Raw genomic sequence first — 119,098 nt, 5'->3', positions numbered from 1 at the left:
TTAAAGATGTCAATTATTGTTCCTGTACCCAAGAAAGGGAAGGAAACTGAACAAGATGACTATCGCACACGGGTTATACAGTGTGGCTGACGTTGCTTCCAGAGGCAGTTTGGAACTCGTAGTAAGTGTTGCAACTGAGGACAGACTATTTTTACGCGCTTCAGCACTCGGCGGGCCCGTTCGGTGAGCTTGTGTGGCCTACCACTTCGCGGCTGAGCCCTTGTTGCTCCTAGACGTTTCCACTTCACAATAACAGCACTTGGAAAGGTGGCACATTGAAAGTCACTGAGCTCTTCAGTACGGGTCATTCTACTGCTAATGTTTGTCTATGAAGATTGCATGGCTGTGTGCTCTATTTTATACACCTGCCAGCAACGGGTGTGGCTGAAATAGCCTAATCCAAAACAGTCTTGACAGTGCTAAATAAAAAATTAGACATGATGTCACAAAAAAATAACAGCAGCTCTTTGCTGTATTCTTTGACAGTCTTTCTCTGGTCATGGTTTTAAACGTTATGAAATCTCAAGTAGGCTAGTATCAAACTTTGCTGTGGCCGGGGTTGTGGAAACTGTAGGTAGGCACAGGGATTAGAGCTCTCCGATTGGCCAGCTCAGTAGACAGCACTCGATTTAGCCACAGATCTCCCGATCAGCTGGGTATGTGGAGTTTGACGTTTTCAGACAAGATAAATTGTTTAAGATGGGAACACTTTTCCTACCCGGTGGGGCAGGGCATCTGAATCAAGTGAACCTAACACCAATAGTGCAAAATTATGGCTATTCTGAGGGCAAAAAGGGGGGGATGCAACTCAATATTATGAATGTGTCCTTAATGTTTTGTAGACTCCGTGTATATGTTGCCCGCTTTCAAAAATCATTGATTCTGACTTACGCCACTTCTATGTTGGAGGTGGTCAGCCGCCATCAGAAAAGCCTGCCAGGGCGTTGGGGCACCCTAAACGATGCCTGTTTTTTTGTGGTGTTCTCAGAACGCCTGCACCTGGTGCATTTGGAGGCCAAGCCCAACTGGGTCGACCAGGTTGGGGACGAGCTCCCTCCCTCAGGAGGGGTGTGCCAGCGAGCTGTTAGTCCCTCTACTGGGCCTAGTACCCTTCCCAGGAAGCATGGCTGGAGCCACCCCAGGCAGAGCCCATCTGCTGCCAGTGCTGGACGGGGGCAGGAGTCGGACCGCTGGAATCGCCTTGATCGGAGAGCACATGCCCTGCGTCAGGAGGTTGATAGCTTCTATGGCGACGACAGCTGTTCCCCGTTGGCCAGTGATAGGCTGTTCCTGGGGGACAATGCTGGTACTGTTCACCACCGTGAGTGGGGCTACCAGGCTGTAAGGCCATCAGAAGCTGGCAGCGGGGCTTCATCGCCCCCCAGTGGCTTGAGAGGCTATGAGGAGCCTACTCACTCGGATAGCCACTGCACTGGACATCAAACTGGTGGACAGTGATGACTCTCCATCTGTCCCCATCTCTACTGAGTTCCGCAAGACCTTGCAGGAGAGCTGGGCCTCTGCCAGTGGGCGCTTCCAGCAGAGACTGGACCATGGAGTTATGTTGCGGGCGCGTAGTCACTCGGCCTCCGGGAGTACCCGACCATGGACACCATGACAGCTGCCATGGTCCTTCCAGACCGGGAGATTATAGGGCAGAATCCCCCCCCCCCGAGTCTTTGATGCTGACTTGAAAGCCACATATGAGTCCCTCTGCTCTCTTGGCCGCCTTACCAATGTGACCATGCTGCCATGCAGGCCTACCTGCAGACTCTGTTGCCCCGGCTGCAAGAGGGCACAGAGGAACTCCTTCAGGAAGCGATGGAATTGTCTCGCCTGCTTTCCCTGCTCCAGAGGGATGTGGCCCGCACCAACGGACGGGCCATGGCGCAGGTGGTTTCCTCCCGGTGCCATCTCTGGCTGGCCCAATCCCATCTGCCAGCTCCTCTCCAGAGCACATTTGCCACTACCCCATCACCCCAGGGCTGACGTTTGGCCTAGGGATTGATGACATTCTGGATTAGACAGATAAGGTTCGTAGGGACTGGGCGACCCTGAGACGGGTCATGCCACCTCCCCAGGCCCTGGGCAAAAAGCAGACGGACGTCGCCACCCACCTGCACCCGAACAACGGTGAGGTCCCTCTCTTGCCCCATTGCTTCTTGCTGAGGGACAACAGTGGGGAGGGGCACAGCGTGCGGTGGAGCAACAACCTGTCAGCCGTCACCACCATAGGGATGTGCCTGCGCTTGGTGCGCCAGAGAGGCGGGCCCCGGCGGGACCCCTGACACACCCTTCCCTGGCCTCGGCCGCTTCTCCCGGTCTCAAAGGGCAAAGTGGGATTCGCATTCAACACTAGATGGCGCTACATCGACATCCTATCCTGTGGTGAAGTTTTCTATTTATCATGCACTCAACCTACATGTTCTTTATTTTATTGGACAGAACAAGATTCATATTTCATAATCATGTCAACAAATATTGAATTACTACAAATAGGTAGCTCTGTTTTTATAAAAGTCATATCAATGTGGTGGTACTAGATCATGTTGTTTTTATTCCATTACATTTCTTACCTGTGTTTCCAACACAACTCAAAATGGCAATATGGAGTGCATTAATGTAACAATATTCATTACACTCAGCTCCGTTTTAATTCCATCAGTTAAGGCCATCTAAATTAAAATCAAATTAATGAACGAATGAAAATCCTTAGAATTTATGAAAAAACTTTTTTTTTTATTGCCTTTTATTTATTTACTCTTGAATTGAATGTCAATCATCACGTCATCTGAAATTAAATGGAATATTCCCTATGAGGACACAAACACACAATCATACATTGGGAATGCCTGTTTCCCTCAATTGCTCCTCAGTGATTATTTCCTGTAAAATGAGACAACATCCAGGGGAAACATGAACAATCAAGAGTTTGAAATGATACCAGTCGTCATAACAACAATGACTAGACGTCCTCACATTTCCCTTTTACCAGAGGACCTTCTCCTTTCTCTAATTTCTCAGCTGGGCCTCTTAGCTTCATAGACTGTGTCCAAAGGGCTGTGGTTAAAAGTAGTGCACTATGTGATTTCAGGCTCAACAGTATTCTTCAGGTAGAGATAAAAGGGGGGGGGTGCTTACATCTCATTTGAATTCTAATAATATGTTATTGAGCTGCTCTAATGGGAAATCAGAAGTAAATTACATGGGCATGGGGGATGTTTACTAGAATATTTACCACTAGAATATTCTGCAAACAACATAGCCACATGTTTTGAGTTTAATTGTTTTGGTTGGTTGAATATACAGTGTTAGGTTTCCAGGGGTATCAGTTTTGATGCAGACTTGTTGAAATGTTCTTGGCAGGAGGGAGAGGAAGAGAAGAGGAGAGGGATTGTAAAGAGGCTGTGGAGGAGAAGGAACCAGTGGGACAGAATTGGTTGGTAATTATCTCTTGACATTTAGAGAGAGAAATGGGCGTCTCATAATTACCTCTGGACATTTGGATAGGGATGGGGCGGGGGGGTGAGAGAGAAGAAAACACCATTGTATATACAACCTATATTTATCTTTATTTATTTTCCCTTTTGTACTTTAACTATTTGCACACATCATTACAACACTGTATATAGACATACAATGACATTTGAAATGTCTTTATTATTTTGGATTTTTTGTGAGTGTAATGTTTACAAATATTTATAAAAAATGTTTTTATTATTATTTATATTTAAATCAGTAAAAGGGAGTGAAGGACTTGTACCGCATTGGCTCTATATTGCATAAACATTTTGGAGAATATTCTTTTTTGATTGATTTATTGATCTATTGTCAATATAAAAAAATTAGAATGTGCTCATTGATAAGAGCCAGTACATGATAGGAAATATCCTCATATGGATGATTACCATGGGTCATTGATTGACATCACCCAACTCCGGATTTCTTATCTTGGTGTCATCTCATTGCCCTCTACACTTCTCTCCTCTTTCTACAGAAGCTAACCCAACCCAGGAGCTAACCCAACCCAATCCATCTGATTTCACATTCCAAAATCTTAATCTTCTTTAGGATGGGATTGTCACGACTTCCACCGAAATCGTTTCCTCTCCTTGTTCGGGTGGCGGTCGGCGTCACCGGTCTTCTAGGCATTGTCGGTCCACTTTTCATTTTCCATTTGTTTGTCTTGTTTTTCTACACACCTGGTTTCCAATTCCCTCATTAATTGTTGTGTATTTAACCCTCTGTTCCCCCCATGTCTTTGTGTGGAATTGTTTGTTGTAAGTGCTTGTACGCTATGTTTACTGGTCCGCGTCGGGTTTTTGTACCCATATTCTGTTGTATTTTTATGCCGTTGGGTTTTGGATTAAACTGCTCCAGCTACTGCCTAGTTCTGCTCTCCTGCATCTGACCTCCCTGCCACCAGTTACACACCCCTTTACAGGGATCCTCTTTAACAAACTTGTCCTTTTCAATAGGAGCTACTATATTCCTTTCTTATCTCATTACATTGCCCAAATTCTTGATTTGAGGTCCACAACCAGATTTACCCCGCTGGTGCCATTCAACTTCAAAGTGCAAGCATACTTTCTTAATAAGGCATCTTCTTGCAGTTTGTTTGGCAATAAACGCCCACTCTATTGAACTTGCACAATATAAAAGGTTACACCTACTAAAAATGTATGTAACCTAGCTTACAAAAAGCAATATTATAAAATGTAATAGTAATAGATCTAGCGTCTACATATTTTAGTAGGCTATTTTACGTTAATATACAGTCAAAATTCTAGATTCTTCCACCAATGCTTGAGAAGAAGGAACAGGCACCTGGGTGGAGCGTGCTCATTGGTTCCATGGTCTTTGGTTCCATGGTGGGATTCTTGCTTGTTTGGCGTCGCGCTTACGCCAAACAAGACATGAGCCAAAAAAGGGAGTGTGCCGACCAGATTGAATCAACCTCTGAATGAGAGAGAGAGGAGGCAGAGGGAGCAAACAGAGAGCACCAAGCAACAGTGCCCAATCTGAGAGACAAAACACAGAAAAATCAGAAGAGCTGCAAACAGTTTATTTTATGGGTCTGCAGAGAACAAAATAATCATGTTGACTATCTTTTTTCTGTAATGATCGACTACTATAACAAACTATTTACACCGGAAATGGACCGTAAAGTTGCAAACTTCTCTGGGTTGTGGAAAATGAAGACTTCTGAAAACTTTGAAGAACTCCTGAAAGCGCTGGGTGAGTATTTTCACACAGCCACGGGAAGTAGGGGTGCTGAGAGTGCTGCAGAACCCCCTGAAAAATCGGAATTAGGCCTAAAAATATAAATAAAAATGAAATGTGTTATTAAAAATAAAATAAAAATCACAAAAGTAGTGCACTGGGCCTTTTAGTAGTATTAGCAGACTGATATAAAAAAAACATTCAGCATCTGGCTTTGGCAAAAAAAGGTAGTTGTATAATTAAGGACAGTATCTTGCAGGATTCAATAGCTGGAATTGTCAGAGTTGTTTCCCTGTCCCTTTCTCTGCGATTATCATTTAATGGAATCCAGAAAGAACAAAACCATGTCCTCAAACATTTACATCAAAATGTGCAAAGTTATGGGCAAAGACACAAAATATCCACATCATATTAAATATTTTTCTTGACCAAATAACGTGGAAAACCACTTTTTGTGCAGTATTAATTTACCATCCTTAGAAACCACTTAATGGAATTGTACTGTACATTACTGTATTGTACAAAGGTCATCTAGCCTTGTACCTGTATACTTTCCATCACAATGAGGAAAAACACTGCACAAAACAGTAACTGAGTACATTGAGACATGAAGTGGTTTGTGATGATGTGGCTCAGTTGGTAGAGCATGGTGCTTGCAATGCTAGGATTGTGGGTCCAATGGGGGACCAGTATGAAAAAGTATGAAAATGTATGCACTCACTACTGTAAATTGCTCTGGATAAGAGTGTCTACTGAAAAGGAATGAATCCACCATTTCAGTTTTCACATAGAAATCAGTCTCATTTGCAACGTATTTCAAGAAAATTGAAAACATACACTGCCGTTCAAAAGTTTGGGGTCACTTAGAAATGCCCTTGTTTTTGAGAGAAAAGCGTGTTTTTTGTCCATTAAAATAACATCAAATTGATCAGAAATACAGTGGAGACATTGTTAATGTTGTAAATGACTATCGTAGCTGGAAACGGCAGATTTTGTATGGAATATCTACATGGGCGTACAGAGGCCCATTATCAGCAACCATCACTCCTGTGTTCCAATGACACGTTGTGTTAGCTATTCCAAGTTTATAATTTAAAAGGCTAATTGATCATTAGGAAACCCTTTTTCAATTATGTTAGCATAGCTGAAAACTGTTGTCCTGATTAAAGAAGCAATAAAACTGGCCTTCTTTAGACTAGGGGAGTATCTGGAGCATCAGATATTCACCTAGTCTGAAGTCTTCATTTTCCACATCCCAGAGAAAATAGCTTTTCTTTCAAAAACAAGGACATTTCTATGTGACTCCAAACTTTTGAACGGTAATGTATATCAAGCAGTGGCGGCTCCTCGGAGAAGGAAGGTGAAGGAAGGGGAGGACCATCCTCCTCAGTGAATTTCATAAAAATAAAACATTTACATTTTTTTTATACAACTGTCCTAAATATAATCACGGCACCAAATAATTGATTAAAACACACTATGTTGCAAAGAAGGTCTACAGCACTCCTACAGCATGCCTCAACAGCACTCTGTAGGGTAGCACCATGGTGTAGCCAGAGGACAACTACCTCCTGTCCTCCATAGACTTACACCGTAATTGTGGCAACTTTCGGAGGACGTCCTCCAACCTATCAGAGCTCTTGCAGCATGAACTGACATGTTGTCTACCCAATCAAAAGATCAGAGAATTAATCTAGTACTGAAAGCATAAACTACAGTTAGCTAGCACTGCAGTGCAGAAAATGTGGTGAGTAGTTGACTCAAAGAGAGAGAAAGCAAATAGTTGAAGACTTTTGAACAAATTAGTTTCTTCCAAAATGAAGGAGAAGCCAGAAAGAAAATATATATATATATATATATATATTGAAAAGCAAATGCAGCTAGCTAGTTTAGCCTACTGAAACACTAGCTGGCTATGTCTATCCAACACAACCCCGGAACTCTTCCAAGTCAAGGTAAGCCTTTGGTTTTACTAATTTATTGCCACGGGCCCGTTGATTCTGTTGAAAAACGTTTCTTAAACAGAACAAAACAGGGAAAAACATACCCGAATTTGTCCGATAGAAACTCTTGTTTGCAACTGTTGGAGTAATGATTACACCCACTATCAGCTAGATGCAGGCAAGAATGTGCAAGGCGGTATTGAATGTCACTGTCTGTCACATCAAATTTGTCTCTCGACCTGTGTGCACCTACGTTGTAAACTTTCATTCATAGGCTAGGTTGTAGCAACCTCATGATGGGTATCGGGAAAATTTGAGTTTCATGTTGTAGCCTAAACCTATCGCTGCTACATTTAACAGGGTGAGTAGAATATGAATGACAGTCATCCAATATGCTGTAATAGAAATATCCCTCGTCTGAAACGGCACTGACCGCCACTGATATCAAGCAATTATTTTTATATTCCACAAGTACTATCAACTGTTTTGTACAGATAATTATCAGACTCAAGTTACAAATGCTGGTAAACACTGAAATACATTTAGTTTGAACCCCCCCCCCATATAGACGTCATCAGCGCGGGAAAATACAAATTCTGCATCCCCACCCCCAAACTACTTCCCGCGGCTATATATTTTCATACTATTTGAACCTGGACATAGCATTTTGGTTATCACAACTAACATTGGAATGTATTAATGCAACCGATTGAGAAATATGTTTGTAGTAGACATGTCTGTAAATATATTGACTCTTTGATGTAGACTCAGATCATCATACATTCTGCAAATCACAGTTACACTTATTATTGCATTTGACCTTTTTTCAATCTATGGAGCCCTAGCCTTTGTCAAGGATATGTCAAAAAATTTGTCAGAAATGTTGCAAAAAGGAGCAAAGGCACGAAAAGACCAAAGCGTCCTGAGAAGCATCCCACTCTGGGCTATGGGTTGAAATGTTAAACCAGCTTGGTCTGTGGCCACAGACACCACTCAAGTGTTTCTACTTCTCTGTGCACATGTTTGCTTTTAATGGGGAATTCATTCATTATTATTTCCAATCATTTTCTTGCTTGATTTATTGTTTTAAAAGTCCTTTGTTATCCTTTTTGAGGCACCCATCCACCTACACATTCAGTCACCTAAACACACACACACACACACACACACACACACACACAGAGAAAGGCCAGAGGAGGGCCAGTCAGTGTAAAATGTAAAGACAAATAGCCCGTGGTGGAATGTTATATTTTCCCTCATTTCAAACCAAAACCTCATGAGATTGTAATTAAAGCCAGTATAAACGGAACTAAACCCTGAAATGGGCCCCCTCAGCCGGTAGTGAGACTAACATTCCCTCAGTACCCTGGGACTCCTCAACTAACTCGCTCCAGGGGTTTCTCTGTGGGCAACAACAATATTTCCCTTCAAAGATAAATTTTGCTCCAATGAGAAGGTTTGTCTGATTTTTATTTAAGGATAAGAATTTTACTTTGAATAGGCGAGAGGAATGAAAGTCAGTCTGATGTAACATACTGTTATTTGTATGTCAGGTCTACGCTAATCATCCCTTGAAGTTGAATGAATGAGAGCTCTGTCTGAGATTAAACCCTCCCTCTCCGCTGATGTCGTTCCCACTAACCATAAATCAATGGTTATGAATGATGGCTGTGATATGGCTTTTCGTCACAATGGATGCATCCCAAATGGAACCGTATTCCCTATATAATGCACTACTTTTCAAAAGCCCCATAGGGCCCTGTTCAAAACTAGTGCACTATGGAGTGAATAGGGTGCCATTTAGGACACACCCAAGGTCTCAATTCTCAATCTACATGATACCTTATTGATCCCTATGACCAGGTGTGAACGTGTTTGTCAGGAAGATAGCCGTGGCTGCAGCATCCAGACCTGCAGTAGAGATCACCCAGCAGGGAGAGAGCCTCTCCATCCAGACCTCCACCAGCGTACGCACCACCCATGTCTCCTTCACCGTGGGACAGACCTTCAATGAGGACACAGTGGACGGACGCCCTTGCACCGTAACACTCCATTTCCACATTCTTCATCTCTACATGTGTTGCATGAAATATTTTGGTTATTACTGTACGTGCATATTTTGCCAGGACTCAGTGTATGGAATCATGGGTCTGTATAAGAATGTGGGGAAAAAAATCAGTGTGTAACTTGATAATTGTTCTATGTGATGGTTTAGTATTCTCATTTTCTTTATGGTTTGTGGAGGGCAGAAAACATAACGCCTAACAGACTTGAAGAAGCAGTAACATGCCGCAACAGTACTTAGTACCAAATGAGAAGCCTCAGGGTCACACCCAGATCTACTGTGTTTATCTAACCACTTCACTACAACATGCAGTGTCACTTATTAAATCCTTGCATGGATCTTCTTCTTATGTCCTCCAGAGTACCCCTCGCTGGGAGACAGATAGCAAGATCAGCTGTGAGCAGACCTTGCAGAAAGGGGAGGGCCCTAAGACTGCCTGGACCCGTGAAGTGACCAATGATGGTGAACTCATTTTGGTAAAGCATACATTTTTATTGCCTACAAACAGTGATCATTTAACTGTGTTTGGGGGGAAAGTATGTGTTTGATATATCTGAGTTTTGTATTCATTTTGTTGTCATTTTCTTTCAGACAATGAGCGCTGGGGATGTTGTGTGCACCAGAGTATATCAACGAGAATGAAAGACTTAAGACTGTCAAACATTTCCATTTTTCTTATTTCTACCTGCTCCTTTTGCTTATTTAATCTTCCAGTCATTCAGATTGTGGTTAACAAGACGTCAGTTGTATGTGTTTTGTCAGACAGAGTTTGATTGTTGTGAAAAGCCTTGTGCCAGTTTATTTTCATGTATAATGTTCTCGTAATAGCATGTAATGGCTTTGTGATGTTATCATTGTTCCTCCACAACTAAAGCTGTATTTATTCTCAGTATACCGCATGAAAACCCTATCTGTATTTTTCTTCAAAATGTCTTACCGAAGCAACTGTAAACCATCCTCAAACTGTGTTGTTAAAATTGACCATGTATTTCCAAAACCTGATTTTATTAGCTTTGTGAAACAGATTTAAACCAAGACCTTGTCCCTCACCGCTGTTCTGGCTTTCTCTCTCCATACCACCTCCTTCCTACTTCTCCTTTCCCCCTGCCTATGATCTTTGTATGCATCCCTCCCTTGTTTTTCGTCCCTCTCGGCAACTTGCCACCTCTCCTTCTCTCCTCCACGCCCTTTCCTCTCAATCCTCCTTGTCCTCTATGTGCTCTCTTTCCTCATCCCTCACCATTTGTCCATTTAGAATTGTAAAACTCCCAAAGAGAATCCATATTTTATGAACACCACTGTGTCTGAAAGACATTTGGCAAGAACAAGGGGAAAAACTGGGAGTGGTAGGGAAAGAGTGAGTGAGGGACTATAAGAAAACCATTTCATATTGAGAACGGTACTATTTCCTCAGCTTTCCTTCCCAGCTGTACCTAATTAAAGTATGAGCTCAATAAAAGGTTCCCCACCCCCTCTTCCCTGGACTCGGCCCGCACCCATTTACAAAGGGTAAAATTACTGCCTCTGATTTGTGTGAGGACACTTTGCTCTCCCACACACCTCTGAACTGGACAGCCAAAACAAAATACAGTCACACCTAAATTAGCACTCATACTTGGGAGGACGGATGCTGTTCGAAAATAATGGATTGAGGAATGGTTTGAACAGACTCCAGAATCCAGCTTGCTGTGAAATACAGTGCAGGTCTCTCATGCACTTCCCGAGGAGAGAGAGCACTTACTCGATCAATAGGAAGTGATTTGCTGTCCAGATTAGCAGACGGTGTGCTAAGGGTCCCAAAAGTAGTGCACTATGTAGGGAATAGAGTGCCATTTTGGAACCAGAAATTGCCCAGTTCACTCAATCTCTCCTCGTTACCGAGGTCACTTTCCACACAACGATTGTGTCAGCTCATTCCATAGGCTATGATGTCATGGGGCCACAAATCTCTTGATTCGCCATGGAATGCAGTGGTTTTAAGACCAGGCTGGAGGCACCCGACTCCAAGGCTGCATCCCAAATAGCACTATATTCCCTAGTAGCGCACGACTTTTGACTAACTCCATAGGCTCTGGTCAATAGTAGTGCACCATATAGGGAGTAGGGTGCCATTTGGGATAGGTCCCAACTCTAGACAAGCCATCTGGACCACTCATACAGACTATTAGAAATGAATCACTATGGACAAACACAGAGGTACTGGATATTAACATGGGAGCAGACTCAAACAAGCAATTACAGATCTAACGCTGTAAAATCTGTGTCCAAAATAGCACCCTATTCCCTACATAATGCCTTACTTTTAACTAAACCCACTGGGCACAGACGTAAATTCAACGTCTATTCCATTTTGGTCCAACATCATTTCATTGAAATGACGTTGAAACAACTTTGATTCCACCAGTGTGCCCAGTGGGAAGTCTTATGGGCCCTGGTCAAAAGTAGTGCACTAAATAGGGAATAGGGCAGTAGTGGGTAAAATCCCTGGGGAAGCCAAGCCAGGGAAAAAAAGCCATATTACAACCTGTGTTGTTTGCTTTATAACCTGTTAGTTCATATGCCTTGACACCATGATATATAGGCCTAAGGCCAAGACCATAAGGAGACACAGTGGCAGAATAAATTCAGCCACACCTTTGTTTCATCACAAAACCGGAGAGCAACATCAGTCCGGTGAAGTCCACAAAACATATTGCATGTAACAAACAGTTACATGACCTACAGTATGGTCAAGCAAGTTAATGTTTCAGACATTTTCGGACTACAAAACTACTATTGATTTAGAACCACGGAGAGTTAACGAAAGTCGCAAAGAAAAAAACTGGCAGTGCCTCCACTATTCCAGCACCATTTCAACATTATCTAATCACCTATGCTTAGTCTAATACAGTGACAACTAAAATATACCAAAAACTATTTAGTTCAATCAGCATAAGCTAAACATGATGTAGCTGTCCATGGTGATGCTTTATGTATGTATGTATGTATGTATGTATGTATGTATGTATGTGTGTGTGCAAGTGGAAAAACATGTTGACTCACCCCACAAAATGCCAATGCCATCCTCTTTCATGTTGTCTAAATGGTCTCGGATTCTCTAATACACGCTTTTAGTTTTTGTTGTCTTCGGATACCTGGCTAAAATGATAGCTCGCTAGTCAATTAGTTAACAGGTCAGCTATTTAACATTAGCCTAATGTTGAATTTCCATCCTCTAAGGCCAGGGGCACAATGTATGAATTTATGGTTGGATCAAAATCATCGTTATAATCATTGGCCAGTGCGGAGAATTAAGTAAAAACCAAAACCCTATCTCCATCCATGGCTAATTTAGGAAAGGGACCATTTTAGCTCGCTAGCTAGCCACCGGAGGACAAGGACACAATAGGATGCAACAATTCAGTTTTTTCTGTCAATGACGTTTGGCACAATGTGATGTGATTGGTCTGAAGCCAAATCCAAACTGCCTCCCCTTGACTTTTATTTGGTGCGCCAGGACAATTCACAGCTGAATTCACTCAGATTAGCTCAACGCTGATTGGCTATTATTTTATATATTTGTTTTATCAAGGGAGGCCAAATACTCACTGGCTTCCCTTGCATTCAATGTTACGGGCGGCAACAATGTCATACTCTTTTTGACCAGCAGGATGGGCTACACATACAGAGACAGCTTTTTTGATCGCTTGGATGCTTTCACTGGTGAGATACAGTGCATTCGGAAAAGTATTCAGACCCCTTGACTTTTTCCACATTTGATTACTTTACAGCCTTATTCTAAAATTGATTTTTTTTTAATTGTCTCTCATCAATCTATCTACACACAATAACCCATAAGGGCAAAAATACCCCATAACGGCAAAGGAAAAACATTATTTTTTTGTATTTTTTTTCTTAAATAAAAAAAATTAAATTTACATAAGTATTCAGTACTTTGTTGAAGCACCTTGGGCAGTGACTACAGCCTCGAGTATTATTGGGTATGATGCGATAAGCTTAGTACACCCGATTTTGGGGAGTTTCTTCCATTCTTCTCTGCAGATCCTTTCAAGCTCTGTCAGGCTGGATGGGGAGCATCAGCTATTTTCAGGTCTCTCCAGAGATGCTCGATCGGGTGCAAGTCCTGGATATGGCTGGGTCACTCAAGGACATTCAGAGACTTGTTCCGAAGCCTTTACAATGTGAGCTGTCTTGGCTGTGTGCTTAGGCTCGTTGTCCTGTTGGAAGGTGAACCTTTGCCTCAGTCTGAGTTCCTGAACTCTCTGGAGCAGACTATGCTCTGTTTATCTTTCCCTGGATCCTGACTAGTCTCCCAGTCCCTGCCGCTGAAAAACATCCACACAGCATGATGCTGCCATGACCATAAGGATGGTGCCAGGTTTCCTTCAGACTTGATGCTTGGCATTCAGGCCAAAGATTTCAATCTTGTTTCTCATGGTCTGAGAGTCCTTTAGGTGCCTTTTGGCAAACTCAAAGCGGGCTGTCATGTGCCTTTTACTGAGGTGTGGCTTCCGTCTGGCCACTCTACCATAAAATACTGATTAGTGGAGTGCTGCAGAGATGGTTGTCCTTCTGTAAGGTTCTCCCATCGCCAAAGAGGTACTCTGTAGCTCTGTCAGAGTGACCATCGGGTTCTTGGTCACCTCCCCGACCAAGACCCTTCTTCCCCAATTGCTCAGTTTAGCCGGGCGGCCAGGTTTAGGAAGAGTCTTGGTGGTTCCAAACTTCTTCCATTTAAGAATGATGGAGGCCACTGTGCTCTTCAATGCTGCAGATTTTTTTTGGTACTCTTCCCTAGATCTGTTCCTCAACACAATCCTGTCTCGGAGCTCTACGGACATTTATTTTGACCTCCTGGCTTGGTTTTTGCTCATGCACTGTCAATAGTGGGACCTTATATAGACAGGTGTGTGCCTTTCCAAATCATGTCCAATCAATTGAATTTACCACAGGTGGACTAGAATCAAGTTGTAGAAACATCTCAAGGATGATCACCAATTTGTAAGTCGCTCTGGATAAGAGCGTCTGCTAAATGACTTAAATGTAAATGTAATGATCAATGGAAACAGGATGCACCTGAGCTCAATTTCGAGTCTCATAGCAAAGTGTCTGAATAGTTAAGTTAATAAGGTATATTTTTTTAATACATTTGCAGTTCTGATGTGTAGATGGATGAGGACATTTTTTTTATTTAATCCATTTTAGAATAAGACTGTAACGTATCAAAATGTGGAAAAAGTCAAGGGGTCTGAATACTTTCTGAATGCATTCAGCCTCTTGCGAATCGAAGGAAATTTATGAAACACAAAGTGTTGAAAGATATAAAGTAATGTATGATTTTTTTTCTATTTTTTGGGGTACATTTTTGGGACACTGCCTATGATGTCTTTGCTAGCATTTCTTGACCTGCTGCCACCCTACATAATTTGGTGGAATAGCCTTGCATGTACAGTTGAAGTCGGACGTTTACATACACTAGGTTGGAATCATTAAAACTCGTTTTTCAACCACTCCACATTTCTCGCTAACAAACTATAGTTTTGGCAAGTCGGTTAGGACATCTACTTTGTGCATGACACAAGTCATTTTTCCAACAATTGTTAACAGACAGATTATTTCACTTATAACTCACTGTGTCACAATTCCAGTGGTTCAGAGGTTTACATACGGGCGGCAGGGTAGCCTAGTGGTTAGAGTGTTGGACTAGTAACCGAAAGGTTGCAAGTTCGAATCCCCGAGCTGACAAGGTACAAATCTGTCGTTCTGCCCCTGAACAGGCAGTTAACCCACTGTTCCTAGGCCGTCATTGAAAATAAGAATTTGTTCTTAACTGACTTGCCTAGTAAAATAATGTTTTAAAAAAATTTTAAAAGATACATTGACTGGGCCTTTAAACAGCTTGGAAAATTCCAGAAAATTATGTCATTGCTTTAGAAGCTTCTGATTAGCTTCTGGCTAATTGACATAATTTGAGTCAATTGGATGTGTACCTGTGGATGTATTTCAAGGCCTGCCTTCAAACTCAGTGCCTCTTTGCTTGACATCATGGGGAAATCAAAAGAAATCAGCCAAGACCTCAGAAAAAAATGGTAGACCTCCACAAGTCTGGTTCATCCTTGGGAGCAATTTCCAAATGTCTGAAGGTACCACGTTCATCTGTACAACAATAGTACGCAAGTATAAACACCATGGGACCACGCAGCCGTCAAACCACTCAGGAAGGAGACGCATTCTGTCTCCTAGAGATAAACGTACTTTGGTGTGAGAAAAGTGCAAATCAATCCCAGAACAACAGCAAAGGACCTTGTGAAAATGCTGGAGGAAACAGGTACAAAAGTATCTATATCCACAGTAAACCGAGTCCTATATCGACATAACCTGAAAGGCCCGTCGACAAGGAAGAAGCCACTGCTCCAAAAAACGTAATAAAAAAGCCAGACTACGGTTTGCAGCTGCACATGGGGACAAAGATGGTACTTTTTGGAGAAATTACCTCTGGTCTGATGAAACAAAAATATAACTGTTTGGCCGTAATTACCATTGTTATGTTTGGAGGAAAAATGGGGAGGCTTGCAAGCCGAAGAACACCATCCCAACCGTGAAGCACGAGGGTGGCAGCATCATGTTGTGGGGGTGCTTTGCTGCAGGAGGGATTGGTGCACTTCACAAAATAGATGTCATCATGGAGGAAGGAAAATTATGTGGATATATTGAAGCAACATCTCAAGACATCAGTCAGGAAGTTAAAGCTTGATCGCAAATGGGTCTTCCAAATGGACAATGAACTCAAACATACTTCCAAAGTTGTGACAAAATGGCTTAAAGACAACAAAGTAAAGGTATTGGAGTGGCCATCACAAAGCCCTGACCTCAATCCTGTAAAAAATATGTGGGCAGAACTGAAAAAGCGTGTGCGAGCAAGGAGGCCTACAAACCTGACTCAGTTACACCAGCTCTGTCAGGAGGAATGGGCCAAAATTCACCCAACTTATTATGGGAAGCTTGTGGAAGGCTACCTGGAACATTTGACCCAAGTTAAACAATGTAAAGGCAATGCTACTGTCACGCCCTGACCTTAGAGAGCCTTTTTATTTCTCTATTTGGTTAGGTCAGGGTGTGATTTGGGTGGGCATTCTAGTTTTTCTATTTCTTTGTTTGCCGGGTATGGTTCCCAATCAGAGGCAGCTGTCTATCGTTGTCTCTGATTGGGGATCATACTTAGGCAGCCTTTTTTAGTTGTGGGATCTTGTTTGTGTGTAGTTACTTTCTGCACTGCATGTAGCTTCACGGCTGGTTGTAGTTTGTTATTTTTGTTTCGTGTTCATCTAATAAAATCATGTACGCTTACCACTCTGCACCTTGGTCTAATCCATCTCTAAACGATCGTGACAGCTACCAAATACTAATTGAGCGTATGTTAACTTCTGACCCACTGGGAATGTGATGGAAGAAAGAAAAATCTGAAATAAATCATTCTCTCTGCTATTATTCTGACATTTCACATTCTTTTTTTGTAACAGTATTTTTATTGTAATTTCACAATTTTCACCCATATTAAGAGATACAACAACAGAGACAAAGCACACAGAACAAAAAGAAAAACAGCCCCCACTTACCCATATCTACGAGCATATACATACACATACATACATACACACATATACATATACCCATGCATATACACACACATATGCATACATACACGCACGCACACACATATACACACCCATACATACGTACACCATTTTGCTCTTCCCGCTCGGTGCTTCGCTCACCCCATCACCATCATTGCGTCCCTCAATACATACATTTTAAACAAACTTACAAACAGAAATTAAACAAAAAAGCTCAGTTTAAACCAAGAGGTTAGGTTCCACACATGGAGCGTACAGTGTAGTTCTGAAATACATAGATCCCCGCCATTCTAAGAGAATCCTTGCAGCATAATAGCTGATACCTCAGGTTCTAGGTAATTTAGATAAGGTTCCCATACTTTGTAGAACTGGTCTGTTTTAGAATGCAATGTACATGTCAGATATTCCAGAGGCACCCATTCAAATAGTATCTTATGCCAGTCTTTAATAGAAGGAACCTTATCCCTAATCCACTGTAAAAGGATATTTTTCCTCGCTGCGAAGGTAAGGATGTTGTAAAGCCTCCTTTTACAGACAGAAGTAACATGCCTACTAGGGAGACCTAACAGTAAAGAAACTGGGTTCAATTCTAGATCAACCCCTAGGATCTTTTCAATTTCTTGCAGGACACCAGACCAGTATCTTTGTATTTTGGTACATGACCATAAACAATGTGTTAGGGTGCCTGTATCAGTTTTGCATTTAAGACACTGAGGGGAAGAGGAAGTGGGGCTAAAAGCATGTCTGCGATTTGGGGATATATGCAATCTGTGTATTATTCTTAATTGGATTGCTCTAGTACGGTTACATATAGATATTGTTTTTGCATATCTCCAAATGTCCTCCCACATCCCTTCGTCAATAGTAACAGACAATTCTTTCTCCCACACTTGTTTCACCCTCTGTGTGTTGACAGCAGAAAAGGACCTTAAAGTATCATAAAACAGACTTACAGACATTTTCCTTTGTGGGAAAAAAAGCATTCTTTCAATGACAGACATATCAGGGTTACCAATTAAGGTGGTGCTCTCCAGAATATAATGTCTTACTTGTAGGAAGCGGAAAAGTCCTGCTTTGGGAGTCGATATTTCTCGACCATCTGCTCAAATGACAACAAAATCTTGTCAGCAAATAAGTCGTTTAGCCTGCGTATGCCCTTATTAAGCCATAAGTTAAAGCCAGCATCCTGCAATCCTGGACTGAAATCTGGGTTGTTAAGAATTGGGGTAAGAGCAGAGGTTAGTTTGGACCTTCCCAGGAAGCGTTGAACTGACCTCCATACTTTGAGTGTGTTAAGTGTAACTGGATTATTGCAGTGTTCTTCTACAGACTTGAAACTTCTGAAAAATAAAAGATCCTGTAAGGGGTATTTTGAAAGAGAAGTCTCAATGTCTAACCAAATAGAGGAGTCATCATTTGTGATCCAGTCAGAAATATAACAAAGGTGGGCACACCATTGATAGAACTTGATATTGGGCAGGTCCAAGCCGCCCATAGAACTTGGCAGCTGCAATATTGCCATCTTAAGTCTTGGCTTGCATTTACTCCATATAAAGGAACTTAGCCATCCATTTACATCCTTTATTACCTTATTGGAGAGTAATACTGGGATCATTTGGATTGGGTAAAGTAGTCTAGGTAAAACGTTCATTTTCAGGAGGGATATTCTACCCAACCAAGAAATGGGGAGAGAGTTCCAGCGCTCCAGATCCTGTCTTATTGTATCAAACAAGGGAACAAAATTGGCTTTGTACATTAGCTGGAATTTAGGAGTTACAAATATACCCAGATACATGAAACCTGAGGGAGACCATTTAAAAGGGAAGGGGGGAGAAGTATTAGGTACAGAGTGTAGGCTACCAAGTGGCATAGCCTCTGACTTAGTTAGGTTAATCTTGTAGCCTGAGAATTCACTGAATAATTCAATTATATTAATAAGAGATGTAATTGAAGTCTCGGGACTAGAGATGAATATCAGGACATCATCAGCATACAAGCTTATTCTATGGTGAACATCACCAATGAGCAGCCCCTGTATAGCAGGCGTTACCCTGATGGCCTCGGCCAGTGGTTCCATAACGAGTGCAAAGAGGAGGGGGGATAAAGGACAGCCCTGTCTGGTACCTCTGTGTATAGAGAAGCTATTTGACCGTAGCCCATTAGTAAGGACAGCAGCCTGAGGATCATCATATAAAACGTTCACCCATTTTATAAAGTTGTCCCCTAGACCAAATTTATTTAGAGCAAATAATAGGTAAGACCACTCCACACGATCAAATGCTTTCTCAGCATCTAGGGAGAGCACAAGACCATCTACAGCACTTTGTTGGTAGGCTTGAATTACATTAAGAAGCCGCCTGACGTTGTTGCATGACTTACGGCCCCTAATGAAGCCAGTTTGGTCTCCTTTCACAATTAGTGGCAATGAGTCCTCTAATCTTGTGGCTAGAATTTTAGAAAGCAATTTTCTATCCACATTCAGAAGGGAAATTGGTCTGTACGAGGAACAAGACTCTGGACATTTTCCCTTTTTGAGAATAAGTGAAATGTTGGCTTCTCTCAGCGTTTGAGGGAGTTGGTCATTTGAAAATGAGTGGTTAAACATATCACGCAATGGCTCAAGGATCAGGCCATAGAACTCTTTATAGAACTCACTACAAAACCCGTCTGGTCCTGAGGTCTTACCATTTTGCAGATTCTTAATTGCGAACATTATCTCTTCCTTGGTAATAGGGGCATTAAGGAGGGACCTCTGTTCTTCGGAGATAGTAGGGAGCTCAATCTTACCAAAGAAGTTCTCCATTAATTTGGGTGCATCCTTTGGCAGTTCTGAGGCATAAAGGTTTGTATAAAATTTCTTAAATGAGTCACTTATCAATTTATTTTCATATAAATGATTACCATCAGAATCAGTAATAGTAGCAATTGACTGAGAGTCAGCCCTCTTTTTAGCTAGGTATGCCAAGTACTTTCCTGGCTTATCGCCATGTTCATATAGCTTTTGCCTGACAAATCTCATTTTCTTTTCAGCGTCCTGTGTTAGGAGAGAGTCTAACGTTGATCTAATGACTGATATTTCCTTTAATAGTGCAGGAGTGGGCGTTTTAATGTAGTCCTTCTCTTTAGTTCCTAATTCACCCTCTAACATTTTTTGCTTTTCCCGCTTTTTCCGTCTCTTAGTAGCTGTGTATGACACAATCAGACCCCTGGCATACGCTTTACAGGTCTCCCAAAGGAGCGAGGGGTTATCTGTTGATTGAGAGTTAATAGAGAAAAATGCTTTAAACTCTGTTATAAAGTATGATGTGAATGTATGGTCTTTAAGAATGGTTGTGTTCAACCTCCAATGTCTTGACCGATTGAATGCCCCGTTGAGTTTTATGTCCAGGATCACCTCAGCATGATCAGATATGACTATGCTTCCGATCCTAGCAGATAAAACAGACTGCAACGACGTCTTGGGCATAAAAAAATAATCTATTCTAGTCTGACATCCATGAGGTGCAGAGAAAAAAGTGAACTCTCTGTTGGAGGGATGGAAAGCTCTCCAGACATCCGCATACCCCAGATCATCACAAATAACTTTAAGTGACTTAGCTTGAGGAGAGAGTGAAGCTATACCACTGGGAAACTTATCAATAAGGGGGTTCAACAAGTAGTTAAAATCTCCTCCAACCACTGCAGTGTCTGAGTTTAATTCTGAAAAGTCTAGAAATGCCTTAGTGAGGAAATCAGGGGGGTGAGCAGGGGGGAAGTAAATGTTCATTATGGAAATGTTCTGCCCTTGTAAAGTACCATTAATTATAACAAAGCGACCAAATTTATCTTTCACACAATTCAAGACCTTAAGTGGTAAGTTCTTTTTCACCAGAATTGCTACACCTCTACTTCTGGATGTAAATGATGAGAAAAACACTTGACCAAACCCTCCTTGTTGTAATTTCAGGTGCTCCTTATCATCCAAATGGGTTTCTTGCAACAGGGCAATATCAATATTTTCTTTTTTCAAAAAAGACAATACTTTCTTCCTCTTAATGGGGTTATGGCTCCCTCTAATGTTCCACGTACATACACGCAGTCTGTTATCTGCCATTGTATCTTGACCATTCAATATTCAGACTGGATCCTACTGTAAAAGTGGGGTGGTACCTTTTTCCATGTGTTGAACTCTCCTCTATCTCACTGAGCATAAACAAAAAATATGAACCCTGAACTCGAACTATACTAAACCCAAAAATTAAACATGTAAAAATCCAAAAGGGGGTTTTCCCACTAGCTAACATGCAGGGATTTCAACTCTCCAATGTAGACTCTTAAGTCCGCATTGCCGCTCAATAGCCTCATCCTTTATATATATGGAAAAGAAAATCAATAGAAGAAGATTGAGGCTCTTCCACCTAAAACCAAGCCTGGGGCACCAATATGGATTCACACATATCTCAGCCTGAGCTATAGCAGCTATTACTTTAGCAAGAAAAATAATAAAGTTACGAATATTACTGAGCCGGAGTACGTGGGGACTCACACCACTGTTTCGTGATCAGATTCAACCACAAATAAGCAAAGTTATTCAATGCTGTGGAGGTGCAGCTTAAAGTTATTTACCCGAGAGAGTCAATAAACGCAGCAGCCTCTTCAGGTGTGTAGAGCTTTTTAGGTGATCCGTTGACCATAATCTTCAATGTGGCCGGGTACAACAGTGCGAGCCTTCGCCTCATCAAACGCTTTGCGTCTTCGTACAACCGCTGTGGAATAATCATTGAAGAATGAGACCTTTGGACCTTTATGTTGACTACCATCAGAGCCGATGTTTCTAGCCGCATCCATGACGCGCTGCTTGTCGGTGAAGTTGTGGAACTTTATAACCACCGGCCGTGGGCGTTGATTGGGGCCCGGTATCGGTGCTTGAGAGCGATGGGCTCTGTCCAGCTTCACACGACCAGCCTTAGTGTCCATTTGTAGGTAGCCAGGGATCCATTCCTCAAAGAATTTTACTGAACGTGTCCCTTCAGAATTTTCCGGGAGTCCCACAACACGAATATTGCATCTGCGTCCTCGATTATCCAAATCGTCAATGTGCTCCGCCATTTCGCGCACCTGTTTCTCAAGTGCTTTTATCTTAGCGTCCATAGATGTAGTTGAAGTTTCCACTGCAGCAATTCTTCCTTCCGCCTCAACAACACGTTTCACAACGCTCTGTATTTCAGCTGAATGGCCTGCTATTGCTTCCAAGACCGTTCTTATCTTAGCATCGATCACTTTAGTAATGTTATCAGTCATCTTTTGAATCATCAGGTCCATTGTGCCCGGGTCCGCAATGGTGTTAGCTTCGCTAACGTTAGCTAGCTCCTCATGCACATCCACAGGGGTGGTGGTTTTGGTCGACTTCTTAGTAGTTCTATTGGGCATGTTGTCTGAGATTTTTGCGAAATAGTCGTCAAGACTCATTATATGGTAACTTATTTAGCCAATTCTACCACTTTTTCAAGCTAGGAGATTAATGTAAGAATATAAATTTACGAATGCCACGAGAGCTCGCTGAAACACCGTGTTCTCTCTACAGCGCCATTTTGTCCCCCCACATTTCACATTCTTAAAATAAAGTGGTGATCCTAACTGACCTAAGACAGGGAATTTTTACTAGGATTAAATGTCAGGAATTGTGAAAAACTGAGTTTAAATGTATTTGGTTAAGGTGTATATAAACTTTCTACTTCAACTGTATATAGATTTGTTCCCAATGCAGCCCATCTGATTCTCCACTGGGCGCCCAATATCAATGGCACCTATAGGCTATTTAGTGTGGTCTCAATCAAATGATCCATAGCCTATAAGCTATGAAGTGCATGCTCGGAGAAGCACAGAGCAAAGTTATATTTCTAAGATAGCTGCTGGAGTGATGTAAATAAAACATTACACTCTCAATGGATATTCCAACCCTGGGCTCCTTCCTGCTCTGCTCTTCCTGATCAAAAACGTGTTTGTATGCTGCTTAATCAATGCCTGTGCTGTGTAGGGGTATGGTGGCAGTTCAGGAGGAGAGTCAAAGCTTTCTTGGCAACAATTTTTTGATTAGGCCTGGTTCAAAAAAGGTTACGTTTGAGAAGGAGAACGTAAAGATGATAAGGAGGACCAGAGGTCAACTTTGATAGCTTGCTACTACTATAATTGAATTGATTAAAAAAAATGTTTCTTGCCCACGATGTATTTAACAGAGTTTATCTTAACAATAAGCCAGATTCGAGTAACTTACATTGTGGTGCTGAAACTTGATGGAGCAGCCGCGCACAATCAATCGGAAATGGACAGCTCATGGTAGTCTACTGAAAGTGGGCAAATTCGAGTCGGCATAATTCATTTAAACAGTCTTCATTTTAATGAGACTTTACTAACAAGCCTATTTCTTCCTATTTAAGAAATAAGAGGTAGGCCTACCTGTTTGACAGATGAAATTAGGCTATAGGTTGCTGTATCCATAGATTTGTTGGTAAATTCCTCCACCCACCATGCAATCTTTAAATAGCCTACCTCCGTGTCAGTGAAGGGCTGTTAAATATAACTCGAAATGAGGGGGTATACCATAGGCCTTCCTTTTATTAAAGAAAACTGTCAAAAAGCAGATGCCTACCCCTTGTTAGCGTAGAAGATTTTGAAGAAAATAAAATGGATCTGATTATATAAATTGATCTATAACAATGCTTTGGTCAGCAATGCTTTATGCTAGAAACACGGTGTAAAATACCCAGGAAAGACGTGACTCGGCTGGATATGGGGATATCATTGTTTAATTTCTTTGATATTCCGAGGCTGACTTTGCTTGGGCAGAAATCAATTGATTAAGCTATTCAATTTCTGTACAATAGAAGATGTTTAAACCCAGACAGCTTATAATGGCACAAGGCGAGACCTAGATGCAGAATGGTCAGGCAGGCGGGTACAGAGTCCAGAAAACGGGCAAGGGTCAAAACCAGGAACACTAGTAAAAGAGAATAGAAAAAAGGCTGGAGCACGGGGAAAAACACGCTGGTTGACTTGGCAAAAACAAGACCAACTGGCACCGAGAGACAGGAAACAGCGATAAATACACCAGGGATAACAAGTGACACCTGGAGGGGGTGGAGACAATAACAACGACAGGTGAAACTGATCAGGGTGTGACACAGCTTTTAGTGAAACACTTGTGACCTACCCTCATTGGGTTAAGCCATTGAAGAAGAGTAGCCAGCAGTTAAATTAAAATTTTCTGTGTTGGTAGGCCTACTCTGTCTGGGGTGGAAAGGTTGGCCTAACTTATGAAAGTACCATGCTCAGATTCATAATGACGTCTTTAATTATTTGCAAACAGGGACAGTTTAGATGCAAACAAGACACACTGATTTGGCATTGGAGAAATATGTTAAGATGAACACATAGGCATATCTATTTATCCATCCATTGTTAGCCTTTAATTTTGGTAATGTATTCAAAAGAGATTCCGCTAATATGTAGAATTACGTAGAATTGCATGACATTTTTATAAAAAGCTAAAAAGATGATGATAGTTTCATGCAATGCCTTTATTATATAGGAGATCTTTCCTCCCCTGCTCTTGTCCACGGCAGAGTATGTGAGCAGAGTTGAGCGGTTGGAAATCCCTCTCATCACTCACCGAGCTGTGCTTAGCTCCAGTGCTCCATGTTTTTACTACCACTCTGATAAAAAACGCTCCAAGCTCACAGGAACAATACTCCTGCTCCAAATTCGCTACATTCATTAAAATCACAATTCAAAATGACCCTGTTTAGTATTTTTTAAATATTACTATTATACATTTTATACATACAAATTATACCCATCCACAAAAAAAAACGTTTTGTGTCGGAGGAAATACAATACACCTGGTGACCGTGTCAGCGTGCCTGGCCCGCCACAGGAGTCGTTACAGCGCGATGGGACAAGGACAGCCAAACCCTTCCATAAGTAATACCTCCGAAGGCGACCCTTGACTCGGGCCACATGATGTCAGCTGAGTCTGACTCTCAGCCGAGTGCCCGGACTCGGGCCAGATGCACTGTGCTAGCTGGGGATGGCCTGAAGAGCAGGCCAGCAGTGGAGAATATCCTCTCCACACTTGCAGAGCCACTGGGGATGCTAAACATGCATTTGGCCACTCTTGCCAGGCTGGGCAGTAATGCAGAGTTGTTTTATATTTTTCTATAGGTAGGCCTAAAGGTTTTCTGGCAAAATAACCCAATCAAAACGGAAAGCTCATTGAACGTGGGAATATGGCAGGCTTGTTGGGCCAAAATCAATTATGGCCTATTTTAAAGATAATAGAACAAAAATGAACGAAACGTTTAAGCATGTGCACGTAGTAAGTACACCATCATACCTTTGGGATAAGTGTATTTTCTGATTTCACATTGATTCTTTAGTTGTGGATTTTTTATGTAGCCAGTGTGTAACAACTGCCATATCCTGCGTGTAGAACAATGCCATCCGGTCTATAACCTAACAGTTTAGTACCATACCAGCAGGTGGCAGCCAAACCTTACACATAACAGTGGACACGACATCACTGCACTCCCTCTCTTGCTGTTGGTCCTCACCTTTGTAAGTCACCTTGATTTAGCACCTGTGTGTTTTATCAGTTTCTGTATGAAAATATTTAGCAAACTCCATGACAGTAGCTAAAGCATGGAACTATTAGTAGCACACAAGTAGACTACAAATGCATGCTGGGGAGGGCATGCCCTGAGCTCCTATTGGAGCGGGCGAGAAGGCCGAAGCTCCAGCCTTTGGGAATCTCACTCCATGCTTCAGTCAAATTGGCCAAGCTCAGCTCCTCACTCTGCTCCAAACTCCGCTCACATACTTTGGTCCAGGTGGTCTGTGCATTCACAAGCTTCTGGCCCGCAGCCATGTGTGCTAGTAAAATTACGGCGTTGTCATACCGCGTTGCCATGTAATGCTCACAAGATGAAGAACAGTTTCTAATCCTGCATATCTAAGGCTCTAGTCTGTCCAAGAAGTGGTAGTAAACGTAGACATGTAGACATGTTCTCTGCTATCCACTTAGTTTTAATGATTATTTTGGCTATAGGGGAGAGTCACTTTTCTAAAAAAGTTTTCAGGGAGGGTTCAGGTCAAATATATTTTGCTGAAGGGAGGGCCATCCATTTTCATTTCAGAGGTCCAATTTTGTCCATATAACCCTGATTATAAATACCGTACACTCCCTTGAGAAAAAACACTTCATATCGGAGTTGTGCCTGTTAACACCCGTATTTGCCCTCCCATTGGCTAGAATGGTCCAACCTGATCTTGCCTCCTCCCGACTGCCTTCCATTTTTGATAACATTTATCTTCATTGTTACAGCGGCCACTTGAGTGTCTGGTCAATATAATGGATAATCTGTGACTCTGGTTAGTAGATAATCTAATGCCACCAGGTAAACAATGCCCCCATCAGGCAGAAAGTGTTATATTAAGGAGTGGGACTCATGTCCCTGGCTGGCTGCTACTCAAAGATATCTCATTAGGTCATAGATCAAATTCCCTGCAATAAACTTACAAATACACTGAGTATACCAAACATTAGGAACACCTTACGAATATTAAGTTGCATGGACTCCACAAGGTGTCGAAAGCGTTCCATGGGGATGCTGTCCCATGTTGACTCCAAAGCTTCCCAAAGTTGTGTCAAATTGGCTGGATGTCCTTTGGGTGGTGGACCATTCTTGATACACATGAGAAACTGTTGAGGGTGAAAAACACAGCAGTGTTGCAGTTCATGACACAAACCAGTGCGCCTGTCACCTACTACCATACCCCGTTCAAAGGCATTTCAATATTTTGTCTTGCCCATTCACGCTCTGAATGGCACACAAACACAATCCAATTGTCTCAAGGCTTAAAAATAATGTATTTACCTGTCTCCTCCCCTTCATCTACACAGACTAAAGTGAATTTAACAAGTGACTTTGCTAAGAGATCATAGCTTTCACCTGGTCAGTCTGTCATGGAAAGCGCAGGTGTTGTTAACGTTTTGTATGCTCAGTGCATACATACAGAACCACAGACCAGTGGAAAATGAGAGGCCCATCTCCCTTTTAAAATGTTTCCCGTTGCACAAGCAACATGCCTCCGCTCCACCCTGGCTAAAAGGCTCTGCATGGTCAATCCGATATCTGCAGTGGCCATACAGCATTTACTGTGATGCGGCCTCCACAGAAGTCAGAGCATTCATACTTCTTGCGCTTCAGGGAGCTGTCACACGCATCCAATAAATTGGTCTACACCGCACCACTCGTAGTGATTCAGGGCTAATCGCTATAGCCATCCAGCTCTCTTGCACAAGCAACTGACCAAGCAACCTCTTCTGAGGTGCTCAAGTCCATCACCCAATGCTTGACATAGGAGCTCAGCCAAGATGGAATGAAGTAAAAAGCCTGCACCATTTTCCCACCTGCATCTCCATCACGAGTCTCCCCATTGCTCCCCAGCAAAATTAGCCTGCATTTAGAATATTGTTTATATGTGTATTTCACACTATGTTGAGGTAAAAGTCAGAGTATAATGCTTGTATGGATGTCAACCCCAATATGTGTTCATGTCATCAATCAAATGCATTAGTTACAGTTAAAAACTACTTTGACTATCACCACCGGTTTCTGTATGCTAGCTATTTTTTATATATTTTTTAAATATTTTTTTTCACCTTTATTTAACCAGGTAGGCTAGTTGAGAACAAGTTCTCATTTACAACTGCGACCTGGCCAAGATAAAGCAAAGCAGTGCAATACAAACAACAACACAGAGTTACACATAGAATAAACAAACATACAGTCAATAATAAAATAGAAAAAGTCTATATACAGTGTGTGCAAATGAGGTAGGATAAAGGAGGTAAGGCAATAAATAGGCCATAGTGGCGAAATAATTACAATATAGCAATTAAACACTGGAGTGATAGATGTGCAGAAGATGAGTGTGCAAGTAGAGATACTGGGGTGCAAAGGAGCAAAATAAATACAATAAATAACAGTACGGGGATGAGGTAGTTGGATGGGCTATAGATATGAGTCTCCAGCTTCGGTGATTTTTGCTATGCTATGCTATGCTACCATCTCATACGAACATGAGTTAGTATTTAGCTGTCTCTTTTTCTAAACCTGAAAAGGGACAACTTCTAAATGTTATGCAGCGAAAACAGCCAAATATATCCAAATCGGATTTTAGTAACCACATTGTGGGCCTGTTACAATAAATCAGCCATGACATATTGGATAAATATCCACTGTGCGCCAATCCAGCGTTCTTCTATCCCCCACGGTCTGCATTCCATTAACCTCTTTACCACATTTATCCCCATTACCTCCCCGATCTCTTTCCAGGAGTTCAAACTAATTGTCATGTCTTCGAAATCCCTACACGAGGTATCATAAAGATGTTTATATTTGTGTTTATACTTGTTCTGATAGCCGCAGTAGAGCAGGAGGAAAACTTCAAGTTCCTCGGTGTACACATCACTGACAATCTGAAATGGTCCACCCACACAGACAGTGTGGTGAATAAGGTACAACAGCGCCTCTTCAACCTCAGGAGGATGAAGAAATTTTGCTTGGCACCTAAAACCCTCACAAACTTTTTCACCACCTGGTACAGAAACTGCACCGCCCACAACCGCATGGCTCTCCAGAGCTTAGGAAGGCCAAAAAGATCATCAAGGACAACAACCACCCTGTTCACCCCGCTATCATCCAGAAGGCGAGGTCAGTACAGGTGCATCAATGGTGGGACCGAGAGACTGAAAAAGCTTCTATCTGAAGGCCATCAGACTGTTAAATAGCCATCACTAGGCTTCCACACGGTTACGTAACCCTGCACCTTAGAGGATGCGGCCCCATATACATAGATTTGAAATCACAAGTCACTTTAATAATGTTTACATATTTTTGCTTTACTCATCTCATATGCATATACTGTATTCTATTCTACGGTATTTTAGTCTATGCCACACCGACATTGCTCATGCTAATATTTATATATTCCTTAATTCCATTCTTTTACTTTTAGGTTGTGTGTATTATTAGATATTACTGCACTGTTGGAGCTAGAAACACAAGCATTTCACTACCCCGCAATAACATCTGCTAAACATGTGTATGTGACAAATACAATTTGATTTAGTCAACGTTCTCCATGTTTGATGTCAATTAAGTGAATTCTGCAGAGGCCGTATCACTATAAATGCTGCACGGCCAATGCAGACCTCAGGTTGATCATGCAGCGCGTTATTACAACATTTGGGAGGCGCAAGGCATCACCATACAGAGCTTGATTTGGCATCTGCAAGACAAGGCTCTGCAATTGAGTCACACCCTCCGGATCGCATTGCTAGATCAAGCATAAAAGGCTCCAACATCTGCAGTGGCTATACAGCATTTACTGTGATGCGGCCTTCACAGAAGTTTGATCATTCATACTTCTTGCACTTAGCGGAGCACAGCTGTTATGAAGGAAGTTGTCAGGGAAGTGACTTTGTTTATACAGGACCTCCCGCACCCACCTACAGTCAGCCAATCATGTCAATGCGGAGCCCTCCACATTATTACAACACTTGGGAGGCGCAAGGCGATGCGTTGCGGAGCTCGATTTGGCCTCTGCAAGCCTCCAGAGGATCCACAATAGCGTCAAACACCATATGGAGCCTCAAGATCGCATAAATTGGCTTTAAATTCATTTTTTTACAGAGAGTCTTTGCAATCTGCACTTATAACATCTTGTTCTAGGAACGCAAGTAATATCACCACACCGGCACCCAACATGAGTACAGGCACCTATTTCACCTGTTTTTTGTAATCAAGCACTGATTTCAACTATATCCTACTCCTCTTTCTTTGACCCAAGGTGCAGGAGCCCGGCTCCAGGTAGCTCCAGCTCAATTCTGAGTGAACCCACAGTGGTTTTCTTTTGCCCCAGGGCTAACGCAAATCATCAAAAGTATTTATATAGCCCTTCTTACAGCAGATGATATCTCCAAGTGCTGTACAGAAACACAGCCTAAAACCCCAAACAGCAAGCAATGCACGGTGGCTAGGAAAAACTCCCTAGAAAGAACTGTAAGAACTGACCTATTAATTCAAGGAGCGACAGTGACACCCCGTGGTAGACATTTTTCTTAATTTCTCCTGGATGGAAATCTACCTCCTATCTTTTTTCACCTCTGCCATATTTTCCCCTTTCCACTATCATGATTCAAACTATATAATAAATATAGTAGTTGCGTGGAATACAGAGGGGAGAAAATTATGGCTGTGGGGCAGTATCAGAGGAGCGCACGGACCTGTTCATTGCTACGCTACCCCCATGTGTGGCTACCACACTGGGCATATTTAAAAGCGGGGGAAATCAACGGTTTCGTGATTATTAAAGTGGCATGGATATCATCAAATTAATTGGTAAATAAAAAAATATAGACCTGTCCTGCACTGGTCGAGGGGTTCTGCCCAACTACACACGTGCTTCTTCTGTAGCCGCAGTCACATGACATTACTTCCTGGATCACATTTGTTTGTGCAGCGGCCAAAAACATGTTTTATTGTTATTGCAGGCAATAACAAGCGGAATCTTCCAGCAAAATATGACTGAAGGAGAAACGGCGTTAAATAAAATACAAGGATATAGCTCGACAAGTCAATTAAATCAATAGATGTACATTTTCGCCAATATCTTGACAGATTGCGGCAACGTCTTCCGTCGATAACAGATACATATCCTGGCTACGGTTATTTGCTTGCTAGCTGGTTGCATGTGTGTTATATTTGGCGATAAATCTATAACTTAAATATATAAACAACTGGCTAGCTAGACAATGACAACCCCGATACAGACATAATATATACCAGGTTTTTTTTTTTTTTTGCTAGGAAGCTACTGTTGCTTGCTACTAGTAGCGAACCAAGTCCGCAGAATATAGCTAACGTTAGCTAGACAGCCTCCGAAATAACGGGAAACCGGTTGTTGGCAAACTGTTGTCAGTAGAAAGGTTTTCTATTTGAACTAAGCAGGACATACAGAATTGCTGTAAAGAAAAATGTCAAAATACACAAGTTTTCCGGAACCAGGCGACGACCACAACCCTTTCCAGGTGATATGATATATGGGATCGTAAAATACTTTACTTAGCTACTGTTATTGTATTCATTTTTCAGCTAACGTTACAATGTTGGTGAAAAAATGCATGATGTTTCGCCTGTTGCACTGTAACAGACGTGCTGTTACTCATTACATGTGATGTTGCTGCTTTCTCCATGCTCTAACCCAGGCTATTCTAATGATATATCTAGTAGCTGAAAAGGTGTTTGTGTACAAAGGGCTCATTGAATGAAATAGAACATATTGATACTTACGTGGTCAAGGCTACGTACCAAATGGGCCCCTATTCCCTAGTAGAGCACTATTTTGATTCTACGGTTCAATGTAGTGCACCATATAGGGCTATTTAGGACGTCACCTATATAATTAGAAATTATAATTAAATATTAATATATGAATAGTAATAGGATCTCTGGCATTTATTTTATGATGTTCTGTTAGTGATGTTTATCTTGTCTGTATGTCAGGACCCTGCAGTGACTCAACACAGCAGCAACACTGAGTATGCCACACTGGATCTTTACAACCCATTTGACAATAAAAATGGGGTAAGAGATGTGTAGTTAGCTTTGTGTTTGTGTCAGAATATGAATGCTTTGGAGATTCAGTATATGCAGTAATAGTAATGCAGTATGGTAATAATGCATACAGGAGTATATAGGCTAGCTGTGTGGCATCTTTCCGCATAGATGTGCTTTGGCAGAGTAGCAGGAATGCCACTACATTCCAAACAATTGGACAAGGTAACATGCCACGATGCTCCACTCCCATACAGAGTTGTTTGGACATATGCTCTATAGCCACTCTTTGCTTGTGGTCATTATAAATGTTATTGATAGTATATAGGTTGATTTCTTGTTGTAATCCACTCTCTAGCCCCCACCACCAGCCTATGCAGCAACTGCACCATCCACCCCCAACCTGTTGTTCCTGCAACAACCCCACCCAGCAGGACTACACCCACAGAGCCCCGCAACTATGGCACCTCCTTCACCCCCCAGGTACTTGTTCCATATATATAAGACAATTATCAGGAGTCACCTGTGCAGGTTATAGAATTAACTTCATACAGCTAGAAATAATACTCATAGACAAGCAACTCATATTTCTGTATGATAATTACATTTCCTGATGTTTATTTACTAGCTTGACATGGAGCACCTGAACTTATCAGACTAAATTCTAAGAAATCAAGTTCAACTTCTGTATTTCTACTAAGGTACATGGAGCTATATTCAGCTCTACATTAAAGCCTGACGTTTTCCTTCTCTCTCTCTCTCTTTAGCAGACCGCGGTCAACGCCACCACAGCAGAGCTCCTGAGGAAGCAGGAAGAGCTTGAGAAGAAAGCCCGCGAGCTGGAGAGGAGGGAGAGGGAGTTGGACTCACACGCCCTCGGCCCTGGAGCCAGTAAGAGAGGGAGATGGTGGTCGTGATGATGATGATAGAGATTGGTTTGAGAGAAAAAAGTGGATCCATGAGTCTGATATGAAATGATTGATGGGTGGGGGGGAGGGTGTTCATAAAGGAAGGATTGGATTACTGTATACTGGTTCCTAACTGCACATGTCTCATTGGGAAACAAAGATTGCTCCCATTGTTGAATCATTTGAAGTAACACTCTCTTCCCCCATCTCTCTGTCAGCTCGTCAGAATAACTGGCCTCCCCTGCCCACTTTCTGCCCTGTGGGACCCTGCTTCTACCAAGACATCAACATGGAGATCAGCCAGAGCTTCCAACACACTGTCTCCATCATGTATTACTACTGGATGTGTAAGTTTCCCTGTCTGTGCCTGTTGTCTGGTGAAGGCATCTGTAACACTTCCATGAAAGAATAATGCTTAGATTAAATGTTTTATGACAATGTTAAGCACTTTAAGTGCTTCTACACCTGCATTGCTTGCTGTTTGGGGTTTTAGGCTGGGTTTCTGTACAGCACTTTGAGATATCAGCTGATGTACGAAGGGCTATATAAATACATTTGATTTGATTTAAGAATGTTACCTAATACTTAATGACACTGTTAAAACGTAGAGATTTCTCAAATTAATTTACACCAATTTGGAAGTGATAGATTAATCACAAGGTGTACCTGTGTGCGTTCAGTGTACCAATGTAACTATCTCTTTATCCCTTTCCCTTCCAATGCAACTCTAAAGTGCTCTAGTATCCAAACTACAGTTCTGACCTCCCTATCTTTCTCTTCTTATTTTGCCTACATACCTATCCATCCCTTCATCTCTGGTCTGCATCTCTGTCACCTACCCTCTCATTTCTCTTTACCCCCTTTTCTCATCCTTTCCCCATTCACTTTCTTTCTCCCCATCACTTTTCATGCTCTTATCCTCTCCCCTCTCTCACTCCCTCACTTCACCCATCCTAAACTCTTCCTTTTGTCTTCTTTCTCTCCCCCTCTCCTAGTCACAGCCTGCACACTGGCGTTTAACTTAATTTCCTGCCTGAGTCTGTTCTGTGTGGAGCCTTCTGGTGGTGTTGGGCTGGGCCTGGCCATCCTCTGGGTCCTCCTTTTCACCCCCTGCTCCTTTGTCTGCTGGTACAGGCCTGTGTACAAAGCCTTCAGGTGCGTACTATTGCACATTTCCAATTTAGGGGCTTGTCATTACAAAACAGACATGATATATTTAGGTTCCCTCTTGATATCAGGTTACAGTGAACCTATGAATGCATTTTTTTTCTTTCAGGAGTGACAGCTCCTTCAACTTCTTCGCCTTCTTCTTCATTTTCTTCGTCCAAGTGATCTTCTACGTCATCATGACCATTGGCATTCCTGGTTGGGGTTTCAGGTATGTGCCACAAACAAGCCAACCGTATTACAATTCTTATATCTTTACTGTATTACATCTCCTATACAGTACATTCCTCATACACCTATCCTTCACACTCCCCCTGTCTCTATTTGTCTTCTTTCTTTGTGACTGTCTCTCTCTCCTTCCCTCCCTGTCTCTGTTCCACTCAGTGGCTGGATTGTGAGTCTGGCTGCTCTGAAGACTAGCGTGCCTGTTGGTGTGATCATGATGCTCAATGCCATCCTATTCACTGCCCAGGCTGCCATGGGGGTCGTCTTGCTCAAGCGGGTAAACCTGAAATGAAGGCGAGGGAGGGGAATTTAGACAGTTTTAACCAGACTAAAGGTTATTGTATGCTAGGGCAAATCAGGACAGTGTGGAGTAATTACAGTAGGTAGACAATGGCTTGGAATTGGGTACAACATGGGGGAGCAAGGAAAAGGATGAGGGTAAAAAGGCTACAACATATACATCTAGCTTCTCACATCTTTTTCATCTTGACCCAGTATGTCAATAAACATTTAGAATTGTCCACAGAACTTAGAGTAATTTTTTTGAATTTTAAGAGTATTATTTACAGTATTGTTTTAAGATTGATGGCAAGTAGTGTGTTGAGGTATGGGCAATTCCACGGCAATAGTGATACTGAGACTACGATTCTTCACTCTAAAAAGGAATATCAAACAAAAAACAATGATTGCAAAGTTAAACAAACCATGGAACTATATGCACTAGGACTACTTTTAACAATTTCCACTGAATAAAACACTGTGTAGATGCAAAGTTTGGTAACAATATAGCTGTTTGTGCCATCATTCTGTTACCAAACTTTGCATCTGCGCTGTTCTTGTAAAATGTTTAGTGGAAATTGTTCAAAGTAGTCCTTGTTCATAGTATGGGTTGTTTAACTTTGCAATCATTGTCTTTTGTTTGACATACATATTAAAGTGAAAAACTGAGTCCCAGTGTCACTCTGTTACTGTGGAATTGCCCATATGTATCGTGTATTAAAGCCTGTCTTCCTCTCCCCTCCAGGTCCACTCTCTGTACAGGCAGACCGGTGCTAGCTTCGTGAAGGCTCAGGCTGAGTTTGCCACTGGAGTGATGTCCAATCAGGCTGTACGCCAGGCAGCTGCCAACGCCACTGCTTCTGCAGCTCAGGGGGCCTTTACTGGTGCAGCTCGGTAGAGAGAGGGAAGGCAAGCAAGTAGGACAAGGGAGCTAGTAGAGAGCGAGAGAGGGGTAGGTACAGTATGTATGAGGGTGTATAGTACAAAAGAAGTAGGCAAGACTCAGGTGTTTTGATAAATTGTTTTGTCAAAGTAGGTGAAAGGGGTGGGACTTGAGTTTGTGATGGATGCACAGAAGTGATGCTCCATATTTAACAGCCGAACGGTTCAATTATCTGTGGCCAATGCTATCATGGTTGCTAACGTGAGCTCTAAAAAGTCAATTGTCTTGATATCCCAAATGAGAATGCCTACCTATTTACACACACTGTCTTTGCCAAAATCACAACTGTAAATGAGAAAAACACGATGTTTTGGGTTGTAATATTATTGCTATTATTATATTATGTTGATGCTGTATTTGGTTGTCATGGTCGCCATTGTTCTTTCTTGGTTTTAATAAAAATCAGTTGATATGCTCAATATTTTCTACTTCCCTTTGGTCACTTCACCAATATCATTAGTCGTGTCTGCAGCCTAACCTAAAATAGTGTATGTGTAGGCCTATTACGTCTAAGACTAATAAAGGCAGAGCGGGTTTTTCAGTGTTGTATATAATGTAGAGTTTCTGAAAACCTCTTCAATGGACTGATAAAGATGTACTTTAGTCTTCCCTACAAACTCCTGTGAAACTACATCAATGATGCATTTCTTGCTTTTAGTCATCACTTCTGTTATTTCTGTAACTTGTTTAATATACCCAGCAAAAATATAAACGCAACATGTAAAGTGTTGGTCCCATGTTTCTTGAGCTGAAATAAAAGATTCCAGATATGTTCCATTCGCACAAAAAGCTTATTTCTCTAAAATGTGCACAGTTGTTTACATCCCTGTAAGTGAGCATTTCTCCTTTGCCAGACACCATCCACCTGACAGGTGTGGCATATCAAGAAGCTGATTACACAGCATGATCATTACATAGGTGTTCTTTGTGGTTGGGGAAAAAAGGCCACTCTAAAATGTGCAGTTTTGTCATGTAACACAATGCCACAGATGTCTCCCAGTTTTGAAGGAGTGTGCAATTGGCATGTTGACTGCAGGAATGTCCACCAGGGCTGTTGCCACAGAATCTAATGTTAATTTCTCTACCATAAACTGCATCCAATGTCATTTCAGAGATTTTGGCAGTACGTCCAACCTGGCCACACAACAGCAGACCACGTGTAACCACGCCAGCCCTGGACCTCCACATCCGGCTTCTTCTTGGACTGTGACCAGCCACCCGGACAGCTGATGAAACTGGGTTTGCACAACCAAAGAATTTCTGCACAAACTGTCAGAAACCGTCTCATGGAAGCTCATCTGTGTGCTCGTCTTCCTCATCAGGGTTTTGACTTAACTACAGTTCCGCATAGTAACCAACTTCAGTGGGCAAATGCTGGAGAAGTGTGCTCTTCGCGGATTAATCCTGGTTTCACCTGTACCGGACAGATGTCAGACAGCGTGTATGGTGTCATTTGGGCGAGTGATTTACTGATGTCAACGCTGTGAACAGTGCCCTGTGGGGTCATGGTATCGGCAGTCATAAGCTACGGACAACGAACACAATTGCATTTTATCAATGGCAATTTGAATGCAGAGATACCATGATGAGATCCTGAGACCCATTGTCCTGCCATTCATCCGCCGACCATCACCTCGTGTAGCAAGAATCTGTACACAATTCCTGGAAGCTGAAAAAGTAACATTTCTTCCATGAAGAAATCACCAGACATGTCATCCGTTGAGCATGTTAGGGATGCTCTGAATCAACGTGTACTACAACGTATTCCAGTTCCCGCCAATATCCAGCAACTTCAGACAGCTATTGAAGAGGAGTGGAACAAAATTCCACAGGCCACAAACAGCCTGATGAACTCTATTCGAAGGAGATGTCTTGCTGCATGAGGCAAATGGTGGTCACCAGATACTGACTGGTTTTCTGATCCATGCCCCTACCTTTTCTTAAAGGTATACATATCTGTATTCCCGGTCATGTGAATTCCATAGATTAGGCCCTAATTTATTTATTTTAATTAACTGATTTTCTTATTAACTGTAACTCAGTCAAATCTTTAAAATTGTTGCATGTTGCGTTTATTTTTGTTCAGAGTACTTTAAGGGCCAGTTTACCTGAAACCAAATCCTGGACTAAAAAGCATGCTCAATGGACAATCTCCATTGAAATATTTGTTTAGTCCACGACTACTAAACTTAAACTGTGACCGTTAAAAACTGTTTTTAATTTACCAGTATATTCTGTTGTTTTGGATAGTCTCATTGGTTGGCCTGTCATGTAGCATACAACTGCAGATTTTGCTTCAGCTATTTCTTTCGAGAATCAGTCTGTGGTCATTGGTGCAACAAGTGAAATCGGTTCTGTATTAGAGCAGTTAACATGTCGTGTTTATTGGCACAATTTTTGGGTTGTAAATGTTGACGGGACCCTTAGCCCTATGTATAACCTAGGTTATTGCAACATTGGTTCGAAGATAGCTGCATTAATCTCAAATAAACAACACTTGGTTGAAATTTGAGCAGTATACATTTGATATGTATCAACTCAGGGAAATAAGATAAGATTGGAGCAGTCAGAACAATATGTTCACTAGCAAATGTTAATTTGGGAAAATATCTTGTACAAATGGTAGCTTATAATAAAAAATAAACTATCCTATGGACTGGACTGACATGACCCTTCTGACAAATGTCCCTACGCCTTCCGTCGGCTTGAGCTACCATACAGACGTCAGTGACTGTATGCTACCGTGAAGATGGCGGAGGCTGCGGCGGCACCACAAAACCGTTTTTTCTGTCACTGTTGTAAAGGTGAAATCGACCCTAAACTCCCGGTGAGTTGACAGAAGTGATTTTCTTCCTTCCTTTCCCGTCCGGTTCTGGACCGACGTTTCTGTATCAGTATTAGCTAGCAACGCCTCCCGATATACATTCTAAGAAAATAAACATGTTGTATCTGAAACTGAATGTGATTGATAGAATATTGTCCTTACTAAAATACAACGTTATAAGTGTTGTTGCATGGAGTGCGCGCCTTTAGATAGATTGGTTGTTGCGAAGAAATCTGGTGATCCAAGTTTTGGGTTTGCTTCGTTGCCATATTTAGAAGCACTACTGTGTCACCAGCTCGTAGTCGCAAGTGTCAACTGCATGTGAAAAACATTATTGCGGCGTTCAAGTAATAGTCGGAAATATGAAAGTCGGACATTTCCAAGTCGCCTACTGGTTGAACTCAGCTCGTGTAGGCTACTACAAACAGTTAGCAAGTCTGATATTTCTAAGTTTTCTAGTTCCGACTAGCATGTGAACGCGACATTTGCATGGAAGGGGATGGTGCTGTGGCAGGCAGGGTGTCTTTTTTCGGCACACCACCAGGCGCACCAGCGCGTTTGTCGAGCAGCTGACACAGTGTTTTTTTACATTGACATGAACGCGCATCATGACGTAGTGCATTTGATACCGCCAAGTGTGTTCCTTTTGTATTCTCATGTTATGTAAGGGGCGCAACTTTCACTTGGGATGGGGACATGTCCCCCCGAAATTCTGAAATTGCATTTTTGTCCCACCCAGTTTTATTATTAGAATGTGATACAAAACGTGACAATGGTGTGCTTTAGTACCATGCGGACGCCCCTGAGCGACTGGATAAAAAATGTATAATAATTATTATGCCCTCCCCACTTCTAAAACCAAAGTTGCACCCCTGTGTTATGTCATCATGATTTGAAATAAATAAAATATTGAATAAAATGTTATTGGTCACATACACATATTTTGCAGATGTTATTGCAGGTGTAGGGAAATGCTTGTGTTCCTAGATCCAACAATGCGGTAGTATCTTAACAGTGCAGTAGTATCTAAAAAGGCTTCACAACAATACACACAAATCTAAAAGTCAAATAATGTAATTAATAAATAAATAAATATTAGAGCGAGCAATGTCGAAGTGGCATTGACTAAAATACAGTAGAATAGAAATCAGAAAATAAACATGAGATGAGCAAAGCAGTATGTACACATTATTTGAACATTATTAAAGTGACCAGTGTTCCATTATTAAAGTGGCCAGTGATTCCAAGTCTATAGGTATATAAGTATATATATAAGTATATAGGGCAAATAAAAATTGCATTTTTTCTCTCAAGGAATTCACATGCCCCAGGTGTGAGTCCGATTTCATTGAGGAGGTGACAGAAGACTCCAGGTAAAGTGTTCAAATCTGTGCTATTTGTTTGCGTGCTGTTCTGCTTATAGGGGCCTATAGTATAGGGGCCTATACTGGACTTGCAATATCGTACTATTTTAGGTACAGTATTATGTGCAATTTCAGTTTCTGATATATCTGATATAATAATATACAGTACATTAGACTTATTAAATTAAAATAGTTTTACTTAAAAAAAATGTATTTGCATTTCTCTTAATGTATTAATTTCCAATAATTGAAATATCTTTGTCTTTCAGTCTCTTGGAGAACAGCACCACTGCAGAGGCCAATGATGATGCAGGCACACTCTTTTCAGAGGTACCTGAATGTCATCCCAAAATCTCTTTGTCTTTTTCTATTCTTTTCCCCTGTCTTCAACTTGAATCTGAATGTACTGGTCTGCTCTCCTTCCTCCAAGCTGTGGCAGCTGCTGTTTATGGAACACTCTGCTCTTCTCTCGGACCCCTCCACCTCTGAGTCTGACCAGAGCCATCTACAGGCTGCCGCAGTGGAGGGAGACGTAGAGGGCCCTTCTGAAGTGCCTGTGTCCTCGGTGGGAGGCACAGATCCTTTAGTGCCTGAACCGGAACGCCCCTCTCGTCCGCCTAGCCAGGGGAGGCGACAGTCCCACACGCCAGCAGTGGAGGGGTTAGTGGAGATGACCAATTACTTATCAATGATCTTGATCTGTCTACAGTTTAACGTCATTACCTTTATCCACTCACTCTCTATTAGCTACCTTTCATGGTTTTTCCCCATGCCAAAAGGTCCAGGCAGGTATAGCTGATGGCTTTTATTTCACTTGGACGTCAAGCCACCTTAGTGGCAACGACCACTGATTTTGCAATGTTATCTAGCTCTCCATGTCAGTTTTTAGGAAGCTATTCTCACTCGACTCAAGAGCCTGTATTGATATTGAGACATTGTACTGTTATATAATAACATCCTATAACATGATTAGACTAATGGTGTTATATAATCAAAGTGGTCCAAAATGAAGTATTTCCCTTCAGTTTATCACAGAATATCATTTCACATATTAACAACAATATATTTCAAACATTATTAAACTATTTGGTCCTAAAAGCTATTATGTTATTTCACTGTAACTACATAATTATATTACATTATATTACATTGTTATTACAATCAAGTAGGTATTCTCTTTCTACAGGGCCTTCAGAAAGTATTCATACCCCTTTAATTATTCCCCATTTTGATGTGTTACAGCCTGAATTCAATTTTTTTTTTCTCACCCATCTAAACACAAAACCCATCAGTGAAAACATGTTTTTAGAAATGTTTGCAATTGTAACGAAATACAGAAATATTGTATCTCATTTATATAGGTATTCACACCCCTGCCAATACATGTTAGAATCACCTTTGGCAGCGATTACATCTGTGAGCCTTTCTGTGTAAGTCTCTAAGACTTATTTGCACATTATTCTTTTTTAAATTCTTCAAGCTCTGTCAAGTTGGTTGTGGATCATTGCTGGACAGCCATTTTCAAGTCTTACCATACAGTTTCAAGCCGATTTGAATAAAAATGACAACTAGGCCACTCAGGAACATTCAATGTCGTCTTGGTAAGCAACTCCAGTCTATATTTGATCTTGTGTTTTAGGTTATTACCCTGCTGAAAGGTGAATTTGTCTCCCATTGTCTAAACCAGGTTTTCCTCTAGGAATTTGCTTGTGCTTAGCTCTATTTTTATTTAAAAACAACTCCCTAGTCCTTGATAACGTGATGCAGGCACCTCCAATATTGAAAATATGAAGAGTGGTACTCAGTGATGTGTTAGATTTGTACAGAGGTGAGGTAGTTATTCAAAAATCATGTCAAACTATTATTGCACATGTAACTTATGTGACTTGTTAAGCACATTTTTATTCCTGAGCTTATTTAGGCTTGCCATAATACTTATTGAATCAAGACATTTCATCTTTTCATTTTTAAATAATTTAATAAAAACATAATTCCACTTTGACATTATGGGGTATTGTCTGTAGGCCAGTGACACAATCTCAATTTAATCCATTTTAAATTCAGTCTGTAACACAAAATGTGGAAAATGTCTTGGGGTGTTAATACTTTCTTAAGGCACTGTATGTGCAAAATAGATTGAATCTCTCTGCCTATTTCTTTAGTATTGTGCAGCAGTTTTTGGCTGGTCTGTTTGCCAACAATGGAAATCCAGGCATCGCACCAGCTGCACTGTAAATAAGTATTTTTTAAATCTCATAATTATTATTTTAATTACTTTGACTCTTTCAAGGCATGTTAAGCATCTCTCTCTCTCTCTCTCTGTCTATCTCTCACTCACTCACTCTCAGGTCTGGCATGCTCCATTCAAATCCAGGGGACTATGCCTGGGGTCAGGGAGGTCTAGACGCAGTTATCACAGAGGTCAGTGCTCTAACCAGGCGCAAAATCCATGCTTTATTCATGGCAGCATGCTGAGTCACAATCTGTCTCTGTTTCTTCATTTCTAAATTTCCTCCACTCTAGTTGTTAGGTCAGTTTGAGGGCACAGGTCCACCTCCTGCAGAGAAGGAGATGATCTCATCCCTCCCCACAGTCAACGTCTCTCAAGAACAGACAGGTGTGTTCCAACCAAGCTGCAACACCAAACCCATAGGCTACCACTCACAGCATTTATGGGAATGGAGGGTGTGGATCTTGCTCAGTAGTAGTGTACAGTATACCACCTGCAAAATAGATTCTCAAAATTGTGACAATATTTTGTTTTATTCTGAAAAATAAAAGGTGAGGTGGTCTTTACCCAGATAAGCACCCCATTCAGAAGCCTTTTAGTAGTGCCGGCACTACTAGTCAATGTTCACTCTCTTTATTATAAAATGAACACAATGAATGAACCCCCCTCATGCCTCTTTCTCAGATAGCAGACTGGAGTGTCCAGTATGTAGGGAGGAGTACTCCATGGGAGAGTCTGTCAAACAGCTGCCCTGCCTCCATTATTTCCACAGTGACTGCATAGTGCCATGGCTTGAACTGGTAAGCAGGGGAATGGTTGACTGGTGGGGTTTACAACACCACTGTATTTCATTTGTCATGGAAGGTTAGTGAGTGTGTCACTGGGGTCACATATACTGTCTTGAGGTAGGGTATTTGGTTATATTGTTCTGGGGGTAATCGTGTGCCACACACAAAGGGGTGGTTTCCTGGACCCAGATTAAGCCTAATCCTGGACTAAAATGCAAGATCAATGGAAAATCTCCATGGAAAGCACTTTTTGTCCAGGATAAGGCTTAATCTGTGTCCGGGAAACTATCCCACAAGTATTGAGACTTGACTTGTAATGTTAAGCATGTTTTGTCACGTCTCACGTTTTTGTATCTCTCCCACAGCACGATACCTGTCCTGTGTGTCGTAAAAGTCTTGACGGCGTCGACCAGAGCATCCAGCCCCCACCAGAACCCCCAGAGACCCTCTCCATCAGGACAGACCCTCAGGAGGAGAGACAGGCTATTTGAGGATTAGGCCTCCCTGTCTGGCATCTCTTCTTCCCTTTACTCCTGAACGAGGCTCATCTCTATCCTCATGCCTCGTCTTTGACCATGCGTTTATTGAAGAGACATATTTCAATTCAACTGTGCCTCATTGTCAAAATTCAACTCTCCTCAAAAATTCACTTCACAATGCATTTACTAGGGAACTTTGTTTGACTTTAGAAAGTTCCAATATGCCTGCAGTATCACCTCACCTGCAAATGGTTCCAACTGTTTTCTGACAAAATGTTATGGATTCGATTTGTCCCTTCGTACTGGTATTTCCCCCAGTGTTCTGATTGGCTCTCATTTTGTATTCAAACCACATGAACTGATATCCTTGAGCCACAGAGAAGTGACAAATGTGATGAAATTAGGTAAATTGGGGAAAATCCTAAAAGATGAGCTGAACTCACTCTCTTGCGTTGAAGCTCTGGGTTAGATCATTTGCCCACTGTTCTCGCCGACATCTTTGGTTGCATCCCAATAATCTCTCCTTTCTCCTGAAGGGTACACTTGTTCACTTCATGGATTTGAAAGGAAATGACTGGCATATGGAAACTCCTTCCAGTCCATGCATGCTACACCAATCCAATGCTTTCACATTTGTGGGGACTAGTGAACGAATGCACACTTCTGTAGGAAGCAATTCAAATTCTCCCGTCTCCCGCTTCCTCTTAATCTCACATAGCAGTATTTATTAATAATGTCCACCTCTCTTTATGGCCCCTATTAAACCCTAATACTTTTTCCTTTACACTATCCACCTCCTTCATGTTCTAACTTTATGCACTTTTCTAATGCATTAGTATTTTGCCTCTTTCAATCATTCTGTTTTTAATACGTACAAGTCACAGCAAAATAATAAATATGTTTTTAGTATTTGACATATTATGATGGGCCTATATATGTATTGGTATGTATATATGATATATGTATATATGTGTTATATACATGTAGAGTACCAGTCAAAAGTTTGGACACACCTACTCATTTAAGGGTTTTTCTTTATTTAGACTATTTTCTACATTTTAGAATAATAGTGAAGACATCAAAACTATGAAATAACACATATGTAATTATGTAGTAACCAAGAAGTGTTAAACAAATCCAAATATATTTTAGATTTGACATTCTTCAACGTAGCCACCCTTTGCCTTGATGACAGCTTTGCACACTCTTGGCATTCTCTCAACCAGCTTCATGAGGTAGTCACCTGGAATGCATTTCAATTAACAGGCGTGCCTTGTTAATTTGTGGAACCTTTTTTCCTTCTAAATTGGTGTTTAAGCCAATCAGTTGTGTTGTGACAAGGTAGGGGTGGTATACAGAAGATAGCCCTATTTGGTAAAAGACCAAGTCCATATTATGGCAAGAACAGCTCAAATAAACAAAGAGAAACGACAGTCCATCAGTCCAACTTTGAAAGTTTCAAAAGCTCCAAGTGCAGTCACAAAAACCATCAAGCGCTATGATGAAACTGGCTCTCATGAGGACCGCCACAGGAAAGGAAAACCCAGAGTTACCTCTGCTGCAGAGGATAAGTTCATTAGAGTTACCAGCCTCAGAAATTGCAGCTCAAATAAATGTTTCACAGAGTTCAAGTATCAGACACATCTCAACATCAACTGTTCAGAGGAGACTGCGTTAATCAAGCCTTTATGGTTGAATTGCTGCAAAGAAACCACTAATAAAGGACACCACTAAGAGAAGAAGAGACTTGCTTGGGCCAAGAAACACAAGCAATGGACATTAAACTGGTGGAAATCTGTCCTTGGTCTGATGAGTTCAAATTTGAAATGATTGGATCCAACCGCCATGTCTTTGTGAAACGCAGAGTAGGTGAATGGATGATCTCCGCATGTGTGGTTCCCACCGTGAAGCATGGAGGAGGAGGTGTGATGGTGTGGGGCTGCTTTGCTGGTGACACTGCCTGTGATTTATTTAGAATTAAATGCACACTTAACCACCATGGCTTCCACAGCATTCTGCAGCGATACACCATCCTATCTTGTTTTCACTTAGTTGGACTATCATTTGTTTTTCAACAGGACAATGACCCAACACACCTCCAGGTTGTGTAAGGGCTATTTGATCAAGAAGAAGAGTGATGGAGTGCTGCATCAGATGACCTGGCCTCCACAATCACCTGATTGATCACCAATTGAGATGGTTTGGGATGAGTTGGACCACAGAGTGAAGGTAAAGCATCCAACAAGTGCTCAGCATATGTGGGAACTCCTTCAAGACTGTTGGAAAATCATTCCATGTGAAGCTGGTTGAGATAATGCCAAGAGTGTACAAAGCTGTCATCATGGCAAAGGGTGGCAACTTTGAAGAATCTAAAATATATTTTGCTTTGTTTAACATGTTTTTGGTTACTACATGATTCCATGTGTTATTTCATAGTTTGGATGTCTTTACTAATTATTTTACAATGTAGAAAATAGTAAAATAAAGAAAACTCTTGAATGAGTAGGTGTGTCCAAACTTTTGACTGGTACTGTATATGTTTGTTAACGAATACATCCGACTGGCAATGAGGTGATAAGATTGAAGATAATAAAAATGGTCAAATTCATAAAGCAGGAGTGAAAAGCAGTGTCATTGAATACCACATGTCCTTCACTCTACCCATTGAGTGCCTTGTCCCAGATAATGTCCCAAATGGCACCTTATTCTCTACACAGTGCACAACTTTTGCTCAGGGTCCATAAAGGCCATCTCCCAGTCCCGCTTATTTTAAGACAAGGACCAATGATATGCAAGAGTTTGCATGATCGAACTAAATTGACAAATTAAAATTGGATTAAACGCTTTCTGAATTTTTAACAAAGGCAACTGGATTATAATTCTAAGTAGACCGCTTTACTTCCCGCCTCTAAATTTGAGTCCCACGGGAGTCTAGACGCTTAATTTTGGATAAACATATCCAAGAGCGCACACAAACACTGCCTTTCGTTTTCTCGTGCAAGGTTGTCAATTATGCATAATAATAGGCCAATTAGGCTATATTCCACAGAGACAACATGAAAGTTGAATCTCTTCTTCCAGTTCACGTAGTGCATTGATACGCCGTTGTTGCAGCAGTTCTTCATTTCACTTTCAGAATCAAAAGACAAAAATAAAATAATAATAGGGGCATTTTGTGTAACACCGCCTGGAGAAAGTGTCTAGTAGCCTACCATACGACCTCTGCCTCCTCCCTCCCAGGTTCGCATTAGATAACACAGGCACAAAGTATTGGCTATATTGTAAAGATCTTTGAAAACAAAAATGTGCTTTTTGGTCTTCATTTCGGGTTAGTCATAAGGCTAGCAGTGTGGTTAGGCTTAGGTTTAAAATCCGATTTTAAAAAGATAAATTGTAGAAATGTATATTTTTGGCGGGGTTCATGACTTTATGTCTGTCTTAACTAGTGACGACCCTCACCCCGCTGCCCGTCTCCTTCCCTCCCTCAATGTGTGACTGAGAATGCCCGTGTTGTACTGACATAAACTATACGGGCTTAGCAGACATGGAGGCCCGATTAATGACCGAGGCCCATTCCGACACGTCTCGGCTCAGCTAACGTTGTGTTGGAGAAGAGTCCAGTCGTGTTTGGGGATATCAAAGATACCAATTGCTGTGTGAGGAAAAAAAACGTCGAGGGGGAAGAAATAGAGGGAGATCCATTTCGGGTCTCTTGATTCAACGCAGCAGCCATTTTGTTGACAGTTCGTGTTTTTTTATAACGTACACAGCGCTGCATCTATTTTATTTAAATCTATCTGCTTCCTTAAATATTACTAGCCTCTTTGCTATTGGATTTGTCTTTACTCCTTCGATAGAAGACTATTCTAAGGCATGTCTTAACTAGCTGACTTGCTAGCTTGTTAGCTAAATGTAATTGCATCGTTAGCCGTCATAGTTTAGCTTCAGCTACAAAGCTAGCACGAGTGGCTAAGCGAAAATGACAGGTTATTCAGTTATTTGGTTTAGTTTGTTTTTCCTTATTCGTGAACTTTATGAAACAAAACGGAGACTATCAAATGATGTAACACTGTCAGATGGATACATTTCCCACAAGTACGGCCACGTTGCTAGAAATCCAAGTTATCATAGCAAGGCAGCCAAGATGATGGCTTGCTAGTGAGCATCATTGATACAATGTAACATAGGTTATTATTGGACGACCGATAGATAGCTTTTTACAACATTTACATCGTTCTCTTTGAATGTATACATTGTATCAAGTCACTACCGCACCGCAATATTTTGTTACCTCGTTCCAAAACATTTTTTTTCTAGAATTGGTAATAATGTATAGTCTTTTGGCGTCTGTCTAATAACTTTCTGTTTTTGATTATTTTTCTCTTGTAAGCAACATTCTCATGCGTTAGGACGTCGGTTGGGGTCACTGCTAAACTATAACTACAATATTAGCTTGTTAGCTATTTAGTAATAGCAGTGCTATTATCAAGTAGAAACGTTCGCAGTTGATGCAAAAGAGTTTGAAATGGGTACATGTCTGAATTCATAATTGATCCCCTAAAATCGGAATGGAGGTATAATTTTGACATTTCTGACATCTGCGTTTTTGACAAATCAGCAGTTGGGAACATAAATACTGTGGCGACCATGTTGATACGCACGAAGGGAGGATTTTGATCCACATAATGTGAACACTGTTGTACTCCTACGGAGGTGAGTGGATGCATAATGTGAAAGATTTAGCGACTATTGTAGATGTTGATATTGTCAATCCATATGGTCAATCTTTATTATGCAATATGTGTTTTGATGGATAGCTCTTGGGCTCACAATTCCCCCACACCCATCGTTACAGCGCATAACGATCAAACGTTATTGCACGAGGTGATTTGATATTGTAAAGAGGTGTTCGGCCCTTTTACATTGCACGTATTTGTAAATCAAATTAACATAAATCGTCACAAGGATATGTTTTGAAACCGTGTTAGGCTATTTGCGAAGGATTAATGTTATCCAGAATCCTTGGGACGTTCGTACCCGAACCATAACCCGTATCTAACCCTAAACATTTTCAACTTCAACGGGGTAGGGAAGTCTCAATGATCCCGGATAGCAAGGACCATTTGCGATGTGGATGTGTTGATATGGCCAAGCGATGTTGAAAATGGACAATCTTAATAATTTTAACTCCGTTACAGTATGTGTAGCAAGGCTATAGTTTACTAGTAGGTTAAAGGGTAATTCCGCCACCTTTCAACCTCCAATTCATCATCTCCAGCACCAAGCCAGTGTCTACATATGTCAAAACAGCACGGATCTGTGGTAAAAATATATATAAAAGGTCCCAAAAAATATGCTTATGTTACATCACAGGGTGGATTATTTTTTACTACAAAATATTGAAATGTGCACATATGTTGACACTGGTATTGTGCTGGAGATAAAGAAAATGAGATTGAAACGTGGTGAACTTTCCCTTTAAGTTAGGGAAATAAGAGTCTGTTATTAGGGGTGCTGAAGTATAGTACAAAACGTGGATATACTGTAAAGAGATAAGGATGTAGGCTGCTCACTTTTTGTACTCCTACGGAGGTGAGTGAATGCATCATCTGAAAGATTTACAGACTATTGTCCAACTTTATTATTTGCTCCTGTCCACAATGTTATACAGGCACACTTTTTCACATAACCTGGACATATTCAGTCAGAGTATCATCCTCAGTTAGCCTTATTTTATTCATGGTTTACTGCACTTCTATTGTAGGCTACTTACAACAAATGCATCCAACAGGATGATTGGCATAGGGGGCACGCTGCCTAACCCGAAGGACCTCGGGCAAAATAATTTGAGTGAACTTGTTTTGGGCTAATGATGATACAGTGGTATGGGACCCCGATTTATCATGAATCTTCTGAAAAATCAGAAACCATGGCCTTTTTGGTTTTGTCACGTCCTTCGGTAGTCGTTTTGTTGTGAATTTAGGAAGTAAGCAGTCTAGCTACTCTGTCTATTATCAACAATACATAGGTAAAGATCACATCACCTGCTGTTGTTGTTGAGGCTTTGGTCTCATTTATTGTAATAACTAATAACAGTTTGGAAAGATGTATAATAATTGACTGAGTCAACGGCCAATGATGATTTCAAATTGAAAACCTTTAGAGATCGGACCTGTCCTGAGAATGCTATCGAGGCTGCTTTCAATACTACGCCATTGGGAAATCAGAAGTTATTAACGTGTGCTTAAAGAAGGGAAGGAGAGAGGGGAGGGGGCTTTCCAAATGGTTTACTATGTTCCCATTTCACCGAATTTCTCGGTTGTTGTCATTCTATGAAGAGTTTCTCCTGCGAATTCTGTAATTCCTCCCCTTTGCTCTCTTGTCACCTGCTGTTTCCTGGTTTGGAAATTATTTTTTGGTCTCCAAGGAATATTTCCCACGTCACTTTACTAAATCTCTTTATGTGCATATGACATTAGCTCTACGTTGAAATGTACCCTAATAGAAAGAATGTGACATTTCCTTCTGTAACATCAGTAGGCGTAATCTTTCTGAATGTTAATTGTATCTCTAGAGTAGTAGGCTAATACATAATTTCACTGTCCTGAGAATAACTCCCACTGACCAGAGAATGACCATTAGTGTAGGGGCAGAGAAGGACACATTAGAGCTGCTCTCCATCAGCATTTTGATATATTGCGATGTAGGCCTAATATGCAGAAAGAGAACAAAAGTATGATCTTTGGTCAGTCTGTTTGGAAATATTAAACTAGGTAATGGGCATAGTGTAGTTCTGTTCAAACAAAACACCTTGTATGACTGTATAAGAGTGAGAGAGATGTTTTGACTAACTTGTCAGGCTTTACTCTAGTCTTGTCAATAGCCATTTACATCCCTTGCTACTACAGCAGCTTATTTTTGGCCTACCAGCAGTCAGATCAGCGGAAGCTGCAAAATGAATGTGAACACACACTAACACTTTTTGAAGCAGCGAGTATCGAAGAAAGAGGGGAATGATTGTCACAGAGGACATGGGGAAAGGGGAGAGATGTGTTTTCGATTAGTAGGAAAACAGCAACTCAAGTTTGTCTGCTGTTCCTAGAGTGAAAGGGAGCAAGGTTTTATTTTTGACATTTAGCCTTTATTTAACTAGGCAAGTCAGTTAAGAACAAATTCTTATTTACAGTGATGGCCTACACCAGCCAAACCCGGACGATGCTGGGCCAATTATACACCTCCCTCTAGCACTGAGATGTAGTGCCTTAGACCGCTGCATCACTCGGCAGCCCTCAGGGAGGTGTGATTTGAGTAATGTATGTCAAATCAAATTGTATTTGTCACGTGCTGATACAAATTCTTACTTTACAAGCCCTTAACCAACAATGCAGTTCAAGAAATAGAGTTAAGAAAATATTTACTAAAACTAAAGTAAAAAATAAAATAAAAAGTAAGACAAAATACAGGTTAGTCGAGGTAATTTGTACATGTAGGTAGGGGTAAAGTGACTATGCATAGATAATAAACAGCGAGTAGCAGCAGTGTATGTGGTGGAAGTTTGAGGCGAAATGGACTGAGTAATTGAAGTAAACATAGAGAAGTGGGTGTGGGGAAACACAGGCAAGACTCCAAGTTCCTGACCACAGTTATTGTGATTCTGCAGAAAACGTCTGCCTCCCCCAAGCCCTACTAGTAAAACAATCCAGAACAAGTAGTCTCGCAAGCTTCTGAACATTGTCGATTTTAGCTCTCTGACTGCTTTATCGGATGACTTACCCGACGCACGCTCTGGCTCCACGAAGTGAATTTGTTAGTGCTTTCTGCCACAGTAGGGCAGGCACACAGAAACTGTCAGCATGCTGCTCTCTCCCGCTCTCTCTCATTGGCTGCTCCAGAGTGGTTGGGAACACCGGCCGCATCCTCTGTCCCCCAGAGAGCCCAATGTGCTGAGGTCACAGTTATGAATCGCCTCCAAATGACTTCACTCGGAGAAAGCACCTGCTTTGGGCGAGCCCGCATTAAATCACTCAGTGGACGTAGGGAGCCGGAGCAGACCATTTCTTTCATACGGACACTTCCCTCCTCCAAATGGGAACTTTGCCGCAACACTACACTGTGAGCGTTATGAGACACATTTTCGATCAAACGAGATCCATGGGGGGATGGTTCATTTAGCAGCTTATCACAAATCACCTGGGTACTGGTGGTGGGGTCTGTAGCATGATGTACTACAGTATCCATAATACTCTGTAACTATATCTGAGGGTCAGAATGCAGAAGTCAGTGCTGATCTAGGATCAGGTCCCCACTGTCCATGTAAAAACTGATCCTAAACCAGCACTCCTAGTCTGATACGCTTGATAGTGGCATACAGACCTGGAGGGCTGTTGGGAGTTGTAGTTCACAGGAGGATGGCTGTTATTTAGTTCTTGAGCACCAGAACTACACCTCTCTTGTCGAATAGATGCCCATTTGTCTAAATAGGTCACAGATTGAGGGAAGCTGTAAGGACGAACACATCCATAAAAAGTCACCTAGAGATGAAGGACAGCCACTAAGCAAATAGATGATACAAATATTTCACCTTTGTCTCGTCTTCCTCACTATGGTAAAGGATGCCTTGCAGTGCTTAGAAATGTATTTTGTTTTCGATAAAATCTCTTCTGTTGACTAATATCAAACTCTTGTCTTTACTATTCCCCACCCTGTCCTACCCCCTCCCATCTCTACTCGTCTTTCTCTCTACAGCTTGAAGGACGGAGAAAGAGGGCTGGGCAGCCAGGAAAGGAGCAAAGCCACCAAACAAGGATTGCTTTTCAGCTTCCCCAATATCCCCTTTCCCCCTTCACCCCTATCCCGTCTCCTTCTGCACCACGGCTTTTCCCTAGAAACTGTACCTGGCGTCCCAAACATCCCTCCCTAATCACCCCTCACCCCCTAAATCTCTGATGGATCAGAGGACTCAGGGGGGGCCTGCTACTCCACCCCCCCTCCTCACCACTGCTCCCCCAGGAGAGCGAGAGAAGGAAGGAGGAGGTGGGAAGAAAGATGAGGAGGAGGAGAAGAAGGAGGAGAGAGAGGGGTCGCAGAGGGACTCCTGTTCTGCTGCAGGTGGAGGAGGGGGCTCCGGTGAGCAGCAGCCACCACAGTTCTCTGTCAAAGAGACTAGCCTCCATGAGGGCAATGTCAAACTCAAGATTGGCCTGCAGGCAAAACGCATGAAGAAGCCGCCCAAGATTCTGGAGAACTACGTGTGTCGGCCGGCCTTCAGGGCTACCGTGAGACCAAGCGGGCGCGGAGGTGGCCGGGGGAGCCGCGGAGGAGTCGGGACAGGCGACGGGGGCAACCAGACCCAGAGTCCTCCACACGGCAGGGAGAGAGAGCAGAGTCCTGGCATGAACCGACCCATCCCATTGTCTTCATCTCCCTCTGCTGCTGCCCCTACTCCTCCTCTACCTGTTCCTGCTCCCTCCACCACTTCACCCAGTCCAGTGAATGGGAGTACTCCAGCTAAACGGGTAAGCAAGGAAAGCATGTATTATGCTAGGACGTTGATTAAAAAAAACACATCCCTGTCAAACAAGGAATCCTTTCCAAAGAGACTATTAGAAATTGCACAAGACGTGTCTGGCTTTGGACTGTGACAAAAATAGGCAAAGCAATACTGACAGCCAGTTCACACATATGAGAACATTTCCAATTCTTCCAACACTGTTTCACTGGTTTGAATTCACAAATTATATTCGTTACTTGTAAAGTCGATTTGCTTCATATTTTACACAATCATCTCAGTTTCTTTGAATGTATTCACTTTGTGTCCCATTCTGGCTTGTCTCCCCTTCCAATCATTCCCTGCTTCTCTTCTCTCTGCTCTGCTCTGTCCTTGTCTGTCCCGAATACGTTTTGAGTTTAGAGCAGTGCTCTCCAACTCTGTTCCTGGAGAGCTACCCTCCTGTAGGTTTTTGATCCAACCTCAGCTATAGCTAACCTGATTTAACTATTCAACCAGCTAATTATTAGAATGAAGTGGGCTAGATTAGGATTAGAGCAAAAACCTACAGGACGGTAGCTCTCTAGGAACAGGGTTGGAGAGCCCTGGTCTAGAGGATCTTCCCCTCTGGGCAGAACTGAGAAGCAGTAGAGGACAGGAAATTAAAATCAATGAACTACAGTTTACATAGGGAGAAACAAAACCTGATTGGATTTCATATAGACTGTCTAGGTTGCCTTATTGACAGGGTTGGCTTTTAGCATGCTTTATGTGGTTTTCAAATGCTTCTTTCTGAGCAAAATTGTTTCGATTAGGTTTTCACTTTTAGATAATTACCAGAAAGCATTGGTTGGGTTTGGATACATATCAGAAGATTACAAATGTCAAAATAGTCAGACATGAATAAAAAATAAAATAAAAAAGCTTTTTAGTGAAACACAACAATACCTTTCTGGGAACTACCTTTCTGTGAAATGGGTAGGCCTTATCTGCAATCAATGGCCTTTTAGATTTTAATATTTGTATTCTCTTTTCGCAGGGTCTTCCAAAACTGGCCTGCAAGTCGGACAAATCTGAGGCGAAGTCGGACGGGAAATCCGCCGCCTCTACGGAGAGACCGCTGAATCTTCATCGTCCTTTGGCAGACGGCAAACGCACCATGCCTCTGGGAAGAAGACGCCCACGCCCCAAACCAAGTCTCCTACCTCCTCGCCCTCCCCTCCTGCGCCCCCATCACCGGAACCCAGCGTGGAAGCCGCTACTAAACCTCCTGGGTACACTTACAGCAGTGAGGGTCTGAGGGAGAAGGACTGGGGTGTTTCTAGTTGGGGGGCTCCTACTGTCACTGAGAAACTTGCGCAACTCATTGCCACCTGCCCTCCCTCAAAGTCCACCAAGGTGAAACCCCCCAAAACGACTTCGTCTCCCACCACCCACACCGCTTCTAACTTTATGGCCCCCACCCCAAAGCAGCGAGACCGCGCTATGGCCAACAGGGCGACCTATTCTAGAGCGGTCCACCTAGCTCCACCCCCTCCCGTCTCGCGCCCTCCTGGCCGCCCCTATGGCTCCCGGAACAATAAAGACAATGTTTTGGAGAAATCATCCACCCCGCCTGGGAAAGAGGAGGCAGATGGGGCCAGCAAGTCTGGCAGCAGCAACAACAGCAACAGCAGTCGCAGCAGCAGCCCTACATTAACTTACGGTGGCGGCAATAACCGCCTGGCAACAATTTCAAAGGACAACAACGACAGCAACAGTAATGGCGCGAAGCCACTACAGTCACGTCTTACTCACTGCCCACCGCTTCACTCTGTCTCCTCCTCTTCCTCATCACCACCTTGTTTGTCATCCTGCTCCTCTTCAGAGAAGAGGACGGGGAGCGGGCCAAGTCGCCAGGGCTCCCCTGCCTCTCAAGGACACCACTCCCGAGACCGAGACAGTCCCTCCCAGGCAGAGGAGAGGGAGAGCAGTGAGAGAGAGCAGGAGCCTGACCGGGTCGGCCCCAGAGACTTAACCAAATGCTCCCTTCCTTCAGCATTAGGCAAGCAGGAGGCCAAGGACAAGGGGGCTAATCAGTCACTCAGAGGGGAGAGAGGCAAGAGCTTGAGCCCCAGTAAACACAGTCCCAACCCCATTAAATGCAATCCCAACCCAAATAAACGCAGTCCCATAAGGGAAAGAGATGGTCACACCAGTGGTACCTCCAGTCCCCCGGAATCTGTGAGACGGACTGCCTCGCCACCAGAGCCCGCCGGCAACCATTCACCCCCTCCTCTCAGAGACGAGTCCCCTGGAGACGAGTCACCGGGTTCGCCCCCAGAGCATGAGAACAAACCCCTGAAGAAGCGGCGAAGCAGAAAGCCCCGCTGGACCAGAGTAGTGAACCGGACACAGAGGGCGGGCCAGTACTGCCCCGTTGACCAGTGCGAAACCATCATGCCTTTATCCTCCTCAGGCCTTGATACTCCCCCACCCATACGCAGGCCTGTAGGACGGCCTCCTAACCCCAATAAGGTCAAGCCTCCTGCCATGTCTCAACTCTTTCCTCAGCCAGCCAGGAAAAGAGGACGGCCCAAGTCTAAAATGCCACGGCTGGATGCCCCCACTCGGGGACGTCCCCCTCACAAGCTGGCCCCCTCTAAGGTATTTTCTTTACACAGGTCAAAAGAGGAGCAGGACCCCCCTGTTCTCCACCCAGAGGTAGATCTGAATCCTCCCAAACCTATGCCCAGGAAGCGGGGGCGACCCAAACGCCTGCCCCCGACCTTGCCGCAGGAGGGTCAGCCCCCCACTCTGGCGCCGGAAGCGGGGGATGGGAAACAGTTCCGGACCAAGGGCAACGGGCAGCTCATCATGAAGACTATCATAGGCAAGATCAATAAGATGAAGAGTGTCAAACGCAAACGGTTCCTTAGCCAGATCCTATTAGGACCAGGGTCCGGACCAGAGCAGGAGCCCCCCAGAGGAACTGCCAGTGGGGTGGTGGGCCAGGTAGCAGCTGCAACCCAGTCTCTATCCTCCTTGGCTGCTTCTTTCGGAGGCAAACTGGGACCCCAGATCAACGTTAGCAAAAAGGGGACGATATACATGGGGAAAAGGAGAGGGCGCAAACCTAAAGCGCCAACAAATCCCTCGTTGGCAGCTCCAACATCACCCACTGAGGGGCCTTTCCTGTCCCCAAACACCACGTCGCCCCTCCACCACCATCAGTCTCAGCTGCAGCACCAGCTCCCGTCTGCCGAGGTGTTCCCCTCCCCCTCGCTCTCCCAGTCCAGCGGAGGCCAGAGCCCCATCAGTGACTCCTGCTTTGTGGCGCCAGGGGCAGTGCACTTCCTGACGCACCCGCACTTCCACAGCCACGGCCACCACTCATTCCCCTTCCCTCCCCCAACGTTCTCAGCCCCCTCCCCTCGCACTCTGGGCCCTCTGGGCTCCTCGGCTGCCGTGGCCTCCCAGAAGAAGTCGTGCCGTGGCTACCATCACCACCACCATCATTACAGGCAGCACTACCACTACCGTAAGCTATCCCCTCCTAGGCCCCTCCACCCCACCTCCCCTGCACCTCTGAGTGAGCTGAAGGAAGCCACTCCCTCTCCTGTCAGTGAGTCTCACAGTGAGGAGACTGTACCCAGCGACAGCGGCATAGGAACAGACAACAACAGCACTTCTGACCGGGGTGAGAAGACCGGTGGGGCAAGTGGCCTAGGTAGCGTGGGGATACCACCTGGCATGGCCAGTGGACTGCTAATCCCAGGGGTGATGGGCTCAGCCGTGGGGGTAGGGGTTGGAATAAACCCTCGCGGTGGACTAAGACACTCGTCGTCAGTGCTGCTGGAGCACCCCTCACCCTCTCCGTCACCACTGGGGGCGAGGTCCTCACCAGACCCCCGCAGGCCCCTACTGGCGACCCCTCCCTCTGCACTAGTGGGCCACAAAGAGAAACACAAGCACAAATGCAAGCGCCGGAGCCACGGCTGCCCGGGTTACGACAAGCTAAAGAGGCAGAAGCGCAAACGCAAGAAGAAGTACCTGCAGCTGCGCTCCCGGCGCCAGGACCCCGACTTCCTGGCAGAGCTGGATGAGATTGTGGTGAGGCTGAGTGAGATCAGGATAGCGCACCGCACCCCTGCGCTCAGGCTGGGCAGTGGCCTGGGGATGCCCCCGGGAGCTGCGGGGGCGGGCAGAGTACCAGGGTCGGTAGGCAGGGCCACTGGGGCCATAGGAGGCGCTGGCGGCCCCCCTCCGCATCACTACCTGCACAGAGACCTGCTTCCAACCATCTTCAGGATAAACTTCAGCGGCTACTACTCTCCCCACCCCTCTTACCCCTGTGACTCTCTGCACTACGTCCGCAAGCCAGACCTGAAGAAGAAACGCGGGCGCCCTCCCAAGCTGCGGGAGTCCATGTCAGACGTACCATTCGTTCATGGGCTGGGGTTCCCGCTATCTAGCGGTGGGTTCTACCACCCATCCTACAGTGTTCCATACTCCTCTGGTCCCCTTGGTCTGGGCTACTACAGAGGATACCCCCCAGCCAGTGCCCTGTACCCCCATCACCAGAACTCCCACTCTGCTCCATCCCACCACTCCCATCACTCCCCCTCCTTCCCCCCACCACCTCCCCCGTCCTACGTGCACCACCACCACCCGTCACACCTCCTGCTCAACCCCTCCAAATTTCACAAGAAGAAACACAAGCTGCTGAGACAGGAGTTCCTGGGTGGGGGCCGGTCTCCCGTGCTCTACCCGGCAATGTCCTCAGAGCTGTCGTTCGGCTGGCATCACAAACACAAACACAGACACAAACATCAAGAGCGCTGCGCAGAGGACGACGGGGAAGAGGGAGGAGGAGAGAGCCGAGGCGGAGCCGAAATTTCCGAGAGCCCGGGGTCAGGAAGGGGAGAACGCGGGGCCGGAATGGCCGAATCGCTGCAGCGCTGTCGCTTTGGAAGAGACTCCACCCCTACTACCACCAGTGCCAACAAACAAGCCACGGCCACCTCGGCCAACTCTCCTTCCTCGTCTTCCTCTTCCTCAGCCGAGAGGTACAAGCGCAAGGAGACATCCCTGTCTTTCCTGGGGCCCTCTCGCCTGGCCCAGGGCAGTGCCAGGCCCAGGGGCCACCAACACGTCGAGTCCTGGTTCAGGAAGGGCAGCTCCGAGGCAGACTACGCTAAGCTCTCCCGGAACCCCGCAGCTGTCGGCCAGGGCCCGTTCACAGACGGTCAGGGAGAAGATCCAGCTGGCTGTTCAGACAGCGAGGAGGAAGACGAGGAGCCCCTCACACCCACAGACGAGGCGGATCCCAAGTCCCAGGACCCCCCGCACCACACCAACCTGTTCGCCACCGCCCTGACCCCTACCTTGCTGAGAGGAGGCCGAGTCAGGAAGGGAGGGCCGGCAGAGAGTTCTAACTTCACCCGGATGGAGCGGATGCTGAGAAAGGAGCACTCCACATTAGCAGAGAGGAGAGAGATGGGTGAGTCATTGTGACAGGGCTTTCTGTTAGAGAGCAATATGCTGAAATACAGTGAGCTCCAAAAGTATTAGGACAGTGAAAATGTTTAGTTTGTTTTGACTCTGTACTCCAGCACTTTGGATTTTAAATTATACAATGACTAAAGGTTAGTGTAGACTGTCAGCTTTCATTTACAAACTTGTTGGATGCATTTTCTGTTTGTTTTGGTTGTGTTTTAGATTATTTTGTGCCCAATAGAAATTAATGGTAAATAATGTATTGTGTCATTTTGGAGTCACTTTTATAACTTTCTCACTCATCATTATTCACGATTCATTCAGGATTATCCATCATAATGGTAGCATCCACATTCATGTAAAAGTGTTTAGAAACCTACTCTATTCTTATTTACACTGAACAAAAATATAAACGCAACATGTAAAGTGTTGCATATTTTTGTATATTTACAGAAATATAAACGCAGCATATAAAGTGTTGGGTCCCATGTTTCATGAGCTGAATGGAAAAATCCCAGTAATTTTCCATATGTACCAAAAGCTTATTTCTTTCAAATGTTGTGCACAAATTTGTTTACATCCCTGTTAGTGAGGATTTTTCCATTGCCAATATAATCCATCCACCTGACAGGCTGATTAATCAGCATGATCATTACACAGGTGCAGCTTGTGCTGGGGACAATTAAAAACCACTGTAAAATGTGCATTTTTGTCACACAACACAGTGCCACAGATTTCTCAAGTTTTGAAAGAGTGTGCAATTGGCATGCTGACTGCAGGAATGTCTACCAGAGTTAGTGCTAGAGAATTTAATGTTAATTTCTCTACCTTAAGTCACCTCCAACGTCGTTTTAGAAAAAACCTCCACATCCATCTTCTTCACCTGCGGGCACATTGATAGCCAGGTTGAAACACAACCAAAACAAACAGCAAATGCATCCAACAAGTTTGTAGTCACAATGTAATAATTGCATGCTAGGATTATGGGACCAAATACTACACTTGACTACTTTAATACACATATAAGTGAATTTTTCCCAAAATGGGGGGGATGATGTACAGAAACTACTGTCATTTATTAACGGTTCGCCCGATATGGATCAAAATACCCTCAAATTAAAATCCCTGTGCTATTGCTCTGAATGTGATTTCTGCACCAAAATCTTTCTTTGTACTTCTTTGGAATTGAACCCAAATTGAATCTGACATTGTGAAGGTTATTGAATTGTGTACCAAATTTACCTTAAAAAAAAGTTCTGCTGCTAGTGCCTCAAGAATTCAGCTTTCTATTTTGTTTGGATGATGTCCGCTTAGCTTCATTTCTTGGCAATAAGTAGTGAAATTGGCCTGGTATGTATAACCACGAGTGACAGTATTGATTCCAGGGTTTTGTTTCCATGCAGTGACCACTTTACAAACCACCATATGGCATAGTGAGCACTGAACGTGGTGTGCGTCCCAAATGGCACCCTATTCCCCATAAAGCACACTACTTTTAACCAGGGCTCTGGTCAGAAGTAATGCACTATAAAGGGTATAGGGTGCCATTTGGGGCGCACACCGTGTTCAGTGCTCACTATGCCATATGGTGGTTTGTAAAGTGGTCACTACATGGAAACAAAACCCTGGAATCAATACTGTCACTCATGGTTATGCATACCAGGCCAATTTCAAGATATCTCTGCTGGATCTCAGTGTTCAATGACTCATTATAAACGGGGTGGTTCGAGCCCTGAATGCTGATTTGGCTGAAAGCCATGGTATATTAGACCGTATACCACAGGTAGGACCAAAAATGACTTTTTACTGTTTTAATTACGTTGGCAACCAGTTTATAATAGCAATTAGGCACCTCGGGGTTTGTTGTATATGACCAATATACCACAGCTGACTGCTGTATCCAGGCACTCTGTGTTGCGGCGTGCCCAAGAACAGTCCTTAGCCGTCGTATATTGACCATATACCACACCCCCCCGTGCCTCATTGGTTAAATTTATCCTTTAGAAATCCCTTGGAGGAACACAATGCCATCCCCTGTATGTACATCTACCCTCCACCGGCCCTGACATTAGATAGCCCTAACCAGTGATTAAGGGCTTGGCAGCAAAACCCCCATAATTACTTAAACTGGCCCTGCTTTTGTGTGATTGTCATTGTATCCTTGTAGGATGTCCAGCGAGATGTTTTATTTCCATAAGAATAGTTGACTCGCCGTGATAGTTGAGCTGGGTGTTTTGTTACAGGCTATATTTGGTAGGCTTCCCCATCAAAAGCTATCAAACTGAAAGGCTGCTTGCATCTCTGTCTTAGATCAATGTGTAAACACTACACCTGCTCTCAGCTAATATAGATGAACAGGGAAGACTGTGTGATTTGGGTAATGATTCAGCTCCATCAAGCTGCCTGGCTGCCATTGACTGAGATAAGTGTGTATGTATTCTATGTGTGAGAAGGCCAGGTTCGCTCGGTGGAAGGCTCCTGGTGAGGCGGCATGGTGTAGTAATCCAGGATTAGAGCTCAGGACACAGGGTCGTTCTGCGGTCACCACCACCATGCAGGTAGCCTAGTAGGCAGGGAGGCAGAGTGTGGGATAAACCACACACAGGAGTGTGAACCAGAAGAGTCGAGAGGCAGCAGGGGGGATGCTGGAGGGGCTTGGTGTCTTTACTTATAGTAGGACCGTTCACTAATGTGATGGACTTAATGCAACACTTTATGGCTTGAAAGGAAAAGCTGAAAAAGTATGAAGTCATTGTTCATTACGTGACATAGTATTTCAGTTTGCTGAGGTGGGCTTAGCCTATATGTTTATCCATAATGAGCTGCATTTTGGTGAGGGAATTGGCAGTGGATATCAATGGCAAATGTAGTAATTTCCTTTCAATTTAAGGTTAAGCCTTGATAATTATTAGATAGCATTACAAGACCGACAGAGGAAATATGTTGGCCTAACAGTGGAACTAAGCTAGGGCTTGGAATGGATAATAAATATACGTTCATAAGTGTCACGCTGCAGCTTATTCCTATGTTCATCATCTAATTCCCCTCTCTTCTCTCTATTTGTTTCTTTGCAGGCTGTACATCAAGTGTCCAGACCCGAGCCGACCACTCTACCCCTGAGGACCACCTCAGGCAGCACCACCACCACCCTCCTCTGTTCCACTCTTCCTCCTCCGCCTGCCTCTCTCACTGTGGCCACAACTCGCCGTCCCAGGGCTGCTGCCTGGACGATGATGCCTCCCCGCCACACCACTCCCACCGGGCCCAGCCCTCTAAACACAGCCTGCACCATGTCAACAAGATCCTCCGTGCAAAGAAGCTTCAGAGACAGGCGAGGACAGGCAACAACATGGTCAAGAAGAGAGGCCCCGGGCGCCCCAGGAAGCATCCCTTGCCTTCCCCGCCCCCGTCGCCGTCGCCGCCCCCTCTGGCCGAAGTGACCCAGACCAGGCACCGGGAACGTGGAGGAGGAGCGTGGAAGGGGGACACTGTGACGGACGCGATCGAGTCGGTGGTCCAGGGCCAGTTCAGGAAAGGCCAGAAGAGGAAGCACTGGGAGAGAGATAGGGAGGAGGAGGAGGAGGAAGGGGGGGAGGTGGAGGAACGAGCTCTGGACAGGGAGGAGAACCTGGGTGGCTTGGGGATGAGGGCCAGTGCTGAGGGAGGAAGTGGTTGGCTCACCCAAGAGGAGCTGCACCGCTTTCGCAGGTAAAACCACCACCACTACAGGCCAACACGTGATTGTAGCCTCAACGATGAGAGTGGAGAACCGTGATTATGTTGCAGTTTACTTCCATAGGCAGCGCTAATCTTAGATTTTAGCAGCTGTGTGTATATATATATAGAGAGAGAGACTATCAAGCCAGTCATCACTATAAACTGACTCTTTGTTCTATTTCAGTGCTCTGGAGGGGAAACCAGATGGCCCCTCCTCCCCGGAATGTCCGGGCACAGTCTCCATAGAACAAGCTCCACCCATGCCTATAACCAGCCAACGGGAAAAGAGAGCAGCCAGGCCTCCAAAGAAGAAGTTCCAAAAGGCGGGGCTCTACTCTGATGTGTACAAGACGGCAGAGTGAGTCCCATAAGAGAGAAACACAGACATGTCAAATCTGGATATACCCGTTTGCTTACCAAAGGTCAAACCAGGAATATTTAAGGGCATATATGGACATCTCACTCTCGTTTTGTTCCTGTTTTTCTTTCAGTCCTCGTAGTCAGCTCCTGCAGATGAAGAAAGAGAAACTGGAGTACACACCTGGGGAACACGAGTATGGGCTTTTTCCTGCCCCTATCCATGTCGGTGAGTGTTCTTGCCTGCAAGCACACACACATACACACACACACTTTGTCATGACTAGTTACTTCATTTCTCTCTCCCCCCTTTCAGGAAAGTACCTAAGACAGAAGCGCATTGATTTCCAGTTGCCTTACGACATCTTGTGGCTGTGGAAACATGACCAGGTGATCACTGCTAAGTGTTTTCCCCTATAGTCGACAAGCTATAATAGCTTTAATAGGGATTTGTCCAATCTATATAAGGATTTGTCTCTTTTATGATGTAAGGCCTGCGATAGACTAGCGATCTGGACTATGAGCAGTTCTAGCTTGGACAAGGCTACTTACTTATGATGTAATAACCTACATTTCTTGGTGGTTTTAGCTCTACGAGAAGCCCGATGTCCCCCTTTATAAAAAGATCAGATCAAGTGAGTACACAATCTTAAGATCCAGTCGCTTAAATTATAATGTAACCAAACGCTATTTAATGCTGTGTCCCAAATGGCACCCTGTTCCCTATATAATGCACAACTTTAGACCAGAGCCCTATTGGCCCCTGGTCAAAAGTTGTGCACTATATAGGGAACAGGGTGCCATTTGGGACGCTGCCATGGTCTGGTCAAGCTATTGTGTATATGTCCTTGCCTTGTGTAACTGTAGACGTCTATGTGGATGTGAAGCCTGTCTCGGGTTATGAAGCCACCACCTGTAACTGCAGGCCTTCCGGGGAAGCCATCGACAGAGGCTGCCTTGACGAATGCCTCAACAGGTATAAACACTGGTGTTAGAGACTAAAATACACCGGCACACTGGTATATGCTCCCAGGCGTGCTATGTTTATCTACAAGGAAAACGCTTTCGACCCTGCTTGGGTCTTCAATTCTACATAAATGTTCAGAAATCTGTCGTGGAATAGCATCTCAAGATGTGAATTTAATTTAACATGAATAAATCATCTTGGTGTCTCCCACTTGGCTGTATTTTTTTCCCACTCCCTCAGGATGAGCTTTGCCGAGTGCTCCCCCGGCACTTGTCCGTGCGGGGAGCAGTGTGACAACCAGCACATCCAGAGGCATGAGTGGGTGCAGTGCCTGGAGCGCTTCCGTGCCGAGGGCAAGGGCTGGGGCATCCGCACCAAGGAGCCCCTCCGCTCAAGCCAGTTCATCATCGAGTACCTGGGAGAGGTCGTCAGCGAGCACGAGTTCAGGTGAGATAGATTTGAATGCATGTATTGATGTGTGGGTTATTCATACAACATTACATAAACTCATCAAAAAAAGAAACGTCCTCTCACTGACAACTGCGTTTATTTTCAGCAAACTTAACATGTGTAAATATTTGTATGAACATAACAAGATTCACCAACTGAGACATAAACTGAACAAGTTCCACAGACATGTGACTAACAGAAATGGAATAATGTGTCCCTGAACAAAGGGGGGTCAAAATCAAAAGTAACAGTCATTATCTGGTGTGGCCACCAGCTGCATTAAGTGCTACAGCATCTCCTCATGGACTGCACCAGATTTGCCTGCTCTTGCTGTTACCCCACTCTTCCACCAAGACACCTGCAAGTTCCCAGGGTCATCTCAGGATGAGCCTGCAGGAAGGGTACCACATGAGGAAGGAGGATGTCTTCCCTGTAACGCAGAGTGTTGACATTGCCTGCAATGACAACAAGCTCAGTCCGATGATGCTGTGACACACCGCCCCAGACCATGACGGATCCTCCACCTCCAAATCAATCCCACTCCAGAGTACAGGCCTCAGTGTAATGCTCATTCCTTCGACGATAAACGCAAATCCGACCCTCACCCCAGGTGAGACAAAAACGCGACGTGTCAGTGAAGAGCACTTTTTGCCAGTCCTGTCTAGTCCAGCTACGGTGGGTTTGTGCCCATAGGCGACGTTGTAGCCGGTGATGTCTGGTGAGGACCAGCCTTACAACAGGCATACAAGCCCTCAGTCCAGCCTCTCTCAGGCTATTGCGGACAGTCTGAGCACTGATGGAGGGATGTGCGTTCCTGGTGTAACTCGGGCATTTGTTGTTGCCATCCTGTATCTGTCCCGCAGGTGTGATGTTCGGATGTACCGATCCTGTGCAGGTGTTGTTACACATGGTCTGCCATTGCGAGGACGATCAGCTGTCCGTCCTGTCTCCCTGCAGCGCAGTCTTAGGCGTCTCACAGTACGGACATTGCAATTTATTGCCCTGACCACATCTGCAGTCCTTATGCCTCCTTGCAGCATGTCTAAGGCACGTTCATGCAGATGAGCAGGGACCCTGGGCATCTTTCTTTTGGTGTTTTTCAGAATCAGTAGAAAGGCTTCTTTGGTGTCCTAAGTTTTCATAACTGTGACCTTAATTGCCTACCGTCTGCTGTTAGTGTCTTATCGACCGTTCCACAGGTGCATGTTCATTAATTGATTATGTTTCATTGAACAAGCATGGGAAACAGTGTTTCAACCCTTTCCAATGAAGATCTGTGAAGTTATTTGGATTTTTACTAATTATCTTTGAAAGACAGGGTCCTGAAAAGGCGACGTTTTTTTGTTGTTGCAGAGTTTAATGCACCGAGGGGCAAAACATAAGTCACATTTTCACTTAGGGCTCTATTTTAACAAACCTAACGCAATGGTAAATCTTAGCGCTGGCGATAGCGCTATAGGTTAGGGGGTGTGTCAGAAATGTTTTTGTTATTTTCACAACCGGAATTATAGGCTCAGTAGCTGGCGGTGGCCTGAAAGGGCTGGGTTTTGATGACTAAACAAGTTGTAGGTGTGTCGAGGCTTGACCCCCTCACTGGCTAATCAGAATGTGCTCCATGGCAAAAAAAATGTGGTTGCTTCAAATTGTGCATTTAGGGATTCTTTATATATTTTTTAAACGATGAGAGAGAAAAAAATCATAAAGTGACATGTGAATTCACAATGCAGATATGGTCCTGCGTATAACCTCTAGGGGTAATGCAGTTCACTCTACCGCTGTCATGACTACCAGACGGCGCTCACCTTACTGCTGTCTCTGTGTTGCACCTCTCCATGTTCTCATTGGTCAGTACATGGGTCTTCATGTCCCACTTCTCATCAATGTGATGGCTCTTTGCAGTGGATGTATGACAGCGTGTCCATAGACATTAACAATCTGTTGTTAACCTGGGCAGGCACAATTACTGTATAACCGCGTAACCCACGGTTATGGATGAAGACCATCATGAAATTAAAATAATTGTCATAACCCTTTAAATATTTTTGTTGTTGTGTGTGTTTGGAACAAACAGCTGACTGAAGATGGGACTGCTGTGCATTTGTGCGGTTGAGTCCATTTCTCCTGTAAAATGGACTCTTAACAACGTGATGGAAACTTTGTTGCTCCTTGCTGAAACAAGCAAATAAGTATTCGGTTACACCCCCCACAATGCAACAGCAGCGCACATAGGAATACAATGAATAGAACGTGCTTGGAACCTCTAATCATAGCAATTTGACTGGTAAACTCATGGGTACACTCGCAATGGCTTCCTGGTATTGTGGTGCAATAATTTCCATGGTAATGTAGAATGGTAATTCAAATCATGTTAACTGATGTTTCTCATGCAATGGAATGTATTTTTTTTTTAAATTAACAAATCATAGCACATATTTTATTTCCTGCTTTGCTCCTATGGGTACACTTGCAATGGCCGCCAATCCACCCATTATGCCATCACTGTCTTGAAATGGGGCGTTCGTTCTATTCATTCTATTTCTATGCCAGCGCATCCAGTCAGGAGCAGAGGAGGGGAGAAAATGTGCGTAAACTCCCCCGTTAGTTTTGTTGTTGCTATTTAAATGGTTATTATGGTGACTGCAGTCATTTGGCTGGCCAATTACCGCCATCCCAAAATTCCATGACCGTCTCAGCCCTATTGTTAAGGTCGCATATGGGCTGTTTGAGAGCACACACTTTGTACTTGCAGAGCAGTCATTGCACAATTTCTCCATCCGCTGCATATCAACTGCAATCATTTCTATAATCAGCACTGTGTCATTTTCTCACGCCGTCCATTATTGCACTTCTTTTGTGTGAAGAGCCTGTCAGATGTCTGTTTTCAGGGACCTGCGCTGCTGCCAGCAACGGTTTGAGTCTCACGGTGCCTCTGTTTCAGATGGCTAAGCATTGCAACTGTACTGCCATTAGCTCAATTCCCTGTCTCACTCTCTGCCATTTTTCCAACCGTTAACAATGATGATGTGCGGAGTGCTTTACATCCATGGCAAATGTTTAAAAAAGACTATAACTCTAATCAAATAGTTACATATACGCTGGGAGTCAAACAAGTACAGGTGGTGAGTTTAATAATAAACGGAACATCGAACAATATAACAAGCACAAGTAACGTATAGACATGAAACACATAAACAATACTGACTGGGGAAAGAACCTAAGGGAGTGCCAGATATAGGGACGGTAATGAGTGATGCACTGATGTGACATTTTTAGCCGATATCGATATCTGCTATTTTCCTTGACAACAAAAAAAACGATACCGATATTTATAATTTTTGCGGCCTTTTAAGCATTCTAGTACAGTTAAATAGTTAACACACACATGGACGCAGCGGCCTAAGGCACGACATCTCAATGCAAGAGGCGTCACTACAGTCCCTGTTTCGAATCCAGGCTTTATCACATCCGGCAGTGATTGGGAGTCCCATAGGGACTAGCACAAGTGGCCCAGCGTCGTCCGGGTTTGGCCGGGGTAGGCCATCATTGTAAATAAGAATTTGTTCTTAACTTGCCTAGTTAAATAAAGGTTACACACACACACCACACTGATCAAAAATGATTTTGTTGGCGTTTACGTATGTCCCCATTACCAGTAAAACATCATCAAAACCTATTTCTCTCATTTACTTGCTGTGCTGTTTTGTTGTTCAGTCGCTTCATTCGCTTCAGGATTTCTATGAACACCGTTTGGGTCTTTGCATGTCAAAAAAGAAAACAATGACCAGTAGATAACACAATTTGACTAGCCACAATAAGGATTAGCCTCAATAGTGGACTTTGCGGTTAGCCTTCAAAATTAAAAGTATGTCATTGACTGTGAGGCAAATCAATACAAATAGTAGAATTATGCCATAATTTAACAGATCATGCTGAACTAGGTTGGAATGTTGTTATATAAAATCAACAAAAGACAATAATTTGTTAATTTGACAAAAATCTGTTGAAATCACACTGGATGGATTACACTTTTGAATTGCATTGGGGGGGGGGTACTTATTTAACTGTACAGGCCTACCTATGGATTGTGGATCAATGACATGGGGCATCAGTCTACTTAGTGACACCCAGAGAACAGCGTCGTAGCTATTATTGCTGGACTCTGAAACAACTGTGAATTGAGCCACATTTATTGTCAACCTATGTATATTGAACACTATTCCTGAGGAAAAACTATACTGATAAATATATTGGGTAATGAGTAGACTAATTGAGTAGACCGATACCCCAATCCTTAGGTAAAGCTGTACAGTGCCATATGAATGTCAATGCACACAATAGGCTTACACCTCCTTACTGGGGAGGTGACAGTCACAATCTTAATATTTACGTAAACTCTTCAGAGTTGTGTTCTGTAGGTGTCACCGAGTAGACTGATACCCCATTTCATTGCTTCACATTCCAACCTGGTTTAACATTATCTAGTCTAAATATGGCATGATTCCACCAATTGTAAACTTCTGCATCACGTTCAAAAATGTACTTTTATTTTGAAGGCAAACTGCAAAGTCCACTATTGTGCCTAATCCTTATTGTGGCTAGCTTCACAACACATAACCCGGTTTGGTGGAGCCTCACTAGCCAGATGAAGCTTGCTGGCTACTTATAACAATAGCTTTGGGCAACAGGGATAAGTAACTGGATAGCTATTTATTTTCATGAACTGAAGTTCAATTTCAATCGGCGAACAACAAGTGGTTACCTAGCTAATACTTACTCACGAAGATTCCTAAATCATTGCTAAGAATGAAAATGACTGCAGTTTCTATTGGTCATTGTTTTCAGGCTGGTTGTATTGGTGTTAGCTACATTTACATTTAAGTCATTTAGCAGACGCTCTTAGCTAGGTACCAAGCTAAAGCTAGCTACCCCAGAAGTTGTGGTCAAATAAATAATGCTTTATTACCAATGCGGTATTATAAACACATTGTTCGTTGCCGGTGTTTGTTTGTTTGCAGACTTTTTTGTACAGCTTTGACAGTGCTACTGTATCTTTTTTGACACTCAAAGACCCAAACAGCGTTCCATAGTATGTATGTCTTGAAGCTAATAGCAGTGACGCCATTACTGTGTAACTCCGGTAGGGCAACATCTGAAAAATAGCGTGCTTGAGATTGTGTACCTGTGCTTGACCACCCACGACAGAGGCAGTTGATTGTCACAGGCAATGAATTCCAGTATCTTGGCTTTAACGGATTTCACCTTTTGAGTTGTCTTGCTGAAATGTTCTTACTCTTTCAAATGACTGATCGACTTGTTGACTGCTCGATCCACACAGCAGACATTGCGGGCTAAGTTATGAATGCTGTGTTTCACGTGTAGCGCAAATTTTACGTGCCGCCATTACTGCACGTTATATAGGTATGCACGTCAGCTTTGACATCGGTTTTGCACATCAGCTTTAAATGTTTGCATTTTTAGCTAATATCGGCTGATTCCGATATGTTCACTGATATATCGTGCATCCCTAGTAGTAAGTGAGGTACTGGAGTCCAGGTGTGTCTGATGATGATGATGTGCAGGTGCGCGTAATGAATGATGCCAGGTGTGTGTAATGATGGATCCCAGGACCAGTGGCGGGAGAAGATGTGACAGAAATTCTAATAAAAACAAAACAACTGGTTTTAAATAGACTCTGTCTAAATACAGTTACAGGCACCATAATTGCTCCCCGTGGGCATATAATATTAAGGTAGACTATGGAGGGTTTTACGCACATCCAAAATAATAATGGAAGCTGGCTAAAATAATAATTAAAAGGGGGATATCGGCTCATTGTTTTGCTCCTCCCTAAGTTGATCTTTCGATAAAGCTTTGGTGATTCATATGTATTTCAAAGCAATCTCATGAGCCAAACCCATTATTGATAGGTTGGGCTTTCCATGGCACTGTGTGCACATGTAGGCCTAAATGTCTTTTAAACACATAACATTCACACTTCTATACAGAATAGGAGTCTCCTGTCAGTTGTATGCAGTGTCTACCCTAAATGTGTGTAGTGTTTAAAAAAAAGATCTATATATATAATATAGATGTATAGACTGATAGACCCCCCATTATCCCCCCACATTCTCTATAAAGAATCTGTCGTTGATATGGTGGAGGACTGAATTGTTAGGAGGATATGGGCACCCCTCCCACTTCAACGCAAGATCACCGATCTTAGACAGGTCAGGTAACGTGCGTTTGACACTTGCACCTCCCTAGTGCCAGTTGAAAATAGAGCCCTTAGTCTCCCAATGACATCAATTTATAACTAGGGTGCGTTCGTAAATTCACTCTTGAGTGCCAGAGTGTGCTCTAGGCATTAGTAAATTCAGAGCATTGTCAGATTGTCCATTCGTAAATTCAGAGCGTTTCCCCCTCAGATCGCTCAGAGAGCACACTGGACACTCTGGCCGAGGAGTAGGCTTGATCCAAGCGTTCTGACCTCACAATGCCAGTCAAGAACCCAAGCTAACTGGCTAAAGTTGACTAACTTGCTAGCTACTTCCAGACACAAATGAGAGAACACCTCACTCTGACCATTTTACTTGCCATAGCAGAGCTGGTTAGGCAGTTTTTATGTTATCCAGAGCGTTGGTGACTGCAACTGTGCTGCTGGCAACAATTTAATGACGCTTATTTTGCAGAGGTTTACTGACACCGGCCATATTCATCGGGTGTTGAGCGTTCGTAAATTCATCAGCTATTCTGCGCTCTGGCACACTCAGACGAGAGTGCTCTGAAATCGGAGTAGATAGCCAGAGCGAATTTACGAACGCACCCTTAAGTGGAAGTTAGCAAGGATTCGCCACCAAATCTATTATTCTTTCATGTTAAATCATTATTATTTTTGTGGGCCTTTTGAATGGTTCTGTGGTGTTCATCTGTATTCCTAAACTCTGCTTTGTATTCTCATATCCATGTCATGTCTTCTAATGTCCCTCTCTCTCCCCCCTCTGTGTGTCCTGTAGAAGTCGCATGATGGAGCAGTACTTCTCCCACAGCGGCCAATACTGTCTGAACCTGGACAGCGGCATGGTGATCGACAGCTACCGGATGGGCAACGAGGCCCGCTTCATCAACCACAGCTGTGAACCCAACTGTGAGATGCAGAAGTGGTGAGTTAGTACTACTACTACAACAACATGCCATTTGACAGGCGCTTTTATCCAGACCGTCTGAGTGGGAATAGAACCTGCGATCTACTACAACAACATGCCATTTCACAGGCGCTTTTATCCAGACCGTCTGAGTGGGAATAGAACCTGTGATCTACTACAACAACATGCCATTTCACAGACGCTTTTATCCAGACCGTCTGAGTGGGAATAGAACCTGCGATCTACTACAACAACATGCCATTTCACAGGCACTTTTATCCAGACCGTCTGAGTGGGAATAGAACCTGCGATCTATTACAACAACATGCCATTTCACAGATGCTTTTATCCAGACCGTCTGAGTGTGAATAGAACCTGCGATCTACTACAACAACATGCCTTTTCACAGACACTTTTATCCAGACCGTCTGAGTGGGAATAGAACCTGCGATCCTTGGCATTGAAAGCACCATGCTCTACCAACTTAGTCACACAGTTCAACTCTAGTAGTGTTTGGGGTTCACCTAGGAATGGTTTCCTGGACACAGACCAAGCCAACCGACATGCTTGCGCACTTGCTACTTACTGAAAAGCATGTTCAATGGATATTCTCCATTGAAAGTCATTAGGCTAATGTCCAGGACACCACCTCTGGTACAGAAGACAGTCTGTTAATAACACACAATGGTACGATTTACTAAGTGTCTATAAAGCTTGTTATTTTTAGGTAGAACACAAGTTAAACCAAGGTTACGATATTGAAAGTAATTCAAACAGGAGGACCTCCACTTAAACGGTGTGTTTAACACGTTAAGAGGAATTTCAGTAACTCTTGGTGGACAGTTGAAGTTAATAAAATAGCTTCTCTATTGTTTAAAGTTTTGTTAACCCCAAAAGGGCCTGAATACAGACCGTAAAAACGGTTAAGGACCTTTGAGAAAAGACCTGTTTTCCTTCTTGAAGGTCCAGTGAGTTAACTAGGACACACCGATCTAACAACTGTCTGTCTCTCTCTAGTGCTGTGGGGTGTTGTGGAGTGGGCCTCGAATAAGACATTCTACAGGGATAGAGCATTTCCAGCGTGAAGCCAGTCCTCCATCTTGTCATAGAATAGCGATTATACGACGTGTATTAGTGCCCCTAGACAATGTGCTGAAAATGCTTTTTGTCCTCCCAGAAAGAGTACATTAGACAGCAAAGTGCAGCCTACACGGTTGTGCTGTTCAGGGAGATTAAAAAAGTCTGCTCCCGAAATGGCATCCTATTCCCTGTATAGTGCACTTTTTACCAGAACCCTATGCTCTGACTGTGCCCTATGCTCTGACTGTGCCCTATGCTCTGGCTGTGCCCTATGCTCTGACTGTGCCCTATGCTCTGGCTGTGCCCTATGCTCTGACTGTGCCCTATGCTCTGACTGTGCCCTATGCTCTGACTGCGCCCTATGCTCTGACTGCGCCCTATGCTCTGGCTGCGCCCTATGCTCTGACTGTGCCCTATGCTCTGACTGTGCCCTATGCTCTGGCTGTGCCCTATGCTCTGACTGTGCCCTATGCTCTGACTGTGCCCTAAGCTCTGACTGTGCCCTATGCTCTGACTGTGCCCTATGCTCTGACTGTGCCCTATGCTCTGGCTGTGCCCTATGCTCTGGCTGTGCCCTATGCTCTGACTGTGCCCTATGCTTTGGCTGTGCCCTATGCTCTGGCTGTGCCCTATGCTCTGGCTGTGCCCTATGCTCTGACTGTGCCCTATGCTCTGGCTGTGCCCTATGCTCTGACTGTGCCCTATGCTCTGACTGCCCTACGCTCTGACTGTGCCCTATGCTCTGACTGTGCCCTATACTCTGGCTGTGCCCTATGCTCTGACTGTGCCCTATGCTCTGGCTGTGCCCTATGCTCTGACTGTGCTCTATGCTCTGACAGTGCCCTATGCTCTGACTGTGCCCTATGCTCTGACTGCCCTACGCTCTGACTGTGCCCTATGCTCTGACTGTGCCCTATACTCTGGCTGTGCCCTATGCTCTGACTGTGCCCTATGCTCTGACTGTGCCCTATGCTCTGACTGTGCCCTATACTCTGACTGTGCCCTATGCTCTGGCTGTGCCCTATGCTCTGACTGTGCTCTATGCTCTGACTGTGCCCTATGCTCTGACTGCCCTATGCTCTGACTGTGCCCTATACTCTGACTGTGCCTTATGCTTTGGCTGTGCCCTATGCTCTGACTGTGCCCTATGCTCTGACTGTGCCCTATGCTCTGACTGTGCCTTATGCTTTGGCTGTGCCCTATGCTCTGACTGTGCCCTATGCTCTGACTGTGCCCTATGCTCTGACTGTGCCCTATGCTCTGACTGTGCCCTATGCTCTGACTGTGCCCTATGCTCTGACTGTGCCCTATACTCTGACTGTGCCTTATGCTTTGGCTGTATGCTCTGACTTTGCTCTGACTGTGCCCTATGCTCTGACTGTGCCTTATGCTTTGGCTGTGCCCTATGCTCTGACTGTGCCCTATGCTCTGACTGTGCCCTATGCTCTGACTGTGCCCTATGCTCTGGCTGTGCCTTATGCTCTGACTGTGCCCTATGCTCTGACTGCGCCCTATGCTCTGACTGTGCCCTATGCTCTGACTGTGCCCTATGCTCTGACTGTGCCCTATGCTCTGACTGTGCCCTATGCTCTGACTGTGCCCTATGCTCTGGCTGTGCCCTAGGCTCAAGTTCAAATCAAAGTATATTTGTCACATGCGCCGAATAGACCTTACAGTGAAATGCTTACTTACAGGCTCTAACCAATAGTTCAAAAAAGGTATTAGGTGAACAATAGGTAGGTAAAGAAATAAAACAACAGTAAAAAGACAGTGAAAATTAACAGTAGCGAGGTTATAAAAGTAGCGAGGCTACATACAGACACCGGTTAGTCAGGCTCATTGAGGTAGTATGTACATGTAGATATGGTTAAAGTGACTATGTATATATGATGAACAGAAAGTAGCAGTAGCGTAAAAAATAGGGGTTGGGAGGTGGTGGGACACAATGCAGATAGCCCGGTCAGTCAATGTGCGGGAGCACTGGTTGGTCGGCCCAATTGAGGTAGCATGTACATGAATGTATAGTTAAAGTGACTATGCATATACGCTAAAAGGAGAGTAGCAGCGGCGTAAAAAGAGGGGTGGGGGGGGAACACAATGCAAATAGTCCGGGTAGCCATTTCATAGCCTGCCTGGGCAAATCTGAGTTCTCCCTCACTCTTCTTCCCTCGTGTCTGTTGCTCCTGCAGGTCGGTGAATGGAGTGTACAGGATCGGCCTCTTTGCCCTCAAGGACATGAGCAGTGGCACGGAACTCACCTACGACTACAACTTCCACTCCTTCAACACCGAAGAGCAGGTGGGTGTGGAGGCACATCAACCATTTTCCCTGATCCACTCCCAGTTACAGCCCCAATTTAGCCTTGTTCCAGATCTGTTTGTATCTGGGTTGTTTTAGCATCCAAGAGCCCACTCTCCACTGGGTTTGGGTTTCGATCACAATTTTCCCACACCGTTCCCTTTTCCTGTTTTTGGCACACACTTCACATTCCATTACCTGTGTCACCTCTTACCTTGAACTTCTCTCCCCTTACATTCTCCCTCCTACTGCTGCTTACTTCTCTCTACTCCCCTCTACTCCCCTATCTCTACTCCCCTATCTCTACTCCCTTCTCTCTACTCTCCTCTCTCTACTCCCTTCTCTCTACTCGCCTCTCTCTACTCCCCTCTCTCCCTCTCTCTACTCCCCTCTCTCTACTCTCCTCTCTCTCTCGCTTTCCCTCTCTCTCTACTCCCATCTCTCTCTCTGTCTTCCCTGCTCTCTACTCCCATCTCTCCCTCTCTCTCTCTACTCCCATCTCTTTCTCTCTACTTCCTTCTCTCTCGCTCTCCTCCCCTCTCTCTCTATGTACTCCCATCTCTTTCTCTCTACTCCCTTCTCTCTCGCTCTCCTCCCCTCTCTATCCTCCCCTCTCTCTACTCCCCTCTCTCTACTCCCATCTCTCTCTCTCCTCCCCTCTCTATACTCGCTCTCTCTCCTCCCCTCTCTCTCTACTCCCCTCGCTCTCTCTACTCCTCTCTCTCTCTCTCTCTCTCTCTCTCTCTCTCTCTATTCCCCTCTCTCTGTCTACTCCCCTCTCTCTCTCTACTCCCCTCTCTCTCTCTACTCCCTCTCTCTCTGTCTACTCCCCTCTCTCTCTCTACTCCCCTCTCTCTCTCTCTCTCTCTCTCTCTCTACTCCCCTCTCTCTCTGTCTACTCCCCCTCTCGCTCTCTCTCTCTCGCTCTCTCTCTCTCTCTACTCCCTTCTCTCTCGCTCTCTCTACTCCTCTCTCTCTCTACCCCCTCTCTCTACTCACCTCTCTCTTTCTACCCCCTCGCTCTCTCTACTCCCTCTCTCTCTCTACTCCCTCTCTCTCTCTCTCTCTCTCTCTCTCTACTCCCCTCTCTCTCTGTCTACTCCCCCTCTCGCTCTCTCTCTCTCGCTCTCTCTCTCTACTCCCTTCTCTCTCGCTCTCTCTACTCCTCTCTCTCTCTACTCCCCCCCTCTCTCTACTCACCTCTCTCTTTCTGCCCCCCTCGCTCTCTCTCCTCCCCGCTCTCTCTCTACTCCGCTCGCTCTCTCTCCTCCTGTCTTTCTTTACTCCCCTCTCTCTCTCTACTCCCCTCGCTCTCTCTACTCCTCTCTCGCTCTCTCTACTCTTCTCTCGCTCTCTCTACTCCCCTCTCTCTCTCTCTACTCCCCTCTCTCTCTCTACTCCCCTCTCTTTCTCTACTCCCCTCTCTCTCTCTCTACTCCCCTCTTTCTCTACTCCCCTCTCTCTCTCTACTCCCCTCTCTTTCTCTACTCCCCTCACTCTCTCTCTCTCTACTCCCCTCTCTTTCTCTACTCCCCTCTCTCTCGCTCTCTCTCTGTACCCCCTCTCTCTCTCTCTACTCCCTTTCTCTCTCTCTACTCCCCTCTCTTTCTCTACTCCCCTCTTTCTCTACTCCCCTCGCTCTCTCTCTCTCTTTACTCCGCTCTCTCTCTCTACTCCCCTCTCTCTCTCTATACTCCCCTCTCTTTCTCTACTCCCCTCTCTTTCGCTCTCACTCTCTCTACAGCAAGTGTGTAAATGTGGCTCAGAAGGCTGCCGGGGCATCATCGGAGGGAAAAGCCAGCGAATCAACGGGATGCCTGGAAAGACAGGCGGGGCACGGCGGCTGGGTCGACTCAAGGAGAAACGCAAGTCCAAGCACCAGCTGAAAAAACGAGTGCGTGTAAGGGAGAGAGAGGAAATGTTATATCAGGTGTCTTGCTACTGCCACTGCAATGGGTCTTTGATATTTACCATCATCAAACGTTTTAACACAGCGTTTTTATGGTGCCTAAAAGCAAAGACATTGTATTATTGTCCTAAATCAGTCAATATTTTGCCATGTCTTTAGCTCTGTAACCTAGAGAACGGCTAAGTTTATTTTAAGGGGCACTGTGCATGTAGAACAGAGTGGTTCTTTGTTTCAAAGGAGCTTTTTGTGGGGTGGAAGGTTCGATAAAAAAAATGACATGGACTTGAATAGTGAGAGGGCTGGACTGAACAGCAGCATAGGATCAGTACTCCTTTATCTCTAACTTCCCCTCTTCTCTTTTCCCAAGGAGGAGGATTCAAGTGACATCAGCATAGGATCAGTACTCCTCTATCTCTAACTCTCCCCCTCTTCTCCTTTCCCAAGGAGGAGGATTCAAGTGACATCAGCATAGGATCAGTACTCCTCTATCTCTAACTCTCCCCCTCTTCTCTTTTCCCAAGGAGGAGGATTCAAGTGACAGCAGCATAGGATCAGTACTCCTCTATCTCTAACTCTCCCCCTCTTCTCCTTTCCCAAGGAGGAGGATTCAAGTGACAGCAGCATAGGATCAGCACTCCTTTATCTCTAACTCTCCCCCTCTTCTCTTTTCCCAAGGAGGAGGATTCAAGTGACAGCAGCATAGGATCAGTACTCCTTTATCTCTAACTCTCCCCCTCTTCTCTTTTCCCAAGGAGGAGGATTCAAGTGACAGCAGCATAGGATCAGTACTCCTTTATCTCTAACTCTCCCCCTCTTCTCTTTTCCCAAGGAGGAGGATTCAAGTGACAGCAGCAAGTTTTATCCCCACCTTCTTATGAAACCCATGTCCAACAGAGAGAGGTACACACACAGCACACGTGCCAAACACACCCCATCCGCCCTTCACGCACACATACCCACGCAAACAGAACACACACACTCACCCCTCTCTCTCTCCCTGTGGCTCAGGAACTTTGTGCTGAAGCACTGTGTGTTCCTACTGAGGAACTGGGAGAAGATGAGGGAGAAGCAGGAGCTGTTGAAGAGGGAGGGCGAGAGGGAGGCCAGTGGCGGCCTGTCCATCTACACACGCTGGGGAGGAGTCATCCGCGACGATGGAAACATCAAGTCAGGTGTGTGTGTGTGTGTGTGTGTGTGTGTGTGTGTGTGTGAGGAGTCAAAGGTGTGTGAGACCCCACATGTGCAGGAAAACAGAACTGGAATGAATAGAATAATCATTCTATACTGAACAGAAATATGAACGTAACAGGTAAAGTGTTGGTCCCATGTTTCATGAGCTGAAATAAAAGATCCTCAAAATTTCAAACATTTTGTGCAGAAATTAGTTTACATCCCGGTTAGTGAGCATATCTCCCTTGCCAAGATAATCCATCCACCTGACAGGTGTGGCATATCAAGAAGCTGATTAAACAGCATGATCATTACACAGGTGCACCTTGTACTGTTGACACACAACCCAATGCCACAGATGCCTCAAGTTGAGGGAGCATGTAATTGGCATGCTAACTGCAGGAATGTCCACCAGAGTGGTTGCCAGAGAATTGAATGTTCATTTCTCTACTATAAGCCGCCTCCAACATTGTTTTTGAGAATTTGGCAGTACGTCCAACCGACCTCACAACCACAGAACATGTGTAACCACGCCAGCCCAGGACCTCCACATCAGGCTTCTTTACCTGTGGGCTCATCTGAGACCAGCCACCCGGACAGCTGATAAAACTGAGGAGTATTTCTGTCTGTAATAAAGCCCTTTTGTGGGGTAACTCATTCTGATTGGCCCATGCCGAATCATGTGAAATCCAGAGATTAGGGCCGAATGAATGTATTTCAATTGGCTGATTTCCTTACAGTTCATACAACTCAGTAAAATTGTTGCGTTTATATTTTTGCTCAGTATATTTCTATATGCAGGAATGTGCCAGGGGTAAGTTTTCCCAAAAGCTTTGTAGCGCTAAGAAAATATTTAATCCTTTCCCTACAATAGACTTATGATGACGTTAGTGCTACAAAGCTTTTCGGAGAAACCCCAGTTAAATCCGGAATATGAATGCTGTTTTTTGTATGTGGTGTCGAGGGGAGTGTTTGTGATGGCTTGTCGACTCAATCGCCCTGTGCGTGTGTCCCTTTGTCTCCACAGACGTGTTCCTGACACAGTTCTCGGCGCTGCAGACGTCCCGGTCGGTGCGCACGCGGAGGCTGGCGGCAGCCGAGGAGAACACGGAGGTCACCCGCACCGCCCGCCTGGCGCACATCTTCAAGGAGATCTGTGACATGATCACCAGCTACAAGGGTCAGTGACACACACACACACACACCTTTATTTAACTAGGCAGGTCAAATTCTTATTTACACTGACGGGATATAATATTAGCACAATTAATTGGCCTACACTACAAATTGAACAACATTTTTAACACGTCTGATTTGTACATAATACATTCAGTGACCATACCATAATCATTTTGATCTGATTACGCTAAATAAAATCACCATGTCTCAATTTAAAAAAAAACATTTTTAGTCTATTTTTCCGTGCGTTGATTGGTGGGGGAAAACAGGTCTACTAGCCTACTGTAGGCTACACTACTTTATTTACATCAACATTCGTTCAGATCCATTAACTTGTATCAATAGTATCAAAAGAAAGGTAGATAAGGAAAATCTAAGTTTCAGGGATGAATGTACAGAGAGATATGCGTTCAATGCCAAGCCAGTGTTTCTTATTTGCAATGAAAATGTCGCTGTTTGCCAATAGTTAAATCTCAGAAGTCATTATTAATCTAAGCATGAAACTTTCAAGTGGCCTTCCCGCCCCAGACGGTGGCCCGAAGCAGAAACAATGAAGCGTTAACTGCAAGCTACACACACAGCTTTTTGGGCTGACATTCTGTCACTTAAACGGGTTAAATCTGCAGTTACAAGGAAGAGGGAAAACCGCTGTGGACATGGTGGAAAAACTTGAGGCCTTTACTATGAAGCTTGAGTTGTTCGATTTGGGCTACTGCACTTCAGCACACTGGAGAAACGACAGGCATGGGACCAGGCCGCAGCATTGTCACACAGGTGAAGGAAGATTTCATCAAGCAGCTGAGGGACAACTTCTCAACCAGATTTGAAGACTACAGCATGCCCAAGGATATCATTGCGTTTGTACGTGATCCTCTCAAAGTCCGCCCAGGTGGAGAATACTCCTCCCTTGATAAGAAAACGATACCCTCGCTGGATGAGGCCGCAATTCAAACTGAGCTGATTGAACTCCAGACATCGAGCCAAATCAGGGATGCGCTCAGTAGTAGTGCTGAGTCCTTGTGAGCGTTGTGGGTGGCATGCTCAGAGGAATACAGCACTATAAAGAAACGTACATTTTTTGGATCGATTTACATCTCATTTTCCTCTATGAACGTAATATAGACTCACGACGGGAACCGGCTTTCACGTAAGTCAATCGAGGACTGCCTGCGCATCAAAATCTCACCCGACATCCACAAGATCGTGTCCGAGGGGAGGACTGCATGCTTCTATTAGGCCATATATTTTCTTATTCTGGAAGGTGCTGTTTAGCCTCATAGCCTACCTCAGCCAGTTAAGGTATTTTATATTTTAAGACTTGGATGAAATAGACTCCAATTAAGCTCTCTTGTTGTTTGTTTGTAAAGTCAAAGATTATTGTTGAAGTGAATTACTCGACTGGTGTAGTTTTTCTCCATCTGTTGCTGTGCAACACTTGCATAACAAGTTAGCTACAGTACAAGTCAGAAGTTTGGACACACCTACTCTTCAAAGTTTTTTCTTTATTTTTACAATTTTTCTACATCGTAGAATAATAGTGATGACATCAAAACTATGAAATAACACATGGAATCATGTAGTAACCAAAAAAGTGTTAAATAAATCTAAATATATATATTTTTTTTGATTCTTCAAAGTAGCCACCCTTTGCCTTGATGACAACTTTGCACACTCTTGGCATTCTCTCAACCAGCTTCACCTGGAATGCTTTTCCAACAGTCTTGAAAGAATTCCCACTAGGGTTGCACATATCGGAATCGGACGACATTAGTCAAAAAAAATGCCAACATCAGTATCGGCCCGATGTCTAGTTTAACGCTGATGTGCAAAACCGATGTCAAAGCTGACGTAAATACCTATATAACGTAGGTTACATGACGTAATGGCGCCACGTAAAATTTTGCGCTACACGTGCAACACAGCATTCCTAACCTAGCCCACAATGTCTGCTGTGTGGATCGAGCAGTCAACAAGTCGATCAGTCATTTGAAAGAGTAAGAACATTTCAGCGAGACTACTCAAAAGGCAAAATCCATTAACACCAAGATAATGGAATTGATTGCCCTTGACAATCAACCATTCTCTATCGTGGGTGATGTTGGCTTTCGTGACTGGTCGAGTACTGGTACACACTACCAAGTGCGATATTTTTCAGATGTTGCCCTACTGGCGTTACACAGTAATAGCGTCACTGCTATTTGCTTCACGACATACATACTACGGAATACCGTTTGGGTCTTTGCGTGTCAAAAACGATACACGTCAAATAATACTATTTGACAATAACACTATTTGACGCGCTATGTTCTGAAATTGCATGTGCAAGCCAAGCGATACCACTACTATCGTAGCACTGTCAATGCTGCAAACAAGCAAACACTGGCCACGACAATGTGTTTACAATACCACGTTGGTAATAAAGCATTATTTGTTCGACCACAACTTCTGGGGTAGCTAACTACCTTTAGCTTGGTACCTAGCTAGCACCAATACAACCAGCCTGAAAATAATGACCAGTAGAAATTGCAGTCATTTTCATTCTTAGCAATGATTTAGGAATCCTTGTGAGTAAGTATTAGCTAGGCTGATTGAAATTGAACTTCAGTTCATGAAAATAAATAGCTATCCAGTTACTTAACCCTGCTGCCCAAAGCTATTGTTATAAGTAGCCAGCTAGCTTCATCTGGATAGTGAGGCCCCACCAAACCGGGTTATGTGTTGTGAAGCTAGCCACAATAAGGATTAGGCACAATAGTGGACTTTGCGGTTTGCCTTCAAAATAAAAGTACATTTTTGAACGTGATGCAGAAGTTTACAATTGGTGGAATCATGCCATATTTAGACTAGATAATGTTAAACCAGGTTGGAATGTGAAGCAATGAAATGGGGTATCAGTCTACTCGGTGACACCTACAGAACACAACTCTGAAGAGTTTACGTAAATATTAGCGGTGTAGCTGTTATCGCGGGACTGTGACTGTGAAATCACCTCCCCAATCAGCCTATTGTGTGTAGTGACATTCATATGGCACTGTACAGCTTTACCTAAGGATTGGGGATCAATGAAATGGGGTATCAGTCTACTCAATACCCAAGATATTTATCAGACTTCAAAACATCCACGCAGTATTGTTTTTCCTCTGGAATAGTGTTCAATACACATAAGTTGACAATAAATGTGGCTCAATTCACAGTTGTTTCAGAGTCCAGCAATAATAGCTACGACGTTAAAGTTCTCTGGGTGTCACTGAGTAGACTGATACCCCATGTCATTGATCCAGAATCCATAGGTAGGCCTGTACAGTTAAATAAGTATGCCCCCAATGCAATTTTAAAGTATAATCCATCCAGTGTGATTTCAACCGATTTTTGTCAAATTAACAAATGATTGTCTTTTGTTGATTTTATATAACAACATTCCAACCTCATTTAGCATGATCTGTTAAATTATGGCATAATTCTACTATTTGTATTGATTTGCCTCACTGTCAATGACATACTTTTTATTTTGAAGGCTAACTGCTAAGTCTGCTATTGTGGCTAATCCATATTATGGCTAGCTTCACATAGAACATTGTTTGCATCCATGAGCTAGCTGGCATTTATTCATGACCAGCACTGAAGGTGCGCGAGACAACTTTATCAGCATTGAAGCATACGTATCGATGAATCATTGTGGCATATGAAATATGAGGGATAGTGTAATCAATGTGTAATAACTATGTAAAATGATTACGTGACGTGCAGTCATATTCAGGTCCTGATTGTTGACCAATCTATTTCACACATCAAATAGTGTTATTTGACACGTCAAATAGTTTTATTTGATGTGTATCTTTTTTGACACGCAAGGACCCAAAATGCGTTCCATAGAAATCCTGGATGAGAATGAAACGACTGAACAAATTAACAATGAGCAAGTAAGTGAAAGAAATAGGTTTTGATTTGACTGATAATGGGTACAAACTTTTTGGCCATTGTGTATGTGCGTGTGTGTGTAACCTTTATTTAACTAGGCAAGTCAGTTAAGAACAAATTCTTATTTACAATGACGGCCTACTCCGGCCAAACCCGGACGACGCTGGTCCAATTGTGCGCCGCCCTATGGGACTCCCAATCACGGCCGGATGTGATAGAGCCTGGATTCGAACCAGGGACTGTAGTGATGCCTCTTGCACTGAGATGCAGTGCCTTAGACCGCTGTGTCCGTGGGTGTGTGTTAACTATTTAACTGTACAAACAATGTCATACCGGTGCATCACTAGTTCCCGCATATGTTGAGCGCTTGTTGGCTGCATTTCCTTCACTCTGCGATCCAACTCATCCCTAACCATCTCAATTGGGTTGAGGTCAGGTGATTGTGGGGGCCAGGTCTTCTGATGATCACTCTCCTTCTTGGTCAAATAGCCCTTACACATCCTGGAGGAGTGTTGGGTCATTATCCTGTTGAAAAACAAATGATAGTCCAACAAAGCGCAAACCAGATGGGATGGTGTATCGCTGCAGAATGCTGTGGTAGCCATGCTGGTTAAGTGTGCCTTGAATTCTAAATGAATCACTGACAGTATCACCAGCAAAGCACGCCCACACCATCACACCTCCTCCTCCATGCTTCACGGTGGGAACCACACATGCAGATATCATCCGTTCACCTACTCTGTTTCACAAAGACACAGCAGTTGGAACCAAAAATCTCAAATTTGGACTCATCAGACCAAAGGACAGGTTTCCACCGGTCTAATGTCCATTGCGCGTGTTTCTTGGCCCAAGCAAGTCACTTCTTCTTATCGGTGTCCTTTAGTAGTGGTTTCTTTGCAGCGATTCAACCATGAAGGCCTGATTCACGCTGTCTCCTCTGAACAGTTGATGTTGAGATGTGTCTGTTACTTGAACTCTGTGAAGCATTTATGTGGGCTGCAATTTGGGCTGGTAACTCTACTGAACTTATGCTCTGCCGCAGAGGTAACTCTGGGTCTTCCTTTCCTGTGCCGGTCTTCATGAGAGCCAGTTTCATCATTGCGCTTGATGGTTTTTGCGACTGCTCTTGAAGAAACTTCAAAAGTTCTTGAAATTTTCCAGATTTACTGACCTTCATGTCTTAAAGTAATGATGGACTGTTGTTTCTCTTTGCTTATTTGAGCTGTTCTTGCCATAATATGGACTTGGTCTTTTACCAAATAGGGTGATTTTCTTTATGCTACCCCTACCTTGTCGCAACACAACTGATTGGCTCAAACGCATTAAGAAGGAAAGAAATTCCACAAATTAACTTTTAACAAGGCACACCTGTTAATTGGAATGCATTCCAGGTGACTACCTCATGAAGCTGGTTGAGAGAATGCCAAGAGTGTGCAAAGGTGGCTACTTTGAAGAATTTCAAATATATTATGATTTGTTTAACACTTCTGGTTACTACATGATTTCATATGTGTTTTTTCATGGTTTTGACGTCTTCACTATTATTCTACAAATAAAAACCCTTAAACGAGTAGGTGTGTCCAAACTTTTGACTGGTACTGTATATTTTCAGCACCAGGCGCTGTTCACCTCCAAATGCGCTGCATTTGCAGATTTACGTTTCAGCGGCTCCCTACAAAATGGCCCGCTGCCTGCTTTATTAGTTATTAGTCTCCTGCATTCTCTCTCCTCATGAATTAAGTTAATATGTAACTTTTGCATTATTTAGGTTGTGTAACTTCCTTCTTGGAACATTGCATTTTGGAATTTTTGCATGTCGGGCCCGAGATTTTTTATTATCATTTTAAATGAAAAAAATATTAACCATTATTTTGGGGGACTTTTTGTGAGGCCAAATAATATTGCTGGCGGCGCAGACTTGGCCCACGGGCCGCCAGTTGGGGAACCCAACTGTAAGGGATGGCAGAGCTTTGTGTGTACACGGGTGTGGATGTGTGCAGCCTTCCCTGTAAACACCAACCACCCCTCCAGCATACTCACACTCTCTCGATTACTCACTCACAAACTTGCGCACACACTGAACTCCTTCCTGTAATGAACACGATAGGAGACAGAGAGCTGGTTTCAAGCACAGAGCGCAGCAGGTGTTTATTGGAAGGGACCTTGGGAGAAGGCAGGTTGCTGGGTCCAGGGGCAGGCAGAAGGTCATACACGGTGGGTCCAAGATGGCAACAGTACAGGCAGGGAATAGGCAAAAAGCGTTGAGTGAGGCAGGCAACAACTATCCTACACGGCAGGAGTGAAGGACGGGAAAAACCAGTGCTCTGAGAGAAGTGTGTCTCAAAACAAACAATACCTCACAGTGATGGGGTGCAAGGAACTGAACTAAATATTGTGGGATGATGCCATGCAGGTGTGTGAACAAGTGATTAGAATTCCGGTGATTGGGATCTGGACAGTGAGCTGGAAAGTGGTCAGCGTTCTGGGGATCTAAGTGTTTGGGAGTGTGAGTTGGGCGCAGACGTTACACTTCCCATGAACTTCCTAGTCTCTAAACATCCCTGGTGCCTTCAGAGAAACTGGGGTCAAATGGCAAAGACATGACAAAGTCAACACTTCTGTGTTACGCAACCCAGTCTCAACAGGACTCAGTCCATGTGCGTGTACTGACCACTACTACTGGCTTATCTGTTTGGCTTTTGCTTCTACAAACATCTGCTGTTGTAGATCTGATTCAAGTGGGCAGACTCATTTTTCCCTGAGTATATTTATGCACTATAAAAGTAGAAGGTACTCTGCTGAAGATAATGAAACATCTCTCTTTCCATAGACTCAGCTGGTCAGACCCTTGCTGCTCCACTGGTAAACCTACCCTCAAGAAAGCGGTATGTTTTTGCTTGTTTGTTTGTGTGTGCATGCTAGCTCTTTCACCGATGTTTACTGTATGTAGGTGTGTTGTGCAGCGCTTTGCTCAGTGTTCTTATCGCTTCTTGCGACCATTACGATCATGTTTGGATTCATGAGACAAGAGGCACAGTTTTGACTCTCACCCCATGACTCGTGTGTGTGTGTGTCTGTGTGTCTGTGTGTCTGTGTGTGTGTGTGTGACCCCAGGAACACGCAGTACTATGAGAAGGTGTCAGACCCGCTGGACCTGAGTACCATTGAGAAGCAAATCACCACAGGGCACTACAAGACCGTGGAGGCATTTGACACTGACATGCTCAAAGTGTTCCGCAACGCAGAGGTGGGTCTCCCTCAACCCTCCTCCTTATTGGATATACACAGCCACTGTTCCTTTACACACACACCTAAACACAGAGGACTGCTTTTTACACACAGAGGACTCTTTTTTACACACACACCTACACACAGAGGACTGTTTTTTACACACACATCTAAACACAGAGGACTGTTTTTTACACACACACACCTACACACAGAGGACTCTTTTTACACACACACCTAAACACAGAGGACTGTTTTTTACACACACACACCTACACACAGAGGACTCTTTTTTACACACACACACCTAAACACAGAGGACTGTTTTTTACACACACACCTACACACAGAGGACTCTTTTTTACACACACACCTAAACACAGAGGACTGTTTTTTACACACACACCTACACACAGAGGACTGTTTTTTACACACACACCTACACACAGAGGACTCTTTTTTACACACACACCTACACACAGAGGACTCTTTTTTACACACACACCTACACACAGAGGACTCTTTTTTACACACACACCTACACACAGAGGACTCTTTTTTACACACACACCTAAACACAGAGGACTGTTTTTTACACACACACCTACACACAGAGGACTCTTTTTAACACACACACCTACACACAGAGGACTCTTATTTACATTTGTGTTGTGTGGAGGCTGTGTGAGTGCCACTCAAATCCTTTGAAGGGTAGTCAACCCTATAGACAGGTGGGTTATTTAGCAACAAAATCCAATGTGTGCACAACCATGGATCAAAACAGGCGGGTTTGGCTTTAGAATCAAAGGATTGTTGACAACATGTAAACTATATTTCCTCTCCAAATCATTATTGGAAATATACATACATTTGTACAATGAGCACTTGTCTCCCAAATACACCATTACAGTTGGTGGTTAGCTAGCTACCAAATTTTAGCCATATTAGCATCGACGTGATGAGTCAAAACGCCTCAAAAGAAGACACGGTATCAATAACAAGAAACAACAAGCTGAAACGAGCCACGATTCCCCACATGGCAGCTTCTTGCCATTGTTGCTATCTGTCTGAAAATGTATCATTTTGCAGGGGTTTAGAATTCTAAGTGGGATTCTGGAAGCCTGGTCGAACTTGTTTAGGTTGCTGTGGCGTAAACTGGTCTTTTACTTCGCTTTACAAAACACAAACTGTATTTTCCAAATTCTCAACGTCATTGCCCTATGCTCCCTCCATCCTAGCAGAAATACTACGGGCGGAAGTCGTCAGTAGGGAGGGACGTGTGCCGGCTGAGGAAGGCCTACTACGGCGCGCGCCACGAAGCCGCTGTCCAGATTGACGAAATCGTCGGAGAAACAGCCAGCGAAGCGGACAGTTCAGATTCGCTGGAGCGAGACCACGCCCATCATCACCACCACCACGGAGGGGGCTGGCCGGGCTCTCACGACAAGGACGATGACATCATCCGCTGCATCTGCGGCATGTACAAGGACGAGGGCCTGATGATCCAGTGTGAGAAGTGCATGGTGAGAGAGCGTGGGACACAGCCTAACATTGCAGGCTCCGAGTTCAACCTGTTGTTGAATGTTAGCCTAACTGAATATGGATATAACTGAATATCAGTTCCTTACTGAATCCATGAGGCAATGTACAGTTTGGATTGCAAATACCTGCCTGTTGATTCTGAGTGACTGGTGAGTGTTCCTGTCAGTGGAAGCAATGTTTTTGAGAGCACGAGTTGATTGTGGGAAAGATGACTAAGTGTGGTAGTCTAATATATTGTTAGCGTTAGTTTTGGCTGTGATTGTAGTGTAAACGGTGATGCGTCTGTCTCTCAGGTGTGGCAGCACTTCGACTGCATGCGGCTGGAGGCGGAGGTGGAACACTACCTGTGTGAGCAGTGCGACCCCCGACCTGTGGACAGGGTGAGTGTTGTCCCCCTTAACCTAATCTCAATCACACCCCATGGTCTATAGGAACCAGAAGTTGGAACCGGTTCAGGGAACAGAACAGAAAACTACATTTTTTGGGGGGGGTGGGGGGCAGAATCAGAACTGGGAACGAAAGCGATCTATATATTATTCCGGAACATAACCGTTATTTTAAAAGCATGGGATCTGGTTAATAATGTTATTTTACGTTCCGGGCATTTTCCAGTCCCACCAAAAATGAAACAAAGCTCCTATGCAAAGCCCTCACTATGTCACTCAGAAACGTATTCCAGTGTCTGCTGCCAGCAAAAAATCTTTCCTACTGTGTGTGTGTGTGTAGGCTACCAGCCCCTCCCTCACCGGAGCATAGACTACTGTAGCCTACTGACGTTACAAGCGTGATTCTGAAATTAGGGAGAGACATTTTTAATTAGAGATGTACCTTTTCAATGATAGTTAAGGATACTATAGTTATCACATTTCACATTGGATTTATTAACTACAAAAAGGTAAGATGTGTTTTTATTTCTGGTGCCTCTCTGCAGACACACATGTTAGCTAGCTAACTAGCTCTGGTCCAACAATTAAGCCAACTCTCGGAAGGCCAAAGACATTCAAAGTTCCTTCATAAAAGCAACTCCTGCGTAGGTATAATTCTGAGAGGCCTGATTCAGATAATGCAAGTCATAACAAGATGCCCAGCACTTCAAGCCAAGCCTCTTCCTCCACCCTCTCTTGCTCCCCACCCTTGTCTGTCCAATGTGTGTTAACAGCTATAGCTCGCTCACTCCATAGCAAGCTGCTCTATCTGCACTGATTGGTGAAGTAATTCAATGTCGAGCTAAATGTTTGAAAAATATATATGATTTGGTTTAAAAAGGAATGATGTAAACCGTAAGTTTATTTTTGTGTTCAAACCTGTTCTAACTTTATTTTGCTGGTCAGAACAGTGGAATGAAACAAAATTATTCAGAACGAAATAATTGGAAAATGATTTCCATTCCAACCTCTTACCTCTACCTGGGACGCTTGCGTCCCAACTAGAGCTCTGGAAATGCAAATGCGCTACGCTAAATGCTAATAGTATTAGTTAAAACTCAAAAGTTCATTAAAATACACATGCAGGGTATCAAATTAAAGCTACACTCGTTGTGAATCCAGGCAACAAGTCAGATTTTTAAAATGCTTTTCGGCGACAGCATGAGAAGCTATTATCTGATAGCATGCACCAATACACTACAACAGAAAAGCACAGCAGGGGACGTAAACAAAATAATTAGCATTTCGGCGTTACACAAACCGCACAATAAAATAGAAAACAGTCATTACCTTTCACCATCTTCTTTGTTGGCACTCCTAGATGTCCCATAAACACTATTGGGTCTTTATTTCGATTAAATCGGGCCATATAAAGCCAAGATATCGTTATATGTAGACTGTGTGATAAACGAAAAAAAACAGCGATTTCACAACGTAACGTCATTTTTAAAATTCAAAAGTAGACGATAAACTTTCACAAAACACTTCGAAATACGTTTGTAATGCTACTTTAGGTATTAGTAAACGTTAATAAGCGATAAATTCATCCGTAGGCGATGTACATATCATTAGCTGTCGTCTTGGAAAAAATTTCAGGAGAGAGCTCTTCCGGAATGATCTGGGCGGAGACCGGAGGTACGTCGTGCCCCTCTTTCGGTTCAACCAAGAATCAAAGAGGATTCAATTCACAAGATACTCGACTGCATGGGGATGCTGTGGGAGTTGAATGCTCGGTCTTATCTAATTCGGCTCACTGTTAACAATTGCTGGAAGTGGCGCAAGGATATTTATTTCCATTTTCTGTGATCAGGTTTTCCTGCGCTTTCCGATGTAACGCACGTTATGTAATAGCCACAGTCGTGATTTAACCAGTTTTAAAAACGTCCGAGGGTTTCCTATCCACACATTCTAACCATATGAACGTACTATATTCCTGGCATGAGTAGCAGGGCGCTGAAATGTTGCGCGATTTTTAACAAAATGTTCAAAAAAGTAGAGGGTAGGAGCAACTAGTTAAAGAAACTGGAAGGTCACAGGTGGGTTATCAGACGATGGTTGTTTCTCAATATGCGTACTACTATTCTCCACACTCATGTTCCGAGTGCATTTTTTGTGGACGCTCTCTTGAGTGCGTTCTTGTGAGGACGAGTGTGGATAAAATATTACATTTGAGAAGCACTCGCACTCCCCCTACTGTATTACGTCACGTTTCACCTCCCCCATTCACTGAACGTAATAACCTGCACTAGCCAGCTAGTTTAACAGGCAAAAACTACCTAAAGATAATGTTATGCAAGGTAGATCACTGTCAGTTATTCATGGTTAGCTAGTTACCAATTCTTTGTGGCTAGCTAGCTATCCAGTTTGCTCTATTGACTTACAATGGGCTTGCGATCTACGCACACTAAAGTGGGTATTGTAGGCAGGTAAACATGCCAAAATGAGTACTGTATGTATTTATTAATGTATTGCAAGATAAAATATTGCAATCAGGCAACATATGAGATGTGAATGGGCAACATTTCATTCCAAAGTCTGAGTTTATTTTCTCCTCTTGAGCTCAAATAATGTCCGCCATTCATTTCAATAAACTTTTGCGCCTCAAACTTTGATTTGGAACTCATTCTCCTACCCTCCTGTGCATCAATTTGCGTGCTCGTAGCACGGTAGTATGCATATTGCGAAACAGCCCATGAGAAATGTGTTCAGTCAGTGACACGGAAAAAGGTGATGTGCACATCCCAAAACTAAGATAATCAAGTCACTTTTTTTTTTAAGTGCATTTAAATCAAATCAAATGTTATTTGTCACATACACATGTTTAGCAGATGTTAATGCGAGTGTAGCGAAATGCTTGTGCTTCTAGTTCCGACAATGCAGTGATAACCAACAAGTAATCTAACTAACAATTCCAAAACTACTGTCTTATACACAGTGTAAGGGGATAAAGAATATGTACATAAGGATATATGAATGAGTGATGGTACAGAGCAGCATACAGTAGATGGTATCGAGTACAGTATATACATATGAGATGAGAATGTAGACAAAGTAAACAAAGTGGCATAGTTAAAGTGGCTAGTGATACATGTATTACATAAGGATGCAGTCGATGATGTAGAGTACAGTATATACGTATGCATATGAGATGAATAATGTAGGGTAAGTAACATTATATAAGGTAGCATTGTTTAAAGTGGCTAGTGATATATTTACAACATTTCCCATCAATTCCCATTATTAAAGTGGCTGGAGTTGGGTCAGTGTCAATGACAGTGTGTTGGCAGCAGCCACTCAATGTTAGTGGTGGCTGTTTAACAGTCTGATGGCCTTGAGATAGAAGCTGTTTTTCAGTCTCTCGGTCCCAGCTTTGATGCACCTGTACTGACCTCGCCTTCTGGATGATAGCGGGGTGAACAGGCAGTGGTTCGGGTGGTTGATGTCCTTGATGATCTTTATGGCCTTCCTGTAACATCGGGTGGTGTAGGTGTCCTGGAGGGCAGGTAGTTTGCCCCCGGTGATGCGTTGTGCAGACCTCACTACCCTCTGGAGAGCCTTACGGTTGAGGGCGGAGCAGTTGCCGTACCAGGCGGTGATACAGCCCGCCAGGATGCTCTCGATTGTGCATCTGTAGAAGTTTGTGAGTGCTTTTGGTGACAAGCCGAATTTCTTCAGCCTCCTGAGGTTGAAGAGGCGCTGCTGCGCCTTCTTCATGACGCTGTCAGTGTGAGTGGACCAATTCAGTTTGTCTGTGATGTGTATGCCGAGGAACTTAAAACTTGCTACCCTCTCCACTACTGTTCCATCGATGTGGATAGGGGGTGTTCCCTCTGCTGTTTCCTGAAGTCCACAATCATCTCCTTAGTTTTGTTGACGTTGAGTGTGAGGTTATTTTCCTGACACCACACTCCGAGGGCCCTCACCTCCTCCCTGTAGGCCGTCTCGTCGTTGTTGGTAATCAAGCCTACCACTGTTGTGTCGTCCGCAAACTTGATGATTGAGTTGGAGCGTGCGTGGCCACGCAGTCGTGGGTGAACAGGGAGTACAGGAGAGGGCTCAGAACGCACCCTTGTGGGGCCCCGTGTTGAGGATCAGCGGGGAGGAGATGTTGTTGCCTACCCTCACCACCTGGGGGCGGCCCGTCAGGAAGTCCAGTACCCAGTTGCACAGGGCGGGGTCGAGACCCAGGGTCTCGACCTTGATGACGAGCTTGGAGGGTACTATGGTGTTGAATGCCGAGCTGTAGTCGATGAACAGCATTCTCACATAGGTATTCCTCTTGTCCAGGTGGGTTAGGGCAGTGTGCAGTGTGGTTGAGATTGCATCGTCTGTGGACCTATTTGGGCGGTAAGCAAATTGGAGTGGGCCTAGGGTGTCAGGTAGGGTGGAGGTGATATGGTCCTTGACTAGTCTCTCAAAGCACTTCATGATGACGGAAGTGAGTGCTACGGGGCGGTAGTCGTTTAGCTCAGTTACCTTAGCTTTGTTGGGAACAGGAACAATGGTGGCCCTCTTGAAGCATGTGGGAACAGCAGACTGGTATAGGGATTGATTGAATATGTCCGTAAACACACCGGCCAGCTGGTCTGCGCATGCTCTGAGGGCGCGGCTGGGGATGCCGTCTGGGCCTGCAGCCTTGCGAGGGTTAACACGTTTAAATGTCTTACTCACCTCGGCTGCAGTGAAGGAGAGACCGCATGTTTTGGCTCTGTCAAGTCACTTGGCTCTGTCATAACCTCACATGGTCTCTCCTATCATTGCTATGCAGACGACACACAATTAATCTTCTCCTTTCCCCCTTCTGATGACCAGGTGGCGAATCGCATCTCTGCATGTCTGGCAGACATATCAGTGTGGATGACGGATCACCACCTCAAGCTGAACCTCGGCAAGACGGAGCTGCTCTTCCTCCCGGGGAAGGACTGCCCGTTCCATGATCTCGCCATCACGGTTGACAACTCCATTGTGTCCTCCTCCCAGAGCGCTAAGAACCTTGGCGTGATCCTGGACAACACCCTGTCGTTCTCAACTAACATCAAGGCGGTGGCCCGTTCTTGTAGGTTCATGCTCTACAACATCCGCAGAGTACGACCCTGCCTCACACAGGAAGCAGCGCAGGTCCTAATCCAGGCACTTGTCATCTCCCGTCTGGATTACTGCAACTCGCCGTTGGCTGGGCTCCCTGCTTGTGCCATTAAACCCCTACAACTCATCCAGAACGCCGCAGCCCGTCTGGTGTTCAACCTTCCCAAGTTCTCTCACGTCACCCCGCTCCTCCGCTCTCTCCACTGGCTTCCAGTTGAAGCTCGCATCCGCTACAAGACCATGGTGCTTGCCTACGGAGCTGTGAGGGGAACGGCACCTCAGTACCTCCAGGCTCTGATCAGGCCCTACACCCATACAAGGGCACTGCGTTCATCCACCTCTGGCCTGCTCGCCTCCCTACCACTGAGGAAGTACAGTTCCCGCGCAGCCCAGTCAAAACTGTTCGCTGCTCTGGCCCCCAATGGTGGAACAAACTCCCTCACGACGCCAGGACAGCGGAGTCAATCACCACCTTCCGGAGACACCTGAAACCCCACCTCTTTCAGGAATACCTAGGATAGGATAAAGTAATCCTTCTCACCCCCCTTAAAAGATTTAGATGCACTATTGTAAAGTGGCTGTTCCACTGGATGTCTTAAGGTGAACGCACCAATTTGTAAGTCGCTCTGGATAAGAGCGTCTGCTAAATGACGTAAATGTAATGTTTTCGTTGCAGGCCGTGTCAGTGACACTGTATTGTCCTCAAAGCGGGCAAAAAAGTTATTTAGTCTGCCTGGGAGCAAGACGTCCTGGTCCGTGACTGGGCTGGGTTTCTTCTTGTAGTCCGTGATTGACTGTAGACCCTGCCACATGCCTCTTGTGTCTGAGCCGTTGAATTGAGATTCTACTTTGTCTCTGTACTGACGCTTAGCTTGTTTAATAGCCTTGCGGAGGGAATAGCTGCACTGTTTGTATTCGGTCATGTTGCCAGACACCTTGCCCTGATTAAAAGCAGTGGTTCGCGCTTTCAGTTTCACGCGAATGCTGCCATCAATCCACGGTTTCTGGTTAGGGAATGTTTTTATCGTTGCTATGGGAACGACATCTTCAACGCACGTTCTAATGAACTCACACACCGAATCAGCGTATTCGTCAATATTTTTATCTGACAGTCAAAACACACTTTACAGAAAGTGTAAATAAAGGGGCAATATGCAGTTGAAACTAACAAAGCGTCACCCTGCCACTGATTTGGAAAACAGTGGAGGGATGGGGGTGTACAACCAATCTCAAATGTATACACAGAGCTATGGATTCAAGGACTGACCATCCATGGTATCAAATGTACAGTTTTAACCATGTTTTGAGGCTACGCAGTATTGGTTTACAATTACATTGCTTACCAACAATGGAGTAAGACAATCTTATATTTTGGTTTCTGATAGGGAATGACAGTTTAACTAAGCTCATAAAGCATTTCATAAGTTATATTCTTCAAGAATCAATGGTGATAAATAATCAGTAATTTACAAGTCCAAAAATGGATGTACCAATCGCAGATTGCTCCTTGTAAAATGTATCAGGGAATAGGGTGCCATTTGGGACATAGGTATTGTTGTTTCAGATACTCCACTCCTTACAGGTGGTTATTTCAAAGGAATGCTTTGTCTTTTGTTTCATCTTCTTGTTTGATCTGATGTCATATCCTGTCCCGTTGGTGCTCCAGGAGGTGCCAATGCTGCCCCAGCCCAGCTACGCCCAGTCTGGCTCAATCTACTACATTTGTCTGCTGCGAGACGAACTGCTGCTGCACCAAGGTATGGAAGGGGACTATAACCATAACTATAACTATGCCCTATATAGTGCACTACTTTTGAACAGGGCCCTGCTCAGAAGTATAGGGCTCTGGTCAAAAGTAGTGCATTATATAGGTAATAGCATGCCATTTTAGACGTAACCCCACGTTTGAGGCCACATCAATGTTGTAGTGAGTTTTTGTGTCAGTTGCACAGCTTGCCACGTGGAATAATTGTTGTATAGCAACTTGGGGTGTGATAACTGTTCCTTGTACCGGCTTCTATATATCACAGTGTTGCGGCATCACTACAGCCTGGGGTTCGATCGCAGGCTGTATCACAACCGGCCGTGACCCAGCGTCGTCCGTGTTTGGCGAGGCTTTTGCCCGGGGGCTTTACTTGGCCCATCGCACTCTAGCGACTCCTTGTGGCGGGCCGGGGGCCTGCAGGCTAACTTCGGTCGTCAGTTGAACAGTGTTTCCTCCGACACATTGGTGCAGCTGGCTTCCGGGTAAAGCGAGCGAGTGTTAAGAAGTGCGGCTTGGTCGGTCATGTTTCAGCATGACTCAACCTTTCCTGAGCCCGTTGGGGAGTTGCAGCGATGAGACAAGATCGTAATCCCGAAATTGGGGAGAAAAAAGGGTCATTAATTTTAAAAAATGTATATATAAAAATCATGATAATGTTATGTAACCTGTCTGACCAGGTGACTGTGTGTACCTGATGAGGGACAGCAGACGCACCCCAGAGGGCCAGCCAGTCAGGCAGTCCTACCGTCTCCTGTCCCATGTCAACAGAGACAAGCTAGACATCTTCCGCATCGAGAAACTCTGGAAGAGTGAAAAGTAAGGGAGGGGGAAAAGGGAACGCCCCATTGAGCCAGCGCTGAGCAACTTCAGCGATTTCATTGCTGTATTTTTGCCTCTGACACGCTCTTGTCTCTTTGTGTGGGTGCCCTGTAGGGGTGAGAGGTTTGCCTTTGGCCATCATTACTTCAGGCCCCACGAGACGCACCACTCGCCCTCGCGCCGCTTCTACCACAACGAGCTGTTCCGTGTGCCACTCTACGAGATCATCCCTCTGGAGGCCGTGGTCGGGACCTGCTGCGTCCTTGATCTCTACACCTACTGCAAAGGTGAGACTCACGCACGCACACACACACACTTTGTAAGGGAGTTCAAAACAAACACACTGAGCTAACACACATAATTACCTAACCTGACCTGTGGTGCGTTTGTTTTTTTCTCAGGACGGCCGAAAGGAGTGAAGGAGCAGGACGTGTACATCTGCGACTACCGCCTGGACAAGTCGGCGCACCTCTTCTACAAGATCCACCGCAACCGCTTCCCCGTGTGCACTAAGCCCTACGCCTTCAACCACTTCCCCAAGAGGCTGGCCCCCAAGAGAGACTTCTCAGTAAGAGGGTCCAAGAGGAGGGGTGGGGGTTGTTTGTATTAAAGTGTCCGTATTTAGTTTTAGTGAGGCTAGTTTGATGAGGTAGAATTGATATAAGGTTCCGTTATGGGCTTGAATTTGAGTGCAACTAGAGAAGTGTATCAAAGTTGTTTTGTCAAAGAGGTTGATTGGGCACCAGTGACGACTGATATGTGCCCACCGTCCTTTTCATGGGTGTTTTTGCAAACCGTTACTTATCCTAAGACAGAAGATTGGGGTCCAGCTTTATACACAGTTAGTAAAACAAATTGTTAATAATCCCAAAAATGAAGTCCTGTATGAGCAACTTGTAAGTCAAATTAAAGAGCCTTTGTTCCTTTCCAACCTCGCCACAGCCGCACTACGTTCCTGACAACTACAAGAGGAACGGGGGGCGTTCAGCCTGGAAGAGCGAGCGGCCCAAAGGAGTTGGAGGGGCCTGTGAGGACGACGCTTCCCCATGCGACCAGGGTGACGACTTCCGTCCGGAGAGTGACAACCGAAGAGTGGTGGAGGGGGACATGGACACTGCCCATGAAGAACCCACAGTCCCTACCGCTGCCCAACCCACGCGACCAGATGGGCCAAGGGATGGAGAAGAGGAGGAGGCCGGGCAGGAGGTAGAGGAGCATAGGGAGCTGGAGGAAGGTACGGCAGAGAGAGGAGTTGACGTGCTGGAGCTCCTCCCCTCCATGTCTTCCTCACCCCTCCATCACTCCGGACTGGGCAGGAGGGAGGCGCAAAGGGATCGGCTAAACAAGATTCTGCTGGATCTGCTACACAGAACACCCAATAAGAACGGTGAGCAGGCAATGAGGAAACGGGTATTACGAGAGAGGGGTGGTTTGATGAAGAATGGAAACTGTTGAGTTGATGAAGGGGAAATATCAGACAGTTAACTGAATGTGTCATTGGTGTTTGGTAACTTCTCTCTCTTCTTCCAACAGCCATAGATGTCACTTATCTTCTAGAGGAGGGGTCAGGACGGCGATTACGTAGACGGACACTTGGATTCGGAGACTTTGTGGGTAAAAAATGATGTTGCCACTTACCTGGCAAGCACATTCCCCTTTCATTTACTTGGGAGAGGTGGGGGGAAAATGGAAAGAGGGAAGACGACATTTACAAAGAGAAGGTCACCACAAAGTGAAAAGGTTGGTCCCCTTCTCTGGTACCCCTTCAGGTGGTGTCCCCTCTTCCCCAACCTTTCATCTCAAGTGATGAAACAACTCAACATATAAATGGTTTGAAGCAGTGCACTCAGCAGTCGTGATCATTGATAACTGTTTTGTAGGGGACCCAAGGACTTCTCAGGAGGGTGGACCCAGACTTATTGAAGTACGATGCAAATGCATATTTTATTTTTAATTTTTTTACATAGGAAAATGTACCCCATGCACTTAAAAATGCGCATTGAACATATATTCATCAAAGACAGCCCTGTTACTTGGGACAGAGAGACAATTACATAGGTGTCACACTATCCATACATGGCTCATCAGTGCAACCTTGAGTCAATTATTTTTGATGAGCAAAATAAAGGAACAAAGTGGTACTGAACATGGCTGTGGCATGCAGCCACAGACTCCTATTGACTTCGATTTTTTAAACATCAAATGGGAATGAGAACACTGGAGACTGGCGCACCCTAGTGGGACTAAGTGGTGATGACAAACTAAACGTAGGGTTAATGTACCAGGACTATCCTCAGAGGCTATGCAGTGTACAGTAAGCATACACTGTTGACGATGAACTAGGAGAGAAGCAGCAGGAACGAGGTTGGTCAACTGCACTTTGGTACCATGGATATTGTTGGCGCTCTATAATGTATCAACGAGACACACTAACACACAGTATTGGATGATCCAGTCTGAAAAGCAACTTAATAAGTATATTATCTTATATATATATATATATATATATATATATATATATATATATATATAGGAACAGAGAAGGAAGGACGGGAGAATGGCTGGTGGTCTTTGGGAAGATGGAGTGTGCGCTTTTGGTCAGTCAAGTGTCTTGTTTGGTTTGTGAGGCAGTCCACTTCACCCCTCTTTCTGAAGTACCTGATTCACCAGCTTAACTAAGTCAGGTGGCGGAACACTGGCTCTTACTGTAACGCCTTAGAGCGCCGTGATCCCTGACTGCCTTGCGTGAGTGTGTATGTGTATGCACATTTATGTGTCAGTAATCTGCCAGAATTCTTGAAGAAAAAAAGAAAAAAATTAAGGGCTTGATGGCAATTAACATTTTATGGGAAATTATGAAAACATAAAATGTATCGTGATGGTCATATTTTCATATATTCTGTGAGGGGTATTTGTTGGGAGGGAGGAATTCTAGCTGTACATTTTATTCTTCAAATGTGTTCTGGTTGCCATGGAGAATACTTTTAAATAATTTGTGTGATTTGATGAGATTTCTTTTTTCCAAACACTTCTGTTTAAAATGGGACTTTGACCGAAATGTCCTATCAAGATGGACTGACAGACCGAGAGAGTAAAGAAACTGACAGAAAGAGGACAGAAAGTTGTACAGTGCCAAGTTATGTATATACAGACTGGGATTATGTGAGAAGTGTCTCCAAAAGCAATATCTTGATAACAGATTTTGTGTATTATTGTATTGTACAGAACTCAGACCCATATGTATTATTATAATGATTGTCTGCCATTTGTATTACTATAATCGAGACACTTAAGCTTGAAGGAGAAAGAAGAGGTGTTTTTGTCCAGTAAAATGTACCACAACTGTCCTAAACGAATGACATAAGAATTTTAACTGAATTTTTGTTCCCTAAAAATGAAATTCATCTATGTACTGCATGAGTGAGAAGAATGTCAAACGAACTTCATAAAAGGCATTGGGACATAAGTGACTCTGAAATTACATCTGTCGCTGTAATAATTAATATCAATAATTTTACTTTTGAGGAGAAAATATGCTCCTTGTTTTTGCTGCAAAGTGTTGAACACTAAAAAAACAAACCAACATAAAAATGTTATGATATTATGAAAGATGACAGAAACAAAAGTATAACTGTCAGCTAAATATGTTCTTCCTTTTTGGTTCTGTTTTTGTGATAGCAGTCATAAATATGATGCTTGTGCTTGTAGGCTATTTGTGTGTTTTGTGTGATTTGTTTAGTTATTTTTAGACAATCACAAAATAAGATGCAAGCATTGTAAATGGGCAGACTGGCAGACATTTTGTGATGTGTACAGTTTGTCAACTTCTTCCACTCGTTAAAAGTTTGTAATTATGATTCTAAAGTCAAGAAAATGCTGTTGGTTTTTACTTTTTGTTTTATATTCTATTTGGGTTTTTTTTGTTTGTTTTTTAAATAAAAAGCACTACATTATTGTGAATGTTTATTTTGCCTTGACTTTTTGATCATGTTTAAAGGAATTGTTCAATTGCGTTCTGGATTTCCTTAATACAATTCAGGTGAATTTATAAGCAAAGTCGGAAGATTACATACACTTTAGCCAAATACATTTACACTCAGATTTTCACAATTCCTGACATTTAATCCTAGTACAAATTCCCAGTCTTATGTCAGTTAGGAACACCACTTTATTTTAAGAATGTGAAATGTCAGAATAATAGTAGAGAGAATGATTTATTTCAGCTTTTATTAATTTCATCACATTCCCAGTGGGTCAGAAGTTTACATACACTCAATGAGTATTTGGTAGCATTGCCTTTAAATTGTTTAACTTGGGTCAAACGTTTCAGGTAGCCTTCCACAAGCTTCCCACAATAAGTTGGGTGAATTTTGTCCCATTCCTCCTGACAGAGCAGGTGTAACTGAGTCAGGTTTGTAGGCCTCCTTGCTCGCACACGCTTTTTCAGTTCTGCCCACAAATGTTCTATAGGATTGAGGTCAGGGCTTTGTGATGGCCACTCCAATACCTTGACTTTGTTGTCCTTAAGCCATTTTGCCACAACTTTGGAAGTATGCCTGGGGTCATTGTCCATTTGGAAGATCCATTTGCGACCAAGCTTTAACTTCCTGACTGATGTCTTGAGATGTTGCTTCAATATATCCACATCATTTTCCTCCCTCATGATGCCATCTATTTTGTGAAGTGCACCAGTCCCTCCTGCAGCAAAGCACCCCCACAACATGATGCTGCCATCCCCGTGCTTCACGGTTGGGATGGTGTTCTTCGGCTTGCAAGCCTCCCCCTTTTTCCTCCAAACATAACGATGGTCATGGCCAAACAGCTCTATTTTTGTTTCATCAGACCAGAGGACATTTCTCCAAAAAGTACCATCGTTGTTCCCATGTGCAGTTGCTAACCGTATTCTGGCTTTTTTATGGCGGTTTTGGAGCAGTGGCTTCTTCCTTGCTGAGCGGCCTTTCAGGTTATGTTGATATAGGACTCGTTTTTACTGTGGATAGAGATACTTTTGTACCTGTTTCCTCCAGCATCTTCACAGGGTACTTTGCTGTTGTTCTGGGATTGATTTTCACTTTTCGCACCAAAGTACGTTCATCTCTAGGAGACAGAGCGGTATGGCGGCTGCGTGGTCCCATGGTGTTTATACTTGTGTACTATTGTTTGTGCAGATTAACATGGTACCTTCATGCATTTGGAAATGGCTCCCAATGATGAACCAGAATTGTGGAGGTCTACAATTATTTCTCTGAGGTTTTGGCTGATTTCTTTTGATTTCCCCATGATGGCAAGCAAAGAGGCACTGCGTTTGAAGGTAGGCCTTGAAATACATCCACAGGTACACCTCCAATTGACTCAAATGATGTCAGTTAGCCTATCAGAAGCTTCTAAAGCCATGACATCATTTTCTGGAATTTTCCAATTTGTTTAATTAAATGCACAGTCAATTTAGTGTATGTAAACTTCTGACCCACTGGAATTGTGATACAGTGAATTATAAGTGAATAATCTGTAAACAATTGTTGGAAAAATTATGTCATGCACAAAGTAGATGTCCTTACCGACTTACCAAAACTACAGTTGAACAAGAAATGTGTGGAGTGGTTGAAAAACTAGTTTTAATGACTCCAAACTAAGTGTATGTAAATTTCCGACTTCAACTGTAATTTAATTATAGATTTCAGCAGGTACTTGCACACAAACCATAAAAATGAGAAGGTCTCAATTAAAATCCATACTCAAAAGTCTACAAAGTCCCAGTGCAAAGTTAGTCACTCGCTCCTTGGAGCAATAGAACCTCGACAAATAGATCTCCATGCCGTTCTATTCTGGGCCAGGTCCCGGGCGGATGTGGCCAGGTCCAAGGTTGTGCAGGTCGTCCTCCAACTGGTTAGATCACATTGGGCCACATTTATAAACATTGTGTGCGCACAAAATATGCCCCAAAACATGCGCGCGCCAGTTTTCACGCAAAAGTTGGCATTTATAAAAACTGAATTTGACTTGAGAATGCGTTAATCTTCCCGCAAACGTTAGACCATATGTACACACAGTTTCTATTGCATTACAAGAAGGCAAAGGTAGCCTAGTAGTCTTGTGCAAATGGGGAACATATCATAACAAAAGACGTAGCTAAATATAACAAGATGTAATCATTTGCTCTTAGTGAGAAGAGCGAAAATCTATTTTCTTTGCGTTCTAAAATAAGATTATTTCATTTCCATAATCATTGCATAATAAATTCCTCATATTTTCTGGGTGTGATGGTTTCATACTCATGAAATAGCAAATAGGCCTACAAATTAGGATTGGACCCACTTCACGGTAGTGAATAGGCTAGATAAACTACCGGTATTTTGCTCTATGCGATCCACTGTTCACCTTTTCCATTAACGTTTGTAGGCTATGTCTCAATCAGTGGCGACCCTGCATGTTATTTTGAGATTAATTCAAGGTATGTATCAGTTTGTATCAAGGTATGTATCAAACATTGTATTTAAAAAAATAATCTGCATACAAACATGGTCTCTTGCTTTCTTGAGTAAGGTTGCTACAAAATGCAGGTGTTTCAGTGATCAATGCTTTCTGTGTTGGAGGGGCAACCAGAGAAAACTCAGAGTGTAGGCATTGATAATCTGCTCTAATTGCGCTATGATTGGCTCAGGGTTCTGTCACTCATGGCGACACTATATCACCACATAATCGACCATGAGAGCTTGACAGTTCAAGCCCCCTTGGACTGAATTTTTTGGATTTTAATACTTTAAATAATACTTTTAAGATCAATTGGATAAAACAATTCCTAAGAAGACCCACTTCTATCTGGAATTGTATTCCTCATCATGTCTTCTCTACTTTTGGTGGCCTTAACTTCATGTTGTTTTGCAATTATAATATCGAAAAAGTTCCAGTGAAACTTTCTGTTTTTCATCGGCAGGTTTTCTTGTCATGGTCCTTAATTTATAAACACAATTTTTCTCCACACAGATATTATATATGGAATAATCGGGATATATTGTATAAAAATACCTCTCTGTTTTTAGAATATTGGTTCCGAAATAATATCCTATTGGTGAGCCAACTGGTAAATGCAGAGGGTCTTTTACTCAGTTATAAAGAATTCTTATCACTTTACAAGGTCCCTGTAACACCTAAAGATTTTGCAATTGTTTTAGATGCCATTCCCTCAGGTGTTGCTATGTTATTCAGGAACATGTCAAGACCTGACCCTCAGAGCCTACCTTCTGTTGACCCTGTTGACTCATCAGTAGGAAAGATTTGTTTCTCTTTTGGTCCATTCAACAACAGAGCGATACGATCCTTGTTTCAGCAGGATGTTGTATCTATACCTTATGTCATGCCTTATTGGAATGGATTTATTGATAATATCTGTTGTAAAAAAGTTTGGATGTTGCCACACACATACCTACTTGTTAACAAAATTAAGGAAGTTTCCTTTAAAATTATTCATAAATAGTATCCTGCCAACCACAAGAAGTTTAAGGAAAACATCAACTCAAATTGCTCCTTTTGTAATGACCACCCAGAAACAGTTGTGCATCTTTTTTGGCATTGTATGCATGTAAGAAAACTGTGGCAAGACATCAGTAGGTTTATAATTGAACACATTTATGAAGATTTTACACTATTGTGGAGAGATGTACTGTTTGGATTCTTTACATACAATAGAAATAAGCGCAATCATTTTTACGTAATTAATTTCATTATTCTTTTGGCCAAATTTCATATACACAAATGTACATTTACAAACAGAAAACCACATTTTCGTACCCTACAAAAAGAAATTGAACTGTATTTTAAGACGGTTAAATGCTCTACTAACAAAAAAGCTGTTCGAATTGTAAGTATATGCATGTCCCTTAAGGCCCTTGTGTAATTGTAATGTGATATTGTACCCCCTAGCTCGATTGTCTATTGTTTGTAATATATGTATGCTTGTGTTCCCTCATGTGCTTTATGTATTGATTTGATATTAATAAAATAAAATTAAAATTATTATTTTTTTTTTAAAGTTCAAGCCCCCTTGGGTTCTGCTATAGATTTACATCAGACGTGCTCGTCCAAGAAGGCTCAAGGTCATTGGCCACAGATAAAATGACATTATATCTACTGTAGCTTTGATTGGACTGATCATGTCAACGTCATACTTTGAAAATCTTAGCATGCAAGCTAGCTAGCTAGACAAACAGTCATCATCATTAATTATGTTGACAATCTTTTGGCAAATCCTTTTCTATCCTTGTAATATGAAGAGAAATTATAGATAAAATGTTACGCTGCTCATTGGCCATTGGACATAAAAATTGCACATGTACAAAATCCTAAATTCAACAATGATTGGTATGGAAGGAATCAGTGGCTAACTGCAAGAGTTGCAAAGCAATCACTATTTTGCTTGCTCTTCGGTGGAGAGGGTGTGTGGTCCAAGTCTAAAAATGTAAAACATCTGTCTGAAAGGGTCTCTTTTCCAAGCTTGAAAGAATCATTCACACGCAACACCATGGGCCAGAAAGGGTTGAATACGTTGGCCACTCTATCAATCCAGCATGACTCCTGCCATATTCAAAACAACTCGGAACTTGGAAACTTCCAACGACTGACTTCAGTGAGTTCAAGACAACTTGGCACTCGGAGGAAAACATGCTCCGACTGGGAAAATACGTTTTGAGCGGTCATCCAACTCAGAATTTCAAGTTGGGAACTATGTCCTCTTTCTAAAGCTTTGACTTGAAGATTACTGACGTCAGGATCTTTTTTTTTCTCGTTCCCAGTTGTCTTGAAAGAACCATAAATCCAGAGAATGCCAGACTTTGATGACAAAGGTTGATGACAAAGTTTGCCCACAAGAAAGACCCCCGCGCCACCTTCCTGTTCATGTGAGCACAGCACAACAACGTTGAGTCCAACAATGTATTGTATGCTGCTATATGCCAGGATATGTATTGTGTAGCTAAGAAAGCAATACTACATGTATGTTGTGTAGTAAACTGTTAGGTAGTAGCCCATGTCTCACCGTAAGAATTTTGGTCCCTGGAATGTCATTGAATATTTCATTTTCTGCTTATACGCCCCCGTTATTTATCCAACAGTTCTGACTTGGTGTACAGGGACATGTACATGTCATTGTTTGTACATGTCATTGTTTGTACATCTCATAGGTTATATTGCTAAAATAGTTATATCTCATTGGTATCTTAATCATCATTTTAGGCAATGTTGGAATTATGTATTTCATTGTTTTGCTTCCCTTGTGTATTATTATTAGCTCATGCTTTTCTATACGAGGAGGGGATGCTACAGGCCTATAATGTTGTTGGGTCTGTAACCATGTTTGTCAGTGACTCTTCCCTTTCAGTTATTATTTTGTCAACAAAAAATTCAGCAATAGACATGTAATTTCAATTGATATTGCAAGGGTTGGTTTGTTTGCACAATGTGTGTCAGTATATTATCTATAAAAGTGGATCCTAGTGATCAAGGGTGCAATGCATTAACAGAAATGTCCGCAACCATTTGACAAACATCGCAGATTAGAAATGATGGGAATGAACAATTAATGTAGGCTACTACTGATAATAAATGTAATGGGCAATTGATACATTTACATTACATTTAAGTCATTTAGCAGACGCTCTTATCCAGAGCGACTTACAAATAGGATTGATAGACAAACAATGCATACAATTAAGTTATGAAATAATGAATACCCACGAAAATGACGGGAGAGAGCACATTCTGGAGAGAGACATGCCTTTTGCATCTGAGCCACAATCCCCGTATTCCTGGACCGTGTCATCCCCGCGGCTTCCTCAATGGATTAATCCACTGAGACAGGCACAAAAAATGTAACTATTTGCAACTGCTGGACTAAAGAAATCTCATGTTTTCAGTACAGACCCCTTTTGTCATATAGTATTCCATGTGAAAGTTGCACACTATACCCATCATCTTTTAATGAATCAAATACATAACTTGACATTTCTTCCATCCATTTTGGGAGGATAACCAACCTTCCAATTAATGGCAATACATTTCTTAGCTGCTATAAATCCTAGGTTACACAGTTTTTTCAGATAACAGTCTCCAGTATCAACATTTCCAAACAAACAAAAACAGGGAGAACAGAGAATCTGTAGACATGCTGAGATAAAATAACATACTCTTTGCCAGAATTCAGTCAGCCTTCACAAGATCATAACATGCAAATATGTTCCCTTTTGTGTTTTACACCTCCAGCAAAGGAATTACATTTCTGAGTGCATGATATTCAGTTTCACTGGCATAAAGTATGTTCTATGGATGGTCTTAAACTGCAGTAATTTATGTCTGAGATGACATGAACATGACTGGGCATTCAAACATATCTGTATCCATTCATCATCAATAGTGTCTCCCAGGTCTTCCTCACATTTTTGTTTGACATGTTTTGTGTCATCGGGAAAAGCCTCTATCAGCCTTTGATACAGACACATTTTATTTGTCACATACACATGGTTAGCAGATGTTAATGCGAGTGTAGCGAAATGCTTGTCAGACTGCTTTAAAATAGTTTCAATTTTTGAAGCATCTGGCTTGTCCAGTGTTTACTACACAGAGAGAATAAAGTGTTGCATCTGCAAAAGCTCACCTCAGTTCCATCACAGACTGGTCTTCCCTGGCTGCCTGACCCTGCTGAGACCTATCACCATCTGATCCTGCTCAGATGAGGCATGACAAAGAATTCCCTTGGTGTACATTTATACATTTTATTATCCAAGAATAGAATCAATGGTTAAAAAATGTAAATGACCATAATTGACAGATCCTAGACTGTAGCCTACCCATCAACTCAAGACGGAACTTTGTATCCATTCACTGATTGTTATAATATACTGCAAGATTCACCTGAGCTGCGTAGACTGGTCTTCCCTGGCTGTCTGACCCTGCTGGGACATCTGTCACCATCTGATCCTGCTAAGACATGATGAGCATAGTGTTGTGTAATGACTGTGCACCATGACAGTGAGGCCTGTTGAGCTTCTTAAACTGTGTCAGTGTGAAAATTAGGAAATTAGCCAATCAATAACATTACATTGCTATACTGACTCTAATAAAAATTCACATTGCGCTGTCAAAGAACGTCAGAATATCGGTCTTCAATCGCTTAGCCACTGGTTTCATCGTTTGATTCAGGTCTAGTGTGATTGAGGCAAAAGTAAAAGCTAAAATTAGTGAGCTAGCTAGCTAATGTTAGCCAACTTTTGGCAAGCTCTAATGGTACAACAACTGACTAGCCAAGTTAAATTACTTCTGTTGAAACTGAGAAACAACACACACAGAAACAGCAGCTCCAGACAGCAGCACCGTCCGTGCCTTTCAGAAGCTTTGCCTTCACACAGCCTGTTCACACGCTCTGTGGTGTCCATGTGGTCCTAAATTCATCCAGCTGAAACCACCAAACGGCATACTTCACCATTCTGAGGTGTCCGCATGGTCCTGAAGCACACCCCTGCCGCTTTTAGCATCACAGTGCAATGATAAAAATGCAGTTTTATAATATGGGAATGGCCCCTTGTAGTGGGCTAGTGATTGTATTTTCCTTCCTTTTTAAACCACATTGGCTTAATAAAATACTTAAAATGGTAGGCTAACTGTGTCTCTTTCTCTCTCTCCCTCTCTCTGTGTGTGCTGACTTAAGAAGAGCAAAGTTAATGCCTCTGAACTAAGATCGATCTGAATTTCTGTCAGTGTCCATTTTGAAAGTGCTGAACAAAGGCCTCCCTCGTTGCAGTTCGTTTGCTTGCACTTTCTTATACATAGGGGTAAGTGTTAATGATGTAAGAGCAAACCTTATGAATTTACTGAATATACAGTAAATGTAACAATGTTTGTGTATGGTTCAAAAGTCAAAACTCATGTCTGCGTTCGTTATTATTGAAGGAGAATGTGGTTCTTATCGAGTTACAGAAATCCACAAAGAGTCACTAGAAACCATATTTTCTTTAAACCTCTACAGGATTGGTCCCCCCGTGGGACGGTTGAGCTAACGTAGGCTAATGTGATTAGCAAGAGGTTGTAAGTAACAAGAACATTCCCAGGACATAGGCATATCTGCTATTGGCAGAAAGCTTAAATCCTTGTTATCTAACTGCACGGTCCAATTTACAGTAGTTATTACAGTGAAATAATACCATGCTATTGTTTGAAGAGAGTGCACAGTTATGAATTTGAACATGTATTAATAAACCAATTAGGCACATTTGGGCAATCTTGATAACACTTTGAACATAAATGCAATGTTTCATTGAATCAGTCTAAAACTTTGCACATACACTGCTGCCATCTAGTGGCCAAAATCTAAATTGCGCCTAACCTGGTATTATACATTTTGGCCTTTCTCTTGCATTTCAAAGATGAAAAAAATAAATGTGCATGTTTTTTTCTTTGTATTATCTTTTACCAGATCTAATGTGTTATATTCTCCCACATTAATTTCACATTTCCACAAACTTCAAAGTGTTTCCTTTCAAATGTTATCAAGAATATGCATATCCTTGCTTCTGTTCCTGAGCTACAGGCAGTTAGATTTGGGTATGTTATTTTAGGCGAAAATGGAAAAAAAGGGCTCGATCCTCTGGTTTTTAAAAAGGCAGTAAATGAGGCTGAATTAACCGTTTCGCTGCCAGACGTGGCTCTGCTAATAGCCAGGTGTAGCTGTGGTAAGGATTCGTTCAGTGGTGCTGAAAAGAAAGCCCTGCTGTTGGGACAGCTTTATGTAGGCCCTAACAGTTTGTAGGCACCGTTTGTCACTGATATCGTGCAATTGTTGTATTGTTTCGTGTTGTGTAATGTAGTGGCTTTGCTGGCATGCATCTAAAAAAAAATAGTTGAGTTTGCCCCACCAAGATTTACATTCTAAAATCGCCAATTGGTCTGAACACTGTAATATCGCGTTTCTCGAGTAGCCTAGACAATATTTATAAATATAATACAGACATCATAACCATTGCACCTTTTCTGGCCATGATGAGTTCATATTTCCAAAGTAACCATACAGCGTTTTTGCTCTACACATCCGAAAGGGAACGTAGTTTATGACATACAGTAGATTTAACAGAGTAGACAATGTTTCAGAATTCACTGCCATATTTAGGTTCGGGAGAAGGTCGGCTAAATGCAAACCATTATTGAATTCTAAAGATCTGTTTACAGGTCCACAACGATTTGCAATTGTTTTTGTGTTTCAGAAATGGTCAGATACAGCAAATATCACTGCAAAAAAAAAACATTCTGCCATTGATGTTTCCTTTGGTATAATGTATTGGCCTAATTCCAATACTTCCAAAGTATAGGCTACAGAAAATAAGAGTGTTATTGTCACCAAAATAGCTGAATGATGGGTGTTATTCAGGCGGAGTTATAATGCCCGCTCGCCCAATCAGTTTTACGACAGGTCTTATTTACAACTGGAAACATGCATATGTACGCTATGCGCCAAGTTGATGAATCTCAATATTTTTGTCGGTGCTCAGTCTTTACAGAAAAAACTCACACAGATAGGCCTATTTTGTGTAAAACTCCAGCAACAGTTATAGATGAGGCCCCTGGCTATCTGCCTTCCCCATTGGGGGGTGGCTCCAGAGGTGTGTTTTATCTGACCAGGTGACCAACCGTGAGTCGTGAGGTGCTCAAATTTAAGTACTAAACAAAAAGAAGTGTTCTCTTTCTGTTCAACACTTAAAAAAGACTTTGCACTAGCACTTTTTGTTTTCTTTTGAGTATGTAATTCAATTACACTGAACAAACATTTTAACGCAACCTGCAACAATATCAAAGATTTTACTGAGGTAGAGTGTCATGTATTGTCATATTATGTCTTGTTCCTGTTCTTTCTCTTCACTCCGTCTCCCTCTGCTGGTCGTATTAGGTTACCTTCTCTTCCTCTCCTTCCCCCAGCTGTTCCTCATTTTCTCTAACTACCTCGTTCACCCTTTTCCCACCTGTTCCCTTTTTCCCTTTGATTAGGTCTCTATTTCTCTCTCTGTTCCTGCTTCTGTCTTTGTCAGATTCTCGTTTGAGTTTCTCATGCCAGAACCAAACTATCGTCTCGTTTGCTTCACCCTTGTCCCGTCCTGTCGGAATCTGCCTGTTCATCTGATGCTACGTGTGATCAGGTACCTCTGTCCTCTACAACCCGCGCCTACCCAGAGAGACCAGCAGTCTGTCGCCGCTAACCCTGCTATTCTCCTCTGCTGCTAAGAAGGGGACTCTTCTGTAGATATCAGAAGGACTTTATGATTCATTTGTCGCCCTCTCTGCGGGTTGTCTATTTTGCCATTATATACATCTGAAGAGGATCTATGTCTTCCCTGTGTTTTGACATTAAAGGACTCTGTTTTTGTTAAACCGCTTTTGGGTCCTCACTCACCTGCATAACATAGAGTTCATATGTGACCGACCGCCTTGATTTGGTCTTAAGTAGCAACATTTGAAATGGTGATTTTTACATTGGATAAAAGCAGACACCCAGAACTACAAAATGCCAAATCACACACTGGATTTGAGGAACAATGGGAAAGTAATTAAAAGTTGATCAACTTGCAACCTCAATTTTGAGAAAATTGCCTTTGAATGTTTTGATACCGACTGGAGAACTCACACCCTCTTAAGCTTTAGCCCCACCCATCTCTTCTTGTTTTGATCCAAGTGTTCTGTCCTAACAACAACAATCAAGCACCCAAGCTAACTGGCTAATGTTGGCTAGCTTGCTAGCTAATTCCAGAAACAAATGCGAGAACAGCTCACTGACCATTTTAACTCGCCCTAGCAGAGCTGGTTAGGCTGTTTTTATGTTATCAAGCGCATTGGTGACTGCAACTGTGCCGCTGTCACGCCCTGACCTTAGAGATCCTTATTATTCTCTATGTTTGGTTAGGTCACGGTGTGACTCGGGTGGGAAATTCTATGTCTTCTGTTTTTGTTTTTTTGGCTGAGTGTGGTTCCCAATCAGAGGCAGCTGTCTATCGTTGTCTCTGATTGGAGATCATACTTAGGCAGCCCTTTTTCCCACCATTAGGTTGTGGGATCTTGTTCTCTGTTTAGTGTCTTAGCCTGACAGAACTGTGCACTTTCGTTTTCGCTTTTGTTATTTTGTTTGAGTGTTTAAAAAAAAATAAAAGTATCATGAACACTATCCACACTGCGCTTTGGTCTACGCTTCCTACCACCAACGAGAGCTGTTAAAGCCGCTGGAAACAATTTACACTTTTTTTTGCCAACGTTTACTGACACCGGCCATATTCAACGGGTGTTGAACGTTCGTAAATTCTTCATTTATTCTGCTCTCTGGCACACACAGATGAGAGTGCTCTGAATTCGGAGTAGATAGCCAGAGCGAATTTACCAGCTACGTCTATCAACAGTTGTCGTAGTGATATTCTATTGAAATGGATAATTGCGCAGTGGAGTCTTTTGTTAAGTCATGTGGCTAGCTAGCTAAACAATGAACCATAATCTCAACTCATGACATAATCTTAATGGTTGTACAGTCGTCTCAAATAAAACTGTGAAGGACCTCGGCGTTACTCTGGACCCTGATCTCTCTTTTGAAGAACATATCAAGACCATTGCAGAAAAATTAATCCATGCTTTTGTTACTTCTAGGTTAGACTACTGCAATGCTCTTCTTTCCGGCTACCCGGATAAAGCACTAAATAAACTTCAGTTGGTGCTATATACGGCTGCTAGAATCCTGACTAGAACCAAAAAATTTGATCATATTACTCCAGTGCTAGCCTCTCTACACTGGTTTCCTGTCAAGCAAGGGCTGATTTCAAGGTTTTACTGCTAACCTACAAAGCATTACATGGGCTTGCTCCTACCTATCTCTCTGATTTGGTCCTGTCGTACATAACTACACGTACGCTACGGTCACAAGACGCAGGCCTCCTAATTGTCCCTAGAATTTCTAAGCAAACAGCTGGAGGCAGGGCTTTCTCCTATAGAGCTCCATTTTTATGGAACGGTCTGCCTACCCATGTCAGAGACGCAAACTCGGTCTAAACCTTTAAGTCTTTACTGAAGACTTATCTCTTCAGTGGGTCATATGATTGAGTGTAGTCTGGCCCAGGAGTGGGAAGGTGAACGGAAAGGCTCTGGAGCAACGAACCGCCCTTGCTGTCTCTGCCTGGCCGGTTCCCCTCTTTCCACTGGGATTCTCTGCCTCTAACCCTATTACAGGGGCTGAGTCACTGGCTTACTGGGGCTCTCTCATGCCGTCCCTGGAAGGGGTGCGTCACCTGAGTGGGTTGATTCACTGATGTGGTCATCCTGTATGGGTTGGCGTCCCCCCTTGGGTTGTGCCATGGCCAAGATCTTTGTGGGCTATACTCAGCCTTGTCTCAGGATGGTAAGTTGGTTGTTGAAGATATCCCTCTACTAGTGTGGGGGCTGTGCTTTGGCAAAGTGGGTGGGGTTATATCCTTCCTGTTTGGCCCTGTCCGGGGGTGTCCTCGGATGGGGCCACAGTGTCTCCTGACCCCTCCTGTCTCAGCCTCCAGTATTTATGCTGCAGTAGTTTATGTGTCGGGGGGCTAGGGTCAGTTTGTTATATCTGGAGTACTTCTCCTGTCCTATTCGGTGTCCTGTGTGAATCTAAGTGTGCGTTCTCTAATTCTCTCCTTCTCTCTTTCTTTCTCTCTCTCGGAGGACCTGAGCCCTAGGACCATGCCCCAGGACTACCTGACATGATGACTCCTTGCTGTCCCCAGTCCACCTGGCTGTGCTGCTGCTCCAGTTTCAACTGTTCTGCCTTATTATTATTCGACCATGCTGGTCATTTATGAACATTTGAACATCTTGGCCATGTTCTGTTATAATCTCCACCCGGCACAGCCAGAAGAGGCCTGGCCACCCCACATAGCCTGGTTCCTCTCTAGGTTTCTTCCTAGGTTTTGGCCTTTCTAGGGAGTTTTTCCTAGCCACCGTGCTTCTACACCTGCATTGCTTGCTGTTTGGGGTTTTAGGCTGGGTTTCTGTACAGCACTTTGAGATATCAGCTGATGTACGAAGGGCTATATAAATACATTTGATTTGATTTGATTTGACTACCCTGCATGAATCTGCAGATAGCTAACCAACCAGGTTCAATGTTAGCTAGATAACATTAGGCTATAACTAGCAAAGCAAATGGCTCTGAGATACGAATATTAAGATCATACACGTAATGTTAGCTAGCGAGCCAGACAGCTAATGGCAACTAGCTAGCTAACAGTACACTAACTTGAAATGAAAATGACTTTCTGTCAAAATTAGAAATGTGTTATATCTGAAAATGTAGCTAGCTAGACTATCTTACCTGTATACATCATGGATGGATGGTTCTCCCTGTCACGGATGCCTTGGTTGCCCTTAGTTTGAAGATGTAATCCGGAGACAGGTGTTTTCTACATCTCCTTAGCTATCATACTCTTATTCCACTCGGTCCTCCAGAAAGTGGAGAGCAACACTTATGCAGTTCTACTACCTGATACATTTAAAAAAAAAGTTGCGTTAGACAGGATTTACATACAAACACTGACTCATTGCTCGGCATGTCCAGCCCACTCATTATCTCAGCCAATCATGGCTAGCTGGAAGGTTGCATTATTTTTCTGTGGCTAAACCAACGAGGCTCGTAATTTAACAATGTTATTCATATTTACAGATGGCATACAGGTCTGTTATTAAGGCACATGAAACTTCACGTTCCAGAAGGCATTTTTCCCCAAAAACGAAATTTGATTTAAAAAAAAAGAAAGTTCAAATGGCTATCCTGTGATGCAGTGACCCGCGACATACGCTTAGTTTCCTGAAACGAGTCACATATACGGAAATCAGTCAACTGAAATAAATCCATTAGACCCCAATCTATGGATTTCATATGAGTGGGAACAGACATGAGTCTGTTGGTCACAGATATCGTAAAAAAAAGGTAGGGGTGTGGTTCAGAAAATAAGGAGACAAAGAAGATCAAGATGCATGATTTAAGGTAACATTAAACAATTCCATAGGAAAGCAAATAACTTTACAGGGATTGGGTTGGCCAGATTGAAGTACTCGGCCAACCCACCTTGGTTCACTTTAACTCCTGATGAGTACCAGTGTTATAGATACAAGAATGGCACCGAGAACTTAGATGATTTTAATGGCTGACGGGTAATCATTAATGTGACTGACTTAGGATTGGAAGTAACCCCACAGCACCTATAACTGATGTAGGGTGGGCTCGTACCAGCAAATGACGCATACGAGAGAAACTACCAAAAAGGGTGGTTAGGAACTTGCACCCCGAGGTTATTGGTCCAACCAGTTTAAGTTAGTCATCAGAGGCCAGTTATAGGAGGCTAAAATAGGCACAGGAGGAGTTTTGACCAGGATTTGTCTAGATGGATGCTATTGGTATCCCCAGGGAATTTCCAGATGAATACAAAGCTAGGAATTAAATTAGGTGAAGGCTTTACCACTATGTTCTTTTGGTGGTTGACAATAAATAAAAATGGGGATTGGATTAATTACATCTATTATAATTAACAAAGATCCATGAATGAAACCGGGGATACGGTAAAGGGGTTCTCTGACCAATTATCCGCCACCTCCCTCATGACCTGGTAAAATAGACTGACTCTCGATATGTTATTGGCAGAAAAGGGCGAGGTATATAGAATGATTGGGGTTCATTGCTGTACGTTTATTTTTTAATAACACAGCTCCAGACGGATCAATGACCAAGGCCCTGACCGGTTTGACCACATTAGCTCATGAGTTAGCAGAGAACTCTGGGGTGGATACTTCCCTGACAGGGTGGTTCGATAGCATGTTTGGGAAATGGAAAAGTATTGTAAGTACTGTATTGTGGGCTGCTTTCACCTGTATGAGCGTGTTGGTGTTGTGTGGATGCTGTTTGGTCCCAAGTGTGAGAGGTTTGATCACCAGAACTCCAGAGCGATCGATGACGCTACAGATGGTGAGATATGGACCGATTCCGAGCTCCGACCAGTGGGATGACGAATACAGGCCTCCAGGCCTAGGAGATGGCTCTGTTACTTTTAACCACGAGGAGCTAATGTTAGATGAGACTATGTTCAATGTTTAGACAGACTGTTCCTCTAACCTCACTGCGCACAGAACCCGTTAGCGGGATTAAATTCGACAACATACGGTGATCGCTACATAAATAGTCATATTAAACATTCATGAAAATACAAGTGTCTCACATGGTTCGAAAGCCTAGAATCTTGCTAATCCAACTGCGCTGTCAGATTTAAAAAATATATTTATTGCAAAAGAATACACTGCGATTATCTGAGCACAGAATTTCTTGTCATTCAATTTTCAACGTAACATCCAACGTAAAATAGACAGACTTTCCCTGACTTTATCCAGTCATGTTTGGTTTCCTTGCAATCAAAAGTTTGTAACACACCCAAACTTGATGGGTCATTTTGTGGGACGTATTGACCAGGAAAAAATTATTGGAAGACAACAAGTGACGAGCCCATTGTGCACCAATTATATGACCCCTGTCTCGTTGATTGACTGAATAAGAATCATAAAACACGGGACGAGATGTTAAAAACTGTCCATTGTGCCAATAGATGGAATGCACTCACATGAGATTTGCCGTGATGTTGACAGAGTGGCATGGGAGGTTTATTTCTTAGACTGGGGTAAGATGTCAATTTTGGGACACATCCTCAGTAGTGTGCCTTCGAATCAGTGGGTGTTTCGGCCTTTAATCACTAAACACCCTCATCAAAGGTGGCCAGCTAAAGGGTAATCAAGCCTTAGCTGGTGTCCCATGCCCAATTAAGATGTCCCACGGGACTATGCAAGGCAGGGGCGTCCTCTTCCCTGAGCCAGCCATACAGCTGACCGCATACCTCATATGCCCTCCTCAAGTTGGAGGGATCTGAATTGGGTTCTCAGGTGGGGGTGGGGGTCATGAAGTTATAGCCCAGCAAGGGTCCTTCCGTTTGATCCAGATCCACTGGCTGCCTCTTTCAGCTGCTTGAGAAACTGCTCTGACGGTCTGCCGCAGAGCCTGTCCATGGATTCCAAGTTCTTTCAGCAACCTGATGATGGAAGAAGCCACGAATCCTCTGCATCCCACTTCAACTGGCCAGACCTTTGCATTCCAGCCACGCTGAGTTGCGTCTGCTGCCAACTCTGTGTAACGAAGTTTCTTACGCTCGTAGGCCTCTTCAACCGAGTTTTCCCACGGGACTGTGAACTCTATGATGTACACAGCCTTTCGTGAAGGGGACCAGAGTACCATGTCTGGCCTAAGGTTGGTAGAAGCAATCTCTGGTGGAAAAATGAGTTGCTGGCCAATATCGACAAGCATCTTCCAGTCCCGGGCCATGGCTAGGTGTCCAGTTTCTGGCTTTGTAGGAGGATACTTGGGCCTTTTCTGTCCCTCCCGGATGAATGTTGTTGTTTTGACGGGATTGCTTGTTTTTGGAGGTAATGAATTGGTTGCACTCCTCTTGGTCTCAAGTGCTGCAGCCAGGCTCTTGAGGACCTGATTGTGCCTCCAGGTGTAGCGGCCTTGTGAGAGGCTGGTCTTGCAACCTGTCATTATATGCCTGAGAGTCGCTGGAGCTGGGCAGAGGGGGCAGGTCGAGTCCTCGCCATACCATTGATGTAGATTTTTTGGTGATGGAAGCACATCATAAACAGCTCTTATGATGAAGCTGATGTTGCTTGCCTCCATTTGCCAAAGCTCACTCCAGTTGATCTTTCTCCTCTCCAGGCCTTCCCACCGCGTCCATTGCCCTTGTTTAGCAAGAGAGACAGCCTTTGCACTTCTTGCAGTCTCCTCCTGTCTGCGCACCTCCTCGACCACCAGCTTCCTGCGTTCAGATGTTGTTGCCTTATGGAACGTTGGTTTGCTTGCTGCCAGGCCAAAGCCTCCTCTTCCATGCTGGATATTCCCCACAATGTCTTGGTGTCTCAGGGCTGATGTTGCTTGCTGCACAGCCTTGGATGATGTCCATTTCCGTCCAGTTTGTAGGAGAGGTGCAGCCTTGCTAATGGTCTGGTCTTTGGAGTCCTTCAATGTCATCTGAAGTCTTACTTTAGAGCACTTGTACTCCTCCGTTAGACTTGTAAGAGGTAGTTCAAGGACCCCTTTGCCATACAGGCCGATGTTACTCAGGCATCGTGGGACACCCAGCCATTTCTTCACGTATGAGGTAATGGTTCGCTCCATCTTCTCCACTGTTGTTATTGGGACCTCATAGACGGTGAGTGGCCACATTACCCGGGGAGAAGTCCAAACTGTAGGCACCAAAGCTTGAGCCTCCCAGGCAGTAGGGTCTTGTTGATGTTCTCAAGACCGTCGGCGATGTCCTGCCTTACTTGCTGCACTTGATCTTTATCCCGGAGGCTTTCGTTGTACCATCTACCCAGGCTCTTGATGGGTTGCTCAGACACCGTTGGTATCGGGTCATCTCCAATGCAGAACCTCACATCTTTAAGCTGTCCCTTGACTATGGAGATGCTTCGAGATTTGCTTGGCTTGATTTTCATCCGGGCCCACTTGATGTTATCCTGCAGTTTTGCAAGTAGCCGCCTGGTGCATGCTGCCGTGGTGGTCAGTATAGTCATGTCATCCATGTATGCTCGGATAGGTGGGAGACGGAGCCCTTCCTTAGTTCTCTCACCGCCGACCACCCATCTCGATGCCCTGATGATGACTTCCATGGCCATAGTGAATGCCAGAGGAGAAATTGTACAGCCTGCCATTATGCCTACTTCCAAGCGCTGCCATGTTGTTGTGAAGTCAGGTTTTGTGAAACACAATTGCAGGTCTTGGAAATAGGCCTTTACCAGTGTAGTGATGGGTTCTGGTACGTGGAAAATGTTGAAGGATTCCCAGAGGAGTTCATGGGGAACTGAGCCAAAGGCATTGGCCAGGTCGAGGAAGATGACATAGAGGTCTCTCTTGTCCTTCTTAGCGGTTTGGATCTGGTGCCAAATCATACTAGTATGTTCCAGGCAACCAGAGAAACCAGGAATGCCTGCTTTCTGTACAGATGTATCAATGTACTTGTTCCTTTCCAGATAAGTGGACAGCCTCTGTGCTATTATACTGAAAAAGATCTTCCCTTCGACGTTGAGAAGGGAGATTGGTCGGAATTGACTGATGTCTGTCGCATCCTTCTCTTTCGGGATTAGCACACCACCAGCCCTTCGCCATGCCTTTGGTATTATTTCCTTCTGCCACACTATCCTCATGAGCCTCCAAAGAAAGCGTAGGACATCCGGGGCGTTCTTGTAGAGCTTGTATGGTACTCCATTAGGACCAGGAGCAGAGGCCGCTCTTGCTCTTCGGACAACGTTCTCTACTTCCCTCCATTTTGGAGGGTCAGTGTCCAGATTGAATTCTGGTGGTTGAATAGGTGGGATGTCATGTGGGATGACTATCTGCTCATGCCTTTTCATGTCCTGGTGGACCTTTTCCAGATGTTCTTCCAGTTCAGGCTTTGGAGTTTTTAGGATTCCGCACTTTTCCTTTGCGAAGAGATCTTTGACAAACTTAAAGGGGTTTTTATAGAACCGTGTTCTTGAGTGTACCTTCTTCCTACGAAGTTTCCTTAAGTTTTCCGCTCTTCGCAAGGTTGCCAGCCGACATTTAATGTCTGCTTGGAGTAGCATGAGACCTTCTCTCTCTGCATCAGAGGCCTTCTTCCACTGCTTCCTCAGCTGCCTTCTCTCTCTGACAAGTATCTCGATCTCCTGCTGTCTCCTAGATTTGGCTGGCAGGGTGGTATCTTGCCACTTCTCCTTTCGTTTACTCCAAAGCGCTCTTCTCCGTAGTGGTAGATAATGTCTCCCATCCTTTCAAGCTTTTTCTCTGCTGTTCCTACCTGTTGTTCCAAGATTTTTGTCAGGTCGTTGTTGATTGTTTCCCACTCTCTCTTTTCAACAGCTTTGGGCCACTTCACACTTGGTCTGTGCCCTTTGATCTTTTCCTCTTTTAGAGGTCTCTGTGGTTGGGTGAGTTCATCCACCGGCATTTCTGTGCTTGTGTTATCCTCCTCAGTTACAGGGTGCTGATGCTCTGCGAACTTTGGTTTGCGTCCCGTCGCTGTGCTTCATTCGACTGATTTGACTGGCTGCTTCGTAAGAAGTACTGGTCAATGCGAGGTCCCTGTCTCTGCACTCCCAAGCACCTTTTCCTCCCTTGATGGATCCTTAACCCCCTTGCCGATGTTACTCTCTCCCAACCACAGCTGCACACCTGAAGTGTGTGTCCTGCTGCTGTTATGGTTGTCTCATGTGCTGTGTTCCTACTCGTAGTCGTTTCCGTTCCTGGGTCCGTAACCGTGTGATCAGTCGTTGAGCCATCTTGCGCCCCAGCTCTCGCAGGCTCTAGGGGTATGTTCCTTTGTTGACTTTCAGTAGCACTTAGCGGGTGTCTCCAACATACTGAAACAGCGTCGGAGACTGCCAACATGGGTAGCTAGCCCATGACAGCCCCAGTGGGGTCTATTCCCTCCGGTCAGCTGTCTCTCCAAGCTGTCACACAGACTTTCCTATGTTGTCAGCTGTCCTTTCACAGCAGTCACTGGACTGGTCCAGATGATCAGAATCATAAAACACGGGACGAGATGTTAAAAACTGTCCATTGTGCCAATAGATGGAATGCACTCACATGAGATTTGCCGTGATGTTGACAGAGTGGCATGGGAGGTTTATTTCTTAGACTGGGGTAAGATGTCAATTTGTATTTTAGCCAAATGACCACTGATCGTCTTGAAATCTAGCTGGGTAGATAGCCAATGAGCAGAGGTAAACGGCAATATCCCATGGTTCTTTGTTGTAAGACAAACCTTTCCATTGAACGCTGGCGTAAGGACCGTTCTTTCGCTATTGCCAATTCAACCGTGAAGGAGCGACGCTTATTATGCACAGCAGTATTTCGGTGACTTGCATCTTCAGCTGTTTATTTATCCAACATCATGGCGAATAAGTCAAGGAAAGCTAATTCTAAGACTAGATATACGAATGTAGAAACAATTTTAGAGCAAATTGATCGTGAAAGTGAGACAGGTCTGATTTTTGAAGACTCCATTAGCTCCCATTGCTTTGATTCTGAAACTGAAGCATATTTTTTGAACGGAGAGGACATTGTTTTGGACTGGTAAGTTGCTCTCATGCTAATGCCGTTGTTTGAAATTAATATAAAATATTATTTGTGATTTGTTTTACATTTTATTTGTAATATATAAAGATGTAATGAAATGGGTAAAGTACACATTAGCTAGTCATTGTGAGCGAGGGTCTGTTTGTTTGTATGAGAACGACCATAG

General features: G+C 43.6%; 4 protein-coding genes across 4 annotated transcripts; all 4 read left to right on the top strand.

The window, feature by feature from the left end:
- The first annotated feature begins 4,919 nt into the window (after positions 1 to 4,919).
- Positions 4,920 to 10,706, top strand: LOC115128213 (cellular retinoic acid-binding protein 2-like). Its single transcript, XM_029657869.2, has 4 exons — positions 4,920 to 5,238; positions 9,030 to 9,208; positions 9,591 to 9,707; positions 9,823 to 10,706. Exons 1-4 carry the CDS (start codon positions 5,121 to 5,123, stop codon positions 9,871 to 9,873), a joined length of 465 nt encoding a protein of 154 aa, XP_029513729.1. The 5' UTR covers positions 4,920 to 5,120; the 3' UTR covers positions 9,874 to 10,706.
- A 19,678-nt stretch (positions 10,707 to 30,384) lies between these two features.
- Positions 30,385 to 35,463, top strand: LOC115128212 (secretory carrier-associated membrane protein 3-like). The gene is given in 10 exon segments (XM_029657867.2): positions 30,385 to 30,996; positions 31,472 to 31,552; positions 31,881 to 31,914; positions 31,917 to 32,005; positions 32,290 to 32,413; positions 32,649 to 32,777; positions 33,426 to 33,585; positions 33,707 to 33,808; positions 33,982 to 34,099; positions 34,847 to 35,463. Coding segments are annotated over 10 exon segments (1,044 nt in total). The 5' UTR covers positions 30,385 to 30,942; the 3' UTR covers positions 35,000 to 35,463.
- Positions 35,464 to 35,906: 443 nt separating this feature from the next.
- LOC115128211 (E3 ubiquitin-protein ligase RNF115-like) lies at positions 35,907 to 43,643 on the top strand. The gene is made up of 9 exons (XM_029657866.2): positions 35,907 to 37,871; positions 39,183 to 39,241; positions 39,502 to 39,562; positions 39,663 to 39,892; positions 41,395 to 41,463; positions 41,581 to 41,653; positions 41,756 to 41,849; positions 42,147 to 42,262; positions 42,616 to 43,643. Exons 1-9 carry the CDS (start codon positions 37,794 to 37,796, stop codon positions 42,739 to 42,741), a joined length of 906 nt encoding a protein of 301 aa, XP_029513726.1. The 5' UTR covers positions 35,907 to 37,793; the 3' UTR covers positions 42,742 to 43,643.
- Positions 43,644 to 46,220: 2,577 nt separating this feature from the next.
- Positions 46,221 to 98,705, top strand: LOC115128210 (histone-lysine N-methyltransferase ASH1L-like). Its single transcript, XM_065017661.1, is given in 27 exon segments — positions 46,221 to 47,442; positions 51,475 to 52,244; positions 53,256 to 53,372; positions 53,375 to 57,698; positions 60,769 to 61,402; positions 61,596 to 61,769; positions 61,903 to 61,997; positions 62,085 to 62,158; positions 62,358 to 62,403; positions 62,636 to 62,744; positions 62,976 to 63,182; positions 70,199 to 70,345; positions 73,597 to 73,705; positions 75,450 to 75,605; positions 76,444 to 76,514; positions 76,623 to 76,786; positions 77,812 to 77,964; positions 84,712 to 84,766; positions 84,996 to 85,128; positions 86,348 to 86,632; positions 86,945 to 87,031; positions 93,828 to 93,918; positions 94,604 to 94,742; positions 94,860 to 95,032; positions 95,147 to 95,313; positions 95,688 to 96,132; positions 96,279 to 98,705. Coding segments are annotated over 26 exon segments (8,817 nt in total). The 5' UTR covers positions 46,221 to 47,442; positions 51,475 to 51,674; the 3' UTR covers positions 96,371 to 98,705.
- Positions 98,706 to 119,098: the final 20,393 nt, after the last annotated feature.

This window comes from Oncorhynchus nerka, linkage group LG4 (genome assembly GCF_034236695.1).
Source record: "Oncorhynchus nerka isolate Pitt River linkage group LG4, Oner_Uvic_2.0, whole genome shotgun sequence".
NCBI classification, from domain to species: Eukaryota; Metazoa; Chordata; class Actinopteri; order Salmoniformes; family Salmonidae; genus Oncorhynchus; species Oncorhynchus nerka.
Note: the sequence above shows the minus strand (reverse complement) of the source record. Positions and strands in the feature narration are given on the sequence as shown.

What these genes read in the sequence shown, in the direction of transcription:
- LOC115128213 (XM_029657869.2), top strand. Translation starts at nt 5,121, where the DNA reads ATGATCGACTACTATAACAAACTATTTACACCGGAAATGGACCGTAAA. An exon ending in AGAACTCCTGAAAGCGCTGG is followed by an intron (nt 5,239 to 9,029) that starts GTGAGTATTTTC and finishes CCCTATGACCAG; the next exon opens with GTGTGAACGTGTTTGTCAGG. An exon ending in ATGATGGTGAACTCATTTTG is followed by an intron (nt 9,708 to 9,822) that starts GTAAAGCATACA and finishes ATTTTCTTTCAG; the next exon opens with ACAATGAGCGCTGGGGATGT.
- LOC115128211 (XM_029657866.2), top strand. Translation starts at nt 37,794, where the DNA reads ATGGCGGAGGCTGCGGCGGCACCACAAAACCGTTTTTTCTGTCACTGT. An exon ending in TAGACGCAGTTATCACAGAG is followed by an intron (nt 41,654 to 41,755) that starts GTCAGTGCTCTA and finishes CCTCCACTCTAG; the next exon opens with TTGTTAGGTCAGTTTGAGGG. An exon ending in CGTCTCTCAAGAACAGACAG is followed by an intron (nt 41,850 to 42,146) that starts GTGTGTTCCAAC and finishes CCTCTTTCTCAG; the next exon opens with ATAGCAGACTGGAGTGTCCA.